The 144,179-nt window shown below is 39.3% G+C and overlaps 4 protein-coding genes and 1 long non-coding RNA gene across 10 annotated transcripts in view; 2 read left to right on the top strand and 3 right to left on the bottom strand.

Annotated features, from left to right (window-relative positions):
- Positions 1 to 11,048, bottom strand: part of LOC125275369 (catenin beta-1-like) — a 15,758-nt gene extending 4,710 nt beyond the window's left edge. The window contains exons 1-5 of one of the 2 annotated variants that reach the window (XM_048202219.1): positions 10,870 to 11,048; positions 8,818 to 8,924; positions 1,884 to 1,934; positions 219 to 443; positions 1 to 72 (exon numbers count right to left, since the gene is read on the bottom strand). The exon at positions 1 to 72 is cut by the window's left edge and continues 182 nt beyond it. In XM_048202219.1, coding sequence (XP_048058176.1) covers positions 1 to 72; positions 219 to 443; positions 1,884 to 1,896 — 310 coding nt within the window. In that variant the 5' untranslated portion in view covers positions 1,897 to 1,934; positions 8,818 to 8,924; positions 10,870 to 11,048. The remainder of the gene's footprint in view (positions 73 to 218; positions 444 to 1,883; positions 1,935 to 8,817; positions 8,925 to 10,869) is intronic. The other variant, XM_048202218.1, reaches the window with a different exon arrangement.
- An 11,122-nt stretch (positions 11,049 to 22,170) lies between these two features.
- On the bottom strand, positions 22,171 to 30,881 carry LOC125274589. Its single transcript, XR_007186283.1, has 3 exons — positions 30,785 to 30,881; positions 25,206 to 25,386; positions 22,171 to 24,400 (listed from the first exon to the last, which is right to left on the bottom strand). It is a non-coding gene; the product is annotated as an uncharacterized LOC125274589 (long non-coding RNA).
- A 1,745-nt stretch (positions 30,882 to 32,626) lies between these two features.
- Positions 32,627 to 56,338, top strand: LOC125275368 (cilia- and flagella-associated protein 44). The gene is made up of 33 exons (XM_048202217.1): positions 32,627 to 32,775; positions 33,094 to 33,253; positions 34,032 to 34,194; positions 35,994 to 36,096; positions 36,211 to 36,427; positions 36,838 to 36,952; positions 37,055 to 37,219; positions 37,362 to 37,517; positions 39,276 to 39,323; positions 39,409 to 39,508; positions 39,609 to 39,703; positions 40,842 to 41,051; positions 41,138 to 41,248; positions 41,353 to 41,505; positions 42,066 to 42,302; positions 42,875 to 43,017; positions 43,208 to 43,487; positions 43,571 to 43,626; positions 45,265 to 45,427; positions 45,527 to 45,657; positions 46,275 to 46,480; positions 46,572 to 46,734; positions 46,808 to 46,985; positions 49,962 to 50,429; positions 50,511 to 50,714; positions 50,801 to 50,996; positions 51,816 to 51,944; positions 54,121 to 54,251; positions 54,346 to 54,462; positions 54,597 to 54,798; positions 54,985 to 55,145; positions 55,650 to 55,784; positions 55,967 to 56,338. Exons 1-33 carry the CDS (start codon positions 32,733 to 32,735, stop codon positions 56,051 to 56,053), a joined length of 5,226 nt encoding a protein of 1,741 aa, XP_048058174.1. The 5' UTR covers positions 32,627 to 32,732; the 3' UTR covers positions 56,054 to 56,338.
- Positions 56,339 to 59,613: 3,275 nt separating this feature from the next.
- On the top strand, positions 59,614 to 90,231 carry trak1b (trafficking protein, kinesin binding 1b). Of its 5 annotated transcripts, XM_048202213.1 has the most exons (17): positions 59,915 to 60,047; positions 61,864 to 61,971; positions 62,450 to 62,512; positions 77,656 to 77,732; positions 78,311 to 78,427; positions 78,692 to 78,789; positions 79,074 to 79,182; positions 80,615 to 80,693; positions 80,779 to 80,909; positions 81,021 to 81,095; positions 81,220 to 81,357; positions 82,469 to 82,545; positions 82,683 to 82,892; positions 83,999 to 84,252; positions 85,165 to 85,452; positions 87,936 to 88,038; positions 88,113 to 90,231. In XM_048202213.1, coding segments are annotated over exons 3-17 (2,535 nt in total). In that variant the 5' UTR covers positions 59,915 to 60,047; positions 61,864 to 61,971; positions 62,450 to 62,511; the 3' UTR covers positions 88,891 to 90,231. The 5 variants fall into 5 exon arrangements, with proteins under 5 accessions (XP_048058172.1, XP_048058170.1, XP_048058171.1 ...); XM_048202215.1 differs by lacking the exons at positions 61,864 to 61,971; positions 62,450 to 62,512 and adding an exon at positions 59,614 to 59,778 and having other exon boundaries at positions 59,853 to 60,047; XM_048202214.1 differs by lacking the exon at positions 61,864 to 61,971 and having other exon boundaries at positions 59,921 to 60,047.
- Positions 90,232 to 96,762: 6,531 nt separating this feature from the next.
- On the bottom strand, positions 96,763 to 99,894 carry cckb (cholecystokinin b). Its single transcript, XM_048202210.1, has 3 exons — positions 99,747 to 99,894; positions 99,026 to 99,276; positions 96,763 to 97,195 (listed from the first exon to the last, which is right to left on the bottom strand). Exons 2-3 carry the CDS (start codon positions 99,273 to 99,275, stop codon positions 97,065 to 97,067), a joined length of 381 nt encoding a protein of 126 aa, XP_048058167.1. The 5' UTR covers position 99,276; positions 99,747 to 99,894; the 3' UTR covers positions 96,763 to 97,064.
- Between the last annotated feature and the right edge of the window lie 44,285 nt (positions 99,895 to 144,179).

Here is a 144,179-nt window from a genome sequence, read left to right as displayed (position 1 = left end):
CATCAAGAGTCTCAGGAAACATGGCAGCACGGACACGCTGGGCACGGGTCATGGCATACTGCCCATCCAGGTCTAAGAGAGGAAGTTTGTGATTTAGCCAGACAGGAAGCAGGCAGGAAAACTGTAAGACTGTAAATACCCAGGTAGAAGGGCTCTCATTTTCATTTTTAGTCCAATACAGGCATCATAGTGTGTTGGAAGCAAATACAGCTACATACCTGCCACCTGCTCAGGTGTGAAAGGCTGGTTGAAGCCCTGCTCCCACTCATACAGCACCTGGTTGTCCAGATCCTCCTCTTCAGGGTTGCCTTTGCCTGACAGAGATGGTGCTGTGGTGGTGGCTCCAGAGTGAATACCTGAATCCAGGTAGGACTGCTGCTGCCAGTGACTCACAGCAGCTTTACGATCCTGCTCCATGGCCATATCAAGCTCCATAAGGTCAGCTACAGGAGACCGATACAAAGACATTCAATTTTATGTTGTTCCAATCAAACAATTTTGTCTGGTTCTCCTCAGCAGACCTCTGCTACGCTAGAGTTTCAGGAGCACACAATAGTCTTACATCTCACTGAACAGGCAGTAAAGTATGTGATGAATTTTTCCAAGGCCTGAAACTTTACTGCCATTTCAGCAAAGCATACATTCTTGCAACATTACAGTAACTACATTAAGTGTGAAACCAATTTATTTTTATTTGCTGTAGTTTAACCCTTTAAGACCTGAAGGCTCCAGGTCTTAGTTTTTTTTTTTTTGAGCGACATACACAAAAGTAAAGACTCATAACTCCAAAACTATAGCAAGGAGAGTCAAAAGGTAGGTATCATTTGATAGAACACCAAGTTATTACATTGGGACATGTTCATGCTGAGAAACTGATAAAAAGTTATAATTTTTTTTTAAAATAATTTTTTTTTTTTTGACATTGAGTAACTCAGGAAGGCAATAAGATCAGAGAAAAATTCTTTTTTGGTGATGCTCTCCTACATGCGAGTTGCATCTGGTTCAAATTTTGTGGTGATAGCATAAAGTATAGTTGAATAAATTATTAATTTTTTCGCAGCCAGATGGCACCCATGGGCGGTAAACTCTGGTTTAGAGGCACTTCTCAGCACTCGTTAGGAGTTTTTCAAAATGGTTAGATGCATTAAAAAGCTGAGTTTCTAAGCTTTAAGATGATAACATGTTTTGGGTTATTCCACGTTGGAAAACGAACATGGATGGGTCCGGGAACATTGGATACACACTGTATCCCGGAAAGATGAGAGACATGTTTTTAGCCAAGTATGATAAATCATTCTATGAGTAATATCTTGCGATCAACGCAATATTATGTTGATTTTGGGTTCATTTTAATCGTGAGAATCTGCTTTAAATAATGAGCATATGAAATCTACATATTTGTATTCAGTTAGTGGCTGTGCTGTTTTTGTTGTAAACACATCACTCAGACTCAGAGGGTGAAAATAACGCAACAGAAGGATGTTGGAGACTTGATCTGAACGTGTAAAGTCTCTGGTTTTGTATGCAAAAAATAATTTTTTTGTGCTACCTATATGGGTTCAGTTTTTATTGGCTCTTAAAGAGAGACACGCAAAAGGGAGCGCCGATGCTCCATCCGGTCTTAAAGTGTTAATGATGTTATAAAGTTTTTTTTATTTTTTTTTATTTGAATAACCAAGTTTGATACAATTAGTACATTTAGTTTAAAAAAGGGGCATTTATGTAGTGTTTGATATACTGGCTCTCTGAGGGTTAACTGAAATCATTCAGTGAATAAACCTGTTCTTTTTTGGCTTATCTGTGTTTTTGTGGTTGCGTTAAGCAGCACAGTCATTGGACAAGAATGCAGATAAACTGAAAGACTAACTTGGAAAAATACTCACACTGGGTAGCCATCGTTGTTGTCAATCCCTCAGTCTGAGCGAATTCCAAACCTGTAGACAAAGAATAAAAAAAAAAAAAAAAAAAAAAAAAAAAGTATAATTAATATATATATATTATAGATATATATCTCTCTAATCAGGATAAAAAAAACACTACATAAAAAAACAACTAAAAAAACACTACATAAAACAAGCCAAGCATGTAAAGTTCAAGAAAATGCTACATTTTACAAACCAGCAGTAACATTTGGCCATTCCCCTCAGACACCAGCTGTTTTTTTTTTTTTTTTTTTTTTTTTTTTTTTTAACAAGCGAGAAAGAGGCTTCAATCTACCTTACAGACCCTAAAGGTAGTGCAAATGGTGGGGAAACTCCCCTCATTTAGACTGTAGGGTGTCACGCGAGAAGTTGAGAGCGGGAGACAGGACGGTGAGTCATCTTGGCAATGCCAGTAAAAACATGCTGAAGAGGTTAGTCAGCTTCATTCATTCAAAGCTGATGAGAATAATACAGCATAAAGCACCACAAATGATGGGATTATAGACAGCCTGAAGACATGAAACAAACACTGTTGCTTATTAGGATCTCAATTAAGGAAATCAGATTTACTTGTTCCCCTATTAGGGAAGCATATTTGACTATAGGTTGCAGACTATTGTTCTGGAATAGTTGGATTGACCCAAATAACAACAAAAACAAACATTAAGCGTTTTCTTAGAACCACTTCAACAAAATGTGTACCAAAATTGTCAGTTTTAGGTTATAAATGAACGGCTGATTTTTTATAGGTGAAAACTTCCACCCGACAATATATTCAAGGGGGGTGGGGTTTAGATAAATACAGAAACCAAAATGTAACTAGCAAATGACTGAAAAAAATGATTGCTCCTCAAGTACACAGAAAATGCGGGGGGGGGGGGGGGGGGAATGATCCAGGTAGAAAGGAAATGAGCAAATAAATGAGATTATACTTATATAAGGGTGCAAAAAGGTTTTTTATGTCATAGCATGCTGACAGCATTATTCTGTGCTTTAACTGTAAAAGAATAGTGCAGAAAATATACTTAAGACTTCAATCAGGGGGATTCAAGCAGGACTTTAACAGTGCTGAGAATGCCGGTGCCTGAGCACAGAATTCCTATTCTTAGTCTTAGTCTACCATCTAGGTATAAACAGTTGTCTAATATTTGTAAAATGAAATAGGATTACAGAATAAAGTTGCTGCCAAGTCTTTATTTTATGGAATTGTTTTTTGTATTTAATAAATTAGAAATTTGAAGAGTAAAAAAAATATAGACTTTATAATAAAAAATAAAAAAAAGGATTATATATATATATATATATATATATATATATATATATATATATATATATATATATATATATATATATATATATATATATATATATATATATATATATATATATATATATATATATAATAAAAAAAAAAAAAAAAAAAAAAAAAAACACCACACACACTCACTAGGGCTGGCCAATATGTCGCATGCGATTGTCACACGCATTTCATCAGTAAAGCCGGTTCCCTGATTACCGCTAAATCGCCATCACCTGCTTTCAAATGGAGCGCCATTTAATAGACAGAACCGTAGATCACTACCAAGCTACGCAATATCACGTTCATTATCGCAGATGAATCGCCTTCAATAATGAACACGATATTGCGTAGCTTGTCAGTGAACTACGGCTGTCTATTAAATGCCGCTCCATTTGAAAGCAGGTGATGGCGATTTAGGGGTAATCAGGGATCAGGGCTTTACTGACGAAATGCACGTGACAATCGCATGCGATATATCGCCCAGCCCTAATACACACACACTAAAAAGAATTGTTTAAATAAGAAATTGTGAAATAGTATTGCAATTAAAAATATCTATTAAGACATTTTAAAATTTAATTTATCCCTGTGATGGAAGAGCTGAATTTTCAGCAGGCAGTTCACTATCACGTGATCTTTCAGAAATTCTTCTAATATGCGATTTGCTAAACATTTGTCAATATTGAAAACTGTTGTGCTGCTTAATATCTTTGTGGAACAGTGCAGGGTTTCTGCAGGTTTTATGAAGGTAAATTAAATTAAAGACTACCATGTAAAGACCTTTTTAAGACCAAGAGGCCAAAGAAGATTAAAGGAAAAAATTGAAAGGAACAAAATGTCATTATGTTCTCTAAAAGTAAATGTCTGGTTCTTATTAGCAACACTGAAAATACAACTTCCACCAGATATCAGTTACTTTAATTCATTTTACAAACTGCAAAAAAACAAAAAAAAAAAAAAAAGGGGGGGGGGGGGGGGGGGGTGTCCTTCCTCAGTATTTTGTCTTGTTTTCCAGTGCAATTCTTAAATCAAGAAGCATTTACTTGATATGCAAGATGTGTTGTTTTCTGTGAAATTGATCAAAATTGAGTTTATAGTTAAAACATGAACAAATATCTGCCGGTCAGACTTAACTTCCTGCTGAATTTTCAAAACTCGTTCACATATATTTGTTTTTTTAATTATAACGTCAAATAATTGTCATCTTTTAAGACTTCATTTTACATTTGCATTTCAAGTAAATGTATCTTGACAAAAGATGTTTAGGCATTTTTACTCGGAAAATAGGAAGAAAAAAAAAAAAGTTTCATAATAGATACTCTTTTTGTAAAGAAAGTAACATTTAATGCTATGATGCATTTAAGACTTTCTGCTTGATTTAAGACCTTTTTAAGGCTTTACTTTTGTAAGAGTGAATTAAGACTAATTAAGACCAGCAGAAACCATGACAGTGATAAATTCAGTATTTTTTTTTATTGGGGGGGGGGGGGGGGGCATTAAGTAATGGTACACAGAAGTCACGGTCTGGTACTTACCTTGATTTTGAGATCATGGTTTGTGTGATTTCAGTACAATAGAGAAAAAAAAAAAAAAAAAAAAAAAAAAAAAAAAAAAAAAAAAAAGAGTGGTCAAACTTTAGGGTCCAAGTTTTGTTAATAGTAATTATTAATAGTAACTACTAACTATCAACTATGACTTTTGCCTCAAACCCCTAATTACTGCTTATTAATAGTAAGGTAGTTAAGTTTAGGTATTGGGTAGGATTATGGGATGTAGAATATGGTCACGCATAATAAGACATTAATATCTGCTTTAGAAGTACTAATAAACAGCCAATATCCTAGTAATATGTATGCTAATAAGTAGTTAATAGTGAGAATTGGTCCCTAAACTAAAGTGTTACCAGACAAAAGAACAAATCCACAATGCTAGTTTATTTTGAATAGGCAGTAGTGCAAATCAGTTTGTTCCACCTAGCTGCATTTAATCCCCTAGTTGGTGCAGTACAGCCTCCTTTAGTGTATTAAGCACTAAACACCCTTTCACATTTTTTTTTTTTTTTTTTTTTTTTTTTTTTTTTTTTTTTTTTTGGGGGGGCTGTTTTTTTAAAAAAAAAAAAAAAAAAAAAAAAAAAAAAAAAAAAAAAAACCTGGTCTGGATCTAACCGACCCCAAACTTTTAAATGGCAGTGTATAAACTAGGAAACTAGGCAAGTAACGATTCACTCCGAGCTGGCTGGTTGTCTCTCGATAAAAATTGTGCCACTCGATAAAATTGTGACGATTCACGTCGGTTGAGATGTTGAACGAATCGTAATACACATTTTAAATATGAGGTGCGCTAAAGCTGTATAATGTGAGCTTGCTTTACAGGCACAACAGCAGTGAATAAGATGTAGCTAGCGACAGATTGGGCGTGCACACTGGCGCAGAGCGATAGTTCAGTTCATTTCTATGGAAGATGAGCTTTACACTCATGTGCGATTGTGAATCTCAACTTCCAGAGGAATTAATTGAAAACACTCACTCTGCACCAGTGGGCACGCGCCATTAAACAGTTGCAAACATGTCGACGGCAAGATGCTGACGTTGACTCATTCAAATTAGAGGTGTGGTGGTATTGTGTCTTTCTGAAGATTAATAATCACCACCATAGTGAGAAGCTCACCTCAGTCTGCAGGTAAAAAAAAAAAAAAAAAAAAAAAAAAAAAAACCCTGGCAAAGTGCATTGGTGTTTTCATGTCCAAAAAAAAAAAAAAAAAAAAAAAAAAAAAAAAAAAAAGAGGCTGTTCGTTGTAAATGCATTTCAGGATCATCAAGAGAAAGACCAGCAGAAGGATGTATTCCACAGACTGAACGAGAAAGCTGTGCCATTGCAGAACCAGAATCTTTCTCTAAATGTGTACATGGATTTTTGTAAATGTGTTCCGTTTTTCAACTTTTGCAAGTGTAATGATACAAATTATAAATATTAGCATCTTGCCTTTATAACAAATTAAATCCCCTGTCACTGTTGTACTTATTTTTAAATTTCTGCTGTTCTTCTGTGCAGGATGAGGGTGAAGGTGCCAGTGGACAGGCAGGCAGACAGAGCTGAAACAAACTCCTCCCAAGAAAGCAGCATTGGAAGACCTTACTAGGAGGGATTTTTTGCGATTTGTTTTAAATGTCAATTTAGTTTTACATTTCAGTTTTACAAAGAAATGTGCCGCATTTTGTCTGAGAAATAAAAGGACACTTTCATTTATAATTTGTCTTAAATCTCATTTTGTTAAATTGTGAGAAAACCATATCGTGAAACCAATATCATGAATAGTATCACATTGTGAGTTGAGTGAATCGTTACATCCCTAGTATAAACCATGTACACAAACAGTAAGCTATGCATTTGCTTCAGACCATGTAAGTGTTTGAAGTTAAATCACAGTGCTGTAATGACCTCTGTAAACCTTAGTCTCATGCAGAGCCTCAGGCTAGTGATGCCAGTTCATGGGGTCGAGGACATATTTAGAAGCGTGAAAAGATGCCACAATGAAATGAAAGCTGTCAAGCAATCAGAATGTGAAAAGTTTCCTCACGCTGGCCTCAAAACAGAGAGGTCGAGTTTTATTTCCATAGGAAACTGCTCACGTCTGCTTCAGGGCTGGTCTTCCTGCATGGGCCTTCAGTGCACCAAACAGCAATTAAATGAATGAAATGAGTCTAACATCCCTCCTCATCTCAAAGGAAAAAATAATAAAATATGCATAACACATCTTAAGTATAAATCAGCATTAGATTAAACTGTTCTGTATAAACAGGTTAGTTGTTATTAACTTTAATAAACTGAGCGGACATTTTCACAAAAGCATCTAGTAAGCGGACAAGACTTGGAACTGGAAACGTTGACAGATTCTGGCTTCCTGCTGCAGTGAAGAACAACATCAGCTCTCACATCCTGCAGGCCTCAAAAGATCCGATATGCGTCATGATATTGGGGTTAAATGCAAAAGTAATGCCACAACATGGCAAGAAACTGACATCCTCGTTTCCAACTAATCTAGACATTCAACAGTCAATGTGGTTAATCTGACCACAAACAAACATCATCCAAGCACTGATTTAGTGCCGTGGAAAGGAAGAGCATCATGTGGCAGGGGAGATCAGTGGAAGACCACATATTTACAACTATGAACCTATACCCAGAGCAAACAGATCAGGGATATAAATATAGCCAAGCAGTCAAGTTAATGTGCACATTTGTGTTAATACTACTTTTGTGCGTTTTAATTAAAACATGAATGCAGGGATGTCTGGGAATCACTTGATAAAGTAGATGAAAATACAGTTAAGTGCAAGATGTGCAGCACCAATCTGCCATATGCATAACATTTTAATGAGAACACTATAGATTGTTGTGAATTTTTTGCGCTTTAGTTGCCCGTGTTTCAGCGTGTTGTTAGGGGATGAGTGCATTCAAAATATGAGTAACACTTTCTGGCTAGCATGTAACTTTGTTCAAGATCACTTGCATTTGCATCCTTCTGTGCTGCAGATAAGATGTAATATTACATTTATGTTGTGTATCTCGGGTTTCTGATCAATCTCATATAGGATCCATCACATAGAACGGGCTTCAGTTTACTAGTGTTCTTTCACTTCAGCTTAACCTCATGCAACCATTCCTTTTTAGATGTTTCTTTTTTGAAAACACATGCATTACTGATAATCTAAGCAGTGTTATTTTTCATATTCATATAATTAGTCATTTACATATTTTGATAGACATTTTTATTTGTTAATTTTAACATTTTCATATCAGTTTTTTTTTTTTTTGTTAAATCGCCATGAATCGCCCCACCCCAGAGTACTCAAGTAATCATTGAGACCAATCAGTACTCAAAATGAAAAATTGGAAGAAAAAAAAAAAAAAAAAATTGCCCATCTCTAACCACTGTGTGAATGTAAAAACCTAACATGTGAGGATTTTGCAGGGTATTTCAAATAAACATCTCAAGAGAACTGAACTTCTACAAATATCCCATGGTCATGGGTGCAGAGAGACTGTGTGAATCAGAACGCTGCTCATGTCACATGTACTACAGAGCTCTTCAGCTAAATTGCAAGCCTCTGCAACTAGGTTGAGTGCTGGTTCTCAGCTGGAGGAGCATCCAGGCTGTCTGAGAACAGCTTTTAATGATGGACAAACTGCAGAATAATCTTGGTATACCAATCTATAGCACTACTGTAGCAGAATTTCTCAACACGACCTCAAATATAACATCAAGAGCTGCTTTCACATACAGGCATTTATAGGAAACCTTATGATAACATCCTGGAGTCAGCACTGGACATTCCCCTCCTGTCTGTGTGTATGTCTGCACGACAAGATACAGCACTTCAAATACAGGGCTGCGCTGAACGTGCTGTGAAGCCGTGCCAATGTTAATAAATTAGGCTTTTAAGGGTGCATGTGAAGGGAGATGGTTTGATTCGAGCGCAAGCAGAGGCAGCTGTAGTAGTTTATGCAAAATACATCATCCTCCAAAGTGGTGAGACTAACCTGGAATTAATTTACCAGACAATGAACACAGAAGGAAGTCAAACACAAACTCACAAGGTTTTTCTTGCTTGCGGCAAGAGTCAGCATTCCACACAGGCGCACAGGAGGCGGACGTGCAGACGAATCACTGTATGATTATGGGACGGATTTGGAAACCGAACCTTCAAAGTAAAGGAAGGTCGCCTGATTAGCACTCTTAATGGGCTCGTTTAAAGTTTATTCACTGTATCCTGTTAACACAAGCAGAGTTGTTGCTACACAGGGCCAGTGCAAACAAAGCAAGTTTGCTAGCTAGTCAAAAAGCTATACTATGAACAAAATAGTACAAGTGGTTCCAAACACTTGTGTTTTGTTTGATGACAATAAGGGATTTTAGGGCAAAACTGACAGCCTCAAGGTCCATTCACACCAAGGATTATAATGTTTCAATAATTCTCATTGTGATAACAGGTAAGTCCATACCACAACTAGGACGATAACGACACAAATTGTTGGAATCACTTTCAGAATTTTCAGCTAAAGAACAATAAACAAAAACATTGACATCAAAACAAAGTTAACCCGACTTTAAAGGAGCCGTAGCATTTAATGCGGCAGATCACACGAAGGCGCAATTTATGGGTGCAGTATCCACTTAAATTAGCTTTTCTTGGTCAAATTATTTTCAAAATATGACCATTTTCACAGGTTCTTTCACAAAACTACCATTTTCTGCGTCTTATGGGAAACCGAGGTTGTTTTTAAACAGACTACTGTGGGTATTTCCCGCACAGGTATGAAACCCGAATTACGCTCGCCGCTAGACAACGCGACCACACACGCGCAATCGTGGAAAAGTTTCGACCTCTTCAGTTTCCACAGCTCAAGCTGCCGACTGACTTTAGCCCCGCCCACGCTTCCTCCAGCAGAGACGCGCGCGATGGCTGATCTAAGGTCAGTTCTGCCGTGCCTCTCAAGGTGGGTAAGTCTAACTAAAGTGCGTGAAACAGCTGTTCCGGGCACTGGGAGCCGAGAAACTCGAGCCCCTCCTAAAAGCACGCAGGAATTCGGCCATCGGGGCCTTTGTTTCGAGGAGCAGCAATGAACCCTGAAATGTTTCGACTCAGTTTCCCCTTCTCAAACTTAAAAACTTGCCTAGCAGATGACACCAAAATGTGACCAACTAGAACATCACATCAAAACCTCGGAGGAAACAAGACCACGCTAGTTCTTGTAGCCAAAACTCACTTTTTCTAACAAGTCCATCATGGATATCCACGTACACACCTACGTACGTGTTGATAGATGGTAACGTTAGATAGTACGTGTTGTCAAGACAGCAATTTTAATGAACATAACTAAATTCAACACAACAGTCCATTTTTGAAAAAATGTCCAGCAACCTCAGATTTAAGTTTGACATGGCTCGTTTTCAAGATAAATACACGTAAATAAAACTGTGAAAAAAGAAAAAAAAAAAAGAAAAAACATTTTCCTTCAGTCACAACTAATAAAACTAGTAACGTTACATTTCTAGCTGACACTTTTAGCCGACTGATAAACCTTACCAATCTTACATACTACAACAACACAACGGATCGTCTCAGTTTTTACTAGAACTTGAAAATGTCCGCAAAAAACAAAAACAAGTAAAAACTCCCCGGTATGTCTGACGACATAAACCAGAGGAAACTAAAATCACGATGTGGTTAAGAAAAAACTGGGTTGAATATGTCTGTGAAAAAAACAACACGTGGAGTCCCTAGTGAAATCATATGCGTATTTATTAATAATTCTATGTTATCGACTGAGATCTGCTGGTTTGCTGTTAGCTCGCTGCTCGAGCCATAGATCTGAATGAAAGCTAACATTAGCTAACGTTAGCCAGTGTTTGCGAAGCTACCGTAAACAAACACAAGAGTCAATGTGCGTCGTGCATAAACCTGCAACTTCCTTCTAAAACCAGTATAAAACAAAAAGTAAAAATCTAAACCAATCGTTTTTAAATGCCCAAGTCGCGGAAGGAAGATCCAACCCCAAGTCTCGCATGGAAAACCCTGGGAAGATTCTCTCGCTTCTCCAATCAAACTACATGGAGTTTAATCAATCCTCATTTCAAAAGCTTACCTGAAATTAAACCGACGAACTCCTTTGTTTGGCCGGTGAAGGATGACCAACGCGTTGGTATTCTAATAAGAATGAAACAGCCAAGCCAGCCGGTGAAATTCCCGGACGGGGAGCTGTTCTCCTGCGTTAGCGATGCAGCAAACCTTCCGCACTGAGGTAAATCTAGACCTTAAAATGGCGTCGCTCAGACGCAGCTCTTATACGAGGAATGCACAGATAATGTATCCTACCGCACGCGAAAAACTAGAGCGCAGCAGCGGCTCGTCCAGTATGAAGCTAAGCGTTAGTATTATGTGTAGCCTATACGTTAACATGTGATAATCAATAATTAATGTATCATATTCACAATACCTTGTCTGGGGTCTGGATGTTTTTAAGTTGACACCGGGAATATGGTATGCGCGGAGTAATATAGCAGCTACAGGAAGGGCGAGGTGCGTCCATTAGGTTGGAATGTGGGTGTTTTGAATGGGATGTAGGGAGCAGCTATACAAAGGTAACATTTGTATTATTAGGGATGCAGGAAACGCTGCTCCTGCTGCAGGATGGTTAACTTACACAGTTTTTTCCTTCTTTTTTGTATTTTAACTAAATTGCTTGAAACATTTTTGTATAGGTTTATCTTTTAAATTGTGATACATTTTTGCTCATGCAGTGGACCCTCATCTTCTAGCCATCTTCATGTTTTTTTTTCTTTTTGTGATTTTACTTAATAATAATCAAAATAATGTGATTTACTGTTTACAAACAAATTTATCACTAACCTGGAAACTAGCACAACATACACAAATAAAGACAAAAAGCAAGCACAAATGCTGTACATATTTTATATACATTTTTATTGTAACAATCAAAAAAAATAAATAAAATAAAATTCAAGTCTATCAGAAATGAATGTATTGACAAATTAAAATATGTCAGATGCTTTGAATATGATTGGTGTACAATAAGGAAGACATACAGCAGTAGTTTCCAGATGAGACGAACAAATGTATTAAATCAGATAATAATTGAGACATAGATTTAAACAGCAGCTTGGGCTGCAGGTTTTCTGCAGATGTTGGGTTGTGTGTGTGTGTGTGTGTGTGTGTGTGATCCTCATTCATGTCAGTTCATTCAACAGTCAGTATGCAGAGGTAAAAAACAAACAAACAGGAAAAATAAGCAATAATTTGTTAAGCATTTCGGCCAAGTGAGCATAAATTTATCTTAATATAAATGTTAAACATTAATTATCTACAGGTGAAGTAGAGAACAAACACATTTAACAGAAAAAAGTACAAAGTTATTTATCATTTTAATTGGATGATACAAACTTCCTAAATGGCACCAACCACTGTTTACATTCAGGAATGATACAATTTACCAGATCACACTGTTTTCAATGCTACACTTAATTTGTTTTAGGAACATTCTTGAATTGTGTAACAAAACACATTGAAAAGTTGTAACAAAACATCTAGAAAATATCATCAGTTTATTAATTAAATCCTATTTGACATCCCAAATAGGTGTTTGTAAGTGCTTGTGTGTGTTTCCATCACCCTCCAATGGTAATTGTGTGTGCACATTTTGGGCAGTGGCCACACTAAGTGCGTCTGAATGGTGGGAGTGTCCTTAACAAATTTAAGTGCTTTATGCCTTTCATCATGCCAACCTCCATGACCCACACCAAAACAGGATCTCATATATTATGGGCCTATTAACTCTAAAAACAAAAATGATATGTTATGATTGGAAAAAAAGAAAAGTCAAGTAAATCATTTCAATTTAAAATTGAAATCACTACCACCAGTTTTTTTTCAAACAGAAAAAAAAAATGTTATGATTCTGTTATGTAATAAAATGTAATACATGCAGTTATATATATATAATAAACAGAAATCTACCCATTTGTCTTTTATTTAGCTGTTTTGTCTTTTGGCAAGAGGTACACCTCACTTTGAGTTCATGCTGAGAGTACCAGGTGTGAGGTAGTCAACCAAAACTCAAACAGTCATATTTTAATAACCTCCTCCTGTTCCTTATTTTCCTAACACACCGTTCCCCAGTACAGACTCACCACATTTAACGCAGCCTGCAGAATCCGTCTGTCATGTCTGTCTTACTTTCACAGGCAGATTTAAAACAATACTTGAAAAATATTGATTTTGTTACATCTTAGAATTTTGCTTTGAGTGTTTATAGGGATTTTTTTGTTGTTGCCTTCTAGCATTAAATAATCTTTTTTTTTTTTTTTAGCATCGACCGTTTTAGCGTTAAACTACAATTATAAAATTAATTCTGTTTGAAAAGGATTGAAAAACCCTAATCAAACATATACATTTAAATGTGTACTGTAAATCTGAATAACTGTCATAAAATGCCATGCCAAATAATAACCAAAGACTCATTTTAATTTTTAGGTTAAAAATGATAATTGCTCCAAACATATTTATTTTCTATGACTAATAAGGTGACGATCAAACTGTAAAAATAGATTATTTGTTTGTCCTAAATTAAAGAATTAAAAATATTTAAAATGTTCTCTATGGTGGTTTGTTAGAGAAATATTGAACAAAAAGTATCATTATCAAAGTCTGATATTTTTATTATCATTATTCTCATCACATTCTTTTTTACAAATGACACAGTCCCACATCGACACTGTGTATCCTGAGGAAATCAGTGAGACTGAGGCCTTTGCACTAAAGATTAGCAAGCACAGATTGATTGCAGATGGTATACAATAAAAGGAGAGAAATTATCCATATTGATGCCATGTTAGTTTCTCCGTATATCACATTTACATTTACACTGTAAATGCCACAAGTCGAAGGCTTCTTGAGTCTTCTTAATATATAGACTCCATATCTTATTATGCTTTCACAGAACTGTGTTTGTCTTTCACCTTTTTGGAGGGATCTTCTTAAAAACCAGAGCACACCTTAAACCTAGCAGAAAATCAATCAACTCTCATCTCCTTGCCTTATAAGTGTGTGTGTGTGTGTGTGTGTGTGTGTGTGTGTGTGTGTGTGTGTGTGTGTGTGTGTGTGTGTGTGTGTGTAAACAGCTGAACATGTAACGAATCGGCAGCCTCGTAATACAGCTCTGACAATCCTGTGCTTCATTAAATTAATTCTCATGTGCGGTTGGTTCAAACATTATTCATGTAATATTATGTCATCTGCACGCTTGTTAACATAACATAGGGTATTTTGATGAACAAATAAATGCAGCTTGGATGAAAAACCTCTCATATTTTCTTTACTTTTTTGGCATGTATTCTCCCACCAAGCAGAGATTCCTGATGGAAGTGAACTATATTCCCACTGATTTCATTTATACACTGCTTTACTATTGTTCATTTCTCCTCTCATCCTCCCCAATGATCTAATCCTCTCCTTCTGCTCATGCTCAGATTGCAGACATTCACATACTCATACACACATTTGTTTTTCTATCATGATGGGGACTTTCCATTGATTTCTATTGTTTTTAAATTGAGCTGTCCTTTTTAACTAAATTGAATCCTCACATTAACCTTACTGCATTTATAAAATTTTAATTAAAACATGCTTTAATTTGTTTATTAAGATGTTTTTTTTCTTGTGAGAAACACTGGCTGGTAAAAATTAACACAATGTAAGTAATTTCAGGTTTTACTACCACCGGTTCCATGTAAACCACGAGGCAGGCAAAATCTTACCCGTCTGAAAATATCCATTCAAAAACAGTGATAATGAAAATGCATAAACACTTAAAATAATCATTCAAAGTGCTCTATTTATATACTCTGTCTTATGAAATCCATTTCATTACATCACATGCACACTGTCAGGATCCGTTATCATCATCCATGTCCAACTATTTTGCCATCTTGGTTTCTACAGTATTGCATTCCAAAAACATTCCACATCTAATGAAATTTTCATTGTCATCTCTTGAACAATGTGATGAGCCTGAATAATATATCTTCATTGTTGATTTCTACTCCAAACCCACAGTAGAAAACATTAGCATAGTCTAATGTATTTAAGCAAAATCTTACCCATAGTAACCTGCAACTTCCTCCACTCCTGATGGATCAGATTTGCACATTAACCCAGATATACACCTGAAGTATATATTAAAAAAGAAAGTTTCTATTTTAATGACTTTACAGTATTTGACCAAAAAAAGGAGAGAATTTGAGAGTGACGGAGATCGTATTCTTTCACCATTCGCATCCATTTCTGAGTTCATCTCTTGTTTCTCCTGGGATAGAAGGGGCATATGCGCGCTCCAGGAGGGGTGGGTTGGCGGGGGTGGCACCCTGAAATTTTAAGCCTAGTTTTCTAAGCTCTTTTTGTGGGGAAAAGACGCCGCAATCTGGGCCTCTTCTCCCCAGGAGCCATTAGGCATGGTTTGGTGGCCAGCATGAAAAGAGTATGAGGACTTGGCACAAAAGGAAAAAACGTTTAGCTATTTTTTTTTTTTTTTGTAAAAAGGGGCTTTGGATATATATTTTTTGTGCTTTTCGGCAAATGACGCAACCCTGGAGTTTTGTTAATGTGTGAGATGAGAAGTGAGGGGGCTCGGTTGGCATCGCAGCTCTTCAAATGAACAGCGGGATGTTTGGCCAGAAAAAGGATGCAGGATTATGCTTGGATAAGGAGCCTGGAACCTGTATCTACATTATTTCTATTCAACAGTCTCTTTCCATTGTGTTTATAACTCAGTCTCTATCCATATTTTGCTTAAAAACAAATGTGCACTCTTACCTAGACTGGATTCATGATATTATAGGCCCCTTAGGGGCTTGTTCACACAGAAAGCGCTCTTGCATTTTAAAAACGTAAGATGGAGCACAGCGGAATTTTAAAACGTGTTCTTAGAGGAGCTCATGCGTGAGACACTGAGAAAGCAGAGCAACGGTTAAAATGTCCGTCTAGTGGATGTTTACATGAAAACAACATTTAAACACAGCAAAATGATAATGTCTTTTGTGCGAATTGACTGTTTGGGGCCATTTTCTGTTGTTGTAAAAACACACCATACATCTTTTAAAGAGATAGTTCACCCTAAAATGAAAATTAAGTCATCATTTACTCACCCTGGTGTTGTTCTAATGCCGTACACCCTTGTTTCTATTATGAACCACAAAAGGAGAATTTTTAAAATAATGTCCAGCTCACACTTGTCCATAAAATGACAGTGAATAGCAACCAGCATCAAGCTTTTTAAAAAAGACAAAAGTATCACAAAATGATTCCATACAACATGTGCCATATTCCAAGTGTTCTGGAGGTATATGATTGGGTTTGGTGAAAAACAAACTGAAATTTAATGTAGGCTATTACTAAATGAATTTCTTGACTTTGCCGTTGGTCTTCTCGGCTCTATTAGCACCTCAGTTCTCTCAGTCTCGGCCAGAAAAAGTTGTGAAAAAATCAAGATAAAAACGCAACATGAAATTCAACTCATGTACCTTCTTCAATGAGGTGAATATATCAGTTGTGTTTGTTGTAACAAGAACTGTTATTCTGACTGCCATCAGGCAAACTAGTGTTCTGGTCCGGTAATATTTGACTCAGTGAAGAAAGTACAAAGATAATTTTTTAGGATTTCTAGGCATTGTATTTCATGTCTTGTTTTTGTTCATCTTGATTTCTCATTCAACTTGTGTGCTTTTTCTGGGCGAGATGGAGTGAACTGAAGTGCTAATAGAGTATCAGCCATAAGACGAATGGCAAAGGTCAAGAATTTTGTTAAATAATATATTAAATTTCGGTTTGTTTTTCACTAAACCCTATTGTATACCTCAAGAACACTTGAAATATAAGGCATATGGGATCATTCTGTGATACTTTTACATATTTTTAAAAAAGCTTGATGCTGGTCGCTATTCACTGCCATTATATGGATGAGTGCGAGAGGGACATTTTTAAATGGTCCATTAAAGAAAGAAGGGCATATGGCATTAGAACAACACCAGGGTGAGTAAATGATGATTTAATTTTCATTTTAGGGTGAACTATCCCTTTAACTTGACACAGCATCTTAAAAATGTGGTGCTCATGCGTAAGTCGCTGAAAAATGTGTTCTGTGTTTCAAGTTAAGCATGTGCTAGATGTTGGCTTCATAATAATAAAAATAATAACCTCACAATATCAATGTCACAAAAGTGAAACTTGCTGCTGTTCTCTGTCTCTGTTATTAATCAAAACAAACGAAAAAGTATTAATCACTTCAAGAAGAATAGAAATAAAAACAGATTTGAAAAACAGAAAGCAGATATGGGTCAATATATGTGACACACTCTGTGTAGCAAATATCTTAGAAATTATGCATAATTAGGCGTAGTGGCTTTATGCAATTTACAGTAAACTGTATCGTCACACACTGCGGTTTTATGAAATATCTTTTTACCGGTGTCAGTATTGGCATGAATTTGACACATTTGCCTGTTTTAATATCCCTGCAATAAGCCATAAACAGTTATATTGGTAATTAAAAGCATACTAGTGGCACTAAAAGTAAATTAATTTCCTGGAATAGACTGTATGTGTGTGTGAGTGAGAGTGTCATGATCACAGTCTGCTCCTGTCAGTTCCCGGACTACACTTCCCACAATCCTCCCTGCCAGTCACATGTTCACTCCACACCTATCACCTGTCGCCACATACAGCTATGCACACACTCCTCACTAATCACCACACCCAGCTGCAGCTTGTTACCTGGACTATAAAAGGACTCTCACTCACACCATCCAATTGCGAAGTCTTGATTACCCTGTGTGTCAATTCTAAGCGTTTCCCTGTGTTTATCCTGTTTCCCTGTCTGTTCCTGTTCCTGCCTTTGACCCTTGCCTTGCCATCCTGTTCTGTGAATGTTATCTGCCTGCCTCGATCTACTGCCTGTACCCTGACTACGATTCTGCCTAGCCCTTGCTGTTCCTGTTTGCCCCTGCTTAGACCCTGCCTGTACGACCATGCTTACCACTGTAAATAAAAGCTTGCATATGGATCTTACCATGAGTCCCGCTACGTTACAGAAGACTTCGCCCCCACCACGATCCAGCAGCTTTTCTGATGAACACTGGTCTGGTAGGAACTTTGCATTTTTGTTATTAGAGCTCAAGCAGGGCTCACGATTGCTGGAGAATTACATTGAGGAATACTTGGACATTGCATATTGTTCAGACCTGCCGGACTGTGTGCTCATAGACTTTTTCTGTGAAGGCGTTAATCAGCCACTCAAGTCACAGCTGATTCGTGAGGGACCCCGTTCTTCACTTAGTCGTTTTCTGGATTATGCTCTATTGACTGTTTGTTCTCTGTTTACTGTGGGTGTCGCGGAGGAACGCGATTCCTCGTCTGGTTGTGTAATGGCCGCCGCGCCAGTTGACACTCACAAAATGGCGGTTACCACAATAACAGAGCCAAGTCACGTCTTCGCTGATCGCCCAGAGCCACGTCACGCCTTCGCTGATCGCCCAGAGCAACGGCACGTCTCCGCTGATCGCCCAGAGCAACGGCACGTCTCCGCTGATCGCCCAGAGCAACGGCACGTCTCCGCTGATCGCCCAGAGCAACGGCACGTCTCCGCTGATCGCCCAGAGCAACGGCACGTCTCCGCTGATCGCCCAGAGCAACGGCACGTCTCCGCTGATCGCCCAGAGCAACGGCACGTCTCCGCTGATCGCCCAGAGCAACGGCACGTCTCCGCTGATCGCCCAGAGCAACGGCACGTCTCCGCTGATCGCCCAGAGCAACGGCACGTCTCCGCTGATCGCCCAGAGCAACGGCACGTCTCCGCTGATCGCCCAGAGCAACGGCACGTCTCCGCTGATCGCCCAGAGCAACGGCACGTCTCCGCTGATCGCCCAGAGCAACGGCACGTCTCCGCTGATCGCCCAGAGCAACGGCACGTCTCCGCTGATCGCCCAGAGCAACGCCACTTCTCCGCTGATCGCCCAGAGTCACGTCACGTCTCTAGATCAGTCAGGGAGCGGAGAGGGTTGCGTTCCAGCATGAATGATCCTCCAATGACTACAGCACGAGCGGCTGGCATTCCGAAACCCACGCCGGCCGCTTCGCTCTCAAGCCAGCCGGCCACTTCGCTCTCAAGCCCGGCGGCCGCTTCGCACTCAAGCCCGTCTGTTTCAACGCTCTCAAATTCGTCTGTTTCAACGCTCTCAAATTCGTCTGTTTCAACGCTCTCAAGTTCGTCTATTGCAACGCTCTCAAGTTCGCCGGTTGCTATGGACTCATGTTCGCCGGGTGCAACGCAGTCAAGTTCACCGGTTGCGACGCACTCAAACGCCCTGGACGCGATGGACAAGATGGCTGCTTTGCCAGTGCCTACGGGCAAGATGGCCGCCCCTTCGGTGCTCGCGGAGGTAGGGGGTGTTCCAGCCATTGAGTCCGCTCCAGGACCCGCTTCAGTCAGTAAGTCCGCTCCAGAATCCGCTCCAGCCAGTGAGTCTGCTCCAGTCCCGCATGCGCTTCCTGTCAGTCCCGTCATGGCCAGAAGGACTGTGTTCGCGTTCTATGTTCTGGCTGTTTTGCGGGCCTGGAGAATGCACTCAGGCTCCTTTGACCATGGACCAGTCTGTCAGAGCAGCCCGAGCCCGCTGCCGTCCCGGAGCAGCCCGAGCCCGCTGCCGTCCCGGAGCAGCCCGAGCCCGCTGCCGTCCCGGAGCTGTCCGCTCTCCCTGACACGGCCACGGAGGCCGTCACCGAGCTGCCCGCTCTCCCTGACACGGCCACGGAGGCCGTCACCGAGCTGCCCACTCTCCCTGACACGGCCACGGAGGCCGTCACCGAGCTGCCCGCTCTCCCTGATACGGCCACAGAGCACCCCTGGTCGGCTCTGACACCACCGCCCAGGCCATTTGTCCTGCCGCTGCCGCTCAGGCCATCTGCCCTGCTGGCGCCACCCGAGCTCCTTGCCCATGAACCCGCCAATGCCTCCGTTGATTTCCCCAAGAACTTTTTGGGGGGGGGGGCAGTATACCTAGGGGTGGGGAGCTTGTGGGTGGGGACCTTGCTCGATCACTGCCGGCATGGGCCTTTGAACTGTTATGGCCACTAATGGACTCTGACCCGCTGGGGTCATCTATGGACTCTGTCCCGCAGTGGCCGTCCAAACCACCTGACCCGCCGTGGCTGCCCGTGGCACCTGACCCGCCGTGGCTGCCCGTGGCACCTGACCCGCCGTGGCTGCCCGTGGCACCTGACCCGCCGTGGCTGCCCGTGGCACCTGACCCGCCGTGGCTGCCCGTGGCACCTGACCCGCCGTGGCTGCCCGTGGCACCTGACCCGCCGTGGCTGCCCGTGGCACCTGACCCGCCGTGGCTGCCCGTGGCACCTGACCCGCCGTGGCTGCCCGTGGCACCTGACCCGCCGTGGCTGCCCGTGGCACCTGACCCGCCGTGGCTGCCCGTGGCACCTGACCCGCCGTGGCTGCCCGTGGCACCTGACCCGCCGTGGCTGCCCGTGGCACCTGACCCGCCATGGTGGCCGAGTTCCTGGAACCTGCATTGGGGACCCTGTTCATGTCTGCATACCAGTCCCCAATGCACCCACCCCCCCTCCCTAGCTGTTCCGTTTACGTCGCGAGGACGCGCCTTCCGGGAGGGGGGCATTATGTCATGATCACAGTCTGCTCCTGTCAGTTCCCGGACTACACTTCCCACAATCCTCCCTGCCAGTCACATGTTCACTCCACACCTATCACCTGTCGCCACATACAGCTATGCACACACTCCTCACTAATCACCACACCCAGCTGCAGCTTGTTACCTGGACTATAAAAGGACTCTCACTCACACCATCCAATCGCGAAGTCTTGATTACCCTGTGTGTCAATTCTAAGCGTTTCCCTGTGTTTATCCTGTTTCCCTGTCTGTTCCTGTTCCTGCCTTTGACCCTTGCCTTGCCATCCTGTTCTGTGAATGTTATCTGCCTGCCTCGATCTACTGCCTGTACCCTGACTACGATTCTGCCTAGCCCTTGCTGTTCCTGTTTGCCCCTGCTTAGACCCTGCCTGTACGACCACGCTTACCACTGTAAATAAAAGCTTGCATATGGATCTTACCATGAGTCCCGCTACGTTACAGAGAGAGGGTGAATGCGCATTGTGAAAGCTACGCATTTCCAACAACACATATCACTGAAACCATAGCAATACATTTTTGGAGTCTAATTTCTCTCCATTTCACATCTTCCTCCTCATCCCCACCTATAATCATATCCAGAATTAGATCTAAAATGTGCATATGTATTTCTGTCTGAGAGAGTGATACAAGACAAGTGAAGCCTGCTGTTAGATTTCCAGTTTGCTTCACAACAGCATAACTAGATTTTCTCCCTCTGATCAGCATCATTCATACCGCCACTGTCAGTTTTCTGAACACTTGTATATGTGTGACTGTGCGTCAAGAAATAGGACATCATCCTGTGACAGATGCTGCACTTTGCATTATTTATAGACTCTAATAAAGGACAAATGCATTTTTTTGTGCTTTTTTTATAGTTAAGGCAAATAAAATGTGAAATAACTGTACATTCTTGAGCTAAGCTGCGCAAAGTGCAATTTATTGTACATAAATACACACACACTAAATATATATATATATTGTATAAGTAGAATACATACACATTTACCATCAATGTAAGTATCTGAAGTCTTAGAGATCAGATACTCATTGTAAGCTTCCATGGAATGCTAAACAGATAATATTGGGAATTATCCTTCTATTTTATTTAAGTATTAAAGACGTACAAGGTAAAGCTAAAAACACATAAACACATACACTCCTCACTCACACTTATATATGCTGTCAGCACAACCTTGACATCAAGACATGCCCATAAAACCCAATATACACGTATCTTCAATGTACACGAGCATTCTGTACCACTGCTGGAATGATGACCTTCTAGCGTCAACATGGTCAGAAAAAAGAGGTGGAAAATATGTGAAAATTTATGTCTGTACCTTTTCAGACTGTATTATACCCTACAAGAATATCACATATAGCCCATCACTTCAAGATGCCCTTGGACACAACAGCCTTTGAGATGGAGGCCTCATTTTATATCAAAGGAGACATAAATTCCATTTTGCTGCCAGACTTTATATATGGACATACAGATTATTCTGAGAGAAAATGTACAGGACAACAGCAATGTACACTGAGGATCAATTCGGGTGGATAGATTCCCCTGTACATCAGTACTCTACTTTTAGAATAAATATGTTGTTTGAACTGGTATTATTCAGCATTATTCTGTTTTTTCTTAATCCTAAATTGTATGTTTCAAACAGGTTGCATGACCTGTGGTATGAAACAAACTACATTGTTTTAATTACTCTGCTGGTAATTATATTTCAAATTGCACCTCTTACAAGCCAGCACAGTTTCAGTCGCACTTCCACATCTGTGATTAGGTAGTAAATCACCTGAACACAAAATAACCTTTTCTGATTCGCTACAGCATTCTCTTGAAAAATGAATGCATGATTCAGAGCTGTAGGCATAGTACACTGTGTTCTTTAAAATGAGAAAATCGCTGAGATCAAAGTTGTGATATTTATAAATGTAAATTCACAGTATGTAGACTCCCAGTATAATTCTGCCTATTTTCATAAGCAGCAGTGTAATTGAATTTATTTTAATTAGTAGTAATAAAGTTAATTCTCTGGCTATGTGAGTTTTGCATTAGTGGGAAAAAAAGAAATTATACCCCTCAAGAAATTATAAAGAAAATTTCAGTGCGCACGAACATTCAAATTATTCCAGAGAGGTGCTCTTTGTCACACAGAAATGGAGGACTTCAAGTGGGAGATAAAGCCATATTTGAAGAGAAACATCATAAAGCGATTTATTCCCTTGAAATATAAAATTATTTAAATATTATTACACACTTCTGTGCATGCATTAAGTTTTGTCTCATAAATTTTTTTATAGCAACTTGTTTTTAGCAATAGAATGCACAGTTTTGAAAATTAGCCAGCAAAATATGTAATGAAGAGTTACCCTGAATTAATTTATTGTGCTTTCAAACAGCTTTTCACATAATGGTAATCTCACATGAAAATGATGAAAATATATTTACATTGACTGCTGTCAATTTTCTATTTAGCATGTAAACAGCGTAAAAACATTATTATAAAACCCTAATGGATAAAGGTATTTCAATCATGAGGCATTTTCTGCCATAGAACAACACATTTGATTTGATCATTTAATGAGCAGATTACATCAAGATGGTAATCAGTTATGTAAAAATTGTTTACATTAATACACGGAATATAAAGTCATTGTTCCGAACGGGACAGTTTAATTTACAGTTTAATACCCGTAGAGCTCCGTTTATGGCCTGGGTTTCATGTGAATCTGTCTAATACCAGTGTTCTTACGTTCTTTCTAGACGGATACAAGGGATTATACGTTGTCTTTCATCTAATAACAGTTTGCACTTCTCACCTCATCTACTAAAGCCTTGTAATCATCCTAAGCTGATACTGCAATGTGCAACGAAACAGCCAATTTCATGCCCTTGCTTGTGTTAAAACTATCAGTGCAAAGATACTGAAATGACTTACATGTACACTTTGAGTATATTTCACACAGGTGGATCACATGCAAAAACAGTTCTTTTTCATATTTCCCTTTTATACAGTTCATCAACCTGATGAAAGTGTGCTATTTTTAGGGCTGTTTTTAAATCACAGATTTAGAAATGTCAAACAATTAGCCTGCATTCAAACCCATATTCACATGTTTTGAACAGGCTGTAAATTTAGTTGCTACTAGGCCTGCAGTAACTATTATGGCATTTTCAGCATTGGCTTCCCACCAAACCAAACATCCCAGACTCTCCGCTATGGCAAGAATTTGAAGTCAAGCCAATATTAGCACAGAGCAGAATCTGAAAATATGAGCATATGCTGACTTTAAATGATATTTCACCACAAAGCTGCTCTTATACTGCATACCCGGAGAGGTGAGCCAAATATTGATCCTAAAAGCTGTACTATTCTACCTCAGGTACTGTATCGATTGAATTATGACACATCTCCTCAAACCTCTCATTAAATCATTACCCGTTTCTCAAGCTATCATTATGCGTCTATAGTGAGTGTGAATGGGAATACTCAAGCGTTAGCATCTCAGTGTCTTGATAGAATAGCATTCCATTACACAGAACTAGGTATGACCGAATACTAACCCTAACTTTTACATACCTGAGATCTTTTCCTTCTGCTCAGAAATATATAGTATTTCCAGCTACTTGTCAAATGGCTGAAATTTTTGCAGGTTGATTAACCCAAACTGTAATCTCCAAATCCCGGGTCGACATTTAGGTCCAAAAAAGACATAAAATGATGTAAAAAGAAAAGTAAAGAAAATAAATAAAGAGACCAAGTCTGTGTTCAGTCCTCTGTGGCTTTGTAAGAAGAAAGTGAGGCTGGAACACTGAAGATTTCGCTTTTCTTTCCTTAAATAAGTGGCTGCTGGAGCTTCAGGCCCCCCAACTGTGCACAGCATGGCCTGGAGCTGGGAAAGCCAGAAACAGACTCACTTAGCACAGAGAATGATATATTGTGTAAAAAGAAAATTAATATCAGAATACCTTTGAAATATTAAGACATATATGGGAGAAAGCTAAATCATTCAACTTGAGCAATCCAAAAAGATAAAGACGCATTATATTTATTACACTATATTTTACATCACGTTACTTTATAATTGAATTAAATGTCCTAAAGGCATGTGAACACAAACACCTGCATTAATGCATATACACTCATTACGCATGAAACAGTGTAATGTAGCGTTTTGAGGTGACAAACAGTAATTAGGTGTGTAATGTTTTAAAAAATCAATGACTTTTATCAAACCTATACATAGCATAATAATTTGCATCACTGTAACACTAAATGTCTGTTGTTAGGGCTAGAAACATATTTATTGATCTACATATGCTCCATCACTGCTTTTACACACAATATATTAGCAAAGTATCTTCCCGCTACATGCAGTCAGACTGTCACATTCGGTCTCTTCAGACTGAGAGGGCAATGAAAGGACCAGTGCAGCTTACACGCTGGCTAAACCAACATGAACACAAACACACACTCTCTAGACTATGTCTGGAACCTAATATCATGTTAATGACCCTGTGCCTAAAGGCAGCCTTGCATTATGGAGCTTGCGAATAGCTGGTCGGTCGCTTTAGAGGGGGGTGGATTAGGGAAATGCTGTGGTCCCTGTGCAGAACGGGGTCACAGGACTAAAGGCATTACCCTGCACACAGAGACCCAGACTGACACTCTCTCATTCGGCTGTCACTTTGACTCACCTCTGCGAAGCTCTGCACCCTCTCCTCACAAAAGAGTCTCTCGTTTTCTTTCTCTCTGCAGCCGGACGCTCCTGCCTTTGTCCACCTCCAGCTTCCTTTATGTTTTCTTTTTTTGTCTTTTAATCATTTTTTTGTTGTTTGTTTGCGTTGTATTTATCAATGTTTTGTCATTTATTGTAGCCTGTAACGATATTCATTGCAATGTTACCAAAAAGTTTAAAAAGTTTTAATTTCATATTAGAATCAAATGCTATATTCATAAAATAAAAAGTAATTTAAAAAATACAATATACAATTACATTTTTTTTTTTACAAAAATTACAACAATAACTATATAACTCTTTAGTTTAATATTTGAGATAGTTTAAATGTTCAAATTTGAGTGCACCAGTGATTTGCATCCACAATAGTATGAATTTGTAGTCATAAGTATCTCATGGTTCATGTTTTTTCTGTTTTTTTTTTTTTTTGTAACTCACAAAGCTGATTGGCTAGTTTCATCTGTCATTCATTCCTATTTATGCATTTATCAGCCTAGAATACAGATACTAATGGGATTCAATAAGAGGCACAGGGACTGCAGCACACAGTTCCGTGGCTTGCTGTTTTGCCATATGGTTTGATATAACAGGCTGTTTTCCAAAAATAGCATGGCCAGAAACACAGAGGTCTCTCTCATTTGTTGGTCATTTGCAAATTCAGAAGGCCTAAATGAGCAATACAGCTTGAAATGAGGTACAAAGTAATACACGTATGGCTAATAAGGCCTTTAAATGCAAATACTGCAACAGGCCCATTGGTGACCCCTTTCATACACTTTCAAACACAAAGGGTTTTTAGCTTCAAAGCTTATTCTACTGGTTTAAGACCTACTGTTGTTTTACATATGGATTGTGTCTTAAAATATCTATATAGAGATCAGGTAACTGTGTAGTGACTCAGGCTATTGAACTACAAGTATTCACTCTTCACATAAGTATAGATACAAATTATTTTTAATGTTACCGTGACAACAAACTAGCATGCAGAAGAATAGAATCTAACAAATGCTGCCATGGGAATATTCATTCAAAATAAACAAAACATATTTTAATCATAATTGTGGGAATAGGCTTAACAGACAGATGTTTACTTGTAAGGCAGTTCAAGTTTAAATTCAAATCATCAAGAAATGATCATTATAAAACAACTTATTTAGTGATGGCCGATTTCAAAACACTGCTTCAGGAAGCTTCGGAGCATTATGAATCAGCGTATCGAATCGGATCACGTGTCAAACAGCCAAACTGCTGAAATCACGTGACTTTGCTACTCCAAACAGTTGATTCGACACGCTGATTCATTATGCTCCGATGCTTCCTGAAGCAGTGTTTTGAAATCGGCCATCACTATATAAGTCATTATTTTGTTTGTTCTCGTCGCTTTATAATATTAATATTGAACCACTAGACTCACAGGAACAGATTTAGATGTGTTTTTAGTACTAAAATACCTTAATTTGTGTTCCGAAGATTAATGAATGTCTTATGGGTGTGGAAAGGCATGAGGGTGTAGGTATTTTTGGGTGAACTAACCCTTTAATGGGTTTTCCCGTGCCCTGCTGACATTGACAGTGCTAGTCAAAGCATTTGTCATTTGAGTCTTGTTCCATGTTCACAACAAGTTTCAATATAAAAGTCTTTGTGACTGAGTGACTCGCTCATAAAGACAATCTTTGCCGCCATCTGATGGCATAATACATATAACGTCTGTTGCTGTTCATGGTCAGGGACTATTTTTTCCAGTGGAAGGAAGCCTTTTAATGATTTTACTTCATGAAAGTTGCATTGGTACATATTTTTTTACTTTAATACTTGTATTTGTATTGTGCAACTGTTATAAATTCACTGTAAACCATAGCTTCTTGGGGCTTATTGCTTTATTTTATTGTAAAAATCCAACAGCAATTTCAAAAAATATTTTTAACTTATTTTTGCTTTTAATGATTATAAGAATTCCTCTAACTTAATCTAAAGCCATTAGACAGATATTATTGAAGCTTCAATCATCTGTTTGAAGCAAAAGCAAGTATACACTTTTTAGAAATTAGAATGGTATCCAGTTACATTGTTTCTGTTTTGATCTTAGCAAAAATTTGGGGTCTGAGACCCCAAACATACTGCACATGGAGAGCGTTGAATTACAAAAGCAAATAAATGTTGAAATTTTGCTTATAATCAGTTTTCAAAATAATTATAGGGAAGGGATAATTGAAAATTATGTCATCATTAATCACCCTCATGAAGTTCCAAACCTATAAGCATTTCTTTATTTTGTGAAACACAAATTAAGACATTTTTGTCCATAAAATGAATATAAATAGGGTTCAATGTTCTAGTCATTATATGGACAAAAACAGTTGAAATATTCTTCAAAATATCTTCTTTTGTATTCTACAGAAGCAAGTCAGTAAAAAGAACAAAATTGAACTTTCCCTTTAAGCATCAACAACCTGATATAAGTATATATATTTAGTGCTATTAAAATAAACAAACAGAATTTGGTTAAGTCATGAAGACAACGTGATATCTGAATTGAAATGCTTATTGCATACTGCAAAATTTGCACATTGCAACTTCATTTGAAGATCTTTTGCATTTGCAACCTTGGCCTGCACTTCCACAACACAATTTCCACTGGCTGCTCGAAGAGATGTCTAAACTAGATATTTGAGTATGTGTGTGCGCATGTGTGCGTATGATAGACAGGGACACCGTCTCTTATGTTTCATTATCATTCCTGTTGCAGACCCTCCATGAAAGAGCAAAAATCCAGAGATTTATGAGGCGGCTTACCCCCCGCAGAGCACATCATCAATGCTCTGCGCTAACCAGACTAACTCACAAAACACGCACATATATACTTAGACTCTTGCTTTGCCCTCATCTATGCCCAAACCTTCATAAGAACACATACACAGATGCTTCATGATGTTTGCACACTGACAGACAGACAGCACTGTATAGGGAGTGCTGAATTAAGGCTTAAAATAGTCCAAGTGCACACTGTCAACGGATTGTCGCATTGTGACAACTGCATGTTTGCACGTACAATTGTTAGTTTTTAAAAAAATAAGAGACATATCAAAGCGTGATTCCTGCTGTGCAGGCTAGTTAGAGCAAGCAGACAAGGGAATGAATTTTTCACAAGCTGGCCTCTCTTTCCCAACACACACACACATATACAGTCACATTCTACTTCAAGTCTTTTTCATAAATAATTGTGTGTGCAATTTGAGTGACAGTGTGGGCACAGGCAGTACAAATACTAATTAAGTTTCACAGCAGGGGGCGGAGCTGTAAGAACGATTACTTTTGACAAAGAGGAAATTAAACTTGCTGCACAATAACATCATTTGCATATTTATTCACAGAGATATGCTATAGATGATTTGGACTGGACTGTTAAGCGAGAGCTTAGTTCTGTCTGCAAAACAACTAGTCATTTCCTGAAAGATATCTCAGACTTTGCTATAAAACCAGTAATTTAAACTGCTCAGTGGGTAACTTGGATTTTCACTTGAGTATAGATGTTTTCAGACTGCTTTTCTTATTGAAATTCATTTTTTTGACAACCTCATGCTGTTTGGATTCTCAGCATGTGCAATAAATGTTTTTTACTTTTGCTATCGAAAAATATGCAAATAAGACATATCTCGAGAAAGACATATAAGAAAAAAAATCTTACTTTGGTAAATCCTATTTATGACATAAAAAGTCAAAATTACTAAGTCATACTAAGTCATAATTGTGACATAAAAACTTACATTATGAAATAAAAAGTCATAATTATGAGATTGACCTTTTATATAATTGACTTTTTATGATATATTTATGACATACTACCCCAGGTTCACAAACAAGGCTTAAAGTGTTAGTTCACACAAAAATTAAAATTCTGTCATTAATTACTCTCCCTCATGTCGTTCCACACCCGTAAGACTTTCGTTCATCTTCGGAACACAAATGAAGATATTTTTGATGAAATCTGAGAAATGTCTGTCCCTCCATAGACAGCTACGCAACTGAAGCTCTGATGCTTAAAAAAGTTCATAAAGAGATCGTAAAACTAATCCATATGAAATGAGAGGTTTAGTCTAAATTTTCTGAAGAGACGCGATCGCTTTTTTATGATGAACAGATTTAATTTAGGCTTTTATTCACATATAAACATTGATCAGTGAACATACACAGAAGCTCAACCGAACCTGCTTGACGCTCAAGTGTGGTGCGTAACACACGAGAATAGGGCTGACCGATATATCGCATGCGATTGTCACACGCATTTCGTCAGTAAAGCCGGTTCCCTGATTACCGCTAAATCGCCATCACCTGCTTTCAAATGGAGCGGCATTTAATAGACAGAGCCGTAGTTCACTGACAAGCTACGCAATATCGCGTTCATTATCGCAGATGAATCGCCTTCGATAATGAACGCGATATTGCGTGGCTTGTCAATGGCTTCAACTAACCCTTTAATCCTAGTCTCAGACTAAAATACATGTTTGAGCTGTTTTAACTGAAAGCAACTTGCACTGACATATATTAAAATATGTCACTGACATTGTTTTGTTTCAAGATGCACACCAGTAATGTTTTATTTTTCTATGGCATGTTTATAAAAGCTACTTAAATGTCCTAATTGAACTAAGGTCAAATCCTGGCTTAATCTAAACCCTGCCTGTGAAACCAGGACATAATTATGGGTTTTTAAAGTGAAAATTATAACTTGTCATAATTTTGACATTTTAAGTCATAATTGAATTTTAATGTCATAATTATTAAATTATATTAATTATATTTCACTGTTGCAATTATTAAATGATGACAAATTGTGATAAATTTATATTATAACATACTATAACATAATTTTGACTTTTTGTCATAACTAACTTTATTTCATAATAATGATAGAAACTGTTATAGTCATAATTATGAGATAAAAAGTTGAAAGTATGACATACTTAGTCATAATTATGAGATAAAACGTTAAAATTATGATATACTAAATCATAAAAATGACTTTGTCATTTCAACTTTTTATGTCATAATTTTGACTTTTCATCCTATTAATACGATTTAGTATGTCATAATTTCGACATTTTATGTCATAATTATGATTTACAAAAGCATGATTTATTTTTTCTTATAAGGCGGAAATGGGTTTCCATATGTGTATTAAGTGTTAGATAGCACACAGAGAAAAAAATGGCAGGGGACACCTGCCGATAACAGAGGTCATGCAGGAGGTGAACGACCTCTTTGGATAAAAGAATGAGTCATTATGAGTAACACCACACGTGCTGTCACCAACACCCACGCATACATTCCCACGTATCGGGTAAAAAGGCCAGTTCACCTAAAAATGAAAATTCTGTCAAAATTTAGACCAAGAAATATGCAAATACGCGAACACAGACGCGAGCAATTAGCTAAAGCACTATACGCGCGGTCAGTAAGTTTGAACATACTTGCGTTGATCTGGCCTTAACAAACTTATAAAATGTATAATTCAAATGCATACATATAAGGCCTACTCACTTTACTTTACTTGCTCAACAATATTTTCTTCAAACTGTTGCAGCTCCGCAGTCCGGGTTTTCATCGAGCCCCGAGATTATAAATTGGGGCGTGTCAAACATGGCGGAAACGATGGATGCAACGTAGTTTACGTTTTTTTTTTTTTAATAGCAAAAACACACCTGATTCGCATTCTTTGTTCTTCGTTGAGTTAAAACAATATTTTAAAAATATTTAATATCTAAAAAAATTATAGACCTTCTTAATTTTATAAATTGATGATGACGTCACTGTTTTCTCCAGAGCTGATTTATAGATAAACTGAACTAATTCCATAATTGATGAACTTTACACATTTATTGAACCAAACTGGATTAACCCTGAACTGATTTCAAATGAATGTCTTTTAGAGCTGTTTTACAGCAGAATTGAATTCTGCATCATTGTATCATTATTTTCCTGTTTATCACTGTAAAGCTGCTTTGAAACCATCTGTATTGCATATAGCGCTATATATATATATAAAGGTGACTTCACTTGACAAAAAGGCTACTTAATTTTAAATGTTGTATTTTTTGTACTTACTGTGCATGTGTAAATGGTGACTGTGATACTTTCAGTCTGTTTCTTACATAAAAATATCGTAGCTCACTATCCACTTTCATTATATGGAACAGACTCCGAGCAGCTTGAACATTCTTCATAACATCTCGTTTTATGTTCCATTAAAGAAGAAAGCCATAAATGTTTGGAACAACATGAGGGTGAGCAAATAATGAGAGAATTTTCATTTTGTGTGAACTATCCCTTTAAAGTCGCCATGAAACAGAAGTTGCTATAGTTATTTCTTCCCTATTGTCATGTGAAACAGCTATTCGAACAAGAACAAATGTAGGGCGGGACTTGATTTCATGGTGACTTTAAGATGAAACTACCCTTTTGTAGTAAAAATGAATTTATGTGTGTGTTTGCATTCTTTCACAGATGTGCTGTTTCTTATCTTGAAGTATCACTACTCTGTATAATAAAATTATACATGCACTCACATACAGACGCCAAGTAATGCTGACTTCCTGCCATTACACTTTACAAGCAAAAAAAAAAAAAAAAAAAAAAAAATCATGTGAAGGCCGATTCAGGTTTTGTCCCAGTAGTAGTGTGTGGGTGGGTTATTGTTTCTGGCTGTGAGAAATGGGGACAGCATGTTTATGTGCGTGTGAGCAGAAGTGTGTGTGTTCAGGCTTGTAAGTCACTGCTGAGTGATGCACAGTTTTTGTATGAGCAGGTGAGTTTGCTCACATTTGAAAAGAGTGTGCTTGTATGCCAGCTTTTTTGGCTTACATGAAGTAAATACAATGACAAGAAATGTCATTGTATTTCAGACATTGTTTATGCTTTCAAACGTTCAGTCAATCTTATGTCAACAGATATGATCCTTCTATTATATCTGTCTGCCGTAGCAACTATTCTTCTAATCTAGAAGAGCTGACCAGACTACTGACCACTGTGCTGTACTGCCATCTAGTGGTATCTCCGTAAAATGTTCTACCTAAGAGCTGGCGCGGCCATTGTAACTTGAGTGTCGAGGCTTCACTTCTCATCTGCTTTCAGATATTGTAGCTGTTCAAAAACTGTCCGTTATGCTGCCTGATATTGCAAACTGTTATTTTTTTTTTTATCATATTATTTTATATTATTATCCTAATCGTAAACACACTGGTTTGTAGTGCAAATTATTTGACTATTTAGGCCTACTACATTTTGTTATTCTTCCAGTTATTTACTATAGCGACTAATGAATTGAAAGTGCCCGCACATTCACAGAAAAAGTTTACTTCCGCGTTGCAACAGGTGAATACTAAGAACAGACACAACGGAAAGATCTTCTCTGTTGCAGTAACAATGGACTACAATTCTCAGTGAGCATTGCGCGAAGTTTACGGTTGCTAAGCAACGCTGTCAGACGAAGATGGACGCTTCCGAGACGCTAAGAGATGAAGTTACTTTACAAGGTGAAATAACACTTTTGACGGGTCATTTTGACACACAACAATGTGTTTGAGAAACGCGTCGTGTTCGTTTCTCGTTTAAACGTAATTCTTAAGCAAATTTGATGAAAAACAAAAAACAGAACTCTTGGTCATTAGCAGTAAACAAACTTGACATCTGTTTGCCTAACAACCAATTATTGTCATATAAAGAAATATTAAAATTGTTTATCAAAATGTAATGCTGACATATTAGCACATTCATCTTGCATATTTTCTCATTTATGTGACAAAAGCATAATTTTCATGATTTGTCCTGTTTTAATGGCATTTTAATTACAGAGCAGGCAGATGTTGTGGGGGTTGAAGAGTGTGAAGGAAACCCTGAGGAAGAGCACAAGAAGTTAATCCCACATGACATGTATTACAACTATGAGGACCTGTGCTCCAGACCCTTCATCACAGCAGACTCCAACATCCCACAAAACCTACTGCACCTGTTGTATCCACAGCAGCTAACATTATATAAAAGATGTACTATATTACTACTGTACAGTATAATGCTGTATATGCTGCTGGTCAAAAGTTTGAAATAATTAAGATTGTTTTAATGTTTTTTTGCTCACCAAGGCTGATCAAAAATACAGTAAAAACAGTAAGATTGTGAAATATTAAATTTTTTTCTATTTGAATATATTTTAAAATGTACAGCAGCCATTGTACGTCAGTCTTTAGTGTCACATGTTCCTTTGCTAATATGCTGATTTGCTACTCAAGAAACATTTCTTATTATTATCAATGCTGAAAACAGTTGAGCTGCAAAAGTTGGGCTAATTAAGATTAAAACAAAAATGAAATTAATACTTTTATTCTGTAAGGACACATTTAATTGATCAAATGTGACAGTGAAGACATTTATAATGTGTTACAAAATATTTTTATTTCAAATCAATGCTGTTCATTGAACTTTCTATTCGTCATGATAAGAAATATCATGGTTTCCACAAAAATATTAAAAAGCAAAAACTTTTCAACATTGATAATAATAAGAACCATTAATAATTGATCACCAACAATAATTGATAATAATTTCTGAAGGATTGTGTGACACTAAAGCTAGCTTTGGTGTGTGTGTAAGAGACTTTTTAACATCTGACTTCTCTAACTTCTAAAACATTAAAAATCTTAATCATTCCTAACTTATATATGTATGTATGTGTGTGTGTAATGAAGTTTGCTGACTATCTGTTCATTTCAATTGCTCCTTAAACTGAGCCCAGACATTCGTTTGGCTATGACTGCGGACGGAGAGGAAACCTACAGCTACTGGATGAGCACACTTTGGCCTTCATAGCTGGAAATCTGCTCATCCTATTGGATGTGCATACCAAAGAGCAGCGTTACATCCGCTCTAGCAGTGGGGGCGGCATTGGTGCCATCATGGTACATTAATACTGTTACAGTTCTCAGCGTAAATGAGTACAACCCCTTTGAAAAGTAACATTTTAAACAATATCTCAATGAACAAATTTCCAAAATGTTGACAGGACTAAGTTTAATATAACATCTGTTTAACTTATAACATGAAAGTAAGGTTAATGATATAACATTTTTCAGTTTTACTCAAATTAGGGTGATGCAAAAATGAGTACACCCCACAACAAAAACTACTACATCTAGTACTTTGTATGTCCTCCATGATTTTTAATGACAGCACCAAGTCTTCTAGGCATGGAATGAACAAGTTGGCGACATTCTATCTTTTTCCATTCTTCAAGAATGACCTCTTTTAGAGACTGGATGCTCAACTTGTCTCTTCAGAATTCCTCATAGATGTTCGATTGGGTTCAGATCAGGAGCCACTGAATCACTTTCACCCTGTTCTTCTTCGGAAATTCAACAGTGGCCTTAAATGTGTGTTTAGGATCATTGTCATGTTGGAAAAGTGCATGACGACCAAGGGCACGGAGTGATGGTAGCATCTTCTCTTTCAATATAGTGCAGTGCATCTGTGAATTCATGATGCCATCAATGAAATGCAGCTCCCCGTCACCAGCAGCACTCATGCAGCCCCACATAAGGACACTGCCACCACCATGTTTCACTGTAGGCACCATACATTTTTCTTTGTATTCCTCACCTTTGCGACACCATACAGTTTTGAAGCCATCAGTTCCAAAAACATTTATCTTGGTCTCATCACTCCAGAGTATAGAGTCCCAGTAGTCTTCATCTTTGTCAGCATGGGCCCTGACAAACTCCAAGCGGGCTTTTTTGTGCCTGGGCTTTAGGAGAGGCTTCTTTCGTGGACGGCACCCATGCAAGCCATTCCTCTGCAGTGTACACCATATTTTGTCACGGGAAATAGTCACCCCAGTTTGGCTTTCTACTTCTTTAGATAACTGCAGTGAACTTGTATGCTGATTTTCTTCAACCCTTCTCATCAGAAGACGCTCCTTTAGAGGTGTTAACTTCCGTGCACGACCTGGACGTCTCTGTGAGATGGTTGCATTTCCATCTTTTTGAAATTTTTGTACCACTTTTGCTATAGTATTCTGACTGATAAGTAAAGCTTTGCTGATCTTCTTGTAGCCTTCACCTTTCTGGTGTAAAGAAATTATTTTCTTTCTTAGGTCTTGTGACATTTCTTTTCCATGTGGTGCCATTGCTGACAGCATGAAATGGGAAGGGGTTTTAACACCCTTTTATAGTCAACTGTCTGCTGGACACCTGTGTAATGAATAATTAGAGTCACCTTTGGTTGAATTCTTGTTAAATTAGACATTTGTAATCTAAAATTTAGCTTTGCTCCAGAGACTTTCAGTGGGGTGTACTCATTTTTGCATCACCCTAATTTGAGTAAAACTGAAAATTTTGTTCTCTAAGTTATATTATTAACCTTACTTTCATGTTATAAGTTAAATAGATGTTATATAAAACTTGGAAATTGTTTTTGTGTTTATTGAGATATTGTTTAAAATGCAAAGGGGGCGTACTCATTTACGCTGAGCACAGTATTTAGGTGACTGTATGTAAATGGAAATGCAAAGGCAAGTGACATGAGTGTATGAGCAACATGAGAAAAGTCATAGCACTTACAGGCTCATGCAGTCATATTAACATTTATATTCATCATTCATTTTACACTGTATAGTATGCACATTAATTATGCACAATTATGGGGTTACTATACAGATTTTTGTGGACCTGAAGACCTAATATCTACTTTTTTCTCTTCAAAGACTCATCCAAGTAAGCAATATTTCACAGTGGCAGAGAAAGGCCATCAGCCTAATATCATCATATATGAGTACCCATCCCTGCAGCCTTACAGGATCCTCAGAGGTAGGACATCATTGGCAGATCAAATGTCTTACAAAAGTATAACTTAAATTGGAACAAGATGTGATATGAGACAGAATCATACATCATTTTAGTCTGTTTGTTTTTAATGTGAAGGTGGCACAGGCAGCACATATAGCTATGTGGATTTTAATCGTGATGGCTCTTTACTGGCCAGTGTGGGTGGTGCTCCAGACTACATGCTTACACTGTGGGACTGGAGGCAAGAACAAGTGACGCTGTGCAATAAAGCTTTTTCTCAGGACGTCTACAGGGTCACCTTTTCCCCCGACTGTGTCGGACAGCTCACTACATCTGGCACAGGACACGTTAGGTCTGTATTAGATTAATTTATCCAGTTATGTATTATTTACATTTAAAACATTTTTTACAAAGATCTTTCAAAGATGCTTTTTGTATGTTAAGAAAGAATATGTACTGTTCAAAGATTCTTGAGCAGCAAATCAGCATATTAGAATGATTTCTGAAGGGTCATGTGAAACTGAAGAATGAAGTAATGATGCTGACAATTCAGATTTACTATTACAGGATTAAATAAAAAAAAAAGAAGAAAAAAAGTTATTTTAAAATGTTGTAGTGTTTCACAATATTACTGTTTTTACTGTATTTCAAATAAAAGCAGAGAAAAGAGACTTTTTCAAAACCATTATAAAAACTTACTGACCCCAAGCTTTTGAACAGTCTATGTATGTGCTGAGAGAGTTTGGGTTTAATGTTTTTTAGATTCTGGAAAATGGCCAATACCTTCACTGGTTTAAAGTTGCAAGGGTTACTAGGAAGTTTTGGAAAAACAACTGTAACAGATATAGAAGGATATGTGGAGCTTCCGGATGGAAAGGTTATTTTTCAGCACCTTCTTACATTTTGCATATTCACACACAGACCTACACACTTTTTAATGAAATATGTTCTTGAAGAAATAATTATTTCTCTCTCTCAGGTTGTGTCAGGATCAGAGTGGGGGAATATGCTCCTTTGGGAGGGGGGTCTGATAAAGGTGGAAATATGCCGTAAAGGTAGACGCACCTGTCATAGCGGAACCATTTACCAGTTTAACCTGGATGAGGGAGAACTAATGACTGTAGGATCTGATGGTGTAGTCAGAGTAAGTACAGATTGATTATAGTACAGAGAGATTATGCTACTTTTTTTGCTTTTGCTAAAAAGTGTAAACTTATTTGAAACAAATTTATTACACAGGGAGGATGTTTTGGTTTTTAAAGTAATTTCTCCATCTTTTTCCTCAGAGCTGGAATTTGGAGACCATAGACACTGCAGATGCAGTTGATGACAGTGGCCTGTTTGAGATTGAACCCATGAATGAGATAACAGTAGGCCGTAATGTCAGCTTGTATTCTATGGTCAAGAGCTCCATCCCAGAAACCTCCATCTGGTTCGCTCAGGTATAAAATCTTTTTCTTTTAGATGTGGATCTTGCATTATTTATTTATTTATTTATTTTTGACAATGAAAATTGTCCCTAACACTAAACCTAGAATGAGTATATATATATATATATATATATATATATATATATATATATATATATATATATATATACAGTCGGTACGGAAAGTATTCAGACACCCTTAAATTTTTCACTCTTTGTTTGTACACATAGCACCCCGTATTGACAGAAAAACACAGAATTGTTGACATTTTTGCAGATTTATTAAAAAAGAAAAACTGAAATATCACATGGTACTAAGTATTCAGACCCTTTGCTGTGACACTCATATATTTAACTCAGGTGCTGTCCATTTCTTCTGATCATCCTTGAGATGGTTCTACACATTCATTTGAGTCCAGCTGTGTTTGATTATTCTGATTGGACTTGATTAGGAAAGCCACACACCTGTCTATATAAGACCTTACAGCTCACAGTGCATGTCAGAGCAAATGAGAATCATGAGGTCAAAGGAACTGCCTGAAGAGCTCAGAGACAGAATTGTGGCAAGGCACAGATCTGGCCAAGGTAACAAAAAAAATTCTGCTGCACTTAAGGTTCCTAAGAGCACAATGGCCTCCATAATCCCTAAATGGAAGACGTTTGGGACGACCAGATCCCTTCCTAGAGCTGACTGTCCGGCCAAACTGAGCTATTGGGGGAGAAGAGCCTTGGTGAGAGAAGTAAAGAAGAACCCAAAGATCACTGTGGCTGAGCTCCAGAGATGCAGTCGGGAGATGGAAGAAAGTTGTAGAAAGTCAACCATCACTGCAGCCCTCCACCAGTCGGGGCTTTATGGCAGAGTGGCCCGACGGAAGCCTCTCCTCAGTGCAAGACACATGAAAGCCCGCATGGAAAATAAAAAAAACCTGAAGGACTCCAAGATGGTGAGAAATAAGATTCTCTGGTCTGATGAGACCAAGATAGAACTTTTTGGCCTTAATTCTAAGCGGTATGTGTGGAGAAAACCAGGCACTGCTCATCACCTGTCCAATACAGTCCCAACAGTGAAGCATGGTGGTGGCAGCATCATGCTGTGGGGGTGTTTTTCAGCTGCAGGGAGAGAATGACTGGTTGCAATTGAGGGAAAGATGAATGCGGCCAAGTACAGGGATATCCTGGACGAAAACCTTCTCCAGAGTGCTCAGGACCTCAGACTGGGCCGAAGGTTTACCTTCCAACAAGACAGTGGCTTCACAACAACTCCGTGACTGTTCTTGAATGGCCCAGCCAGAGCCCTGACTTAAACCCAATTGAGCATCTCTGGAGAGACCTAAAAATGGCTGTCCACCAATGTTTACTATCCAACCTGACAGAACTGGAGATGATCTGCAAGGAGGAATGGCAGAGGATCCCCAAATCCAGGTGTGAAAAACTTGTTGCATCTTTCCCAAAAAGACTCATGGCTGTATTAGATCAAAAGGGTACTTCTACTAAATACTGAGCAAAGGGTCTGAATACTTAGGACCATGTGATATTTCAGTTTTTCTTTTTTAATAAATCTGCAAATATGTCAACAATTCTGTGTTTTTCTGTCAATATGGGGTGCTGTTACATTAATGAGGGGAAAAAAAATGAACTTAAATGATTTTAGCAAAGAGTGAAAAATTTAAGGGGGTCTGAATACTTTCCGTACTCAGATATATATATATATATATATATATATATATATTTTGAGATATTTTGTTTGTGTGTGTGTGTTTGATTTTAACAGGACTCGAAAGGCAGTATTTGGAAACTGGATCTCTCATTCTCTAACATTGTGAGTCATGTTAAACAGGAGCTTAATCTTTTTTTTTTTGATGGTGGGTCCGTTAAGCATTTTTTTCTGGTCCTTTGTTTTGCAGACCCAAGATCCAAAGTGTCTCTTCTCATTTCATGCTGGTGCCATTCAGGGCATGGATGTTTCTGAAAGTAGCCACCTCATGGCTACTACAGCATTGGACTGTAAGAAAAAAATGTAGCATTGACCAAACATATACCCACATACACAGACCTATAATGTGCTTCTGTAAACATTGACAAATACATTTTTTATCCTACCCAGCTTCTGTCAGGGTGTTTGACTTTCTTTCAAAGAAAGAGCTCACGATGAGTCGCTTCAAACAAGGAGGGACAACACTCACCTGGGCCTCAGACATGGTAATGTAAATAAACCTCTCAGAAACCTCTTATATTTGGATACTCTCTGTGCATCATAGGGATGAGTGTATAGGGATGTCCATTGTTCAATATTAAAATACAGACAATACAGATTGTTTCAAAGCAGTTTTACAGTGATAACAGGAAAATGATTCAATGATGCAAACAGTTCATTTCAGCTGGACAGCAGCAATGTTCAGCTGAAGTCAGTTCAGTGTTGATTCAGTTCCGTTGTAAAGATTGTCAATTATTAAATTAGTTCATTTAATCTATAAAACAGTTACGCAGAAAAACAGTCATGTCCTCGTCCAGCTCAGTTCAGTTCTCATCCAATACTGTCAGGTCAGTCAAATCAATAATATTGCTGAATACTGTGTCCCCAACTTGACATTGAAACTCAGTATTGATATTGATACTCTTTACTATTTTGTCTGAATAATTAAAAAACAAACACACACACACACACACACACACACACACACACACACACACACACACACACACACACACACACACACACAAAACCCTAAAATATATATTTTAAATTCTACAGTGTTGTTATTTTAAACTAAAATGAAAACAATTTAATAATCATTTTAATAAGTGAAATAATGCTGAAATAAAATGCAACAAAAACATTACATGGAACTTAAAACTAGAAATAGGTATGTTGCCTTTGCAACTAACTAAAATAAATTGGTTTAAGTTGAAGTGCTAAATTTACTAAAACAAATTATGAAATAAGAATAAATTAAAGATATATAGAAATATTACAAAAATTATAAAGACAAATACACATAACAAAATTACCAAGACTTAAACTAAAATGAAAACTGAAAATAGAAAAATAAAATCAAATTCAAATTATGAATAAATACTATAATAGTATATTATATATAGTATATTGAAATACTATAATAGTATATGAGATGAAGATTACATTTTAACAATGTAATAATTATTAGTGTTTTTAAGTGAAAGTGTAATGACAGCAAAGGTAACTTAATTGTAAAAATAGGTCTTTCACAAATACATATCCAATATCAAACAATACAGATAAATTTAAAAGTCTCTATTACCAGTATAATACCAATCTTTGTGCATATTGGATGTTGATGGATAGTGTCTGTCTCCGCAGCTGAACAGTGCCGGGGGTCTGCTGGTTGTCGGTTTTGATGATGGTGTGGTACGTCTCTTGGAGCTGTATAACCCTAAGAGTTTGCACACGGTTGCAGGGCGCACACACTCTGGAGATGCCGAACTCCGCCTTAGACAAGCTCTCAAGCCCCACAATGCACCTGTCATGGCCATCGCTTATGAGAGAAATAGAAAGATCATGGCTACTGGGGTAAGGTTTGAGTGAGTGAGCAGGATTTGTGTCAGAATATTCTGCTGTGTTAATATGATATTCTTTTGCTCTCTCTCTCTCTTCAGAGCACAGACAACACTGTTTTCTTCTTTACGGTGGGAGAAAGATATGAGCCAATTGGGTTTATTACTGTCCCAGGTCCTGTGCAAGGCCTGGAGTGGTCACCTCAGTCACATGTGAGTGATGATGTTAGTTTACAGTGCAACTCACTGAGGCTCTTGTTGTGATTGTGTCATATATGATTTATCGAAGCACTGAAGGTTTGTGTATGTGTTTAAAGGTAAAAAACACTCTGCTGATCTTCTGTCAAAATGGTCATGTGGTGGAAGTTCAATGTCCTGATCCTGGAGCTCAGACTGGTGGAAACACCTTCCAGCTCTCAGAAATTCCTACAATGCATTTCTGCTTCAGCAGCATCAAGTCCCGAATTAAGGTTACCCACTGAGTCTCTCTTTGCCTTTCTCTCTCTATTTCTCTTAAAGGGTTAGTTCACCCAAAAATGAAAATTCTGTCATTAATTACTCACCCTCATGTCGTTCCAAAGCTTTACGGATCTTTTGTTTCGAATCAGTGGTTCGGAGCTTATATAAAATAGTCATGTGATTTCAGCTTCGTTACGTCATAAGTGTTTCGAAACGTTTTGAAATTTCAATTGTTCAAGTGACTTTGAAAGTTTAAAACACGTTCCGAATCACTGATTCGAAACAAAAGATTCGACAAGCTTTGAAGCTTCATGAAGTTGCACCACTGGGTGATTCAGAAACCAGTTTAATTAATTTATTATTTTTTTTTAAAAAATTCTAAATTTAATTTGTTTTAATTTTTTTATTTTTATAAATCTATTGATTGGGAATCATATTCATTTCAGTAATAATATGCACAGTGATGATACCAACAAAATGATTAAAATCACAGCAGTGGTCTGTAATGTCTATAATGTTTAATGTTCCACTTCTATAATTTTGCCACACATGGATGCATGTGTGTTTGCAGAGAGATGCAGAGATAGCACTCAGGCAGGCCAGAAAAGAGGAGAAGAAGAAAGAGAGGGAGGAGCGCTTGAAGAAACTGTTGGAGCAGAAGCCAGATGCCACAGAGGAAGAACTACAGGAGAAAGAGCAAGAAGAAGATGAGGAAGAAGTGGAACTGCCTCCTCTTTACATTCCATCTCGACCCAGTCCTTTACACTGCGGCTTTTACTCAACACCAGGGTCATTCTGGCTTTCTATGGTAAATGCAGTACATACACTCACAGACAAACACTACTGTTGAAAAGTTTGAGGTTATTAAGATTTTTTGTTTGTTTTTGTTTTGAAATAAAACAATATTTTTATTCAGTAAGGATGTATTAAATTGATCAAAAGTGATCTTTAATGTTACAAAAGATTTCTATTTTAAGTAAATGCTGAAAAGTTCTTTCAAACTTTCTATTCATCAAAGAATCCTGCAAAATATATCACTGTTTCCACAAAAATATTAAGCAGCACGTGCAATGATAGTAATAAGAAATGTTTCTTGAGCAAATCAGCACATTAGAATGATTTCTGAATGACAATGTGACACTGAACACTAAAAATTCAGGTTTGCTATTATAGGAATAGACTACATTTTAAAATACATTCAGTTATTTTAAATTGTAATAATATTTCACAATATTACTGTGTTTACTGTATTTTTGCTTAAATAAATGCAGCCATGGTGAGCATAAGAGACTTCTTTTAAAAAATCTTTCATATCCCAAATTTTTGAACTGTAATGTTACTAATACATGTGTGTGTCACTAAAATGCCTCTCTCTTTCAGGGTGGCTATGACTCAGGGTATCTGTACCACTGTAATTTCTCTGAACAGCAGAGCAAAGATCCATTAGAGAGGAAAGATGAGCCCTTCTTCTTCATACCTGTACATGACACAGACCATAACCCCATTCTCACCATCACTTTCAAGTGAGGTTTTTCTCTCTCTACACTTGGTGTGTCTGTGTGTGCATGTGTTTCTCTAATAGCCTAGGAACTGAGAAATGATTATTAGCTTCCTTATTTGATTCTTTGTTATTTTCGAGTCAGTATTTATATTCAACAATTAATCAGAAAGATAATATTTTCTATAGCTTACTTCTTACTCTTCCCGTCTTAGTTCCAGCAGGCAGTTATTGTTATGTGGCATGGAGGACGGCAGTATTCGAGTGTACCCCGTACAGGCCTCGGACCATCAGCTCAGCTCCATGCAGGCGTACTGGGCCCTCAGCGTCCATGACAACCAGTACGGCCATGTGTGCCACGTTCGCTTCAGCTTTGATGATATGTTTGTCCTGACAGCAGGAGAGGATGGCAACATCTTTTCCTTCAGCTGTTTGTCAGAGGAGGAGCTCCAGAAAGCCATGCAGCTCAAACATGCTAAAGTGCCGTCTCCACGGGTTAGTGTATATATATGTTTGTGGGTGGGTAAGTCTGTACTTCTTTGTTTCAACTTTACCACATTACTCTGTCACGAAAACAGGTTGGGCTAGAGATGGAGAAAGCAGCACAGGACATAGAGGATCCATCTGCTTACAGGTGACAATGTGTATTTAATTAAGGCAAGCAATAGGGTCAAGGCTTGTGTTTTTATATGCTACTTACAAGAGCAGTGCTTATCTCTGTGCTTTTCTGTGTGCCATAGCCCCCCAGTGGGCCACAGAGGTACTGTCATTTGTAAATAATCTTTAAAATATGTAAAGGTGTTCTAAGCGATGTCACGCGTTTTTAGGCCAAAACATTTTTTGTCACATACAGCAAACATCTCCTCACTATCCGCTAGCTGCCTATCCCCTGAACACACTGTAAAAAAACGCGAACTCTGTAGTTGCCACAAGCTCCGAAAACGGCAATAAAAACAAACTGGTGCAGCCTGGACCACAAAACATAATAAACATGCTCCAGCCAATAACCGACAAGAATGATTTTAAATGCGCATTCATGACTGTTTCAGGAAGCACGGAGGGGAGGGGGAGGAGGAGGAGGAGGGAGGGTCTAGCTAGCCTCTGTTTTGTTTGACAACACTTCGAACATCAACAGGAAGTTACTCCGCCCAGGATCGCTTAGAGCACCTTTAACACAAAACAAAATACCATTCACAACTCTCTTATGCTCACCAAGGCTACATTTATTCAATCAAAAATACAATAAAAACAGTAATATTGTAATATTTTTTATTTTAATGTGTTTTGAAAAGCTGAATTTTCAGCAGCCAACAAAATTAATTATGTCTTGTTCTCTTGTGATCATGCATAAAAAAATGGTCAAGACCACAACTTATTTATCATAAAAAATAGTCTCATTCACAAAGTGCTTAATTGACAACAACTTTTAAATATAGGACTATGTATATAATTTTATAAATATAGACAAATACATAAACAGAATAATTAAGGGATAGTTCACCCAAAAATGAAAATTCTGTCATCATTTACCAACCAAGTTAGAACTAAGTATTTTTTAAACCTGTATGAATTTCTTTCTTCAGCTGAACACAAAAGAAGATATTTTTGAAGAATATGGATAACCAAACAGTTGATGGACGCCATTGACTTCCATAGTATGGAAGAAAATACTATGGAAGTCAATGGGGCCCATCAACTGTTAAGTTACAGACATTCTTCAATATATCTTCTTTTGTGTTCAGCAGAAGAAAGAAATTCATACCGGTTTGGAACAACTTGAGGGTGAGTAAATGATGACAGAATTTTCATTTTTGGGTGAACTATCACTTTAAGAACATAGATCTCACCTAATGTTAAGATCTGTTACGATAAGACACTGTTCACGGTTCTTGATTTTATGAATACAAATAAAAGGTAAAGCTTTCCTGTTATTTAAATATTTATTTATTCCATATTTAATGGTATTATATTTATTTGGTGCTAAATTTTTTTGGCTAAGGCTATTTTCTCAAAATAAATAAATTGATCTTGAGAAAACAAGACAAAAATTTTTATTCAATTTTATTTTAAAATTTTATATATAATCATATACTAAAATTTTATTTTATTCAATTTTATTTTAATCACAAAAACAAAACAAAACTAATTTTCTTTATCCATCACATCTTAGGGCTTTAAAAACACCAGTAAATAATGAGTACATAATGACAGAATTTCCATTTTTATTATTATGCATGGTGCTTGTTTACTTAGCATAAGTGTGTGTGTGCAGCATAGAAACAGCTAAACAGAAGCTGGAGCTGGACCGCATGCATAAGGAAGCTGAAGAGAGGAAACAGGAGCGGCGTAAGAAGCTGGCTGAACTGCAGAGTCGATTTCAAGCTTTACTGGAGCAGAACCTGAGCCTTCCTGAACACATTCGCCTCCATCGCTCGGTGCACAGCTCTCATACGCTTCCCGGCTCATTCACCTATTGCAGTGTAATGATTACATTGACACAATGATCTAACATAATATTTTATGGGTGTTTGTAGGAGTTTGAACTGGACCCGCGCTTCCACGAGGAGATTGAAAGACAGACTGAAGAGAGAGTGATGGAGGTCAGGAAAGAACTGTCCTGGGAGGAGGAGAAACACCGGATTGGCCTCAACAAACTACAGACCATGTACTATACCTCCACGCAGATCCACTTTTTCTTTATTACTTTACTGTTACATGTTTTTTCTTCTCAATGCCACTTTCTCTTCAAATTTCTCAAAATCTCCAAATATGTTACAAAACAAATTCTGTTATGATTTACTCACCCTCATGTTGTTCCAAATCTGTATTACTGACTTTCTTCTGTGGAACACAAAAGAAGATATTTTGAATGTTTCTGTCCATACAATCACAGTCAGTGGGGTCCAAAACAACACTGTATTCTTATGACTTTTATTGAATGGACAAAAACACTTGAAACAGTCTTAAAAATCTTGTGTTCTACAGAAGAAATGAAGTCAACGACATGAAACATGGCAGAATTTTAATTTTTTAATGAACTCTCCCTTTAGTCTTAGATGTTTCTAAAAAAGCTTTTAAAGGAAAAATTAAATGAGACAATTGTTGACACACAATATACAGTATAGCCATAAAATGAATAAACAAAAATATAAATCTGAGAAACTAGAAGCTTAAGCAAAAGTCTTCATTTGTAAATTTAATTTATTCTCATTGAATTGTAGGAAGAAACAATTGAGAACCACTGCTCTTATTTATTCTTTCAAATTGCTGTTGTCTCTGTAGGTTCTGGGAGTCAGTGGTGCAGGACACAGTCACAGTGTATGCGTTTAAGAGTGGACATAAGATCTCCAACTACCGGCTGTTGGCTCTGCCTGCCATGCAAATGCATCAGCACCAGCACGGCACAGCGGCCTCTCAGAGCGTACCCATGGAACAAGAGCATTGGCAGAACAAATCACAGCCCGGCAAAGAAATCAGCAACATTTCACGTGAGACAGGATGAGTGTGTTAAATTGACACCTAGACTTGTGTATGAGTGTATGTTTGCAGTCATCGATCTACTTCTCTCTTTCTAAGCAGTGCAGGATGAGTTGGTAACAGATTCTGTGATGCAGTCAGGAAGGATGCAGTCAGTGTCTCAGAAACTGGGCAGCAGAGAGGCAGAGAAACTCCGCAAAGCTGCTGAGAAGGCAGAGAAAGCTCGAGGCATGATAGAGAAGAGGAAAAAAGAGTGGGCAGAACTGTGAGTGAGTGCCAGTGTGTGTGTCTCTGTCTCCGTGTTTTTGTCTGTAACATTATTAATGCTTCTTCCTCAGCTATGCCTCAAAGCCTAGTGAAGACTATGAGGACCCTAAGGATGTGGAAGCGATTCGAATGGCTAAAGAGAAAATGGGTGACTTTAAGCTGAAGTCTGCGAAAGACTTTACTGTCCCTGAACACCTGAGGATGAACGTGGAGAAGAAGAGAGTGCAGTTAGTGGAACTGGAGAAGAAGGTGAATGACACAAACGGATCAGCATAAATCACACTGTCTTTAACAGAAATGTAAACTTTCCCCAACGTAAAAGTAGCCTAATATTTTGTAAACGTAATATAGACAGTGAATTTGAACTGTGTAATACTCAGTATGCTTTGATTTATTCATGTAATGGTAAACCTGAATTTTCCATGTCACATGATCCTTCAGAAATCATTCTACAGTATATGCTGATTTGGTGCTCAAGAAACATTTCTTATTATTAATGTTTTGGAAACAGTGATACATTTCTTTTTTGGAATCTTTGATGAATAAAAAGTTCATAAGAACAGCATTTATTTGAAATAAATTTTTTTAGCATTATAAAAATGTCTTTACTGTCACTTTTGATAAATTCAATACGTCCTTGCTGACCTGTTACTAACCCCAAACCTTTGAACCTTTTTTTTGTGTATTATTGTGAATGGAAATATTATTTTCATCAAATATGTATATATATATATATATATATATATATATATATATATATATATATATATATATATATATACAAACCCGATTCCAAAAAAGTTGGGACACTGTACAAATTGTGAATAAAAAAGGAATGCAATAATTTACAAATCTCATGAACTTATATTTTATTCACAATAGAATATAGATAACATATCAAATGTTGAAAGTGAGACATTTTGAAATGTCATGCCAAATATAGGTTCATTTTGGATTTCATGAGAGCTACACATTCCAAAAAAGTTGGGACAGGTAGCAATAAGAGGCCGGAAAAGTTAAATGTACATATAAGGAACAGCTGGACGAACAATTTGCAACTTATATGCACATACTGCATCAATTACAACATCATGGCTGCGTAGAAGAAGGATCCGGGCACTGAAATGGCCAGCCTGCAGTCCAGATGTGACAAAGAAGACCTAAGACAGTTGAGCAACTAGAAGCCTGTATTAGACAAGAATGGGACAACATTCCTATTCCTAAACTTGAGCAACTTGTCTCCTCAGTCCCCAGATGTTTGCAGACTGTTATAAAAAGAAGAGGGGATGCCACACAGTGGTAAACGTGGCCTTGTCCCAACTTTTTTGAGATGTGTTGATGCAATCTTATTAAAGGTGCTAAAGAGGATCTTTTCGTCGACTGAGAAACCAAAGACTGTTAGTGAGTTTTTGAAATGAGCGCATGCTTAAGAACAACCCCCCTCCTTCACAGCTCATTTCGAGGGAACGCCTCCCAAAATTCGTGCACGAGTATTGGAACACGAGTGTTTACCACCGGCATTCGCTGTGTCGTGTTAGTGGATTCATTATGTCGGACTCACCGCAGGTAACTCATAATCTGCAGTTGTTACTCCTGTCTCCTGACAAAAACATTGCATGCGGCGCCTGTAGAGTGTGGAAAGTTACTGGAGCGCGCAGCCGCGTACGTCTCGCACAAGGAACGTCATGGCAGTGATTGACAAGCCAGAGGGCCAATCGTTTACGCGATGATCGCGTAAACGATTGGCTGATGTTTTTAAGGCCCTACCTCGTGCACAGATTATGTATATTAATATTATTCCTTTCAGTGCACCTAATAAATAGTCTTTTATCAGTTAGTAAAGACAGTTTCAAGTAATATTGCAAAAATGTATAAAACAAAACATCCTCTTTAGCACCTTTAAAATCATCTTATTTTTCCCTTCTCAGTTTAAACATTTGATATGTCGTCTATGTTGTATTCTGAATAAAATATTGAAATTTGAAACTTCCACATCATTGCATTCTGTTTTTATTCACAATTTGTACAGTGTCCTAACTTTTTTGGAATCGGGTTTGTATATATATATATATATATATATATATATATATATATATATATATATATATATACAGTACAGTTCAAAAGTTTGGAACCACTAAGATTTTTAATGTTTTTAAAAGAAGTTTCGTCTGCTCACCAAGGCTACATTTATTTAATTAAAAATACAGTAAAAACAGTAATATTGTGAAATATTATTACAATTTAAAATAACTGTTTTCTATTTGAATATATTTCACAAAGTAATTTATTCCTGTGATGGCAAAGCTGAATTTTCAGCATCATTACTCCAGTCTTCAGTGTCACATGATCCTTCAGAAATCATTCTAATATGCTGATCTGCTGCTCAAGAAACATTTAATGTGTACAATTGTACAAAATATTTGTGTACAATATTTTTTTTCAGGATTATTTGATGAATAGAAAGTTCAAAAGAACAGTGTTTATCTGAAATCTAATCTTTTGTAACATTATAAATGTCTTTACTGCCACTTTTGATTGATTTAATGCATCCTTGCTGAATAAAAGTATTAATTTCTTTAATTTCTTTTCAAAAAAATAAAAATAAAAATTCTTACTGACCCCAAACTTTTGAACGGTAGTGTATAATGCTACAGACGCTTTGTATTTCAGATAAATGCTGTTCTTTTGAACTTTCTATTCATCAAGGAATCCTGAAAAAAAAAGTACACAACTGTTTTCAACATTGAAAATAATCATAAATGTTCATTGAGCAGCAAATCAGCATATTAGAATGATTTCTGAAGGATCATGTGACACTGAAGACTGGAGTAACGATGCTGAAAATTCAGCTTTGCATCACAGGAATAAATTACTTTGTCAAATATATTTAAATAGTACACAGTTATTTTAAATTATAATAATATTTCACAATATTACTGTTTTTTACTGTATTTTTAATTAAATAAATGTAGCCTTGGTGAGCAGACGAAAGTTCTTTTAAAAACATTAAAAATCTTAGTGGTTCCAAACTTTTGAACTGTACTGTATATATATAACTAAAATAACTAACTAACTAACTAACTAACTATTTAACTAAAATAAATTATATATTATATTTAATTTAATTTATATTTATATATAGATTATAAGCTCTTATGATCTACTAAATGATTTAACAGATAAATGCATGTGGTGGTCAACTTATTTTTATGTATGCTACAGATCTTTGAGAAGAAATCTGAGATGAACTCCCGTGTGATGGCTCTTAGAGACAGTAAGGTGGAGATCGTGTCTCAGCTTCATGCCAAGGTGGAGCAGCTACAGGCGATCCAGCAGCACCTGCCACCCGAGAAGCGTCATCCACTGCCAGCTGTGCCTGTCTTAATGCCAGAAGAGATTCCAGAGAGGAAACACAGATACACCCGGGCAACCTTGGAGCGTTACGCCACTCTTAGGGTAAAGATGGCTTCCACTGGCCTGGATGAACAACAGAATGGGGAGAACATCCTGGATCTGCTTGAACAAGAGACGCAACACACACACACTGAGGCTCAGAACACACACGTGGAGGATGAAGGTGTGGAAACACACTCTCAGAAGCAGGAAGAGGAGCTCACAGAGCTAGAGAAAGAGATGAGAGAAGTTGAGGAGACCAGAAATCTGTACCAGCAGGACAAACTTCTTAAACAGGTGAGTTTGGTGCGTATTATGAACTTCTAGAGGGATTTTATTTATCACAATCTGTGATAATGTCTTTCTCTCTTTCTGTAGATGGAGGAGGCAGTGTGGCGTTTCGACGCTGAGTTACGTGTGTTGCGTCACGAGAAACAAGAGTTGGATGTGTACATGAAAATGGCTGATCTAAGACACGTGACCCTGTTTGAGGAGCTGCTGCTTTTGAAGGAGTTTGAGAAGAGAGAGGACATACTACAGGAGCGACTGAACACCTATATACAGGAAGAGCAAGAGATCAGGGTGGGTGTGTTTTCATTTGTGCATGTAGTTTTATGTGTATGTGTCTAGTACAGAACAGTTTCCATATTCATTGTTTTGTGTGTCAGGCCAAGATGCATGAATGTAAGAAGCAGATGGAGCTGAAGAAGAGAGACATCCTGAGACTCCAAGGGAAGGACAAAACTCTCACCGCCACCTTTCAGGCCTCATTGGGGGAGAACAACAAGTTTGAGGAGTTCCTCACCCGAGTGTTTAAGAAAAAGATCAAGCGTACGAAGAAGAAAGAAACACATGGAGGTGAAGGTGAGCTGCAAGTGTGTGTTTTGTGTATTTCACCAGGTGAATCTCATAAAACCTGCCAAAATGTCACATTTCACCCTGAAAAATAATAAAAAGAAGTCATATTTTGCATAAAGGAAATATATTAAGCCCCTTTTTTCAAGACATTATTTTCAAGATGATTAAGCATCACTAGCTATAATCAATAGCTTCCAGTAAGTTGAGTTCCTGTCAAAGAGTGAACTCTGACCCGAGGTATGACGTATTGACGAATGCGGAAGCGCAGAGGATAGAGCAAAACAAAACACCTGTAACGAATTAGAAGTCTAAAATGAGAATTTTTAAGAGAAATGTCAGAGGAGCTTGAGTTTGTTGCCCAGCCCTATTTGTTTGAACCGTGAGAGGTGTCTACTCTCACCTAAGCTTACACTACATCATCATACGTCGGGTCAGAGTTCACTCTTCCTCTGGAACTCGATTTGCATATGACCATTGCCAGAAGCCAGTGATCATAGTTTGTTATAAATATGGATATTTAACTTACAAAAACGCATCGCTTCTTCAGATCCTTTATTAACCCCCTGGAGCTGTATGTATTACTTTTATGATGGATGGATGCTCTTTTTTGGGCTTCAAAATCCAAGTTACTAATGAGATTGTCTTTATTTTCAGTTTGAAAAATATCATTTTTCTTTAGATTTTTGGGGTAAAATATAATGTATTGGCAGCAACAGTTAGGATACAGATAAAATTGTCAGATATTGCCATCATCAGAGTTATGTTGAAATATAGAACATGTTATTCAAATATAATATTTATTTTGTTTATAACTCCTTCCATCAGGCGGTGATGTGACAGATGATGAAGATGACAGCGATGAAGACTCTGATGATGATTCAGACAGGGATAATGATGAGGATTATGATGACTCTGAGACTGGAGCTCCCCTGGATGACAGTGTGTGCCCACCAAGTAAGATCAACCCTTATTTATTAGAATTAATTATTTATTATATTATAAAACACATATCTTATTAATCACATATCTTATTGAATGCTTTCAAAAACCAGTTGTTTTTCTTAATGAACAATTATCTTATAAAACACATATCTCAATAAATGCTTTTTCAAATAACAGCATTATTTTTCTTAATAAACAATTATCTCCCACACACACACACACACACACACACACACACACACACACACACACACACACACACACACACACACACACACACACACACACACATATATATATATATATCAGTGGCGAGTGGTGACTTTTTTTTAACTGCAGTGCAGATACTGTACGTTTGATTTGTTACTTGTGTGTGTATATATATATATATATATATATATATATATATATATATATATATATATATATATATATATATATATATATATATATATATACACACACCCATCAGGCATAACATTATGACCACTGACAGGTGAAGTGAATAACACTGATTATCTCTTCATCACGGCACCTGTTAGTGGGTGGGAAATATTAGGCACCAAGTGAACATTGTGGCTGCGTCCGAAAACCTAGGTAGCTGTCTTGCTGCCTCGCTCTCTTATAAGAGAATGACTTGTACGGCAGCGTTTGTGCATGAAGGTACCTCATGAAACTGATTTCGGACAGACTTCTGAGGCAGCGTAATAGTTTAATGATCTACAGCAAAATAGCGCGAGCTTTGGTGAGAACTAAACAAATATTTAATTATTACAGTAGTAATTTCTCGATAGAAATGATATCAAAATTGAAATATGTTGGCCAAAATCATACATTTATACACAAACTGAGCAGCAAACGCAACTTTCGGACACCATTTTTATTTTTCTAGCTCAACTGTCACAGAATGGAAAGCACAGAATTGTGGGATATCAAAGGCAGCTAAGGATACATCTATGTTTCCTTCAAAAATCGATCTGAGGAAGGTATCTCATGAGACAGGAAGTGAAGCTAACACTGGATTCGGACATGCCTTGATGCCTTGTGTCCTCAGAAGGCAGCATTTTCCAGTTTTCGGACGCAGCCTGTGTCCTCAAAGTTGATGTGTTAGAAGCAGGAAAAAGGTGCAAGCATAAGGATTTGAGTGAGTTTGACAAGGGACAAATTGTGATGGCTAGACGACTTGGTCAGAGTTTCTCCAAAACTGCAGATCTTGTGGGGTGTTCCCGGTCTGCAGTGGTCCGTATCTATCAAATAATAAATCAAGGAAGGAACAGTGGTGAACCGGCGACAGAGTCATGGGCACATGATGCACATGGGGAGCGAAGGCTGGCCCGTGTGGTCTGATCCAACAGACTGCAGTTAATGCTGGTTCTGATAGAAAGGTGTCAGAATACACAGTGCATCACAGTTTGTTGCGTATGCAAAGCTGCAGACGAGTCAGGGTGCCTATGCTGACCCCTTTCCCTCGGCGAAACGCCAACAGTGGGCACGTGAGCATCAGAACTAAACCACGGAGCAATGGAAGAAGAAGTCCTGGTCTAATGAATCACGTTTTCTTTTACATCACGTGGATGGTCGGGTGCGTGTGCGTCACTTACCTGGGGAACACATGGCACCAGGATGCACTATGGGAAGAGGGCAAGCTGGCAGAGGAAGTGTGATGCTTTGGGCAATGTTCTGCTGGGAAAATTTGGGTCCTGTCATCCATGTGGATGTTACTTTGACACGTACCACCTACCCAAGCACTGTTGCAGACCATGTACAGCCTTCCATGGAAATGGTATTCCCTGGTGGCTGTGGCCTCTTTCAGCAGGATAATGCACCCTGCCACAAAATAGTTCAGGAATGGCTTGAGGAGCACAACAATGAGTTTTAGGTGTTGATTTGGCCTCCAAAATCCCCAGATCTCAATCCAATCGAGCATCTGTGGGATGTGCTGAACAAACAAGTCCGATCCATGGAGGCCCCACCTCGCAACTTACAGGACTTAAAGGATCCCCTGCTAACATCTTGGTGCCAGATACCACAGCACACCTTCAGGGGTCTAGTGGAGTCCATGCCTCGACGGGTCAGGGCTGTTTTGGCAGCAAACGGGGGACCAATACAACATTAGTAAGATGTTCATAATGTTATGCCTGATAGTTGTATATATGTATATAATATAAGTCCTGTCTCTGTGTTTCAGACTGTGATCCCGAGCTCTTTGATAACACACTGAGGTTGCGTGAACATCGTCTAGATGTGGAGGAGCAGCTGCAAGAGGAGATAAAAATTGTTGACAGTTTAAAGAAGGAGTGTGACACACTGGCCAAGAAAGTGAGAGATACTTCTTTCCACTCCTCCGACCTTTCTTTCTGTTACTTGTTTTTCAAAAGAACACCCTAAATAGACAATATGTTTGTTTGTGTAGGAGAAGATTGTGCAGAACAATCGTAAGGCAGCAGAGGGCGATCTGGAGCTCATCAATCGAGAAAAGCAGCAAAGGCTGAATGAAGTGGATGTGGTGGTGCCACTCAGACTGCATCAGGTGTGAACATAATTACACATACTGTACTTGTTGATTATCTTGTTATATTGTACATACTGTATGTTTACCATCTCAGCCTCTGCTAAAGTGTAACAACCAACATCAAGTCTCTCTCTTTCTCCTTGTCTGAGCAGATTGAATATGTGAATAATGGTCTCTTGCCGGGTAAGCTTGACTCAGCACTGATCCTGAACACAGCTGATCTACACCGTTTGCAGAAACGCATTAAAGAGTTACAGGAGGAGAAGACTGAACAGCGAGAGCTCTATAAACACGCCAAACAACAACACGTACAGCTCAGACACGACCTTAAAGACATGGAGGCCAAAATAATGGGTCAGAGATTTACATACATGATCACTATTTCAAATCACACGTACTTTCCTGCTAGTCATTATCTAGGCAATTTTACAGTGTATTATAAACTAATTTTCCAGTCTTTTTCACAAACTGAAGGACTATTTCTTTAAATTTGAGTTTTGAGTTTCAGTGTATAAATACATTGCATACATTTCTTTGCAGAGTCAGAAGTATGTTGTGAGCAGCTGATGCTCATGAAGTTTGGAAAGCTGGTTGAACTTGAAGTTCTGCAGACTCTTTCAGGCAACAGGAAGGTAGAGGAGATGAGACACGAGGTCAGAGAACGAGATGCGAAAAACACACAGGAGCTCAAACACTGGGAGGTACACTGACACAAAGAACTGGTGCATGGGACATCTGTGACCTTGTTTGGGGGTTGCTTTACATTACTGTTCAAAAGTTTGGGGTCTGTAAGTTTTTTGTAATACTTTTTGGAAGAAGTCTCTGAAAATCAAAAATAAAGTAAAAGCAGCAGTATTGTGAAATGTTAATACATTTTAATTTATTTAATATATTTTAAAATGTCATTTATTCTTGTGATCGCAAAGCTGAGTTTTCGGCAGCCATTACTCCAGTCTTCAGTGTCAAAACATTTTGATGAATTTAAAGTAGTTAAGCATTTATTTGAAACAGAAATCATCTATACATGTATTTATGGTCACTTTTGATCAATTTAATGCATCCTTGCTGAATAATAAGTATTTTATATAAAAAAAAAAAAACTTTCTGACCCCAAACTTACACAGTTGTGCATGTTATGAGGCAATTATTATTGTTGAATTTGCCATTTAGAGCAATATGTTCATTATTATTTGTGTGTGTACCAGGCAAAAGTTGCTGAAGCAAGAGAGGCACTGACTGAAGTCATGAAACAAAACACAGAGAGACTACGTAAAATGAACAGCCTGCTTAGTCAGAAAAAAGCATTGGACGACCAACTCAACTCCAAACAGAGGAAGACGGTATTCTTTCATTATTCACATTTCATCACTTTCCTCACATTGATAAAACCAGATATCTGACATGATTTGGTTTACTATATTTCCATTTGAATTTCTGCAAATTGACTGCAGTTTAGCACCTGCAGCTGTGAATTCATTTGCAGGACACTCCTCAGACATTCAAACGCATGTGTTTGTTTAAGGTGGGTCAGTTCCAAGGCCGTCTGGTAGAGAAACAGGAACTACAGAGGCTGCAGCAGCTGGTAGCAAGTTCAAGCACAAGACATTGAGGCTCTCAGCAATGAGATCCGTGCTCTCTCACGCAAAGATGGACACATCCTCCCTCCACTCGAACCTGTCCCGCCTCCAATTCCCGCCCCACCCCACAGACACACAGCAAGCAATTCTGGTGTGCACAGGAAACTCAACCTCAGCAGCAAAGCTGTGAAATAGATCCACAAAATCAGCATGTTAGTACACAGACCTCAAACTATCAATCTGTTCCTGTAGACATATATGATAGGCTAAATATGCAGTTGTCTAAATGCAATAAATTCTTACCTTGGTGATTTTAATGTGTTTTAATGCATCTTCTTCCTCATAACTTACCTTCTTGGAAATTGCTGTATAACCTCTGAAATGTTCCCCATTATTTTATCATAATAATCAGGCAAGTTTGAAATCCAAATCACAATGTCAAAGCACTACTCAATCATATCAAATAGAAAATGATACTGTGCATGAGCAGTTGACATGTCACAACATTGCCTGTAGTGTGACATGCTATATCTAAAACAATTAATTCAACATTTACATTCGTTCTATGCACTTTTTATGAAATTATATAAAATTCGAGACTTAAATGAATATTTGCACTTGTAACTATTTAACTGCAAAATAAAAAATAGAATAAAAAGAATAATATTAAGAATAATATTAAATGGTAAACAGTTACAGCACCTAAAAATATAAACTGTTATGATATTTAAGAAATCTAGTTTAAAAATCTAGTTTACTCTGAGTCTACAGCAGTGGCGGCTGGTGCAAAAAATATTTGGGGGGGCACAAAAAAAAAAAAAAAAAAACAATTTAGAAATGCAGGAATGAATAGGCTAATTGTTAAATAACCATTTAACAAGTGATATAATAATGTATCTATCTAAAACATGGAAAATTCAGTATTTAAAGCATGCCATAGGGCTGAGATCTAAATAAATAAATAAATCTGTATTTAATTAAAAAAAAAAACAATTTTATTTAAGATCCTGCCCAATATTGTCCTAGAAACAATGTTCATATTGAAGGCTATAAAAACAAACATGAATGTAATTGTGTAGTATATGCTATAAATTAGTGCAAAAAAAGGGGTCAAATCACATTAGGCCTAGGCTACATTCTAAAATTGTACCTTTACAATCTAAAAACAAAATGTTTTTTGAAGCAGAAATTAAATACAATAAACTAAAAATGAAAATAAATAAAAACAAAAGAACAGACTAATAATTATTATTATTTTGATTACCCTACAATAGTCACTTTACACAGTTACTGCTATCGTACAAATACACTTAGTTGTAGGTTCGAAATTCTACATAATTATGTTCGTCAACAAATATTTTGAGCAAAATGTATTTTACTCAGATTGAACTCCGTCTGTTCGGCGCGCGGCGGCGCTCGTTCACGGAAGTTTGTGCTTGCTGAAGGCTCGTCCACGCCTGACTGCAAAATGGAAATATTTTCTCGACTTTCTAACTTTTATAGATGGAGAATATGTCTGTGAAAGTCATGAGTCCGCCATTGTCACATAACATTAATTAAAAATCGCGCCACTACTGGCCAAGCCCTCATTTGAGCAGTATGGGGGCGACAAAAAAATCGCCCATTGCGGATAAGAATTGAGGACGCTGATTGGCTAAATTTTATGTCACATCTTGAATATATTTATATATTGAATAGGCATTTGACTAAATTCTACAAAGACCCACCTCCTTTGGGCGATTTCTCGATTGCCCCTCAGCTGAAATTGAGTGGTGCACACAGAGAGGACATATGGTGATTGTGAAAAAAAAATATTTTCCACAGATGATTTTCTAATATATTACATCATACAAATATACATTTAAATAATTTATATGATTATAATTTTGCGTGTGTGGTTCAGGGAGGGCGGCGCCCTAGCGCCCTCTATTGGCCAGCCGCCACTGGTCTACAGTATATTAGGGATGTTTGGCATTAAAAATGTCTGTAATTTAAACATGTCAGTTCCAAATATACCTATCCCTCCCGTTTCTACTGTCAACAAATGAACACATAAATTAAAATAAATAAGGAAACCTAGAAGATTTAGCTCTATAAACGAATACAGAGAAATTGTGTCACGTCCTTTGTGTGACATTCTGGTGCTGGTTGCTGCAGGAACGTTTGACGCGTGACGTCACGAGCTTTGCGGCGCTCTCAGACTGACAATGAAAGGAGGTGATAAAGGAGGAAAGGATGATGTACAGGATGGGCAAAATATGTACACTCAGAGGAACTAAGAATTAAATCTGAAAGGTTTTGGAGATTCGACGACTGCTGTTGAGACATTTATCACAATTCAGGTAGTGAAACAATTCGACAATCTAGGTTCTCAGTTCTTCAGAGACAAAAGTAACGTTATATTTCTAGTCTTTGCTTTATCGTAGCCGTGACTAACGCCGTTCACTTGAAGAGGACAGTTAATCTGTGGAGCGCGTATCATCCGGACGACGATAAATGTTTATATGATTTCCACATTAACTGGGGATTCCTCACTTGTGAGTATCCAGACAGAGTCATTTATCTAGACGGTATCTAAGTCATGACATTATCATGTTTGATGATATAGACTATTGGCTACAAGGTGGGTTGTAATGAAATATAGATGTTCATTTTTAATGACTTTTTTTAGGTTGTTTGTTTACGCAAGGTGTACGTTAGGTACCGCAGAAGATGCGGAGGAACGTCATGACGATATGCGTAGACACGCCCATTACAAAAACAAACCACATGATCTCATATTTTACGATGAACACTAGCATGTGTGTGACGGCTGTTCGGTGTGTTTTATAATCTCTATATGTACACATATCTAATACCTGTACAATATTTATGTAATTCATTATGTAAGATGAGTTTTATTCCACAGATGTGTGATCTGAGCTGATAGGCAAATGGCAAATATCATGTCTGTTGATTTAGGTCAGGGTTTTTTAAACGTTTTGTTGCCAAGGACACCCATATATGACCATTCTTTTGCAAGGCACGCCACTTTTTTTCTTCAAAACACCACCAACAACAAAAACTTTATATATATATTTATATATCTCTCAAAGCCTTGTTTACCACTTCTTTCTATAAAGGCATCTCTCTCTCTCTCTCTCTCACACACACACACACACACACACACACACACACACACACACACACACACACACACACACACTCACACACACTTGTTTGTGTCATTATATTAGTGAGGACATTGCATAGACGTCCATTGATTTTATTTCAGGTTACATGATATTTTCTATTACCTACCCCTAAGCACAACCCTCACAGAGCCTATGTGTTTATAGGCTAATGTGTAACTTATCATTACTTAACAGCAAAACTATCAAGAATGATAAGAACTGATGCAACAATTTCTGAACACTAACCATTGTGAGCACGAACAGTTACAAACTGACTTATTTATTTGTGGTTGTTGAAACATTCATCCACAATATCCTTCACTCTAATACTGAATCGTAGTGTGTTATAATTTTCAGTCTCACTGGTTTTTGTTGTTTATAGAGGGCCAAAGCTGGACATGTTCTAGTATTCCATTAAGAAATTGCCAAGCTGGACGAGTCCAGTTCTGAGTGCTCGAGAACAGACTCTACAGAACCCGTGCACCTCGGACCCATCCCAGAAGAGCAGTATGTAGGTGAAGGAACGGAGGAACCAGTGCCTCTAGTGCCACATGCCCGCTACAGGGACGCAGAAACAATCACAGGTCATAACATGCTTCATTTCATTACAAGATGCATAAGATGTACTACTGTTGATTTTCACATGTCTCTGCTGTAGATGTTTGTAACAGCACAGAACTCCCTGAGGTGGAGATTATCAGTCTGTTGGAGGAGCAGTTACCGGTCTACAGGCTGAGGGCAGACAGCGTATATGGCTATGAGCACGACGACTGGATCCACACGCCTCTCATCTCGCCCGACACACGCATAGACCTCACCTCAGAGCAGATTGAGGAGACCCTCAACTATTTTTGTGAGTCAAAGAGGCTTGCTATCATTATAAATATTGATGACCACTATTTGATTTAGAGTCTGTCTGCTCTAATATTATATTTATAATGGTAAAGGCTTAAAATTCTATACTTTTTATGACTAATTCAATTAATTACAATGTCCTTAGTTACTACTGTTACTTATATAGTAACAGTGACATGTGGAAAACATAAGAGAGAGTAGAACCTAAAAATGACAACAATATTGTACAGTACATCATACTAAAAGAGTTTAGTTATCATTTTATTAAAGTAATTTTTAATTAATAATAACAATCAGCTCATCAGTAAGCAACGCCTGTTGGCCTAGGGCCAGTTTAAGAGAGTTTCGGACAGTTGATCTTACATTGATTGATCTTGTGCATGTTTTTATGCCTTGCACACAAATTTATTTATTTATTTTTAGCAGTGCATTTGGCATCGTTATTGCAAATTGTGATTATTTAAACTTTTAATCTAGCTGGCTAGCAAAATGAAAACGTAAGAATGACTTGTGCTTTTTTTTTTGAGAGCCAGAATTACAATCAAAAATGTTAAAATTCTTTCTTACTTATGCTTTTGTTAAGAAAATGTAATATTTAATGAAAAAAAAAAAGTAAATGTTATTTCTGGCACATCTAAAAATGCTTTGCTAAAAATTAAAATTATAATTTTGTGGTAAAGCTGGCAGAAAAAACAAACATTACTTTTGAGCCTTGTGCTTTTTTTTTTTTTTTGCCTGAATAATTGTTAGATTAGAATTATTGCTTGTCCGCTGATCCCTTAACTTTTATCTGGTGAAGTGAGTTGTGCTCTTTGATATTTTTAGTTATGATCAAACACTTTTCCTAGCCATATGATATGATATTGCTGATTTTTCAGTTTTTAAAAAGCCTGTGTAACAGAATATGTACTGAAGATATATCAAGGTCATTGTGAAAAATGAACCGTGTTTTCACTGACATGGCTCAACCAGTAGATGATGCTGGTTTCTTTCTTCTGTTTCCCCACACTGTTTTTCTAAGTGAGGTACAGTTTAAAATATAGTCAACTAATGTAAAGTTATAGCTGATCACAGCCCATATATTATGTAAGATATATACTTCAGCATTAGAGTTATTGATGTTTTTGATGTTATTGCAATAGAGGAATTGCTGTTTCACAGGCCTTATTGTTTTCTCAGTTGCCTGAACGGTATATACCATTGTTACTTGTGAACTGTTTTGTTGAAAGTTAAAGCATATAAATGTTACACATTAATATGAAAATGTTTAGAGTAAAAGATAAACTACTTTTCAAAAGTTAGGGGTTGGTAAATTTCTTAATGTTTTTGAAAGAAATCTCTTATGTTCACTAAGCCTATATTTATTTGATCAAAAATACACAGTAATATTGTGTAATATTGTGTAAAACAGTAATATTGTGAAATATCATTACAATTTAAAATAACTGTTTTCTTTGAATATTTATTTGAATTTATTTTAAAGTGTAACTTATTCCTTTGATGGCAAAGCAAAGCTCTTAAAAAATCATTTTAATAATTTGATTTGGTGCTCAAGAAACATTTCTTAATGCTGCTTTTGTTTTGTTTTTTTACTGACCTCAAAATTTTGAACAGTAGTCTACGTTTTATCCACTTTAAATAGCTATACATTTTGCTGTTTACCCCCAATTGTTTATACTAAAAATTTATCTTCCTTTTTTTTTTTTTTTTTTTGCACTGTACTTCTCTGACTTGTAAACAATGACACATATTCATTAGCATTCTGAGAATTTGTCTAATTAACCTTTCTTCAACCCTTTACATAACTTTTATAGATCTCCCCTTCGGGATATCAGACATATCGATAAGGGAGTCTGACGCACATGCATCAGTGTAAAAAGGACTTTAGCACACAATTTCTTGATTGGCTGCTGCATATACAAGTATGTCACATCAGCAATAATAAGCCATTTATTTTATGATAATTCAGTTCACTTTAAAAAAAAAATAGTATATATCCTGTAGATATATATATCCTGTAGATATATAAATAGTATATATATATATATATATATATATATATATATATATATATATATATATATATTTTTTTTTTTTTTTTTTTTTTTTTTTTACAGTGTAAGCTTTAGAGTAAATAGATTAACAACAGTATGTTTATAAATAAAGTCACATGTACGATAAGAAGGGCAGACTAATTGCATTGTGTAAGTTGTACAGTAAATTAATTTTCTAATTTAAAATGCTTCTTGAGGCATTTTAGAAAATTAAATTGAATGTTAAATATTTCAAACATGTTCAGTTGGACATTTGTATACAGCTCTTGACTCAACCCCATCTGAATAGCTCCTACTGAGTCATGTTTACCATCTGAATCATGCCTCATATCAGCTTTCTGTGCAGGCAGAATATACTGACAAAGACAGAGAAATCATCTGTGCCTGAGCCATAAAGAATGATAATGTAGTAAGTAGTTCATTTTCTTTTTCTGACAGACTCCGCAACCGTATTATATTTCATTTTCTGGATGGATAAGGAATTATTCCAGTCATGTTTATCTTTAGTTCTGTCATGACAACTCTCGGGATATTGGTATGACAATTGAGATTGCCATGGTAATGGATATGACAATTATAGTTCAGATAATTGATAATATAGATCAGACACTGCTGCTGCAGAGCAAGTACCGAGACTTGCTACTGGCAATACATTCACAGACATTGCTGTGAGCATGTAAGACATGCTGCTGCTGCTGCACAGCTTCACATGTAACATACATGATTTACCCCCCATAGCAGATCTATACAGGTGGAGCTGGGGAAAGAGGAGGGTTCTGAAAGCGTGCTGCAGGCTGCTAAAAGCAAACAATGCCAAATATTTGAATGTTTGAGCTAGGGCTGGGCGATATATCGCATGCGATTGTCACGCGCATTTCGTCAGTAAAGCCGGTTCCCTGATTACCGCTAAATCGCCATCACCTGCTTTTAAATGGAGCAGCATTTAATAGACAGAGCCGTAGTTCACTGACAAGCTACGCAATATTGCGTTCATTATCGAAGGCGATTCATCTGCGATAATGAACGTGATATTGCGTAGCTTGTCAGTGATCTACGGTTCTGTCTATTAAGTGGCGCTCCATTTGAAAGCAGGTGATGGCGATTTTGCGGTAATCAGGGAACCAGCTTTACTGACGAAGTGCGCATGACAATCGCATGCGGTATATCGCCCAGCCCTAGTTTGAGCAGCATGCTCATTGGCCGCTGATGCAACAGCAACCAATCAGCTGTGCTGTGTAGATAATGATGAGATCGCTACCAAATGAGTTAAAGACCCATCAGCCTGCATCGTCAGAGTTTCAAGACAGAACTAGGTAATTCTGTCATGACAACTCTCGGGATATTGGTATGATAAATGAGATTGGCATGGTAATGGAAATGACAATGTTAATGTATTTGGTCTGGCGGAATAGATCTGCTACGCTGCTGCTGCTGTACCGAAATTTGCTACTACCAATATATCCACAGACATTGCTTTGAGCATATAAGACATGCTGCTGCTGCTGCACATGTAACATACATGAATTAACACCCCAACAAAGCAGGAAACAGAAAAAATGGCAGAGCCTTCTTCAACACAAAAATCTAACAGATCACAGGTGTACTGGAAATGCCAATAAGCTGTGGTGCAACAGCTGAAGAAGACTATTGCTATACATTGTAAAGCACTTTTACCTTACACAGTTAATGGGAGATTTAGACAATACAAGTACTATACATGTGCATTTGAGTGAGAAACAAGCTGCTGCTATACATAAATCTGCACAATGATGACATAGACAGGAAGGGATAGACAAACACCCCCAAAACAGCAGATCTATCGCCAAGACATATGTACTGCATTTTTTTCTGTTTTTTTTTTTTAATTATTATTTTGTTTTTATTGGGACCACATGTTTTACTATCTATGTGTGCCTAGTAGGGCTGTGAATCTTTGGGTATACAGTGAATCGATACGATTCACGATTCATAGGTGTTCGATACGATTCAAGAATGATTTTTGCAAATTCAGAACAATTTGATTCAAGACGATTAATTCGATTCGATTCTGCATTTTTATATGCATTAATTAGGGTTATTGAAATGTTTCCCCAAATGTGTCTTATTCAGGGTGTGAATTACACAGTGGCCTTCAGGAGGTCAGAGGAGAAGGTGTGCACTGCAGAGCAAATGGGTGGAGCTTACGTTAGCTCCCCCTCGCTAGACGTCCAGCGAGGAGGAGCGAATGTACAACCACACCCTATCCTACCCTAACCCTACCCACAACTCTATCTCTCCACCCCATTGGACATCCAGAGAGGAGGAGAGTTGTTTCCCTCCACCCCTCTGGACATCCAGAGAGGAAGAGCTGGCCATCATAGTCTCTGCAGAGTACCACTTGGGTCAGAAAGTGGGGGCAAAAAAAACTTTTGTCCATTGTTAATGTTAGTTCTTGTTAGTTCTTAATGATGCTACATAACTTTATTTTAGTTGCCTAAAAATTGGCATTTGTAGAAAATTACTTAAGCCAAAAGGCTTTAAAAGTATTGTTAGTTCATGTTAACTATATTAATGGCTACACAACCTTTTTAAAGAGTTCCAGGTACATTAAACATACTAATGCTTACATGGAGAGACTACCCTATAGAATATCATGCACTTTCCCAGCTAATCCTAAACTAACTTTTCTTAACGGAATAGTTAAGAAAACCCTCTTTGTTCTCTTTATACGGAGCATATTCCTATTTCACGATGATTCAGAAAGAACACGCGCTGGGTGTCTACTGTTGCTATAGTAACGAACGCAACTTTAATGCGCATCTGATTGATAAACCACGTGCTCTTATTTCAGTGTTGTTAATGTTGTAGTTATTTCAGCAGATTCCTTCGCACATTCAGTTTAACAACATAAAGTTAAATTTCATTTAACATTTATTGGAACTATGCTTATGCATTTAGACACTTACGCTGCATCCCAATCATGGTCCCAATTCGCCTACTTATACTACGTCCTAAAAGTATGTACTGTTTTTGTAAAGAAAAAGTACATACTTTTGAGTGTGTAGCAGAAGAGTATGCAAGCTTTGGGACATAGTACCTTATCATAATTGCGTCTTTAACAGACGTTATGTTGCTTAGTTACGCAACCTGTAACTGTTTAAACTACCCTGTCAATCATCTTGTCACAGTTAAAATCCTCCACATTTAATTAAATTTAATTTCCTACATTTCGGAGAGAAATGTAGTCGCACGTTTATCTGCCAGTCATAGGTCTTTCATGCTGAGAACAATCCTCATCTTTGCATAATGATGCATTTAAAAGTTAATGACCAAACGCATCATTATAAAAGTTCACAATACTGTTGCAGATGAAATATAATGTGGATAACATTTAATAAATATCTTTTCGTCAGGTTAGATACTGATTATTAATCACTCAAGCCCCTTTATCTTAACCGCTCTGCTTAACCGTCGGTCTCGCACATCCATCATGTTTGTAGTTTTTAACACTTTTATTCGTATTTGTAGTTCTAATCAAATCCTCGTCCACAGCGCAATGTGTTATGGGCAATATTAGCCGTTAGAGTGTGCACGGATCTGCACTTCGAATTCTAACTAGAAAAAAAGTAGACCATCTGAGTATCTTTGGAATACTTATTTCAACATACTACGATTTGGGACATACTAATTATTATTTTGAATACTATTTAGGATGGATAGTATGTGAATTGGGACGCTAGGGCTGGGCGATATATCGCATGCGATTGTCACGCGCATTTCGTCAGTAAAGCCGGTTCCCTGATTGCCGCTAAATCGCCATCACCTGCTTTCAGATGGAGCGGCATTTAATAGACAGAGCCGTAGATCACTGATAAGCCACGCAATATCGCATTCATATCGCAGATGAATCGCCTTCGATAATGGCTTTACTGACGAAATGCGCGTGACAGTCGCATGCGATATATCGCCCAGCCCTATGGGACGCAGCAATACATTATGTGTTTGCTCCATCCATGCATTAAATGCGCGTCCTTGAATAAGCGGGGTTTTACGTCCACTGCTCAGGTAATGTCAATGGTATGACCCATTTCCGTAAAATTAATATTTAACAACCCAAGCTTTATCATTTGTTTATCATTATTATCTCTATTTTTTTATTTGTTGAACATCAATTAAATTTTTACCATTAAATTGGTTTGGAAGTTTTTTGTTTTTACTAATTCGGGGTACAGACACAGTCTCTATGTGATAATATCTAGGTGTGAGAGTTTCTATGTTTTGAGAATTATCTGACTTCTGTAACGTGAGGCAGCTAGCAGACGGTTGGTTTAGCCAGTTTGTCTGCTGCTTTTTCCTGTCCTGGGACCAAGTTTGTCATGTTTCAGCTCTAAGACTATGTGCCATATTACTAGAGAGAAGAGCAGCACCATCCCGGGACGGATGAATACCATCTCTTTTCAACAGGTCAGGTCTGCCCCAAAAACTTTTCCAATTGTCTATGAAACCTATATTATTCTGCGGACACCACTTAGACAGCCAGCCATTGAGTGAAGATAATCTGCTAGCTATCTCATCACTCCGATGAACAGGAAGAGGGCCAGAGCAAATTACTTCTCCTGACATTGTACTTGCGAGTTCACACACCTCTTTAATGTTAATTTTAGTGATCTCCGACAGGCGAAGTCAAACATCATTTGTGCCAACGTGAATAATAATTTTAGAGTATTTACGATTAACATTAGCCAGCACTTTTAAATTTGCTTTGATGTCAGGTGCTCTGGCTCCTGGCAAACGTGACTATGGTGGCTGGTGTCGCTATTTTCACGTTCCGTGTAATAGAATTGCCAATAACTAGGGCACTTTCAACAGGATTCTCAGTGGGTGCGTCACTGAGTGGGGAGAACCTGTTTGATGTTCTTATTGGAACAGAAGAGTGGTGTTTTCCGCGGCTAGGCCGCCTCACTGTTACCCAAGTGCCCTGCTGCGCGGGCTCTACAGCCGGAACCGAACAATGTACAGAGTTCACTAAGCTAGTCGCATCCAAAACAGTATCTGAAGCCCCTGCATTCTTACTATCCTCGATTAAAGTTTGGATGCGTGTCTCTAATTCTGAGATTCTCTCTGTCAGCCTATTTCCCTACATTTATGTAAATCCCTCGTCGCTGACAGAGAGGGCTATGCTGAACATGTGACAGATGGAACAGGAGATGATGCTGGGAGAGGATGACATGACTCACTGTGTTTGTAGACTGATTCGAGTTACCACAGCTGTTTGTTGAACGCGTTGAAAAAGGAGCGCGCAAGAGACTAATGACGCTAACTATTAACAAGCTAGCGAGATGCACACGCTTTGTAACAGCGATTTAGATTCAAAGATTACAAGCTAGCGACGTCAGATTAATGTGGTAGGCAATAGTATATATAAAGTAATAATAATATGAGCAAGAATGAATAAAAGTACGAGATTCAATAAAAGTAAGAGAAAACAAAGCTATACGGAGACACAAACCACTCTGAGTAGCAAGGCAGAGGCAGCGAGGCAGACGAGCAATCGAGCAGCGAGCAATCCTGTTAGTAAGTGACCAGCCTACTCCTAAGCTGATAGAGATGGGAACCCAGCAACCACCTGAGCAAGTATCATCAATTAGTCTCATACTCACAGTAAAACAAACAATAGACCATATTGCTGCTGTATAGACAAAACTGCATAAAGATCCAGCTTATGCTTGGACTCCACCAGATTATAAACAAACATGACGCTTAGTAGTAACTGTATTGATGGTTCTTTTAATGTGCCTCAGACACACAAACATCTGAATCAACCACACACATTTAGCATTGCTAATAAACATTGCTCTTGAAAATGAATGTGTCATTGAGTAATACCACTAAATATGGTGGACGCCGATAAAGCGCAATGTTTTTATCACTTTAACTGTTTTCATATCCATGCTAAACAGCGTATAAAATAGCGGTAACAAAAATAGACCGCTGCTGTATAAACCATGCAGTCAAATAGCTGCTTGCTTCAGTGATACACTCATGCATCTGTTGACATGATGCTAGTTTAAAACTTGTAAAGATAGCTCAATTTAGTTATATAGTTGATAACTGGACCACACAAAGATGTTGATTCAGATGCCATCTGAAAGCGTGCTGCAGACTTCTAACAGCTAACAGCAAACAATGCCAAATATATGAATGTTTGAGCAGCAAGCTGTACATAGCTGTGCTATGTAGATAATGATGAGATCGCTACCAAATGAGTTAAAGACCCACCAGCCTGCATCGTCAAGAGTTTCAAGACAGAACAAGGTAATTCCCATTCAGTCAGTCACGTTCAACGTTACTTCAGTATGGACATATTTGGTCTCACTTGGGAGCTTCAATCACCTCTGAATAGTAAGAAAATGGGCCAATGAAGATTGCAGAGTGAGATTTGCATGGCAAGCCACTCCTCCCGGACATATGGGTATATAAGCTGGCCGGCAGACGAGATTGCGGTTGTGGATGGTTCATGCTCTCACTGTGAGAGCATGACCATGTTGACATTGCAGCGGTGACTCTCCTTCTTTGCGAAGGTACGAGTCCCCTCTGCTGTTACCCAGCCTACTGGCTCTGCTCTGGTTAACACTTTGGGAGAACTGATGGTTACAGTGGAAGCACTTCCGCCGGGCCGGTCCCCACGGACCTCCCACTCCTCTAGTGTGCCTTGTGCCGTCGAGCTGCCGAATGAAGATCAGATGTCGATAGCTGCATCGGAACACGGGCTGTTGTCCTCAGGACTAGAGCCCTGCATTTCTGGCCGAGCCAGAAATTTTCACGTCATAGCTCAGAGGCGGGCCGGCCTCGGGTCTGTTTTAGGCTTCTCCTTCTTTTAATACTGTGGACATCCATTAATTAAAATGAACCATGAGAAGCTGATGATGGTGAAACAAACAATTTATACATAGATATAGTGCTGCGCTGGTGGAAACAACATGAGACCATAGCTGCGTCTCATTTTGGAGGTTGCGCTCGTGCGTCCCCATGTTTAGTGTAGCAGCGGGTGCGCCTTCAGCGCAGCAGCTGGAAGAGTGAGAAAGGAGGACTGGAAACTGTATTAAAACTAGCCATGTTCATTTTGGTGTGACCCATTAAAAATACCGAAATGTATTTTTCAACGCTTTAGTTTTATATATGCGCAAATACAGCATATAAAACAACAAAATATGAGTATTCACACATCACGCAACTGCATCGCTTGAATGTAGAAATTGCGCCGGCGCCTTGCACACATACACAACAAAGCCTGTCAGTTCTCGCATTTCTAACTTGACATCACAGCCTGTTTATTATCAAAATAAAATAGTCAATCAATGTTACACTGCTCAGTGTATATATAGGCTAATCTGTACAATCTGTGGCGTTCAGCGCTATACCATCGACTCACTTGCAAAGCACATATGTGAAGGATGTAGTATTGTTGGAATGTGAGAGAAGTACAAAGCCTATAATTTACATATTAAATAATAGTTTAGCATTCAAATACATTGCGAAAATGGAAACTTTTGGATTTGTGCCGAATTGGAGAGGTAGGCGACATGTTTTATTTTTCGTTATGGTTTTGTTCTGAATAGGCTACCGTTCATAGGATTTGTTGTCTATAGCTATATATTTATAGTTTGTTTTCTTTTTAAACCATCTAACCGATAGTATTAATTGGTCAAACTTTCTTGGTTAACAGTAAACCAGTCAATTATGAGCATCCCTAATTAAAACTTTCCAGTGTGGATGCCTTGCTTTTTCTCCATGATTCTCTTTCTCTATATGAGAGTGTTCTTCTGGCTGTAGCATGTTGTCTCATTTTTCGTTTGAAAATAATAATGACCATGTTCTGTGGTGAAGCCTTGATTTTTGATCCATAGCTAGGTATAAGGTAAGACAACCTGCAAGTTTTTTTTTTTTTTAATTTATAGCCAGTTTTGTTTTTTCCCGCACGCTGTTGCGAATAGCAGAGCAACCCGCCTCAGCTTGTCAAAATTGCTTTTTACTGTTATAGTGCAAATAAATATTTAAACTAACATTGTGATATGTTTATATTAGTGTTTTATATCTATGGCTTTTACTGTAGGTAAGACAAGTGTTGATTTGAGAGTCTAAATCAATCAAACATTGTCAACTCACTGTCTGCCACTGCAGTCGTCACTTTAAGAAAGTCGCACTGAAGTGATGTCATCTCCCTCTTTTCGATTGATTGGCTAGAGGAGGAGCTGTCAATCTAGAACTAGTGGACCAATGGTTATGCTTGAGCCCGCCCTAATTTACATGAAACTCAAACTGCAACATTTGGAAAAGCAAGAGCAGAACATGGAAAGAAGAGCAAAGAGAAAAACAGCATAAGGACACATAAACAAAAGTTTAAGATTTGTGCAATATAATTTTTAATGTGTTTAAAGTTTTGATTCATGCTTATTTTTTTAAATGCATTTTTAATTTTTCTATTCACACCTATTATATTTTTATCCGTGACCACGTTCTTTGCCATTCTGATCATTTTGAATTATTTGTTTCAGTTTGTGAAATGTATTTTTATATGTGTTTTTACATTTTTGATTCATGCTTATTATTTTTTGATCCACGACCGCAATACTTTAGGTGGGAATCTAACTCCATAGACCTTAGAAAGAAAATAATTGCTTTACACCAGAAAGGTGAAGGCTACAAGAAGATCAGCAAAGCTTTACTCAGTCAGAATACTGCAGCAAAAGTGGTACAAAACTTTTAAAAAGATGGAACTGCAACCATCTCACAGAGAAGTCCAGGTCGTCCACGGTAGTCAACACCTCGACAGGAGCGTCTTCTGATGAGAAGGGTTGAAGAAAATCGGCATACAAGTTCACTGCAGTCTAAAGAAGTAGAAAGCCAAACTGGGGTGACTATTTCCCGTGACACAATACAGCGTACACTGCAGAGGAATGGCATGCATGGGTACCGTCCATGAAAGAAGCCTCTCCTAAAGCCCAGGCACAAAAAAAACCCTAGAGTTTGCCAGGGCCCATGCTGACAAAGATGAAGATTACTGGGACTTTATACTCTGGAGTGATGAGACCAAGAGAAATGTTTTTGGAACTGATGGCTTCAAAACTGTATGGCATTGCAAAGGTGAGGAATACAAAGAAAAATGCATGGTGCCTACAGTGAAACATGGTGGTGGCACTGTCCTTATGTGGGGCTGCATGAGTGCTGCTGGTGTCGGGGAACTGCATTTCATTGATGGCATCATGAATTCACAGATGTACTGCTCTATACTGAAAGAGAAGATGCTACCATCACTCCGTGCCCTTGGTCGTCGTGCACTTTTCCAACATGACAATGATCCTAGGCCCCGGGGCCTACGCAAATACACAAAGGACAAGGAGCAGGTCTTGATGGTTGCGCCTTACTGCCTCACCCAGACTTGATTTTCAGACCTTATACTTCTCCTGACAGCCCATCCCTGGTGGATTCCCTGAAGAAGGACCTTCTTTCTCAGGGATGGGGTACCATATGACACTCAAGCCAGAGCTCCCTCTACAAGGTGAGCTTATGCTTTGAAGTGGAGTCTGTTCACTGAGTAGTGTTCTTCTCAGCAGGAAGACCTCTGGCAATGCCCGATCAGCTCTGTGCTGTGATGGCATGTCACTCGGAAAGCATGACCTGATCATCCAGTTCCTGAGAGGTGTCAGGAGGCTAAATCCTCCCAGTCTGCACCATATCCCCTCTTGGGACCTCTCTGTGGTCTTTTCTAGTCTGCAAAGAGCTCCCTTTGAGCCACTCTTCTGTGCAGTCAGTTGAGCTTAAGATTCTGTCTCTAAAGACAGTGCTCCTGACTGCGCTCACTTCCATTAAAAGGGTGGGGAACCTGTAGAAAGCATTTTCGGTCAGCGAATCACACCTTGAGTTGGGGCAGCCTCTTCTCACATGACCTTGAGACCCTGGCCTGGATACATGCGCAAAGTTCCCACCACTCCTTTTTGGGACCAGGTGGTGAGCTTGCAAGCGCTGCCCTTGAAGAAGGCAGACCCAGCCCAACACATGGACAACAGGTAATGTGCGGGAGGGCTGGCTCGGTGTCTCACTTACAGCGCCATTCCCCTCTAAAGGGGGGATATCAGCACATTCTTTGCTCTTCAGGTAAATCAGATGAGAGCTTACCAGCATCTGTGTCTCCAACACTTGTAATATAGTAACGTAGTGGCTGTGACACTTTCCATAGGGACTCTAATACATCAGTATTAATGTAAAATTGAACATGACTGATTGAATAGGAAAGTCTTGGTTACAGATGAAACCTTTGTTCCCTAAAGGAATGAGGGTTTTACTCATTCAGGTTTATGCTATGGAGCTGATACAGGGATGCTGGCCATTTAGCAGGATGGTTCAGGGTTGTGGCAGGAGGGATGTAATGTTTCTGTTCCATCCTGCCACAACCCTAAACCATTCTACTAAATGGCTGGGATCCCTGTCTCAGCTCCTTAGCATAAACCAGAATTATCTGCCAGCCAGCTTATATACCCATGTCAGGGAGGAGTGGCTCGGTATGCAAATCTCATTTGCCAATCCTCATTGGCCCATTTTCTTACTAATCAGAGGTGATTGGGAATCAGAAGTGAGACCCCAATACGTCAGTATTGACTTAACATCTCCATTCCCTCCTTTAGGCAACGAGGGTTACATCAGTAACCGATATGTTTTTCAAAATGGAAAACTGCACTTAATTAATCTTAGAGAGACAACTGAGATGGGTTTTGTTAAATTGGTACCTTTTAAATTCTGTACCCTTTAAAAATGAATATAATGTCTTGTATTTTAAATATTTTTTTCTATAAAACAGTATCACATTTCAATAATATGCTCTGGTCAAGCTCAGGCACCGAAATTATTTACAAATAATTTACACAGTGGCAAGACAATTATCAAGATGTCTAAGAGTAATTAAACAACTTAAAGAGTTAGTTCACCCAAAAATGAAAATTATGTCATTTATTACTTACCCTCATTCCGTTCCACACCCATAAGACCTTCGTTAATCTTCGGAACACAAATTAAGATATTTTAGTTGAAATCTGATGGCTCCGTGAGGCCTCCATAGGGAGCAATGACACTTCCTCTCTCAAGATCCATAAAGGTACTAAAAACATATTTAAATCGATTCATGTGAGTACAGTGGTTCAATATTAATATTATAAAGCGACGAGAGTATTTTTGGTGTACCAAAAAAACCCAAAATAACGACTTATTTAGTGATAGCTGATTTCAAAACACTGCTTCAGGAAGCATCGGATCATAAATGAATCAGTGTGTCGAATCTGCTGTTCGGAGTGCCAAAGTCACGTGATTTCAGCCGTTGGCAGTTTGACACGCGATCTGAATCATGATTCGGATTCAATTATTTTATTATTTTTCAAATGAAGTCTCTTATGCTTAACAAGCATGCTTTTCTTTGATCAAAATACAGTAATACTTTAATATTGTGAAATATTACAGGTTTCGCAAGTTTCTGACACTTGACAACACACACAATCTATGCGTTTTGTGCTTGGGCCAGGAAATGGTGGATGTAATGGAGGAGGGCGAGGATAGTTTTTTTTACTGAGCCCTCTCATCCTGCCTGCCCCGCATACGGGGAGCTATTAGATGTTATGACCCACACCACAACCATATTTGATCTGGTATGTGGAGGCGTGAGAAACAGAAAGTTGTTTGTGTGAGACTCGATGAGTGGTTCCTGTCAGTCCATAATCGTCCTTCCCCCATGAGCCTTCAGTTTCCTTCCCGAACTCCACACAGAGGTGCAGAAGTCATGGAAGAAACCATATTTAGCCATTTAGAACATTTATCCATTCCAACATTCGAATTATGCGAATTATGGAGGGGTTGTGTGAGCGAGGATGTGAGGATGCCTCCTGTTGAAGAGACACTTGTGAGCTATCTCTCACAGGGTGAATCATTCTCTCTGAAGGCTCTGGCCATTCCATCTAAGCTGCTACAAACCATTTCATGCTTTAATGACAGGGCATATCCGGCAGCGGTTCAGGCTGGTGGTGTTTTGCACACTATGGCTGTGTTGGAGGCCTACCAGGCGGATCTGCTGAAAGATCTAGATCAGCAGAAGGGGTTGTCTCCTGAAGCCGTCGCTGAACTGCACCGCACTACAGACTTAGCCCTCTGTGCTACCAAACAAACAGCCGCCGCTATTGGTCATTCAATGGCAGCAATGGTGGTGACGGAGAGACACCTGTGGCTGAACCTGGTGGACATCAGGTAGGAGGAGAAAAATGTTCTCCTTGATGCTTGGTCTCGCCCTCTGAGCTTTTCAACACATCTGTAGAGACGGTGGTCGAGAGGTTTTAGAGAGGCGAGGGTGCAGTCAGCGGCATTCAAGAAGTACCCCATGTCCTATGTCGATCCAAATCCCATGTTGATCCAAATCTCACGCCAATATCTCTGGAGGCGTGGCCAGAGAAAGAGCATGGCCACTCATGCTCCTCATCAGAGGAGTAGACCTCAGAGGAGGTGTGATGCCAGGAGAAAAAGACAAGACTTGAGGGAGGCTATTAATAGGAAGCGGTTCTGTAAGGAAGATCAAATCTGAGGAGAGATAATATTGTTTAAAATTGAATTCCTCCTTGTTATTTTGCACTCTTTCTTTAGATGAGTGATAGGAGTCTTGTTGGATCCTGGAGAAACACAAGCAGGGAGGGAGCGCTCTTCCCCAATTGTTCTAGGATAGTTAAGCAGAGCTGGTGCTCCCCTGTGGCTCCCCAAGGGGTTGAGTTTGATGGCGAAAATCCTTGGCAACTATTTTTGCAACCTTACGTATGAAAGTTAGGGTTACATTCTTCCCCTGGAAGTAGTGGTAATATCTCCCTTTGGTGAATACTTCCTAAGGGCTGTGTCATGCAAAAGAAGCTTAAAAATAACGTGTGTGTCAGGCCTAATTTTAGGACTCCTAAATTTTTGCTCTAAAAGTATTTCACAAAGCATTTTAGCACTAAAACTAGCTCCTAAATCTGTGAAGTCAAGAGGACTCTTAAGTCACTAAGACCAAATCACAAACAATCCTAATGGCCATTGCTGCCAATCTGCCTCAGCAATCCACACAAAGAAACTGTATGCATAGAGGCATTGGGCGGTAGAGCTTTGGGTGCTGAATGTTTTCTTCATAAATGCAATTCATATTTTGATTTATAGATTTGAATCTAAGATAAAACGGCAAAATAAATCTTTAATAAATAAATAAATAATATCCCTTTACCTGCGGCTGTTTTCACGAGTTCACACTTACAAATGATCGAATAGAGGGAAAAAAAATTTAATAAGCGTATTTGGCCTGCTGGCCAAGGGGATCAAGGGCTCCGAGCTTGGAATTTAGCCCAAACCCAGAGTTCTCCCCTGCCAAAAGTGAGGAACAGGGTGGCGGATGGATGCAGAAAACTGCTGAGGAAACTATAGGTGAATTGGCTCTCGTCTGTGTATATATGCCTCCTCTTGAGCTGATTAGATAGACCGTTGGAACGTGCTTCTCCCAAACTTTATGAAACATAATTTGTCGCTTGAATTCTGCAGTCTCTCGAGACGAAGACATGTAAGGGGCTGACAATTAGCTGAACATATACTAGTTTAATTAGTGACACTTAGCCTACATTTTAAAACCTTTATTTGAATATGGCAACATTTTTATTTTAAAATATTTATTTGAATATGGCATCATTTGCATTTTGAAACCTTTATTTGAATCTGGAAACATGATACTTATGATACAATATTTCTATGATTAAATCGCTGACAGAGACTCCTCCCTCATCAGCCATTCATTGTGGGCAAAGTTAGTAAGCGTGTTCACATCATCCATAGCAACAAGGTCAACCCCGCCCTTACTCTTAGCTTAAGTCCTCTCTCTATTCATTAGTAAAAGTTGCTCTCAGCAGCTTTGTGAATAGGTTTTAAGAGAAAACTCTTAGCTAAGAACTTTTACTGCTATTAAGGAGAACTCTTAGTGGTAAGATAAAATGTTTTGTGAATACGGCCCCAGTTTAATATTTTATTGGACAATATTATATAGTAATCATGGATAAAATTGGCGCGTAAAAATATCATAGTATGAGTGACCCACTAGTTCACACTATCGATTATAGTCTAGTAAGTAACCTTTACATTTGACCTTGTGATATTAACCCCACTGTCATGTACCGCATCCCCCACCACCATAACCTCTCTCTCTCATTCCCTCCCTCCCACTGTCTCTTTCTCTCTTTTTCTCTCACCGTAGTGTTAAATATAGTCACTCTACTCTTGTTGCTGTAACTGACCACACTCTCAGCATCACTCAATACCGTTACGGGAACAAGGAATTGTAGCGCTCATATTTGGTTTGGTCTGGTCCTCTCCTCTCTGTCGAGTGGAGAGGGAGTGGAAGGATGCACAAGATCATGGGAGTAGAAGACTTTGAGCTGGATTGGTGCTATGAGCAGTATGCCGATGGTAAAGCCACTGTGTGAGTTTGTGTATGTGTGTGTTTGCGTTTTATGCACTTTTAGCATCTCTTTGAGTAGTTACAGCTTTCATTTTTTATTATCAGGGGCATTTGTGTTGATTTTGAGGTGTTTAGATTGCGTTTTGTGGGATACTTTTATCTGTAAATGTTTTGGATGAGGTTTGGAAGTGCTTTAAAGCTTATTACATTCTCCTTTTTACTCTCTGTTTCCTTTTTGAGTATAGCCTAAGGCCTCTGGATATGTGTGTGTGTGTGTGTGTGTGTGTGTGAGAGAGAGAATGAGAGAGAGAGAGAGAGAGAAAGGACGGCATAGTTGTCTTATTGTTTGCTCTGTCTAGAGTCATTTCCTTTTCTGACAGTATGTCCTCATAAAACCTTTCTTTCTCGTTCTCATCTCTTTCTCACATTCATCTCACACATAGACGATTTGTTATTCAAATTCATTCAATCAGGTTTCACTTGACCTTACTGTATATTACTGTATTTTACATATTGAATTTTACCTTCTATAGTATATTGTATAATATACAGCTCCAAGATGTAGTATTTCTTCTGGCAAAAAAAGTTCCTTCTGCATACCCACATCTTGTACATTGAATTTAGTATTGAATTTTTCATTAAAAATATGTTGGACAGTTTACATTTTAATTTGATCTCTTATTACTTTTTTTTTTTATGCATACTTCTGTGCGTGTATGTCTCTGTGTGACTGTAAGAGTGTGATGTAACAGTAATTGTGGCTGATCTGATTCTGGCTGACTGTGGATGGGGTTGCTGGGTAACAGCACCATGGAAACAGTCACCGGGACAATCACGCATGATTTGTCATTGATGTTATTGTAAGAGCATGATGGTGCGAGGTCAGCAAGCCATAGCTTTTTCCTCCTCCTCTTTATCTACTTAAATTCACATTAGATGTCTGTAAGCTTAAGAGTTATGTCAGGATTTTTTTTTAAGGTTAAGTCAATGTAAGATCTTCATTGTATTGAACTCATGTCTGATGTGCTCAAGTGCTTTGTTAACAGGTTTTTCTACACTCTTTCGGTCTATTTCAGTGCTATGTGCTGAGCGAGTGAGCCAGATGACTAAGACCTACAATGACATTGATGCTGTCACAAGACTTCTGGAGGAGGTGAAAATTAAAAAACAAAATATGTGTATTTATTATGATGCTAGAGTTTGGGGTCAGTAAGACTTTTTAAAAAGGAAATTAATACTTTTATTCAGCAAGGATGCATTAAATTGATCAAAAGTGACACTAAAGACATTTATAAAATGACAAAAATTATATTTTAAATAAATGCTGTTCTTTTGAACTTTCAAATCATCAAAGAATCCTGAAAAAGTTTCCACAAAAACACTAAGCAGCATAACATTGATAATAATAAGAAATGTTTCTTGAGCACCAAGTCATCATATTAGAATGATTTCTGAATGATCATGTGACACTAAAGACTGGAGTAATGGCTGCTGAATCCATAACAAGAAAAAAATTCATTTTAAAATATATTCACTTTAAAACATATTCAATAATAGAAAACAGTTATTTTAAATTGTAATAATAATGAACAGTATTACTGTTTTAGTGTTTTACTTTATATTTGATCAAATAAATCCCGCCTTTCAAAAGCACTTTTAACAAAACAAGTCTTACCAACTCCGAACTTTTGAATGGTAGTGTATTTGAGAATCTTTTCTTCAACTCTACAGAAAGAGCGAGATCTGGAGCTCGCTGCCCGCATCGGTCAGTCCCTCCTGAAGAAGAACCGCATACTGTCGGAGCAAAATGAATACCTGGAGGAACAAGTGGCCACCATCAGGGAAGAGGTACATAAACAGATTCATTACAATGTGTCTCTGGTTCTAAAAATTAGTTGCCCCTTGCAGAAGTGCTGCAACTTCTTGTTCAGTGTATTTGCCTCTAGATTTCAGAAGCTTTCTTGTTGTTTCAGCTCAGTAACAGTCTGTTAAACTATTAGGCTAATTGTGATTGCTCATTATTACTATGTTCAAGTAATGATGAAGTTATGAGCAATGAGTAATTTTTTTTTTGTCATTTAATTTAATTTTGTTGATTTGATTGTACCGCAGGTGGCTCAACTGCATCATGAGTTAAATCTAAAAGACGAGCTCCTGCAGTTCTACACTAATGCAGTGGAGGAGACTGAAGAGGGGTCTGGATCACCCACGTCAGTCCACTGTTTTATAACACTGTTCTCATTTATCTCTCGCTCAAGGCTAGTGGAGCCAGTTCTTTTGGTTTCAGTTAGGATATTTTTAGCTCAGGTGTTTTTTTTCAGGGCTTTTCAGCTGTAGTTAAATTTATAATGTGCAACTGAACAATCATTTTGTTATAACACTTGTTATTTCTGCTGAATGAGACAGCCCAAAGTTCTTCAATAAAACTAAAGGAAGCAGAATTGTAATATTTCAATGTGATTTCATATTTATATTTCTTTTGTTTTGGGTTCAGGGGTCAACAGGGAAGGGCAGGAGTTTCTGCTTGTAGCGGTTCATCTTTGGATATTCTGCAGCAAAAACTTCGAGAGCTTGAGGAGGAAAATCTTTCTCTCAGATCAGAGGTACAAGCATGTAATATATACATGTACATACATACATACACACAAACACTCAGGTTTGTTTTGCTATCAAAGTGAGGACATTCCATAGGCGTAATGGTTTTTATAGTGAACAAACTGTACATTCTATCCCCCTACACTACCCCTACTTCTAAACCTACCCATCACAGACAACATTCTGCATTTTTACATTTTTTAATGAAACATTTAGTATGTTTTAAAAGCTATTGCAAATATGAGGACTCATGAAATGTCATCATATTTCATGTTTACAGTACGTCGTAATACCAGTATAATACCCATGTTGTTATACAAATTTGTGTCCTCATAAATCACAAAAGCGCACACACACACACAGGTTTGTTTTTGTGAATTGGGAGGACACTCCATAGGCGTAATGGTTTTTATACTGTACAAACCGTATTTTCTATCGCCCTACACTACCCCTACTCCTAAACCTACGCATCACAGCACATTTCTACTTTCTCACTAAAACTCATTATGTATGATTTATAAGTCTTTTGAAAAATGGGGACATGGGGTAATGTCCTCATAAGTCACCCTCTCCTTGTAATACCTATATCATACCCATGTCATTATACAAATTTATGTCCTGATATGTCACAAAAACACGTGCACACACACACACACATACACAGACACACACATTACCGTTCAAAAGTTTAGGGTCGGTAAGATTTTTAAAATGTTTCTAAATGTTGTTATGTTCAATAATGTTGCATTTATACTGTATAAAATACAGTAAAAACAGTAATATTGTGAAATATTATTACAATTTAAAATAAGTGTTTTCTATTTTAATATATTTTTAAAAATGCAACTTATTTCTGTGATGGCAAAGCTGAATTTTCACCATCATTGCTCTATCATTATCCTTCAGAAATCATGATTCTAATATGTTGATTTGGTGTTCAAAAAACATTTCTTATTATTATTGTTAAAAATAGTTGTGCTTTTTTATTATTGGGATATACAGTATATAGACATTTTGGCCTACAGCAGTGTGTGTCAATGTGTGTGAGCAATGTTCCCAATTTTTTCTTTGAATAGAAAAAATTATTGATTTCTGTTGTGCATGCATGCTGCGATCACGCTAGATTGTGAATCCTACTAAATATCTTTAACCCCCGTTAGTCAGAATTGTTCTGATCTCACAGTGAACTACCAGCAAATGATCAATAATTGTTTCACTTATAGGGTGATATTTCATGTTTCTGGGGTTTAATGATTCCACCATAAAAAGACTGTAAATCACTTTTCTTTTGGTAAATCTTTGACAACATTTGATGTATTTAGAATATATTTGCTTAAAGGTTCTTAGAAATTACACAGAACAATATGAAACAGTTTATGCTTTTACATAATTTTTACACTTCATATTTAAGTAGTACCCGCCTCTCTTTCTTATCCTTAGGCGAGTCATCTGAAATCTGAGACAGAGTCATATGAGGAGAAAGAACAGCAGCTGGTGAATGACTGCGTCAGAGAGCTAAGTGAGTGAAACTCTGGCTTAAGTGGAGGTTTAGAGCTCTGTATTTTAACAAAACAAAAATAAATCCAACCTTTCTCCTCATACAGGGCAGTCCAGCATCCAGATCTCAAGTATAGCTGAAGAGCTGGCCAAAAAGACAGAAGATGCCTCTCGCCAACAGGAGGAAATCACACACTTACTCTCTCAGATAGTGGACCTGCAGAAAAAAGCCAAAACTGTATGAGTCGTTTGCGTCTTTCACTTTATTGGAGAATGAATTACAAAATATATGAGATAAATATGTTCTGAGATTTAAATGTGTATGTGTGTTTGTGAATGTTTTTGACAGTTTGCCATTGAGAATGAAGAACTTTCTCAGCACCTTTTGGCAGCTAAAGATGCTCAGAGACAGCTCACAACCGAGGTACTTTACTTCAAACATATTAAATCAGTATTCCATGTATTTAATCTTACAAAATCATATCTTCGTGATACATTCACATTTTCATTTTGTGAATGTTATTGACTATTGTTGGTTACTCACACAGCTGCAGGAGCTGGAGGATAAATACTCTGAGTGCATTGAAATGCTCCATGAGGCTCAAGAGGAGCTCAAGAACCTACGGAACCGCAGTGTGTCTGCAGGAACTCCTCGACGCTATCACCCTCTGGGACTTTTTCCCATGGTACACAAACATGCAGTTATATAACTCATGCAGGGCCAGTGCACTTGGAGATCACAAACACATGTATCTTCTTGTTTAATGTCTGCTGGTGTAGATTTGCTGGTGATGATGACAAAAGCTGGATAAGACGTAGTCTTTATGATACAACAAGTTAGCTAGCAGTCAGTTTACAATGTTAAAAAGTTTAGTGTCATTCAGTTGATTTAAAAATGACAGTAAAGACTTTTACATTGTTACAAAAAATCCATTTGAAACTTGAACTTTCTATTTATTAGAGAATCCTAAAAAACTTATCACATTTTACTTATTAAGAAAGTTAATAAAGATAGTAAGTTATATAAATAAAAACTATTGAAAAAAATTATAAATATAAAAATTTATATATATATATATATATATATATATATATATATATATATATATATATATATAAATTAGTTTGGTAATGACATTTATAAAAGCTACTCATATCATAATGTTTTAATTTTTAAATCAGCTAATTTATTTTGTTCTGTTAGAGATATGTTCCTCTGTCAATTCTCATTTCCATCACAATCAAAGAAACCTCTTTGGAAAACTTGTGAAAAATTGCTCTGTAAAATGCTAAAATGTAATGACAGCAGGGTGGGAAACAGCAGTTTTGTTTTGTTTTTTTTTTGTTATAAAAATTATAAATTATACACAGATACCAAATGAATTTCCCTGACTGTAAGATATTTTATGCATTGAAAGGACCTTTTTTATGAGAGGAGAACAAGCCCCCAAACAGAAAAAATATATTGTTTATTATAAATAATTATTGTTATAATATTATTATAATGTTGTTTATTATAAATAATTGTTTTTCTTTTACTTTGTGTGTATTTAACCATATTTTGGGGATAAAATTCTACCCAAAAGTGAGCTAAATCTGACAAAACGTTCTTTTGGGGATGTTCTCATTTGTAAAAACGGTATAAAAATAAAGTAAATAAAGTTCTTCGATAACTGTAAAAATTGCGGAAAGTTTTTAGTTAGGGTTAAGATTTATAATTAACTGTAAATAAAAACAATACAACTGGAATATGGTATGTCCCCATTTAGATAAGTGATGTAAATGTGTGTATTTTAGGACTCCCTGGCTGCTGAAATTGAGGGAACTATGAGGAAAGAATTGAGTCTTGAGAATCCTGACAATGAAGAACAGAGGTTTGAACATTTTTGTTCCTTCCCATGTCAGAGCACATTTTCTTTCATTGTCATAATCTGAATTTATTTTAGTTCAATTACTCTTTTACTCTCAATTAATCTTTGCATTCAGTAACAAAATATGCTTTTGTCTCAAGGGTCCGTCATAAGCGTGTGTTTGAGACTGTGAAGAACATCAACCAGTCTGTCAGACAGCGTTCTTCTGCTAATTCTGCTACTAACATCCCTGGGTCCAATCAGACACTGTCCTCTCTTAGCTCCACCCTATCTGACAGCAATAGCAACAATGCAGTGCCTGATAACCGTACACAGAGCATGCTCCACGAGACCGGCTCCTCAGATGCTGCGTGAGTCTATAATGAGTCTTTGTTTACAGAGCCTGTAAGCCAATAACTTTAAATTGACCTTTAGAACATAATGCAGTCACTGCTTTGCTGGGGATGTTAAAATATTCATGGATCTGAAAGGCCACTGGTTCTGGCCCACTTGAATGAGTTCATGGGTCATTCTCACATTAAAATAACACATTTAAAATGTAACTGATGAACGGGGATGTGCAAATGGGCTGATATTCCTGATGGGAAATCAAATATTAAACAATAAAATAATTTAAATTTTGCATTATGCAATAAACATTAAACTTTAAAGGGTTAGTTCACCCAAAAATGTCTGTCATTAATTACTCACCATCATGTCGTTTCACCTTTGTTCATCTTTGGAACACGAATTAAGATATTTTGATGAAATCCGAGAGTTTTTTTTATCCTCCATTGAAAGCAACATAATTACTATATTCAATGTCCAGAAAAGTAATAAAAACATTTTAAACGTCAACGTGACTACAGCGGTTCAACCTTAATGTTATGAATTGACGAGAATACTTTTTGTGTGCAAAAACAAAACAAAAATAATGACTTTATTTAACAAATTCGTTTCTCCCGTCAGTCTACTATGCTATTTTCGCTCAGCGCTTCCAGGTTCTACGTCAGTATTGGCCGACACCTGTTCATGTGAATAGCACAAGACATGTGTGATGCTGATGCAGGAGCTGGACAATAATGGGCCGGTATTCGGATGTAAAAAAAGCAGCACTGCACCAACTGCGTAACAGACTGACAGGGAAGTTGAATAAAGTTGTTATTTTTGTTTTGTTTTTGCGCACAAAAAGTATTCTTATAGTTTCATAACATTAAGGTTAAACCACTGTAGTCACGTTGACTATTTTAACGATGTTTTTACTACTTTTCTGGAGATTGAATGTGGTCATTTCATTAGAGTGAGTAATTAATGACAGAAATTTCATTTTTGGATGAACTATCCCTTTAAGTTGAAAGTTAAAGCTATCAAATACTGTGACTAAATTCAGCATCCTTTTAACTAAAACAAACAAATGCCAGTTTCCTGAGAATGACCCTTGTTTTCAGTCATACGAATTTCCTTTTTTTGACTGCAGTGTGGATGCTTCTGAGAAACGATCTGGCTCCGAGGAGCTCAAGCTTGCTCTGCGGCGACTGTCTCTACGACGGCAGAACTGTCTGAGCGAGCGTCTCTTTTTTGAGGGGGAGCGAGAGAGGCGTAATCGGGAGCCGGCGGACAGTGGAGATTATTCTAACAGACTTGTGCACAGTGAAAGCATCATGTCCCTGGGTGCTTGGGCCAGCCGACCTTATCTTCCTGACAAGCTCCAGATTGTCAAACCTCTGGAAGGTGACCGAAATACCCAAAATGTCTATCCTAAGACATTCCTGCATTACCGTTCCAGGCCACGCCCACCCACTATGATGCTTTTCAATTCACTGTGGGGGCTAATGCACCCCCGCAAACACTCGTACTTTAGAGAGTCCCGCTCCTGGGTACATTTACACTAGCGATCAATTTATGACAAAGTTTTGAAAATGGATAAATGTAAAAAAAAAAAAAAATTAAAAAAAAAAAATTCTGTCATCTAGCCCTTTTACAAAAAAAAAAGCTAATTTTGAAGGAAACACCCTCCACTTTATCACTTGGCTGATGAAATTTATTTTGCATATGCTGTTACTGTTAAGCATATTCATATATTAGGCAATCAAACAGGAAGGACTTTATTTGTGTTTTATCTATGTTAAACCATGTATGTAAGATGTGAAAGAGTCCCATCAGTCATTTCTATATATTCTAGTGTCTAATATAGTGTAGTACATGAAGTGCATGAAGTAGTGATTTAAATTTTGATTTGTCAAGTTTGTAGTAAAAAGTTCTTGGGGGAATTTCTGTTTTCCATATTTTATTACTGCCACCTAATGGACAGTAAGTGAACAATAGACATGCACTTTTGTTTTTGTTGTTCTTCATTCATTTTTATTCTGTTTCTGTATTTCCTGTACTTTATTGTATTTTTTTTCCATCTCTTATTTTGTTTTAATTCTGTGTTCTGCACTTTCATTTAGTATATCTTCAATAAAAACATCATATTCTCATTCTTTCCTTCATTTTTTGTTTTTCATTATCACTTCATTCTAGCATTGCAACATTGTTAATATGTGTTTGTTGTTTGTTGTTGAGTTGATGTAGCCACTGTGTAAATTAGGTTATGAAATCACACAGTTCTCCTCCTCAATATCCCTTGTGTCTTTTTCCTAGGCTCAGCTACCCTTCAGCATTGGCAGCAGTTAGCTCAGCCTAATCTGGGTGGTATCCTGGATGCTCGACCTGGTGTGGTCCCGAAAGGCTACCGTCCATTGGAGCTGGACCTGGAGGAAGTATATCACTATGCTGACTATGAGGAGGATGATCCTGGAGAGCAGTACTTCCAGAACCTTCCCACCACAACCACATCTAATCCCAGTGTCCCTTCTGCCCATAGCCTTGCCCCCTCAGCTTCCCCGTCACCATGTCTCAGCACAGGTCATGCTTCCATAGAGTTCTCAAGTAAGTCAAGATATTTCTTTATGCTACAGACATCTTGCATTCAATGCAAAGATACTTATGTAATACAACCCGAAATCCGGAAATGTTGGGACATTTTTAAGTTTAAATAAAATGAAAACTAAAAGACTTTCAAATCACATGAGCCAATATTTTATTCACAATAGAACATAAATAGATAACATAGATAACATTACAAAATGAAATTTTACACTTTTATCCACTAAATGAGCTCATTTAAAATTTGATATCTGCTACAGATCTAAAAAAAAGTTGTCACGGGTGCAACAAATGGTTGAAAAAGCAAGAAATTTTGAAAAGATTCAGCTGGGTGAACATCTAGCAGCAAATTAAGTTAATTGATATCAGGTCTGTAACATTATTAGCTATAAAAGGGATGTCTTAGAGAGGCAGAGTCTCTCAGAAGTAAAGATGGGCAGAGGCTCTCCAATTTGTGAAAGAGTGCGTAAAAAGATTGTGGAATACATTAAAAACAATGTTCCTCACTGTCAAATTGCAAAGGCTTTTCAAATCTCATTATCTACAGTGCATAACATCATCAAAAGATTCAGAGAAACTGGAGAAATCTCTGTGCGTAAAAGACAAGGCTGAAGACCTTTATTGAATACCCGTGGTCTTTGGGCCCTCAGACGACACTGCGTCACTCATCGGCAAGACCGTGTCAATGACATTACTAAATGGGCCCAGGAATACTTCCAGAAACCACTGTCGGTAAACACAATCCGCCGTGCCATCTGCAGATGCCAACTAAAGCTCTACAATTACATGCAAAAAAAAAAGCCGTATGTGAACATGGTCTAGAAGCACCGTCATGTCCTGTGGACCAAGGCTCATTTAAAATGGACTGTTTGAAAGTGGAAAAGTGTTCTATGGTCAGATGAGTCCAAATTTGACATTCTTGTTGGAAATCACGGACGCCGTGTCCTCCGGGCTAAAGAGGAGGGAGACCTTCCAGCGTGTCATCAGCGTTCAGTTCAAAAGCCTGCATCCCTGATGGTATTGGGGGCGCCATAAGTGCTTACGTTATGGGCAGCTTGCATGTTTTGGAAGGCACTATGAATGCTGAAAGGTATATAAAGGTTTTAGAGCAACATATGCTCCCTTCCAGATGACGTCTATTTCAGGGAAGGCCTTGTGTATTTCAGCAGGACAATGCAAAACCACATACTGCAGCTATTACAACAGCATGGCTTCGTTGTAGAAGAGTCTGGGTGCTGAATTGGCCTGCCTGCAGTCCAGAACTTTCACATATAGAGAACATTTGGCACATCATTAAACGAAAGACAACCACAAACACTTCAGCTGCTGGAAACCTATATCAGGCAAGAATGGGACCAAATTCCAACACCAAAACTCCAGAAACTCATAACCTCGATGCCCAGTCATCTTCAAACTGTTTTGAAAAGAAGAGATGCTACACCACGGTAAACATACCCCCGTCCCAACTATTTTAAGACCTGTAGCAGGCATCAAAATTGAAATGAGCTCATTTTGTGCATAAAATTGCCCAGTTTAAACATTTGTTATGTTATCTATGTTCTATTGTGAATAGAATATTGGCTCATGTGATTTGAAAGTCTTTTAGTTTTCATTTTATTCAAATTTAAAAAACGTCCAAACATTTTTGGAATTCGGGTTGTAATAAAAATAAATCATACTTATGTTTCTAAGAAAACTTTTTCTTGTATGTATGAAGATATGCTACATAAAGTTTGATAAATGTTAACTAAATATATAGAGCCCTTATACAAACTGTGTGGCCTAAATAAAAGAATTACATTTCATTCAAAATATTTGTATTTATTTATTTAAAAAAATCAGTAAAAAATTGATATAAATTGTTTTATATAAATTAACAAATAATTGATTTAAAATCAATTATTTGTTAATTTATATAAAATAAATTAATATTTGCTGTAATTAGACCTTAATAAATTAAATTTATTATAAAATATTTATTTATTGATTGAATGATCAACTGATTGATCAATCAAAACTGTATATTTGCCCATTATATCGGGAAAACGATTTCCTATATATTAAGTTCATAAGTTAAAAATTTACAAATTACTTAAATTAATATTTAAAATCCATTGTATTTTTATTTTATTTAAAATAATTGTTTTATTTGTTTAGATCAAATTACTTAAAACTATATATTTACTGTGACGAGGCTCAGTCCTTATACAAAACTATTTGACTTAAATAGACATAATTAAATATAACATTTATTTACTTATTTTATTGATTTATTGATTGATTGATCAAAACTGTAAATTTGCCCATTGTCCAGGCAAACATTTTCCTAAAAATTACTATAACACATTTCAGATGACAAAATTACAAATTTCTCAAACCATTATTTCAAATCCATGTATTTGGTAAGTAGCCATGTAAAAACGTATTTATTTAGATAAAAATAAATGAAAACTTTGCTTCGCTCTCAGCTTTTGTACTTTTTCCAGTGTATTACCCAGGCAAATGCATGGCTCATACAAGTTCGACCTACACCTTCACCACCTGCAAAATCCTCCATCCTTCTGATGAGCTCACAAGGGTGACCCCCAGGTAATGTCCTGTCCTGTAACTGAGAAAATAATTGACCAGCCAATCAGCACATAATTTTCTGCTTCTCTGTCCAGTTTAAACCCTGTCCCAACCTCATCCTGCGTGATGTCAAGCAGTCTCAGGTCGACGCCTGCCGCCACGCCCTGTACTCCTCGCCGAATGAGTCTGTCCCAGTCACAATCCTTCACCAACCTGCGGGACTCCACAAAAACCTTCAGCACCTCTTTGGGGCTGGTGCGCCTCCTGCAGGAGAGGGGCATTTCTGCCGCCGTGTACCAGCCTCAGAGCTGGGACAGAGGAAGTGGAGGAGTCCTCTTTTCCACCTCAGTTCTTCCTCCTCCACCTCCCGACCCCCACCGCCCCACAACCCCACCCAATTCCCCCACCCGCCGCACTCCTAGCCCAGGATCAGTGGTTTCTGATACAGACACTTCCATGCCTTTCTCTTTCAAAAGCCCATCCTATGAAAACTTTTTGGCTTCCAAGCCAGCACGGTCCATTTTGAAAGAGGTAGCAGGGGTGTCCGGGGCTCAGGCTAAAGACTGTGAGAGCCAAACTGATGTCAGTATGTATAATCTCAATTTGGTTGATAAGCTGAAAAGGTTGGGGTTGGCGAGCCCTGGGGCTTCTGGGGCAACAGGGGGTGGGATTCCAAGACCAAGCCCGCTTATAGGTCCTCTTGGTGGGCTACGAAGGGCAGGGTCCCCCTTTAGTCCACTAAACGAAGGTATGAGGAGGAATCGGAGCTATCCTGCTATGGTTGGGGCCAGTATGGCGATGAAGGGGCCTGGCCCTCAAGGGGATGAAATGCTACTGGCACCTAAACTACCTAAGCAAACAAGTCTCAAATGAGTTATGCATAATAATGAATCACACAATCAGCAGTAGGACACTAACTTACTAACACAGAAGTCAAAACTTGTACAAACACACACTCTAACTTAAAGTAATAATTCACCAAAAATTTTTTGATTCTCTCTTCATTTGCTCACCATCATTCCAAACCTGTATAACTTTACCAGATAAATTATTTTAAAGAATATTTTAGCTGTTCATACACAGAACGTCATTGGGATCCAAAACTATTGGACTTAATTGACTTTTATTGTATGGACAAAAACATTTTTCAAAAAATCTTCATACACATTTGGAAGAACATGAGAGTAAGATATGAGAAATGATGACAGAATTTTAATTTTAAGGTAAACTATCTCTTTAAAAGCTACTTTAAAAACACAAGTTTAAAGTGTTTTATCCGTGCTGATGTTCTCTCCACACTAACTCCCTGATTTGCCCTGTACAATCTAATGTGATATGTTCCTGTACCGATAGTGCTGATTGTACATAACCTTTGACCTCACCTTCACTTCCAAGTACACATGCAGGAAGGAATAAACCATCAAAAACCAATTGAACTGTAAAATCTAGAGTCACATGTATGATTTGATCACTATGATTAGAACTAAGTTATCACGTTTGACATGTAGTTTTTTGAGCTGAGGGTATTTCCAGGATATAAAAAAATGTATTGATCCAGGATCAATGGTGTTCTGTCCCTGCTCTGGGCAACTATAGAGATGTGTTCTCTCTCTGGATGCCTGCTGGTTTTGAAAGGTGGCATTTGAGGCTGATACATTAATGCTGACAGAGAATGTGTAGGAAAGGTTTAATCACCCACCTCACCAACTCTCTTTTCTTCTGTTTTTCAGTTTATATATTTTTTAGAAGATAAATCTTTAATAAAGAAGTGAACATTGTAGTTTTTTTTATTCGGCAAGTGGATGATTGAATTGAGGGTTGGCTACATGGATTGACTGATTTCAGGAAGTGCTGCTGTCATGTGGTTTTCTATGATAAAGCGAGTGCCTGTATTTTAGTCATCTGTCACGTGAGAGTATTTACTGATCGATTGGGAAATGTTTGCGTAGCTGGAGAGCACTGTAAACTAGAATGAGCACTGAGCACTTGTGTTTAATTTCAATTTTATTGTCTTTCTTTATTAATTTAAATTGTTTTGTTGTTGAAATGTGCACTTTGACGTTCTAATGTACTGTTACCACCTGTTTCATAACGTTTTTGAGATTTAGTTTCTCTCAGGTAATGGCCATACAAGGGCAAAAGCTTAACGATTAGAGACAACGAAATTTTTTTTTTTTTTTTTTCCAAATAAAAATAAATGCGGAGAAATAAAAATGATGCTTCTGGTCGTCGATGTCCATAACTGTCACTAGAGGGCATTGTGTCCTTATTCATTTGTATTCTTTTCCTCGTCCTCCCACTGATAGACAAGTGAAGTAGCCTACCAGTTTTACTTGGCTGTATGTTTCTGATCATAAAAAAATCTAAAAGAACATGTTTGAATGAACATGAGTTTTGTTATACAGTACAAATATAAATTATGACTTATTTTAATTATCTCTTAACAATTTGACTTTGACTTTTTTTGTTTTGTTTAACAACTGCGTTATTCCCCTACTTTCATTTCAAGAGTTAACGAGTTAACACAACGTTTAATTGAAGAAAGGGTAAACTGATTTTGGCGCTCTTTTTAAAATGAAGGAAGCGAAGAATTGCTGCAGGACTGAGGTAAGCCATAGTTATTGGTACATTTTCTGTCGTAGTGTTTGATCGAAATAAATGAACACTCTCCGAACTTTTGTTAAGAATCTGTTATTTCATTGTTTGGATGATTTTGACTTGGTTTCATAGTTTTGGTCAGTCAGAATGTTTATCTCGTCATTTCAACTGGGGTTGCATTTCTCCTATAATGCAGCTTTTATGTTTGTTTGAAGGACTAACTTACAAGACAAAAGTGAAAGGAAGCAATTTGTTACCCCAGACAGGATGGCGATTGGCGACTAACCTAATTTAAGTTCTTGCCTACTTCAGACATACTCTCCAAATTAAGTCTCCACGCTAACTTACCTTATTTAGATTGTAAAAAAAGGCGGCCCTGACATTCATAAAAATTGCCATGGGAACAGGACGGGAACTATTTGCACTCGAGTAGGCCTATTTATTTGCCACAAAGATGTCCCACAAAGATCTATGAGTCAGCTAAACAAGCAATATTTAATATGATCCTGAAGCAGGTGGGACATAATTTGAAGATGTCTGAAGATTTTATTTTAGGGTGACCATATTTTGATTACCGAAAACCAGGACACTCGGCCCAGCATTGAGATACTCAAATGATGCTCGAAGTTTACTCAAAGATATAATTTCAATACATTTAAAGTAGGCCTATGCCTCCTCGTACGGATAGAAAATTGTTATATTACAAAATGCTATCCATAACCAAAGACACAAATTCAGATAGGCTTCTCAGAGGTTACTCAACATGTTTTATTATGACAAGTTTAAAAAATAACGAATGAAATAATGATATAAATAATGTCTCTTCTGTATTAGAAAAATAAATACCTAAAAAATACCTCTGCTATATTAGCAATCCAAATTTTAAAAAATAGCTCTCACAAACTTACAAAAACTAACAAAACAACAAAAAAAAGTTTAGTTTTCTTCATCCTTGTTTTCCTCTTCATCCTGTTTTTCTTCCTCATCCTCCTTGTTTGCCCATTTATATTTTGCTGTAGAGCTGATCTTTCCCAGCAGTTTTTTGTTGCTTAACAAATAAGCATGAAAGTTATAAAGAAGGTACAAAGGAAGAGCACAACGAGCTGAACTCATTGCGATAGCTGAAGGTTGCTCTGCTGTTACACGAAGTATTTGTTATTTACAGACGACTGCACAAATCGTGCATACTAATGAAAACATTATAAACTGTTACCTAGAAGTAGTAATCAACTGTAGTTTATGCATAAGTCAGCCGCGACGCTGAGAATATAGTTACCTTTATGGAATAATCCACTAATGTTTTGAGATACAGTCTGAACTAATATTCTCAGTTGCACGTGCAATCGCGCATGTCTGCGAAACTCGTTTATAGTAATGTATGCTCCGCCTTCGGAAACCGAAAATCTCGTAACACCGGTCAATTTAATGGCCCAATGAAAAACAATGAAAACCAGGACATTTTCATCACTTTATAAAAAACAACCAGGACGGCCAGGACAGGACGTGAAAACAGGACATGTTCTGGGAAAACAGAGATAAATAAAATAGGGCGACCAAACGTCCTATGACTTTCTGTTGTCTTGGAGGTAAATACATTAATGTCTGATAAATCACTGAGATGTTTTGGAAATCTCGAAATCCTCAATTATACTGAGATATCCACCAGAGCATGTTAATCTCTGGTCACAAATAAGTAGCCATGTTTTGGTTCATCCATTTGCGTCATCCAGCCAGACATGAAATAACACAAGAAATTGCTCATCTTTTAAAGTGAGGGCAAAAAATTAAGCCAGGTAACAAGAATGTAACCGATGGGTCCAGTTTAGCAGTGGTTGCATTAGGCTTTCTTGGGGTCATAAAAGACCTGACATTATCACAAATCATTTTTTATTTCCATATTTTTGATATCATAGGACATTCAATAGTTTTTTTTTTTTTTGTTCACATTTTTATTTTTAATCATACATTTACAGGAGTAAAATATAGGTTAGATTAAAGATTAGGTATTTATTTATTTATGAAGAGAACAGATTAACAGAGGAATGCATCACTTGTCATATTTAGCACCACACAAAGCAGATGAATGTTTGTTTTTTGCAGTGCAGAGGCCACTAAAATGCAAACTTTGCCTGATCATGCAAATATAAACAACACAATATTACAATACAATTAAGATTAAAATATGAACAAAACTTGTAAAAAATTAACTGAACTAAACGCAGTCACAATGGTGTAAAATATGTGAGTAAATGTAATTAGTTACTGTACTTAAGTATATTTTTGTCTACTTTGTAGTTTTAATGAGTATCAAAGATATTAGCAACTTTTACTCTCTACTTGACTACATTTTTGAATAAGTATATGTACTCTTTACTCCAATACATTTGTAATGAGCAATGCAATTACACATTACATTTTGTATGGAACTTAATTTTTTCTGCAGCAAGTCAAGTCAAGTCACCTTTATTTATATAGCACTTTTTACAATGTAGATTGTGTCAAAGCAGCTTTACATTGATAACTGGTACATAATTTTGGCTGCACAGCAGCTCTTAAAGAATAGTGTCAATGCAGGCAGATCAAAGCACTGTTGATTATCAAATGTCAAGTCAAATGTCAAGTGTCCCCAACTAAGCAAGACAAAGGCGACAGCGGCAAGGAACCCAAACTCCAACAGGTGACATCAGGTGGCAAACAAGTGGCAAATAGGTGTTAAAATGGAGAAACCAGACTGGGAGAAACCAGGCTTAGTCGGTGGGCCAGTTCTCCTCTGGCGAACAGTGCTTTGTTACGATTCAGGTTGCTATCATAAGTCCGATAGGATCGCAACATTCAAAGTATTTATTTCAGTTCCATCCAGTTGAGGATCATATTCATCACACCGGTATGGATGGTTGTTGAGAAGCTGTGCCACTGGTTGTCGTGTAGATGAGGCCTTCATGATGAATGATCTAGTTGACTCAATCTCTGCTGATACTTCAGGGCTGTGTTGTGGTCGTGTCAAGGCACAGGTCCTTGGTCTCACCTGGATACGGCCCGGATCCAGTTGACTACGGTAAACCTCGGGATAAACAGAAAGACTAATATTAGCGAAGATGCCATTCTTCTTCTTATGTAACAAGTACATCTGGTGTTATAGGAAGTGTTCCCGGTTCCGGCTGACCTAATTAATGCAGCCTAATAATCCTTTAACGGATTTGAAAGTATAAATTGATAATGTCTTATGTGTATGCCAGGTTAAAGAGATGCGTTTTTAGTCTAGATTTAAACTGACAGAGTGTGTCTGCTTCCCGAACAATGCTAGGAAGATTGTTCCAGAGTTTAGGTGCCAAATAGGAGAAGTATCTACCGCCTGCGGTTGATTTTGATATTCTAAGTATTATCAGTTGGCCTGAATTCTGAGATCGCAATAGACGTGAAGGACTATAATGCTTTAAGAGCTCGCTCACGTACTGGGGAGCTAAACCATTTAGTGCTTTGTAAGTAATTAGCAAGATTTTTTAAAATCTATACAACGTTTAACAGGAAGCCAATGCAGTGTTGACAGAACTGGGCTAATATGGTCATACTTTCTAGTTCTAGTAAGAACTCTAGCTGCTGCATTTTGTACGAGCTGTAATTTATTTATCAGGTGAGCAGAACAACCACCCAGTAAAGCATTACAGTAATCTAGCCTTGAGGTCATGAACGCATTAACTAATTGTGGCGACCAGGGCGGGCGAGAGCCGTGAGGGAACGGCGCGAGGCCGGTGGCGCGAGTGTTAATGAGCTTCACCTGGGAGGCGCACCGGCCTTGAGTCCCTCACGGAGGAGCTCCGGGAGCATAAAAGGAGGAGCGACTACAGTGAAGGACGAGAGAGGACCAGGCCTGGACTTTACGTTATGTTTTATTATGTTTGTGTGGCCGGCAGACGTCCGCGAGGGCATTACTTTCGTTTTGTTTGTTTATTTTGAGATTAAAGTTTTGTTCAATGTTCGCCGGTTCCCGCCTCCTTCTTCCCATATCTACTAACCTCGTTACACTAATTGTTCTGCATTTTTCATTGAGAGCATATGTCGTAGTTTAGATATATTTTTAAGATGGAAGAATGCGGTTTTACAGATGCTAGTAACATGGCCTTCAAATGAAAGATTGGTATCAAAGAGCACACCCAGGTTCCTAACTGACGACAAAGACTTAACAGAGAAGTTTATTTCTGCTACAAAAGAAGTGATACTGCCATCCACAGAGCATTGAAGGTACTATATTTCTTGTGTGTTTTGCCCAAACTCACCCAAACTTATCAACAAGGCTACGTCATGCGAATGTGAGTGGACCTAGCAGGTAGTTGCTGAATTGCAGGTGTTTTATATGCCTATATGAAACACCTACACGTCAATCTTTTTTCACCACTTTTATCAACAGCAGTTATTTGGCCGTTTGAAGAAACTTTTCACACTTGGTTGACGTGACATTTTTGGAATTGTATGTAGCAGTGACTAAAGCCAAAGGTCATGCATTGATATTAAAGACGATTTGGGTGTTGGCAAACAGCGATGATGTGTTTTGTGGGTGGAGCCTACCTGGCAATTCCAAATTTATATATGACAGTTCTGAGAAAAAGGTCAGAATTATGAGACATAAGCTCCTTATTCTGTCTTTTCCCCCTGAATTGCAAGTTTATATCCCGCAATTATGACTTTTTTTCCCCTTAGAATTGTGATGTAAACTCACAATTGCAAGTCATAAAGTCTGAATTAGGAGATATAAAAAAGAGTCAAAATTGTGAGATGTTATTGGTTTAAATATTATTTTACGCTGTAACTGTAGGGCTAATGCATTATGACCCCTATGAAATGCTTATGCGAATATTATGTAGACCTATTGTTTACATCAAATACATGCTTTAATAGTAGACTAATCATTGCAGGTTTCATCAGCCCAGTCTGTCCGTTTAATGGCTTGCAATCATAAATGTCTGTGTTTAGCTTCAAAGGGCATTTTCGACAATGGTATTCTATCAAAATGAAGACTCTTTTTTTTTTTTTGCATTCCGATTCTGATATCCAAAGGCACAAGACATTTTCACCCACTTGTTACCACAGTTTTTCTGCCATCATGTTCGTGCAGCTGCAACTGACGTAACTGATGTCTGCTCCCATAATGGTCTATAGCTAATTAATATGCATGCTCACCATCCAAATGGACAGGGGTGCTACAAATTACAATAGAGCACCCTCAGTGTAATCTATCAAATTGATGAACAACCTTCGGATTTTTCCGTCACTGCTAAAAAAATTCAGCCAAATTGTTTGGTCCCCAGTGTTCCGCATTCCCGCCCAGCAACAGCCCCGACTCCAATAATTCTATTCCCATTTAACTAAATTATGATTGAAAGTTGAATCCAATCCAGTGGTGGTCTAATATTATGTAATATGTCTTCGATGTTGAATTAGATCTATAATTGAAGGTTTAATGCGATTAATTTTCATTCTTGTTGGCCTGTATTTGATTACAGCTCAGTAGGATTTCGCTTTTATCAAGGGTCAGTGGAGGGAAAAGATGATGTTTTGAATATGACAGTTCTGTCCTGCTCTCGGGCATTATATATTTCCTAATTATAGTAGAAAGTGACGTGTGTGTGTGTGTGTGTGTGTGTGTGTGTGTGTTTTGGTGGCTGACCAGTCTGAAGGCATATGCCATATCCACTGCATCTCTCAGTTGGTCTGTTATTATATAGGTCCATTGCTTCTGTCTGTCTTCCATTCTATTTCTGTCTCCCTGTGCCTGTCAAATGGAAATCTTTACCCTTGGACAGTGTATCAAGCTCAAAAAGTCCCTTGAGTCTGCCTTGAAGTATATAAGAACTTTCTACTCTCTCTTTACACTTTCTTTATCTTTGTCTTAGATCATCTGAATAATTCAAATGGTCTTTCCTAACCAGAAATTGTCCCACTCACTCCTCTTAATGTTCCTTTAAAGCCTTTCCTCTATTAATTCATTTACTCATTTATTGATTTTCACTTTTTTTCAAGCAAAGAGGCTTTGTGAAATTGCAGTTTGAGCCACAAATATTTGTTAAGCCATTTGTTGAGCACTTCCTTCCGTTAAAAGCAATTATTTTTTGTGGTTGTGAGTTGTTTTAATGGACAAACTGCTGGAGTCTGTAAGATTTAAGGCCAAAGTTGAATGATGACCTGATTTATTGAAAACTGTGGTTTCATGAATCTGACAAACACATTAGCTTAATGGTTCTCATTTATGCAAAACCACTGTGACAAATAAAATCAAATAAAATTACAAGATTTAAAAACAATACTTTCAGACTTTTGTCTTTTTTAGTAAAATTCGGCATATGTCTATTCTGCATTATAATGGTTTCTTAACAAATGTACATTAGAATAATAATAACAATAGCAGTAATAAATATACTCTTTATTTGTAGATGAGGAACCAGATGATATGGATTTTATGATGAATATTCATATTCCTCAGCACTCCGGCGACCAAAATCCATCCAGCCCACATAATCCCGATCTTTTATCCGGTGGTTAACACTGTTTGCTCTGTTGTTCATGGAGGAGTTGCGACGAACAGAGCCTAGGAGAGAAAGAAAGAAATTAAGAAATTTTGTCTCTTAACATCTAAAGTATATTACCAGTAAAGTGACAATGAGATATATATATATATATATATATATATATATATATATATATACACAAGTTTAACTTGTCATGTACATGAGATATATATGTACATGACAAGTTAAAGAGTAGAAAAAATTGGGAAATATACAGTTGCTGTTTTCTCAACTTATGTCTGGATCTAGTTCTGCTCAAACGCTTTTACTATACAATCATTTTTCTGCCCATCTATCTCATATAGACACTGCTTTCTAACATAACTCTAAAAAGAGCCATTTTCTAAATGGCAAACTATCAAAAATGTTGTACCGTGCCCAGATTTCTGATACCAATTTGAACAAATCTTATTTAAGTGAGTGAGTGAGGATGTTAATGGCGAACAAACAGTTCAGTGCTGTATCAAAGATGTGAACCTTTTTGGTAAATGTGTCAAAGTGGAATTTAAACAGCCAATATTCCCTTGACCTGCTATGAATTGTAGTACGTGCAGAGCAACAATGAATTTTAATAGTGATTGGAAAAGAACATTGATTTCCAGAGTGACATGCTACTGTCTGTGGCAATGTTTCAGCTACATACAGCATGTTACTGTACGTGTCATTCAATCTGTTGTTAAGGGTGTGATCTGTTTGCAACAGATGGGAGACTTTTAACAGACTATGTACTATAATTTGGTTGAAATTTGTACAAGTTGTAGACTTGTTTTGACATGCTGACATGTGTGAAACTTGCACCTCCTACTCAGAATTATTAAGAGAGAGAGAGAGAAAGAAAAAGAGCTGACCTTATTGAGAAACTAAGCACACTGAGAAAATAGGGCTGTCATAATGGGATCAATTAGTTTCCATTACACACTGAATGCCATTGTTTGATCGCATATGCACACTTTTTTATTTATTTATTTTATTTTTTTTGTATACTTGGACATGATCTGATATTGAATCTAATGACTGATATTAAATCTCAAGAAATACAGAAAACCCTTCTGCAAACAATATTTGGTCTGTTTATTAAGCTGTATTCCTCTTGGAGACCTTTGAATGCACCCCATATTGTAATTTCAGGCTTTTAAGGGGACATTTGGTCACTTTACTGTATTAAAAAACTGATTCACTAACACACATTACAGGCACTGTTAACAATTAAATGTTAAAAAAAAAAATGCCACACTAAGCTTACATGTTCAGAGGTGCAATTCCCCATTCCTGTGATTAGGAATGATAATAGTTAGACCCTTTGAAGACGTTACACCCTAATGAGTGGTTATGCAATTTAATGGTGCACACCTGACCCAAAAATATCCGCCCCATGTACACCTCGGGCATAAACATGTTCACTCAGCTGTGTTTATGTTTATCAATGCCCAGCAACGCTAACCTGGAGCTACTGTATTGCGTGACAAAGGTTTTTCTTTCATTATGACTACATAAAATCTGAACTCGTGGCTAGTTTTCAAATGTCCTGAATGAAGGCTCATAAAAAACAAACAAACAAACACTGCTTAATACACAAGGACATACAAAAAATAAGCACGAAAGAGATATAGGAAACTGAGAACGGAAGAGAAGGAAATAAACAAAGACTACAAAGGAAGTCTGCTTCCTCTCTTTCCAGCTTTTCTTGTTGTCTGTTTGTGTATGTACTGCAGAATGAGTTAGTTTCGCTGTATTACTCATTTGTTGACGCTATTTTTTAGTCTTCAAGACAAGTGTAGTCTTCCTGTCATTGAGGCTCATTGTTTATTCTTCTGAGATGTCATGTGTTTGGCTGTTGAAGTGTCTCTCACCTTTTTTAGAGATGAGTTTGGCCAGCAGTTCGCTGAGGTTGGCACGTGTGTCTGGGTCTGTGTCACCTGCTGGTTGCTGTTTGAGGGTAAGGCTGGTGGAGCGGATGACCCGGTGGTGCCCGCTTAAACTGGTGTCCAGTTGTGAGGGGATAGGGCTATCATCAGTCTCGGAGGAAGAGGAGCGGGGCCGAGCCAAACAGGAGGCAGAAAGCGCAGCCAGAATCACACACATGCACACCCCGCTGTTCATCCTGCGAATTTAAACGAGAGGAGAAGAGAGAGGCAAACATGTTAAAAGACATCCCTTTTGTAAGATTTGGTAATTCTGTTCGTATTACTATACAGTTTAAAAAAAAAAAAAAAAGTATTATTAATTTATTATTGTTAATATTAAATGTTTATGTTTAAAATGCTTATTTTTTGTTCTTACAGCTGTAATTTTTTAAAATTTCTCTTCTAAATTTTAATATTGATGATTATTATTAAATTACTAAATTACATTATTATTTTAATGTTAGGTGCTTTTTTCTTGTAGAAAATAAAATGTATCCTTAAATTTTAATCAGCAATCAATAGTCAGATTTATTAGGCTGTAACAGAAAATAACAGGGAAAATACAGTTATTTGATGTTACAAATTACTATTATTAATGAAAATAGATAGATAGATAGATAGATAGATAGATAGATAGATAGATAGATAGATAGATAGAATCTCTTACCTTATTTTGTTTTGTGAGCTTGGAGGAGAATGAAAGTGGGTATTCTCAGGAAGGAGGGAGAGAGGCACTTATATACCCAGCTGTGACGTGCGCACACACACACACACAGAATGGTATGCACTGACACACACTTACACAGACATGCACGCAAATGGAAAGTGTTTAAGCATATACATATTTGCTACATGGTATTTTTGAATCTGCTTTTTCTTAGAATTACAAAAATTATTCTACAAAAAAAAAAAAAAGGGGGGGGGGGTGTATGTTTTTAATTATTAAATTATTCTATTTAAACTTTTTAAATTGTCATTCATTCTGAATTTGGTGATACTTTAAAGTCAATTGCAAAGACAAAGACAGTGAGAGATGTCTGGCTATTTGGTGGTCTGGGTGGAAAAACCAAACATGCAATTCGTAAGCCATATTTGTTTACGTGTTAGATATGCTACCCATTTCAGTCCTTGCATTTCCTGTGTAAGTGAGTGGACACTATTATGGTGCCAACCCCACCTCTCTGGATGTCCAGATGTGAGCCAAAGTAGACACAAGTTTAAGTCTGAATGTAATTGTTGGTAGAAAGTTATATGAGTCATTGATAAAAACTGCTGCTGGTGTCTTTAGACAGACTTTATATAACTCTTTATATAACTTACAGATTCATGTATATATAGCTTTCTGGAACTGTTTCAGCACCAGTACTTTTACAAGGATTACGTTAAACATTATGTATACCAATACCGGTCTCAAGACCATTGGTTTGCTGCATCAGTTTCCTCTTCATAGAAGTTATTCTTCTGTGATTTCTTTCTTTATTTTCTGACGTCACTCTGCCTTTTTAAACCCCTCTGCGTAGAATGGAGACTGTGGTGTTGGACAAGAAAATCAAGCAGATTCATTTTGAGATAACCTGGTTAATCAACCATAATCGATAACAATTGATCTCTTCATTTGCATAGTAATGGGAAGATAAGACACTAGGTAGCAGTGTTATCGTGGTCTGTAGCTCTAACAGTATTTCCTTCGAGGGATCGTTCACCTAAAAATAAAAATTGTGTAATCATTTACTCATCCTCACATTGTTCCTTTCTGTAGAATATCCTGGTTTCAGTATAATTTATGTGAATCAAGCTGTTGAGTTCCAAAATGATACTTTTATGGTATTACTTTTTTTGTAATTTTGGTCCTTGATAGCCCCAGTCATATACTTTTATTATATAGAAAAATGTGTCCAAAAAGCCTGAGAAAATACATCTCACCTGTCGTTCTTATGCCAACCTTTCATTTCCTATCTTTTTTTATATTTGACATCTTTTTTAAAGCTTTTATGACATGACTATTTAAGTTCTCTTGGGGTACTTTAATTTGTTTTCACAGAAAACAGCTGTGAATAAATATAACTGTCTGTCCACCTGTCTCTCTGTCATTCTTTCTCTTTCTCTCCATTTATCTATCCCTCTCACGGTTATCTGGGTGTAACATTTGCGTGGTTGGTGTGGGAACACTTGTGTGGGAGGTGCGGTGAAGCATGAGAATTGATTGGCTGGCATGTGGGAGGTGTTTGTGTGATTGGAGCCAGTTGTAGTGTGAAGGCAACCTGCACTTCAATTTGCTTGACTTCTTTACTCCAGGTGTAAAGGATGGTCACACATGAGCTCCACTCGCAACCTGCATTTCATGAGACAATTATTATTATTTAAGTTAAAGGTGGTACAGAGGATGTTTTCGTCGACTGAGTTTTTGAAATGAGCATTTGAAATGATACACATTTTACGACTAGCTAAAACATTCTGACTGTGCTCAACATACAGCGATAGTTTCCTGCTCCTGAAGCAGATTTATAGACTTTCACATGGAATTTGAACACCGACTGTAATCGCAGACTGAAAGCAACTGGCTCTGACTGGACGCGTTTGAGCGCGATCAGTCATAAGTATCAATTTACATTCATAATCGCCCTTACAATCGTTAAGCCGCGCACACACTTAGTGGATTCATTATGTCGGACTCACCTCATAATCTGCAGTTGTTACTCCTGTCTCCTGACAAAAACATTGTATGCGGCGCATGTAGTGTGGAAAGTTACTAGAGCACGCAGCCGCGCGTCTCTCACAAGGAACGTCATGGCAGTGACGCGTAAACGATTGGCTGATGTTTTTAAGGCTACCTACCTACCCTACCTCGTGCACAGATGATGTATATTAATATTATTACTTTCAGTGCACCTAATAAATAGTCTTTTATCATTTAGTAAAGACAGTTTCAAGTAATATTGCAAAAATGTATAAAACAAAACATCCTCTTTACCACCTTTAATCAAGACTACTGACCTTTAGTCCACAGTCACTTTCAACTTAAATCACCTTACATATATATGAGTCAAAACGTCTCGGTTACGTATGTAACCCTCGTTCCCTGAAGGAGGGAACGGAGACGTACGTCAGTAGTGACTGACGAATTGGGATATCGCTTAGAGAGCCCTATCAGCTTCGTGTGAACTAAAACAAGCCAATGGAATTGGCGTGCGATATTTGCATAATGCGCACCGCCCCCGACAGGTGTATATAAATAGGAAGCGGATGCAATCACACTCTGTTTTTCGCTGAGGAGACAACTGGTGTCCGCACTACAGCGAGGGTACAGGAACTGTGGCGACGGGACGTACGTCTCCGTTCCCTCCTTCAGGTAACGAGGGTTACATACGTAACCGAGACGTTCCCTTTCAGTCGGTCACGTTCGACGTACGTCAGTAGTGACCGACGAATTGGGATCCCAACTAAAGCGCCACAGTTACGAAACCCCTTCCAGTGCCCAGGGCAAGCTCGGCTACCCATAGCACCAGCTGGAACGGTGAAGGGGCGAGCTTACGCCGAGAGAGTTTACTGCTGTCTTACCGAATACCCACTAAGTAAACTAGACTACACTGGGGAAGCGAACCCGTAAGGGACGCTGCGGAGGCCACTACCTACCCAATGGGGGAGGAGTTTACGTGGAGAATACACATATGGACTGGCCCGGGGGGCAGTACGCATATGGGGTCCCTGGGATGGCTCCACCTGGGTAGGGGGAGACTCATCTGACAGGTGACAGCAGAGCTGGCTCTGCTAAGGGAAAGACACGGGCTCGCCGTAGGGAGTTTAGACCCGTGGACAATACACATATGGGACCGCTCACGTAGAGGGGTCACGACATATGGGCCCCAGCCAACAGACAGCGTCAGCGACGGATGTAGGCCTGGCATCAGACACTCCGCAATGTCCGAGCCAAAGGGGGAGGCGGAGGAACTCGACAGGGTTCGCCAAGCGGGGAACACGACTGGAGTAAAAGTATGCACGTATCCGGCCAGGGGGCGGGAATGGCATTGCAAGCCGACACTTAGAGCGGGTACAACACGTCTACCGACTAGTAGATGCGAGTACACGTGAAGATACCGGCTCTACACGTAGGCTATAAAACCTAGCGAACGTGTTAGGTGTCGCCCAGCCCGCAGCTCTACAGATATCTGTCAGCGAGGCACCATGAGCCAGCGCCCAGGAAGAGGCCACCCCTCTGGTGGAGTGGGCTCTCAACCCGAGCGGGCAAGGCACGCCCTGGGATTCATACGCCAAGGCGATGGCATCCACTATCCAGTGGGCCATCCTCTGCTTGGAGACAGCCTTTCCCTTCTGCTGGCCTCCGTAACAGACAAAGAGCTGATCTGAGGTCCTGAAGCTTCGCGTTCTGTCCACGTACACACGCAGAGCGCGGACGGGACAGAGCAAAGCTAGGGCTGGGTCTGCCTCCTCCGAGGGCAGCGCTTGCAGGTTCACTACCTGATCTCTGAAGGGAGTGGTAGGAACCTTGGGCACGTATCCAGGCCGGGGTCTCAGGATGACGTGAGAATCACCGGGCCCGAATTCTAGGCACGCTTCGTCGACCGAAAACGCATGCAGGTCCCCTACCCTCTTCAGGGAAGCCAGTGCAACCAGAAGGACAGTTTTTAGGGACATAACCTTCAGGTCGACTGATCGCAAAGGCTCAAAGGGATGACCCCGGAGAGCTGTGAGAACCAGGGTCAGATCCCAAGAGGGTACGGAGGAAGGGCGAGGAGGATTCAGTCTCCTTGCCCCCCTCAGGAACCTGACGATCAGATCGTGTTTCCCCAGGGACTTACCCTCAACTGCGTGGTGATGTGCAGCGATAGCGGCAACATACACCTTCAGGGTGGAGGGAGACAGCCTTCGCTCCAACCCTTCTTGCAGGAAGGAAAGCACAGATCTGACCGAGCATGATCGGGGGTCCTCTCGACGAGAGGCGCACCATTCGACGAACAGGTTCCACTTCAGCGCGTAGAGACTCCTAGTGGAAGGAGCTCTAGCGGAAGTGATGGTGTCTACGACCGCTTGCGGGAGATCACTCAGAACCTCCGCATCCCGTCCAGGGACCACACGTGGAGGTTCCACAGATCGGGACGCGGGTGCCACAGGGTGCCCCGTCTCTGAGTCAGGAGGTCCTTCCTCAGAGGAATCGGCCAGGGAGGGGCTGTCGCGAGGATAATGAGGTCTGAGAACCAGGTCCGAGTGGGCCAGTACGGAGCCACTAACAGAACCTGCTCCCCGTCCTTCCTGACCTTGCACAGGAGTTGTGCGAGAAGGCTCACTGGGGGAAACACATATTTGCGTAGACCCGGGGGCCAGCTGTGTGCCAGGGCATCCGAGCCGAGCGTGCCGCCGGTCAGGGAATAGAACCACTGGCAGTGGGCAGTTTCCGGGGAGGCAAACAGGTCTACCTGGGCCTCGCCGAAACGCTGCCAAATCAGCTGAACCGCCTGGGGGTGGAGCCGCCACTCGCCCGCAAGTGTAGGCTGCCGTGACAGCTCGTCGGCCGCACGGTTGAGCACACCTGGGACATGAGTGGCCCGAAGGGACCTCAGATGCTTCTGACTCCACAACAAGAGATGGCGGGCGAGTTGCGACATGCGACGGGAGTGTAGACCACCTTGATGGTTGATGTACGCAACGGCCGCAGTGCTGTCCGAACGGACCAGTACATGCTTGTCTGACAACAGCTCCTTGAAGCGGGCCAGAGCAAGACGTACTGCTAGCAACTCGAGGCAATTGATATGCCAATGCAGCTGAGGCCCCGTCCAAAGACCCGACACTGCATGCCCGTTGTACGTGGCCCCCCATCCCGTGGCAGAGGCATCTGTGGAGACCACAGCATGCCTGGACACTTGTTCCAGGGGTACTCCGGCCCGCAGGAACGAAGGGTCCGACCACCGGACAAGGGTGCGGCGGCAGCTCGGTGTCACGGGGACACGGAGCGTGCCGCGCTGCCACGCCCATCTCGGGACCCGGCCGCGGAGCCAGTGTTGAAGCGGTCTCATATGGAGCAATCCGAGCGGCGTGACCGCGGCTACAGATGCCATATGCCCCAGGAGCCTCTGAAAATCTTTCAGTGGAGCCGCTGTCCTGCGCTTGAGCGAGCTCAGGCAGTTCAACACCGACTGGACGCGCGCCTCGGTGAGACGCGCAGTCCGTGCAACCGAGTCTAGCTCGAGACCGAGATAAGAGATCCTCTGCCCGGGGGCGAGTTTGCTCTTGTCCCAGTTGACCCGAAGACCCAACTGGCTGAGGTGAGCTAAAACCATGTCCCTGTGTTCGCACAACTGCTCTCGTGAGCTGGCCAGGATCAGCCAGTCGTCGAGATAGTTGAGGATACGAACGCCCTGTTCCTTGAGGGGAACAATGGCCGCCTCCGCAACCTTCGTAAAGACGCGGGGGGACAGGGCCAGCCCGAAGGGTAGGACTTTGTACTGATATGCCCGACCCTCGAACGCAAACCGCAGGAAGGGTCTGTGTCGAGGCAGAATTGAGACATGAAAGTACGCGTCCTTCAGGTCGATTGCTGCAAACCAATCCCGGGGACGGACGCATTCGAAAATGCGCTTCTGCGTGAGCATCTTGAACGGCATCTTGTGGAGATACCGGTTCAGGACGCGCAGATCCAGGATTGGCCGTAGCCCACCGCCCTTTTTCGGTACAATGAAGTAGGGGCTGTAAAACCCCGACTTCATATCGGCTGGAGGGACTGGCTCGATTGCATCCTTCGCCAGGAGGACAGCAATCTCCGCCCGGAGAACAGGTGCACTGTCCAACGACACCTGAGTGAAGTGGACACCCCTGAAGACCGGGGGACGCCGGGCGAACTGAATCGCATAGCCGAGTCTGATAGTGCGAATGAGCCAGCGGGATGGGCTGGGAAGCGTGATCCACGCCTCCAGACTCCGAGCCAGCGGGACCAAAGGCACCACAGACGCACCGGGGGTGGGGCAGCAAGGTAGAGTGGGACCCAACTCGGACGGCATGGGAGCGGCCCGGAGTGTGGTCGAACTCTGGGAGGCAGCAGTGCGTATGGGAGACGGCGCACGGGGCGCGGGCTGCACCATCACACTGCCACCTGCTGGCGAAATGGGAGGGGGCTGCGAGTGGCGAGGCGGGGCCTGGCACACTGGCAGGCGCACCCTGTTGTGACCTGGAGTTTGAGGAAACTGCTCTTTTTGTGATAAAGTGGGTACCGCTGGACTCCGGGGAGCCAGCGGCGGTAGATGGACAGACATCACAAATTCCCCCCGGCCCTCCTCCGCGGGTGGGAGAGAAGGTGGAAAACTCTCCCGAAGAGCAAGATCCTTCCCCTCCAGGTTGCCCGTCTCAGGGCCATGACTTCCTTTTGCGTTTGCCACCTGGCTTGGCTGAGACGGGCTGGGCACCACGTCCGCGACCGGCACCCTGCTGCTTGGCTGGTGTAGGCTGCTGCTTTGCCGAACCAGCAGGGGCGGAGGACGACGCAGGCGGGCGCCCTCGGTGACGGGCGGGCTGAGGCTGAGCCACGGGCGGGTGGGTGGAGGCAGCAGCGGACCGCCGTGGCATGACGTGTTTGATAGCCTCAGCCTGCTTCTGTGCGGCGGAGAACTGTTGGGCGAAGCTCTCCACCGCGTCGCCGAAGAGGCCGACCGGGGACGGGGGAATTCAGGAACCGCTGCTTGTCGGTTTCCCGCATGTCCGCCAAGGTCAGCCAGAGATGGCGTTGCTGGACTACCAGGGTAGACATCGCATGACCAACAGCGCGTGCTGTCACCTTCGTCGCCCGGAGGGCAAGGTCGGTGGCAGCGCGTAGCTCCCCAAGCAGTTGTTGGTCAGGCCCTTCCTGGGGCATCTCCGACAGCGCTTTTGCCTGGTAAACCTGCAAAAGGGCCATCGCGTGCAGGGCTGAGGCAGCCTGCCCACAGGCGCTGTAAGCCTTCTCAGTCAGACCGGCTGAGAACTTACAGGCCCGGGACGGGAGACGCGGCTCACCACGCCAGCCAGTGGCCGTTGGACACAGCTGCATCGCAACGGACTGCTCGACTGGCGGGATCCTCGCATACCCCCTGGCTTCCCCGCCATCCAGGGAGGTGAAGGCGGACGAGGGACCGGGCCTTGCACGAGCACTATACGGTGTTTGCCAAGACCTGGTCACCTCATCGTGCACTTCCGGGAAGAATGGCATTGGGGCGGGACGCTGGACATGACCAGCGCGACCCCCCCCAAGTACCAATCATCCAGCCGAGATGGGCCGGGACAGGGTGGAGGGTTCCACTCGAGCCCGACACACAAGGCGGCCCGGGAAAGCACAGCCGTCAACTCGGGATCCGACTCGGCCACCGCTACCGTCCCGGAGGGCGGCAGCGCGTCCGGATCTTCCTCCCCCGAGGACCCTGGCTCACCTTCCGATGCAGAGATCGACATCCGGTCCGCCGCAGGCGCACCAAAGGTAACGGCTGGACAGTCCGTAGAGGGCCCAGCGGAAACCAACGGCGGCACGACGGGTTGCGGTGCTGATGAGGCGGCAGGGGCCCGCGGAGCGTTTCCGCTCGGCGGGGAAGCCCTGACCGTAATCCTCAGGTCACCCTTCCCATACACCGCCGAACCGTCATTCCGGCCCGGGCCGGAAAAAACGGTCGAACGGGGCATAGGAGAGGGGACCCCCGCTTCCTGAGACCTCAGGAAGGAGAGTCTAGACCTCAGCACCGCGATAGTCATATTCCCGCAATGGGAACATGAACCATCCACAAAAGCTGCTTCAGCGTGCTGAACGCCCAAACACGAGATGCAGCGATTGTGCCCATCAGCAGGGACCAGGGAACGACCGCACCCAGTAACGCACAGACGAAATGACATACTGTCAGGGTTCGTCTGTAAAGCTCTTTTAGAAGGGGAAAGATCAGCTCACTTGTGCTGAAGCACACAGGGAGTGACGCGATGCGCTCAGGTACACCACTCCCTGAACACACCGAGGAACCGGCCCAAATCGCAACACGCACACACACTTTTAGAGTGTTGCTGTTACAACAGCAGTTGAGAGCTTATAGCTCGGCTCCTCAGAAGCTCGCGACCTCGCTGGAGTGCCTTCACTACCAACACGAACAGCGCGCTGTTAATCCTCTTCTGAGGCAGTTTTAGTTTCAGTTTAAACAAAGTCTGAAGCAGGACACCAGTGTATGGCTCCGAAGCGAAAGACAGAGTGCGATTGCATCCGCTTCCTATTTATATACACCTGTCGGGGGCGGTGCGCATTATGCAAATATCGCACGCCAATTCCATTGGCTTGTTTTAGTTCACACGAAGCTGATAGGGCTCTCTAAGCGATATCCCAATTCGTCGGTCACTACTGACGTACGTCGAACGTGACCGACTGAAAGGGAACATGCTTAAGAGGTAATAATGGAACAACAGGGTTTTTTATAAAAATAAAAAAAAATCACTGTTATTTACAACAGGATCTGCATTTTCATGGGTTTAATAAAAGATTTTTGTTATAAGAGACAATTAAAACAACTTTGTGTTTCAAAACCACTCCTTTCCTGGTAAAAAATGAACTTGATTTTCAAAAGTTAATGAATTTGCGACAGTTGACAAGCCAAACATGTCAGTCTCTGAGTAACATGTAATTTATTTAAGCCATGAAACCTTTTGAACGTCTCCAGCATTTTTTTACCCAAAAATCAAACATAGTTCACCCCTTACGTATGTTATCACGTCTGTCAAAAATTTGCAGCGGTTGGAATATTACAACTAAAAACATCAACAGAACACTCATTGGCATCAATTTTCATTGAATACTTGCCGGCTAAGAAATAAATAATTATTACCTTAACGATCCATCTGTTTTCAAATCCACATAATTTGAATATCACAACATCGATGTCTGTCAAAAAATAACAGGCACAATGGTAGTAGGCTATTTACGAGAAGCAGTGCAGTGAGTACACGCATTTCCTGGAAAACCCACACTACTGGATGTTTTGAATGCGTCATTGCTTTCTGAGAAAAGGGAGAAAATGGCGGCATGAGCGGCTTCGACATGTTGTCTGTCAGAGACGATAACGTGCATTATACATAATGCACTCAATTATAAATTCTTCTGTTCTTCACTCGCTGAAATTGAATCGGAGTGATTAGGGAACTGAGTGAAATACTGTATATTAAAGAGAATAAACACAAATACAACTGAAAGCTTAGCCGGGTTAGTGAACATCATTCATCGTGTTGGTTTTGATGGACATTTTTATTCACAAACTATGCATTCTGACTATGACATTCCTGATTTGAATATTTTCAATAATTTTCTATTCTTCACTGATTTTTTCTTAATTTTGGCAATTTGGCTGATGTTATATATATTATAAACTTGACAGGCGATTTTCTAAAGAAAGTGAAAGTGACGTGACTTGTGACCAAGCATGGTGTCCCATACTTGGAATTTTTGCTCTGCATTTCACACATGTTTTTAAATCACTTTACTAGTATGGTACAAAATTGTGTTAAAACACAATTAAGCTTTTGGAAACTCTATAACAACACTTAATTAGTTTTAGTTTTGACACATGGATACATTTAGTCCATGCATGCTGACATTGAGTAGCACCTTGAGTAGGTGAGTTAGTCTTGTATGGGGGTACTTTGCTGTAGCAGGAAAATTTGGACCATGTGACCGGCTGTCATGAACTCCCATCACCAGCCCAGTCACCGTAGCCAACTATTTCCCAGCATCCCTCTTGTTCCTCACCTGTGCCTGCACCTCATAAGTGCAAGTGTAACCAAGGTTACCAGAGTAATATAGAAATAAAGTTATTAATATAAAAACATACTAATATATAAACAAAACTATTGAGAACTACTTAAAAATAAGTGCTATTATAAAAGAAAATATTAAATTTATATAAACATATATTTTTACTTGGTTATTAATGTGACCAATAGAGAGTAGTTTTTAATACAACATGAGCCAATGAGAGCGCAGAATGTGGCGCAGCGGAGAAATTAGTTTCTGGATTTTGCACGAGGTTTGCTCGTGGAGTCAGAGGCAGCTCTCTCTATCGCGCATAGATGCTGATGAGCGCGGTGTTTGCTGACGCTCCGGGGAACAGAAACACAGAAATAATCTTCTGGATGTGTTTTATCGATGGATTGATGTTAAAGAAAAGGGTTTAAATCGGACGCGCTGTAACCGCTCCATTCTGGAATTTTCTGTGAGTTTAAAGATCTCCTTGGTCAGGTTTTTTTGTTTGTTTTTGTTTTTTTGTTTGTTTTTTCTTGTTCTGTCCTTTTCCAAATTGGATTGCTGTCCTGTCTGATGTGACGAGATGTTCCGATGCCTGTATTCTGGATTTGTCCCGGCCTTCCAGTGGTTTTGAGGAGGGTTTGGACTGGCGAGCCTCCCTTGAGTTTGTTCTTGGATTTTCTGTGGAAACAAAAGTTTTTCTGAACTCTGCGAATGGTAGGAAATCGAATAACTCTTCTTTTTTTCTGTTTTGGATGGAGATGTTCCTCATCGACAAAGAAAAGACATTTGTACTTCTATGGACCATTTGAAGAACTGTTTTTCTTGAAAGACTGAGAAATTGAGGGTTTTGAGATCAAAGGACATTATTTTATTTCATTGAGAAGTGTCAATTTTCTGTGTTGACAAGTGATATGTTGTTTGGGTTTTGATACTTGAACACTAATTTTTTGGGTGAAACGAACACTGAGTTAAAGTGAACAAAGTACTTACCTTGTTGACAATCAAGGGAAAAGCTCACGAAACCTGTGAAAACAAAAGATTGATAGGAAAATTCAGAAACAATATTTTCAATTGTGAAAATATATATTTTTTTCTTTCTTCTTTTTTTTCATTATTTCACATTGATTCAACTTACCTTTTGAATGCAGTCAAACAAATACACATTGTGTGTTCAACCAAATTATTCTTCAAGTCTGTTCACTGTTGTTGTTGCATCTTTCCAAGTAGCGAATCCGTCCTTCTGAGACGCTGGTCCATAGATTGGCATATAACAAGTTAATTATTTATTAAATCTACAAGTTATTAGCCAGATAGAAAGCGTTACACAATCATCAAGACTTTGATTACTTTTCAGCCTGCTAAATGGTAACTAAAAGTTCTGTATGTGGATTTAATCACCTGTTGAAGATCACAATCTTCACTTGCCAAACCTATGAACTGAAGTTTAATATCTGCCTTGATCATCGCTGTATTGTCATTACTTCACCTGTGTTTGGAATTTGCTCAAATAAAGCACTGTGTTATCACTTATCCATCTCTCTTGAGTCTGCTACATCCTGCCACAGGCACCATTGATTCTTTGAAGTATCAGACCATTTTTGGCAAAGATTGTGATGCCTTCAATAACTGAATCATTAGACGTTTCAGCAGAACAATGATCCCTACATCCAAATCTATCAAAGCTTGGTTTAGAGATTGGTCATGGAATGAGTGCTCAGTCTCCAGATTTAAATTTCCTCAAAAACCTTTGGTGAGATTTGAAGAAAGCAATGGCAGCATGGAAACCAAGAAATATCAGTGAGCTGGAAGCTTTTGCACACAAGGAATGGCCTAAGATTCCAGTAGAGAGTGTCGGAAGCTTGCAAGCATTTACACGAAATGTTTATTTGAGGTTATAAACAGTAAAGGATTCTCTACAAAACTTGAATTGGGGGGCTAAATAATTTTGTATATGGATGTTTAGAGCCAATTTGATCATTTAAACAGTAACTTAACTTTAGGTTCTCAGAATTACTCAAATGTGGATTAATAAACTTTCTAAGTGTTTTTGTTCACAAAATCAGAATGTCTTGTGGTTCAATAATTAATTTTGATTGCAAGTATACCATTCAGAATTTTTTTTTTTTTTAAAGAAATTAATAATTTTATTCAACAAAGACATGGATGCTGATCAAAACTCTTAAAACTAATCAAAATGACAGAAATCTATAATCTAACAAATAATTTCTGTTTCCAATAAATTCTATTCTTGTTAACTTTCTATTCATCAAAGAATCTCAAAGTATCACTGTGTCCACAAAAATGTTAAGCAGCACAACTTTTTTTTAACATTATAAGGAAGAACCCAAGAAGGACCCAAGAAAGACACTGAAAAGTAATATTTGAAAAAAAAAAATCACTGAATAATTTACATTTAAAAAAATATTGAAATAAAAGTTATTTCAAATCGTAATATTTCACAATAATACAATATACTGTGTAATAATATTGAACAAATGAATAAATGTCCTAAAAATAATAATATATAATAAAATAATAATCTTGCCAAAAAGTTTTGCAATGAGTCATGTCAAACCATCTGCTGTGCATAACATTCAATCTAACTTCAAACGGTCTTGGTTGAAAAAATTACCCACATTCCTGTCACATTAACTGATGCTTATCATGTTTTATTCTGATTGGTGTCTGTCATGACAGGGTCAACTCTAAATGGAGGGCTAGGAGGTTAAATGGCAAATGTAATTGTGCTCACCTCACAGTCTTCTGGAAAGAAATGAAACCAGCGCCATTACCAAAGATCATTCCAAAGTAATTGAGGATGACCTATGTAAATCTATGCTTCTTACAAGACGGCTAAACTTTTCACTGCACACATAAATGAGTAATTTAAAGCTGTTTCTCTTTTTGCTGCTGCCCCTCTCACTGTCTGTAATTACATGCTGGGGGGGATGTCAATTAATGACACTTAATAACCACATTTCAGACCAGAAAAGACCAAGTAAAATGTCCATGTTACTTACAGATGTTAGCTGGAAAGGAAGGAGACCAAGTCTTATCTCTCGTGCAAGACTTTATGAAACAATAATAATAAAAAAAAATTGTAGCTCATGTCTGTTCGCTTTGAGAACATGTATAGTGTAGTGTACTCCTAAAACTTAAATGAACTTCTAGCTAATCAGATTTAGCATGCACAGTCTTCGCTTTTTAGCATAAATTGACCAAAATATTGGTGACTACTGCACTCTCAATAAATATGTCCAATCAAATGCTCTGTAGGGAAAGCCTTTCCCTCAGTACCATCTACTTCTGACTAGCATCAGCAATTAACAAATAATGTCAATTAACAAATAATGTCAATGGCTGTTAAATAAAAAAAGGCTTTGTTTATGACAGTGATATTGAGGATATTGATATTCCAGGAAAGAAAACTATGCTCCTCAAGCCATTTGATGCTTTTAAGTGAATGAAAAGCTGTGGAGACGTCAGTAAACAAAAAGAAAGTTATTCACTTAGCAGATGCTTTTATCCAAAACTGTACATTGCATGTGGTATAGGTTAGTTTGTGTGATCACTGGAAATTGATCCCTTAACCTAGGAGTCGCTAGTGCCATATTTAACTATTTTATCTACAGCAACTCTCAAGTATCTGAAGAATCAAGGTAAAAAGAGAACAATGTTACAATAAAACTCACACACTGCCAGATGTCACAGTGATAAACCATACACAGTGTCCTTTGGTAAACACTAAATAATTCACAACTAAATGAATGCACATTTTTATTTGCATCTGTCACCTTTACAATTCAACTGTGATTTGAACGAGAGAAAATCACATCACATTTTTGTTAAGGCACCCTGCAGATTCCATGATTCTCCATCCCAGCTAATAGGGAACGTTCCCATAACTTTAACGTTCTTTAAAATTTATGTAAATGTTAGGATAGAATGTTCTTAAAATAATATTTATGGAACGTTCTTATAACGTTGTTAATAGTTAATATACATTCTCGTAATGTTTGGAGAAAATGCACATAGAACAACGTTCTTGGAACGTCCCTATGATGTTATTTGTACTTGATCAATATTCTCATAATGTTGAGAGAAAACATTCTTAGAATGACATTTTTGGAATGTTCTTATTATGTTATTAATATTTGCTGAATGTTTTCATTATGTTATCATAAAATGTTCTAACAATGTCCATGGAACGTCCTTACAATGTAATTTGTACTAGATGAATGTTCTCATAACATTGAGAGAAAACATTCTTAGGTTACACTTTTTTTAAGGTGACAAAGTTACATTGTACTTATTCTAGGGGTGTAACGATACGCTCAGGTCACGATACGGTACGTATCTCGATACGGAGTTCACGATACGATACGTATCACGATATTTTGAACAAAATGAAACTGAAATTCAAACAAGATTTATTCGAAAAACATGACCAAATTTCAATAATTTTCCTTGTTGTACATACAAGATCACAGTATTCGAATTAACAGTTGAATAGGGCTGTCTGTCACTGAAAAAAAATGTTAAATTTAACATGAACTTAGAATTATGAATAGGGGCCGTTCACATATCGCGTCTAAAAACGCGTGGAAGGCGCGGCCGCACCGCTTCTCCTTCTTTCCAAAGTGCTTGCGCTCCCGTGGCGTCGGTCGTTGCTATGCAACCATGAACTGAGCTCTCCAAGAGGATCAGGATGTTTCTGCAAAGGATAAATGATTTCTAGCCCTTGCATTAGTTTTACTACGATATATATTGATGGAGATAAGATATAAAAACCACCATGTACAGCTATGATCAGCTGTTCGGGTGAGCTTTTGATGTTTTGTTACGGAAAGGCCATAGCTGATCGGTTGATTCTTGTCACACGACCTGCGGTGCGCTTGCAGCATTCTGAAAAGTTGAGAATTGCATGCGCGTCGTGACCGCGTTGATCCCATTATGAGCGTGCCTGCCGCGCGGCTACATTTGAAAAAAATAACTGACTTGCACGCGGAAAAGACACAATATGTGAACGGCCCCACAGAACTTCTTAAAGCAAAGCATCGCAAGTGTCTTTTGCTTTTCTGTGAGCACAGCTGTTGCTGTGCACTGTGGTGAAAGAAAGCCACGACTTTTCTCACGCGACCATGCAAGAGACTGACATGAGAAACGTTTAAACCTGCTTGCAAGATTCAATGTGTGCCCGAAACACTTACTGAACTAGAGAGCTGATTGAGACACACCATTTATATGCGGTGACAACCGGCTTCTCTCACTGCCACCTTGCAGAGTAGGTCACGTCGGCAGCTCAACCAATAAGATTAAACTGCCGTCATATCGTAAAAGTATCGCCATCACTCTACGATGCATATCGTAACATGTTTGCATCGCGAAATATCGTACTACGATAAATCGTTACACCCCTACTCATTATGTATGTAACCTCGTTCCCTGAAGGAGGGAATGGAGCCGTACAGCAGAAGTGAACCAATGAGTGTAAACTAAATGAGCCAATGAACATTGGCGTGCGAGATTTGCGTCACGTGCCTTCACTCAGTGGAGGCACAAGAGCTGTGGTGACGGGACGTACGTCTCCGTTCCCTCCTTCGGGGTAATGAGGGTTACATACAGGTGTCACCCAGCCCACAGCTCTACATATATCTGTCAGCGAGGCGCCGTGCGCCAGCGCCCACAAAGAAGCAACTCCTCTAGTAGAGTGAGCTCTCAACCTGAGCAGGCAAGGCACGCCTTGGGACTGATAAGCCAAGGCGATAACGTCCAGTATCCAGTGGGCCATCATCTGCTTGGAGACAGCCTTTCCCTTCTGCTGGCCTCCGTAACAGAGGAAGAGCTGGTCTAAAGTCCTGAAGCTTCGCGTTCTGTCCTTGTACAGGCGCAAATCGTGGACAGGACAGGGCTGGGTCTGCCTCCTCCAAGGGCAGCACTTGCAGGTTCACTACCTGGTCTCTAAAGGAAGTGGCAGGAAACTTGGGCACATATCCGGGCTCCAGGCACGATTCGTCAACCGAAAATGCGTGCAGGTCCCCTACCCTCTTGATGGAGGCCAATGCAACCAGAAGTACTGTCTTAAGGGACAGAGCTTTTAACTCAACTGACTGCAAAGGCTTGAGGGGAGGTCCCCGGAGAGCAGTAAGCACCAGGGATAAGTGCCAAGAGGGTATAGAGGGCAGGCAGGGCGGATTCAGTCTCCAAGCCCCCCTCAGGAACCTGACAATCAAGTCATGCTTCCCTAGGGACTTACCATCAACTGTGTCGTGATGTGCAGCAATGGCGGCGACATATACCTTAAGGGTGGAGGGAGACAGCCTTCGTTCCTACCCTTCTTGCAGGAAGGAAAGCACTGACCTGATCGAGCAAGTCCGGGGGTTCTCCTGGTGAACAGGTTCCACTTCAGAGCATAGAGGTTCCTTGTGGAAGGAGTTCTTGCAGAAGTGATGGTGTCTACAACCGGCTGGGGTAGATCACTTAGAACCTCCGCTTCCTGTCCAGGGACCAGACATAAAGTTTCCAAAGGTCTGGATGCGGGTACCATAAGGTGCCCCGTCTCTGAGTCAGAAGGTCCTTTTTTTAAGCTTTTATTCACATATAAACATTGATCAGCGAATACAAACAGGAGCTCAGTCGCACTTGTTCAAAGCACAAGAACAAATCTTATTGGTTCTTGTGGAAGCTCAAACATGCTGCATAACACACGAGAATGAACATTATTGGTTCTCACATGTCAAGTGAACATGCTTGAGCTTCCGTTTACCACAACTGTTGTGCGAGTTGATGAATGTTTATTAGGGATATCTAGGGTGGTATCTAACAATCTAACTAACCCTTTAATACATAAAAAAACTGGAAGTTTTGAACTTTTAAAAAACATCTAGAAATAATGTGTTCATAACTTAATGGGAATGTTCATTTTTGTTAGCTGGGATAGCAGCTGTGCTTTGTTCATCTATAACTTTTAAATGTTTAAAGTGCATACTTATGATAATGAAATCTGCATTGTTAAGGGGAACAAACTAATTTAGTTCACTTTTGTCTCCAATCACCTGTTTGATCCAATGGGAACACCACAGTATTACAAAGAGGTTACTGTAATTATCTTTGTGTAGGGTGCTGTATAAGAAATGGCATCCTATTTTGCAGTGTTTGATTGTATGATTTACCTCTAGCTTGGCCAATAACACTTGAAGCAGGATGAATTAGGACTGAAGTGCCAGCTGGGCTGTGCTGAAAGAGGCACCTGTCCTCATCCTCATCGGCATTGCAAAGAGCCGTAAAGGTAAAGAGTGGATAGATTGACAATTATCAAATCAGGTCCCTGCGAGGCTGCTTGAATATCTGCTGTATTTTTGGTAAGCAGAGTATTGACTCTGCATTGAAAATGCATTTATCTTAATTTTAAAAATATATTTTTAGTTGAACTTAATATCTTTTTTAGTTATTTCAGTTAAAATATATTGAGTAGATTACATTACATTCAAGTCTGTGATTTTGGGTAAATGTATAAGACCTGTTCATATTTGACATGCAGTTATGTTGTACAATCTGAAGCTGTCTGAAGCTAGCGCAGCACAAGTAGAATGATACTTGTGCCTGCACAGTTTTTGCATTAGCAAAATTATTGAACGCAGCATCATGCATTAGTTTGTATGTTCACTGAAAGGTTCTTTAGGCAGCTAAAAAAGGTTCTTCTATATGGCATCACTTTACAGAACCTTTATTTCTTTGAGTTGAGCTAGTGAAATGACAAAATTTCAGCAATGAAAATAGCTCTTTTTTTCCCTGCTGCTGAGAGGATACATGAGTTTGCCTTAGGGGATTCATAAAGTATCCCTATCTATCAATGTATGAATATTTAATAATGCTGAGCTTCACCACCCAAACAAAACACATTACAGGTTTTCCTCTTTCTGCAGTGTCTGAATGTATATATTTTTTCATTTTCCCTATTTATATTTTATATATTGTTAGGATGCTGTCTGAAAGCGCTAATTAAAACCATTATACTACGATGTGTTAAGAGAGTTAAGTCGTCTTTAAAGGTGCAGGAAGTCAATGATATTGACTGAAGCCTCCGGCTAATGAAAGATATTGCACTACTTATTTGGTGTGAGGCCAGCATAAGCATAACAAATGTTTCATAAGCAAAACAGAAGATTCCGTCATTGTACTTTTAATAACTGCACATAAAGAACAACAACAATTTAATAGAAATGCTTCTAGCTCTGAAGTCAATCATTCATGTGTGTCTAATCCTGTCATCTATATAACAGCATTAAAAGTCTATAGAGGTTTCAGAAAGGGGTTACATGTAATAGTACAGTTTCAGGATACTACATTGCCTTTAATGCCTCAGCTGTACTTCAGCTTTCCATTACCACCAGTGAATAGGTTGAATCCCAAATCACAATCACTGTGTCATTATGATGAATTACCCCCCAACTTGAATAAGTTTGACCTGACAGGCAGCTAAAGGGCTTGCGTAGGATTTGGGCAACAATCAGAGGCTGATGCTTGTTTTTAATAAAATAAATGACAGTCAATTGTGTTTGAGTTTCCAAAGGGCCTTCAATTAATCAGGCTTTTGATATAATAATAAAGGGATGCGGCTACATACACAAAGGGAATGCTTGAGTGAAAACTCCAGAGGAGGATGGGAAGCGGATCAAATCATGACTCATTTTCATGCCAATATCTGTCCACAAGTAGCTAACAGAGATCTCAAGAACGAAACGCAAGGTTTGCAAACTCATTTACCTCAGCTGTCTATAAACAGTTGGTTCAGAAAGAAGTACAGGTGTAAGGCATTACATTGTTTTTACTAACAATTTGTATATTCTGCTTTATTCAAGCTCTTCAGCTTAATCAGGTTTGTGCTTTTCATGTGCAATGTCGGAAAACTTTGTTTTCCTTTTGTTTATTATCATCCATATTTTAATTTAATTTAATTTTATTTTTTTAATCTTTTAGTCTACAGTAATTTTGTGTCTGTGGTTCAAAGCAAGCAATTCCATGTGGAGTCAGGTCATGTGAGGCAGTGTTAATTTCGTTAACGAAAACTATGATGAAAAATGTTCGTTGACGACCTTTTTTTCTATGATGGAAAAGGTATAACTGCAGTCTAAGTGGAAAAGAGGTGGTATGCTGAAGGATGTTAAATCCCTCATGGAGTATGACACTCTAAAAAGTTTGAGAACCACTGAAAACGGATATATAGAATTGCACAAGTGCTACTGCTAAGAGTGCAATGTCAATAAAGCCTGTTCCCTTTCGAAAGGGAACTTCTACTCTGCATTTGCAAACGCTATGGGGAACGTCACGTGACTCGGTGTCTGAAAGCCAACTATCCAATAACTCCAATGCCTATTGGCCAGCGACAGCCTATAACGTCATACGGCGCGACCCGGAAGTATAAAAGGCGCGCCTGGGGAAGCAGTCATTATCTCATCGTCTTTCGGGACTGTCTGTGTCTTGCCACTGTCATGTATAACTACCGGTTACTTGTGAGTACATTTTCTAAAATGTCTGAGGACAAAGAGAAATGTTTTAGGAAGTGTAAATGCGTACACTGTCTGGGAGAAGAACACGCACGGAGAGTGCTTGAGGGCGTTGTCTGTGAGAGTTGTGTGTGTTTTCCTATGAAAACGCTCTGTTCCTGCCTGGCCCTCTTCTCGAGGGAAAAGGTGTCAACATCTGCACCTGGAGGGTCCGACCCTGCTCATGCTGAGGCAGAGCGGTGGCTGTACTCATGGGGATTGCAGGTGGAGCTCGCCGCCAAGTTTGAGAGGGGTGTTACAGTCTCTCAACCTCCGGTGGCGGCTGGCAGGGATGAGCTCCTGGATGACGATGATGTCTTATCACTGACATCATCGGATCCGGGAGCGAGTGTTCTTCTGGCTGCTAGCCCCCGTGAGCAGGAGATGGCAGTGGAGGAAGAAGGAGTTGCGACTTTCTCCAAGCCTCCCTGCAAAGCATATGCTGAGTTACTGGAAGTTGTGGAATGCGCTGCCGGCAGGCTGCAGCTGCCGTGGGTAGGAGGCCGTTCGCGGCAGGTTAGACGAACAGTTTCTTTCTGACAACAACCCCGTAACTCCAGTGAGCCTTCCATTCCTTCCATATCTTCATGTAGAGATCAAGAAGGCATGGAAGAACCCATACTCGGCCAGAATTCATCCACATCAGCAGGGGAATTTCGTTGATGTGGAGGGATTGGGCCAGCATGGGTATGTGTCGATGCCGCCCATTGACGAGACATTTGCCAACTATCTCGTCACGGGCAGTGCACCGACACTTAAAGCTCCGGTTCTGCCGTCCAGACCCCTTAAAGTGACATCTCATCTGAACGGCAGAGCATATGCTGCTGCAGGTCAGGCTGGCACAGCTTTACACACTATGGCGGTGTTGCAAGCCTACCAGGCTGATCTGCTGAAGGACCTGGATCAGGGGCAAGGTTTGTCCCCTGATGCGGTGGCTGAGCTGCGCCGCACCACAGATCTCACTCTCCGGGCCACCAAACAGATGGCCACCTCGATTGGGAGATTGAAGGCAGCCATGGTGGCCACAGAGATGCATCTATGGCTGAACATGGCGGACATCGGGGAGAAAGAGAAGGGCTCTCTCCTCGATGCCCCGGTTTCGCCAACTGAACTTTTCGGCGGCTCCATTGAGATGGTTGTCGGAAAGTTCATGGAAGCGAAGGCGCGCTCAGCAGCATACAAAAACTGCATACCGCTCAGGTCCGATCCTGGGCCCAGACAGCCGAGAGGCCCTGGCCCTTCTCGAGCCTAGGCTCAGAGGCAGGGCCAGAAATCTAGTGTCACCGCTCAAGTGCCTCCTCCTCGGAGTAAGTCGCAGAAGCGGCGGGATACGAGGAAGAGGAAGATGGACTTAAGGGAGCTGATCAATCACCGGCGACAGCAACGCCGCTGATTGATCCCCCCTCTTGGCGAAGGTAATTCTACATCTGCCTTCGCCCCTCTTCCTCAGCCTCCCGGGCATTTTTAATCACTTTGCATGTTCAGGACGACACCTTTGAACAGTCAGGCTGATGGCCGAGCCCATAATGAAATTTTTTTCTGAAGGCCCACCTTCTGGCTTGATAGTGAAAGGGTTCTTTGGGCTTCTAGAATCGTGGATTTCATCCTTCCCATTAAAACAAGTAAAGGAGGAGTCTTTGGTCTTCGAGCCACAGGAAGGTAAGACAAGGTCTGATTTAATTATTTAAATGTTCGACCTTGTTTCAGAACTGGAGTGTTGAGACTGACTGAGCAGGCCACAAAATGGCTGCCGCTTAGTTTTTTCTCTATATATGAGAATATCAGTATAGTCTGAGTTGGCACTCATTACTTCAGTTTATCTATGTCTATGGTGGCCCTAACTGGCCACCTGACATTTTAGCTTTGAGCTTCGCTTTATTTTGCTCATCATGAGATTTGGAATTGGAGATCAGGCTTTGTTATGGTGCCTGTTGTAGTAAATAGGCCTATAGCTTAGTGGCCAGGCTAGAGCTAGGTGATGTGTGGTGTATGGAATTAACCCCATATGTATTTAATATTCTTTCAGGATGTGTAGTTCCTAGTTCTGGCTTCCTCCTGAGGGAGTTGTTTAGGCCGTATGCCCAATTATCCCCTTGCTTGTGTAGGTGCAATTGTGAGTTTAACAGCTAGGTTGTAGACTGTTTTTGACTCCCTGATGCTGTTTCTCAGGTGGTAGGCCCTTATCTTCACGTAGATAAGTTATGCAGGTATGTGCTAGGCCCCACTTTCTAGAACTTTCATACTAAAGGAAATGATTTTCTTCTGAGACACTTGATGTTTGTATTTATCAAGTTTGAGTTGACGTTGCTAGTTTTTAGCTCCCGTCCTCTAGGGCTTAGAACAGATTTGAGAATCTGTACAGAGAGTGTTTTTCCTTTCAAAACAGCATGTATGTCAAAGTTTGTGTTACTTTGAGTTCTAGACTTTTGCCCTACATTTGTATGTGAGCTTATTTATGCTGCCACAGGTTAGCACCTGCTCTCATAATAACAGGCCCTTTTGCTGTTCCAAAAGGGCCTGTTATTATGTTATTATAGTGGCCTCTATTTGAGTATATGGTGACTAATATTCCCCAGTTAAGAGGTTTATTTGTGTCACTGAGTGCATCACCTGTTGGATTGCATACTCAGGGTAGTTAGAACCACTTTTTGAGGAAAGTTGGTATCTATTCAGCTCCCTTTTTGGTGATCTTATTAACAGCTATATTGCATATAACTCGGATTGTAGGCCTTATATACTCGGCCTCCTTCTAGTTAGCAGTTGTTTGTACAATGCTGTTCAACTGATCATAGTTTGCTCACATATTCTTACAGATTTACACTGCCACAGGCCCTGCCACGTGTCTGTTTGAGGTAGTAGGCTTGTAATAGCCTCCACTTAGACCATGTTGGCTTTGTTTGGTTCCCTTTTAATCACGTTTAGGGTACATTGCCTGTTGGAATGTGTAGCCTAGCGCAAGTCGCAGTTAGCTTCCCATAGCTATTTGGGTTAGAGCTGGTTCCCTGTAGCTTGGTTCCCTTAAATTCACAAGCTGAAGCCACGTGTCATTGAATCGGCAGGCCCCTTCAGGCCTCCTTTTTAGTTCACATGTTGGCATAGTTTCTGTTTTTAATCTGTGACCGTCTGATCGCCACTTAATGCTGGAATGGAGGCCCCTTAAGGCCTCCTTTTCTAGTCGATTTGTTGGCAGGATGCCTGGGAAACCATGCCACCATCGGCCACGCCCCATCGCTGACGGATAGGCCCTAACAGGCCTGTTCACAATGTTTGGCATGTTAACACGTTAATGGCATGTTAACATGTTAATCACAATGTTAATACATGTTTTCATGTATTAACCATCTTGGAAACTTCTAATACATGGTCTTTGGGTGGTATGGTTATGGTAGCCACTTGCTGATGCCACGTGTTTACTAAGGCAGGCCTACTTCGGCCTCCGGTGTAATATGTGGAGTTCAGTCATGTACTCCTCTCGCTATGAGAATAACAAGGTGCTTTTTTTCGAGTATTCCGAGTGGCTGGCCCCTCAGGTTGATTATGGTAGTTTGGTTTAACTTACATCTGCCTCCCTGAGTCTGATTCTACTCTAGTTGAGCTAAGAGCCATCTAGCGCCTAAGGTGGATCTTTTGTGCTCCTAGTAACGGCCACAAGACTTACGCCGTGTGTCTTAGAGGTTGCTAGGCCCTATGGGCCGCCTTTTTGAACACACTGGAGTATGTTTGGGTGTACATCTAGTCGACTAGATCATCCACTGTGAAGGCCTCATCGACACGACAGCCAGTAGCACAGTTCCTCAACAAACCGTCCATACTGGCATGATGAATACGATCCTCAACTGGATGGAACTAAAATAAATACTTTGAATGTTGCGATCCTATCAGATTTATGATAGTAACCTGATTCATAACAAAGCACTGTTCGCCAGAGGAGAACTGGCCCCCCGACTAAGCCTGGTTTCTCCCAAGGTTTTTTTTTTCTCCATTTTAACACCTATTTGCCACTTGTTTGCCACCTGATGTCACCTGTTGGAGTTTGGGTTCCTTGCCGCTGTCGCCTTTGGCTTGCTTAGTTTGGGACACTTGACATTTGACTTGACATTTGATATTCAACAGTATTCTTGACATTTATTCAACAGTGCTTTGATCTGCCTGCATTGACACTATTCTTGAAGAGCTGCTGTGCAGCAAAAATTATGTACCAGTTATCAATGTAAAGCTGCTTTGATACAATCTGCATTGTAAAAAGCGCTATATAAATATAGGTGACTTGACTTGACTTGTATTTCTCTTTGAAAATTATCTGTAATATCTGTAAATAATCTGTACTCCTCTTGCTTTAAAGAGTAAAAGGTTCTTTTACTGAGTACACTGCTCGTTGGATTGTGTTAGGTGGATTGTCATGCGGGTACTTTGCAGCCTCTTATGCTGCCATTTAAGTTGTCTGTCTGTCCCAGCAAGACAGGTGTTTAGGGTGGCCCCTCCAGGCCACATTCTGAATATAGTTCTGTTTCACATAAAGCTACTATCATGCTGTAGGCCCCTCTTCGTCCTTCATGAGTATGTGCCCATTGCATGGTCTACCTGTTAGGTGAGCTTTGTACTCCCCTTGTTTGGGTTATGTATGTAATAGTGCTTAGCCTCTGTTTCTGCCTCTTTGCAGTCACTCTTACTTACTATCTATGAAGAATGTGTTTTAGAGGCTCTGTATTCAGACAGGACTGGCCAAGACTAAGTTTGTCTCGTGACAGACCAGGTCGGCCTCCCTGGTGGCATTGGGGGTGACTTGTTCCCCTCTAGTGACTGGCTGAGGTTCCCTTCGGTTCCTTAGCAACATTCCCTTAAAGGGACCACTTTCTCTTCAGAAAAGTTGGTTCCAGACGCCTTAACAGCTTCTGTAGGCCCTCTGAGGAAGGCCTTCTTGAAGTTCAGCTTGGGCTGTTGGCCAAAGGGAATGCTGTCACTGACAGCCTGGGGGAGGGGGAGTTGCCAAGCAGTTTCTAACTGCTCTTGAGCATTTGTCTCAGCCATATTTCTTGGCAGGCACTCTCCTCAAGCATGGCGGCGTCGGTATATCGTTCTCCGTAGCATTTGCAAATGCAGAGTAGAAGTTCCCTTTCGAAAGGGAACGTCTCAGGTTACGTATGTAACCATGGTTCCCTGAGAACAGGGAACGAGACTCTGCGTTTCCTTGCCATGCTTCGGGCTGCCTGCTGAACAGTCCCTCAAGACGATGGATAATGACTGCTTCCCCAGGCGCGCCTTTTATACTTCCGGGTCGTGCCGTATGACGTCATAGGCTGTAGCCGGGCAATAGGCATTGGAATTATTGGATAGTTGGCTTTCAGACACAGAGTCACGTGACGTTCCCCATAGCGTTTGCAAACGCAGAGTCTCGTTCCCTGTTCTCAGGGACCCATGGTTACATACGTAACCTGAGACGTTACCTTGATTCAAATTTCTCATAAGCATAAAGGGTTAGTTCACCCAAAAATGAAAATAATGTCATTTATTACTCACCCTCATGTCGTTCTACACCCGTAAGACCTTCCTTAATCTTCGGAACACAAATTAAGATATTTTATATAAAATCTGATTGCTCAGTGAGGCCTCTATTGAGAGCAAAGCCATTGAAACTCTCAAGATCCATAAAGGTACTAAAAACATATTTGAAACAGTTCATGTGAGTTCAGTGGTTCTATCTTTATATTATAAAGCGACAAGAATACTTTTTGGGCGCCAAAAAAAAATAAAAAATAGATAACGACTTTTCAACAATATCTAGTGATGGGCTGATTTCAAAACACTGCTTCATGAAGCTTCTGAGCTTAATGAATCTTTTGTTTTGAATTAGTGATTCAGATCTCCTATCAAATGGCTAAACTGCTGAAATCACGTGACTTTGGCGCTCCGATCCACTGATTCGATTCGTAAAGCTCTGAAGCAGTGTTTTGAAATTGGCCCATCACTAGATATTGTTGAAAAGTCATTATTTATTTTTATTTTTTTTGGCGCACAGAAAGTATTCTTGTCGCTTTATAATATTAAGATAGAACCACTGAACTCACATGAACTGTTTCAAATATGTTTTTAGTACCTTTATGGACCTTGAGAGTTTCATTGGCTTTGCTCTCAGTAGAGGCCTCACTGAACCATCAGATTTCATCAACAATATCTTAATTTGTGTTCCGAAGATGAACAAAGGTCTTACGGGTGTAGAATGACATGAGGGTGAGTAATAAATTACATTATTTTCATTTTTGGGTGTACTAAACCTTTAATTGAATTAATAATAATTATTTTCGTCTAAAGACTACATATAAAACAGCTACCAAAATTAATGTTGGTACCTGCAGTTTGACTAAAAATAATGACTAAAAGTTGACAAAAATGCAATGACTTCTTGTCAACTAAAACTAGACTAAAATATGAAAGACAAAAATGACAAAAATATGACTAAGACTAAGCATTTTTGTCTGAAGATGAAGACTAAGACTAAATCAAAAATGGCTGCTAAAATGAACACTGATTCAACCAGACAGGATCCAGTCTCAATGGAAAAGAATCCTTCTATTTATAAGAATCAAATATGAGACTCTTCAGTGATAGGTCTTGCTGAAGAATTTACATTTTTCTGAGACTGAGTATTTTGTCACATAAATGACTCAATAATGCTTTTATTAACTATTAGTAAAAGCAGTTTATAGACATCTTTACACAAGTTAAAGAATTTAAAAAAAGCATAATATAGTTGAAAAATCATACAAACTGAATTATTTATATTATTTATGCAGTGATCAACTGATCAACATCTCCAGCTTCATCATCAGCTTCATGTATTGATCTGATAGAAGGAAACCCCCACCCCTGGTGTAAATGTCATCACGATAATGGCTTCATTCCAGGGGCTCTGTTAGGGGAGAGTGAGTCTGATACGTGAGGAAGATACAACGTGCATGTGCTGAATTATGAATGAATCTTGGCTCCAGGAGAGATCTGATATTCCATTTAAAAAAAGGGGGTTAGCCAGAAACATAAGCGTCATGGTCATTTTAAGCTAAATCGTGGGAAATAGAAAGAAAGAAAAAGACAGATAAAATGAGCATGATTCTGACATACTCGACATACAAATTGATGGCGATATCTATGGACTTTTAAGGTAACCAGCTAACCTAGCTAATTATTTTTATTGTTAGCATTTTATTCAGTTTTTTTATTAGAATGTTAGTGAGGAGAAAAAAAAAACTTAGATATCAATCCACATATGTGGTTATGCTCATCTTTGGTAGCTCCTTTGAAAGCATCTTGACAAAAATGGCACTATATTTTATGAAGCACACACATAAGACCTGAACTGGAAATGATGCAACCTGTTTATACGGAAGTGTGTTATGCATAACACCCATTAAGAATGATTTTTTGTTGTTGCGTCCTTCCCCATCTCCCATAGTATGTTTGTTGTATGAACTTACAGAGAGTATGCCATTCCAAATGTTTCACATATTTTAAAGAGACTGTTTGTAAGTTTTATTAGTCAGACTTTCTGCCAGCTGCTGTCACACCAAAGCATAAATCTCTCAAAGCGTAAAGAACCATACACTCATGCAGCATCTTCAAAGTCACCATCTGTGTGCATGCGCACCTTTACCCAAAAAAGCAACCAAGGGAATGTGTAATCAATGTGTAATCAGCATGACTTTGAAGACAAATTTGAGTTTTTCCAAACACCCTTAGCCTACTGAAATCAATAAATTAACATACACACTGTCTGATATGGAAAATCCTAGCCTGCTCTAGAATGATTTTAATAATGTCATATCTTTTATTCTGCTGGGAATAACTGAATAAAAATACAGTCTCTTCCTGTTGTTGGAATGAGTCACATTCAAAATCTAATTTTCAAATCCCCCCAGACACATGTCCGTTCATTATAACTTCCTATGATATTTCTGAACAAATAAGGTGTTGAGCCGTAATTAGATCAAAACCAAAGGCACAAAAAGACGTAGATAGTTTTGACTTGTTACAGAACAGTTCAGTAAACTGCTCAACGTAAAGTAGATCAAGATACTATATAATTAGATAAGCTCAATGGACACAAGTCACACTAGTAAATGCAAATTACATAAAAAAACAGAATTAAATTTGTATTGAAGTTAAAATATTATACAATTTTAAATTCACTCTATAATGTAGTCGAATCCTTTACAGTTGGTTTGCAGATTCCTCTCTGTCTCTAATTACACAAGGTACTTTCCTCAAGCGGCATATTGACCATGCTTGTGTGGATCCTCTAATGATGCTCTCAGAGTGCAATGTCTCGGAGGTTCATCAGGGTGGAAGTTCGTGGTTGGGACAGAAGTTGATTGGGAAGTGTCATCCCTTGGGGAGTTGCATTTACTGTATTTAGAGGATGATTATGTAATCAGTTGGACAAAAGGCACATTATGTCATGACATTTCTATTTTGCTTTTATTGGGGCAACCCCTTGTCAAAAATGTGTTTATGATTCTAATTACACCTAATTGTATCCTAATTGTATTATATGAGAATCCTTTAAAAATCATAACATTAAACTGGATACATTGCAATTGCTTTAGATTTTGTTTTATTTTGATATTGTGTGATTTTTCAGCAGAATGTACTTGTATTATATTTGAAAAGGAGGATGGCGGAAAACGAGGATGGTGGAATCGAAGGAGCTTATTTGTACGCTGGAATATTATTGATCTCTCAAGCGTCACTTCACAGCGTCATCAGCTCCGTTCAAGGGGTCTGCCTTTGTTAAAGTTGGGTTATTTTAGAAATTACTAATAAATACTAATAAGTAATAAGTAATTTAAATAATAATTTATTTAAACTGCAAAGGTAAAACACATTTAAATTATTGTGACAGATGACACTCTAATCAGACACTCTAATCAGCTAATTAACTCAAAACTGCAAAGGCCTTTAAATGGTCTCTCAGTCTAGTTCTGTAGGCTACACAATCATGGGGAAGACTGCTGACTTGACAGTTGTCCAAAAGACGACCATTGACACCTTGCACAAGGAGGGCAAGACACAAAAGGTCATTGCAAAAGAGACTGGCTGTTCACAGAGCTCTGTGTCCAAGCACATTAATAGAGAGGCGAAGGGAAGGAAAAAGTGTACAAGCAATAGGGATAACCGCACCCTGGAGAGGATTGTGAAACAAAACCCATTCAAAAATGTGGGGGAAAATCACAAAGAGTGGACTGCAGCTGGAGTCAGTGCTTCAAGAACCACTACACACAGACGTATGCAAGACATGGGTTTCAGCTGTCGCATTCCTTGTGTCAAGCCACTCTTGAACAACAGACAGCGTCAGAAGTGTCTCGCCTGGGCTAAAGACAATAACGACTGGACTGCTGCTAAGTGGTCCAAAGTTATGTTCTCTGATGAAAGTAAATTTTGCATTTCCTTTGGAAATCAGGGTCCCAGAGTCTGGAGGAAGAGAGGAGAGGCACAGAATTCACGTTGCTTGAGGTCCAGTGTAAAGTTTCCACAGTCAGTGATGGTTTGGGGTGCCATGTCATCTGCTGGTGTTGGTCCACTGTGTTTTCTGAGGTCCAAGGTCAACACAGCCGTATACCAGGAAGTTTTAGAGCACTTCATGCTTCCTGCTGCTGACCAACTTTATGGAGATGCAGATTTCATTTTCCAACAGGACTTGGCACCTGCACACAGTGCCAAAGCTACTAGTACCTGGTTTAAGGACCATGGTATCCCTGTACTTAATTGGCCTGCAAACTCGCCTGACCTTAACCCCATAGAAAATCTATGGGGTATTGTCAAGAGGAAGATGCGATATGCCAGACCCAAAAATGCAGAAGAGCTGAAGGCCACTATCAGAGAAACCTGGGCTCTCATAACACCTGAGCAGTGCCACAGACTGATCGACTCCATGCCACGCTGCATTGCTGTAGTAATTCAGGCAAAAGGAGCCCCAACTAAGTATTGAGTCCTGTACATGCTCATACTTTTCATGTTCATACTTTTCAGTTGGCCAAGATTTCTAAAAATCCTTTCTTTGTATTGGTCTTAAGTAATAAAGTGATATATATATATATATATATATATATATATATATATATATATATATATATATATATACACACACTCTGCTGTGCTGTGTAAGAGTGTAAGAGAATGCAAGGCTGTCTGAACATATTAAAGTGCATGAGTGTTTGTGTGTGTGTGTGTGTGTATGTGTGTGTGTTTGTGTTCTTATGAATATTACATCCCTGGCATGTCTTGAGTAGCAGCAGATGGCTTGTCTCTTGCCTTCTTAATGTGCACCTGTACCCTCACCACACATATTTAATTAAGCCATGCCTGGAGCATCTGAAATTCCCTTAATCTTTCCATCTTTCAGCATTTTCAGTGGAATGTCCTCTTTTCCATCAGCACCATCTTCCTGTCCACACTTTCTATATCAACAAATTAGATTAATGATCAGAAAAGCAAATGTAGAAACTGACTAATCAATAAGCAGTCCCGGACTGACTCACATTTGGTTATCAGATTTGGAGCGCAAGTGGATTCTGATTGGCTCAATGGATGAACTGTATCGTTGGGGCTTCTGTCATAGAACAGTATTGATCGTAGGCTGAAGATATTGTTTTCATACTGGTGTAAAGACTCAACCCTATCAGGTAAAGTCAACATGTGAAATAGCTGTTGGTCATTAATCACCTGTAATACACAGAGGGTGGATTAACTGAATAATCATTAAACACACAGGAAACAGGAAGACATGAATGAACACGTCATTCATGAGTACGTGGTGACATTTCATAGTATTAGTAACATATGTAAGAACACCCTGTTGTTCTGTTTGTAAGAATAAAGTTACTTGGAAAAATTAAAACCATGACCGCATGTTTGCTTGGTACTTAGTTATAAAGCAGTGAGCAGCTGTTCATGATAATCACCGAGAGATAGATGACCGGACTAGTTGTCACTGGGTACTCCAGTGAATATTTCTCAGTTTTTGTTTTGTTGTTTAATAGACAAACTTTGTTGGCACCAAAAAAAAGAAAGGAAAAAAGAGTTATCGTTTTCACCTCCACAGCTGATGGAAAGCAATCTGACAGGACTTAGGCAAATCATGTTCATGGATGAGCTAATGTATTAAGTTGAACTTTTATTAACATTACTGTGGTATGAAGCAGAGCAGAAGCCGAGAGCCATGGTACCAGATCAAGGCCGGTGAAGTGAATGCTAATGAGAGAAACCTGCGCGACACACCGGTCTTGAGTCCCATGGAGGAGCTCCAGAGCTTTTATTATGCTTATATGCCACAGTAGGCCACTGCCACTCTTTTTGTTTTGTTGTTTATTTTTATGTTAAGATAAAAGTTACGTTTAGCATTTGCCGGTTCCTGTCTCCTCCTTCGCTGAACTTGAACTTTGTTACAATTACATTTGATCACTTAAAATCACATTATTTTATTTCATTCTAAAGAAATAGCCACGAGAGCTGAATTAATACTCATACATCACTTTATTTGGTGAATTAAAATTCTGGGGTAATGCAGCTCTGTTTTATTTGGTCAAAACATTTCATTTGAGTGTGTTGAAAGTTATGTTATAGCATTACTCTGTGTGTTCGCTGGATTTTTACATATTACTAGATTTTTACAATTAAGTTCAACAAATTGTTGGACAATAAGTTAACAGAACAACTGTTAGATTTTACAGTGTACATATGTATATTTGACATGAACAAAACCCCTGAAAGGTTTTTTGACAATATGGTATATGACAATATGATATATCGTTAGCCTCATAGCATAATTGCTATGTCATTTTTTGGCCAAATTGTGATATCTGCTTTTGAAATATGATCTGGGCAATTATGCTATGAGGCTAATGATATGATACAATTTTGATATATGAAAGCGTTGAGTGAGTCTCTCTCTAGCCAAAGCAAGAAAGCAAATTGTGCAGTAATTTAGCAGAATGATTACATCACACACTTAACACTAGGTCCTATAGTGTTATAATTGCTTTTGTCCAGAGAACAACATATATTTTCTGTGTTTGAAACCAACATACAAGACCTAAGTACTGAAACAGCCCTAGCCTTGATCTCCACTACACATATAGACAAATAAAAACAATTTAATGTATTATTTATACTGTACAATCATCTAAAATATCACAATGAGCTCTTGACACTACCAGATAGATGAATAGATAAATGATGAATGAATATAAGGATAGAAAGAAGTAAACATGGGTAGATGATAATGGATGGATGTCTGAAATATTGATTGTTTCTCTGTAGTAGTTACCATAGTTTGGTCCATAACGTCTGGAGTTTTTTATTATTATTTCGAAGGCAGTATCGCCCACATTCAATCTTTCATCTTTTCTCAAAGATTTAACTTTGTACCCTAAGCAAAGACATCTAAAATACAGTTTCCATGCACACATAGAGAAAAGAGAATGAATGAAAGAAAGACACAGCAACAGATAAAAGTTTGCTGTTTTGCACTTTAACTCGCATCAACTTGACATATTTAGACCCTCTTTTTACTGTTCCTCTAGTGAAACTTCATCTCAGGGCAGCTATAAAATGAGCCCACAAGAGCAAAGACTTCCAAGAGTGATGCCTTGAAAAGTTTGAAACATTAATAATGGTTATTTCTGTGGTGAATATTGGAATATTCGTGTGTAGGAGGCTGACTGACAGTCTTTTCAGCGGATTATTGATGTCTGAACAAGGCTAATTACTACAGGCTTCTGAGACACCATCTCTCACATTCATGCTGTGGACCTCTCAGCCCTCTTTCTCACCATTTAAACATCACTTAACAAGAGCAGACAAGAGGAAATGGATGAGAGTTTGGTTTCAGGAGTAAACATATGATGTACTTGAGGGTGTGGCTCTCTGTTTTGTCCATTATGTGCCTATTAATGGTCAGTCACCATTAATATTGTATACCAGAGATCTGAGTGTAAAACATCATTAGGTCATCCCAAACCGACCAAATTTTCAAACCCGAATGGAAATCAAAGATATTGCTATAGATCTTATCCAATTCTCAAAAAAAGTGCCCCCCTACATCAAAAGACTGCAATCTTTTTGTTATCTGGCCCCAAACAATGTGTCAATTTCTCAACTTTTGAGAAACGAACTCTTTTTTCATCTTCTCATGGTAATTTATTCATAATTCTCGAATCTGACGTGTCACCGGGAGACAGTTGGGGTTGCCATGTGTCCCTCAGGCTTTAATTAGGATCTTCATTCAGAACTTCTGTAGAAGCCTGAGGGAGGCCAGTATTTGCATTTCAAATGTTAAAAAAGTCACCCCTTCACATACAGCTCCATTGTTATCTAATTAATATAGGATGCTGCACCTGTAAGGAATTATCTTGATAATGCTGATTAGAAAATTTCTGATTGCTATTATATTCAATGAATATTCATTTTGCATTGAAAGCAAGAAATGTTCCTCCCTTTCCAGCAGCGGACAGCAAATTATTGATTATATTTTGTGTCTGTCATTGTTGAAGTCAGGCCATATTGCTGAAGTATTTCAAAGGATTCTGACAGAGTTTTGCATAAATCAGTGCTGATTTCCGTGAAGGGACTAGGGATGAGACAGGAGAGAAAACAGAAAATATTGTTCACATCGTAAATCTGAGAAAATGTTCTTGTGAGGATTTCACACTGAAGAATACAAGAGAGACATATGGTTGTTTAAGCTGATACATTTTTAATGTCGCTCTTTGTAAATATTTGATGTCTTTGTCGCTGGATTTGTCCAAGACATTCTTTCACATACATTAAGGGGTGTAAGTGATGGACAACAGATGTGATCTGCAGTATAAATGCAAAAAAAAAAAAAAAAAAAAAAAGGCTACATTCATAATGTTCTTGTACATGATGTTATCAAGGTGTATAAAAGTGCTGGGCAGACACTGATTCTTGCACTGTTATCTCATCTGCAGGTCTGAGGATTTTAAAATTTAGGTTACAGCAAATACCTAATTAATATACTTTGGAATATGTGGTTGAAATCAGGGCTAGTTGTTTAAAATCTTTTTACTCTAGTCCTTTTGAAAGTCAAGTCACCTTTATTTATATAGCACTTTTTACAATGCAGATTGTGTCAAAGCAGCTTTACAGTGATAACTGGTATATAATTTTGGCTGCACAGCAGCTTTTAAAGAAAATGGTGTCAATGCAGGCAGATCAAAGCACTGTTGAATATCAAATGTCAAGTGTCCCCAACTAAGCAAGCCAAAGGCGACAGCGGCAAGGAACTAGTGATGTGTCATTCTTGAACGATTCATTCATTTTGAACAAATCTTTAATGTGACTCGGGAAGAACGAGTCGTCTCGGGGGATGATTCGTTCAGTCGCACATGTGCAATATTCTATAGGTTCTGTACTGCTAGTAGTAGTTCACCTGTTTCAGTCAATGCAGTCTGAGCCGGAAAGATAATTGATTAGTTCATTTCATGAGTCTTTCGTGTTTTTGAGTCATTCCTTAATCACGTGACAGACCCATACGCTAAACCAATGCAGTCTGAGCCGGAAAGAGAATTGATTAGTTCATTTCATGAGTCTTTCAGGTTTTTGAGTCGTTCCTTAATCACGTGAAAAGTGAACGAAATGAACGAAATGACTCGAAAAAAGATTTGTTTATTTTGCTGAGTTGGTAAAATGATCCGAACTTCCCATCACTACAAGGAACCCAAACTCCAACAGGTGACATCAGGTGTCAAACAGCTGGCAAACAGGTGTTAAAATGGAGAAAAAAACCTTGGGAGAATCCAGGCTTGGTCGGGGGGCCAGTTCTCCTCTGGCGAACAGTGCTTTGTTACAATTCAGGTAGCTATCATAAGTCTGATGGGATCGCAACATTCAAAGTATTTATTCCAGTTCCATCCAGTTGAGGATCGTATTCATCAAACCGGTATGGACGGTTTGTTGAGGAACTGTACCACTGGCTGTCGTGTCGATGAGGCCTTCACAGTGGATGATCTAGTTGACTCAATCTCTGCTGATACTTCAGGGCTGCGTTGTGGTCGTGTCAAGGCGCAGGTCCTCGATCTCACCTGGATACCTGGAAAGTCTGTTTCTAAAAAGTCTGGGTTTTTTTTGCTAAAAAAAAAAATTCTGCAGAAAAAATACTCATTCAATGAACACGTGTTGATATTTTGTGATAACATAGTTGCAGTGATGAAGTATATTTGGCCAACCTAGTAGTTAGCATTATCCTGGTTCCCTCAACTAAATTTTTTCCAGTGGCTTTTGCAGAAAATAAGCTCTGTGACTAACAAAAGTTTGATTCTTACACATTTTGTGCATCATAATAATCTTGACAAATGAACACAACTTATAAATTTTAAAGCCTAATCAGAATTGACAAAGAAAACAGAATTCGCCAGTTACTATTGTAACCCTTGTTCCCTGAAGTAGGGAACATAGACGTTACATCAGAACTGAACTAAAGAATTGGGATCTCACCTAAAAGCCCAATCACCTTCAAATGTAAACTATATGAGCCAAAGGACATTGGTGTGCAAGGTTAGCATCACGCTCTCCGCCTCGCAAAGCGGGTATATAAGAAAGCACGCTTGAAATTTGCACAATCAAGTTTTGCGCTGAGGAGCTGAGATGGTGTGTACTGGCCGTTCAGTGGTGGTACAGCAATTGTGGTGACGGGACATAACATCTCCATTCCCTTCTTCAGGGAACGAGGGTTACAATAGTAACCGAGTTGTTCCCTTTCAGTCAGTCACATTCAACGTTACATCAGAATTGAACTGACGAATTGGGATCCATACCAAAATGCCACAATTACTGCCCTCTTCCAGCACCCCATGTAAACCTAATACCCCTGCACCTACTGGGGTGGAGAAAGGACAGGGCCTAACGCAGAGAGGTTGTCGATCACTGTTGTTCCTTCCGACCCATACAGTGAGACTATTGGATAACATTGAGAAAGCGTACCTATGGAGAGGGATGCTGCGGAGACCACATCCTGCCATCTGATGCCTCCGCTGTGTCTAGCTGTCAAGGGTGCTGGAGGAACTCCATGCAGGGTTCGCCAGGTGGGGAACTCACCTGTGGAGCAGATAAGTGCACGTATCTGGTCCTAGGAAGGGAATGCCGCTACAAGCGATACTGAGCAGGTCCCCAGTATTACTGGCTACTTGTGGCAAGAACGAGGGGAGAACACAGGCTCTACACAGAGATTGTAAAATTTCGCAAACGTGTTAGGTGTCGCCCAGCCCACAGCTCTACAGAGGTCTGTTATCGTGGCACAGTGCGCCAACACCTAGGAGGAAGCAGCACTCCGAGTGGAATGAGCCCTCACCCGCAGGAGGCACAGCTGATCTTGGGCTTGGTAAGCCAAAACTATGGCGTCCACTATCCAGTGGGCCAGCCTCTGCTTGGACACAGCCTTTCCCTTCTGCTGTCCTCAATAACAGACAAAGAAATGTTCTGAGATCCTGAAGCTCTGCGTTTGGTCCATGGACAGGAGCAAACCGCAAAGTGGACAGAGCAGAGCACGGCTGGGTCTGCCTACTCCAGGGGCAGTGATTGCAGGGATTACTAAAGGGAGAGGTGGGAACCTTGGGCAAGTATCCGGGCTGGGGTCTCAGGATTATGTGAGAGTTGGCTCGTCTGAATTACAGGCATGATTCATCGACTGAAAATGCCTGCAGGTTGCCTACCCTCTTAACAGAAGCCAGTGCAGTCAGGAGCATTGTTTTAAGAGACAGGATTTTAAGCTCTACTGACTGCAGTGGTTCGAAGGGCACTCTCTGTAAGGCTGCAAAGACAAAGGAGAGGTCCCAAGAGGGTACAAGGTGAGGGCGGGGATGATTTAACCGCCTTGCAATACTCAGGAACCTGATGATCAGGTTGTGCTTTCCCACAGACTTACCATCTACTGCATACACTTTCAGGGTGGAGGTAAACAGCTTTCGCATCAACCTTTCTTGCAGAAAAGAAAGCACCATCCTGATTGGGCACTTCTGGGAGGCCGCTCTTGCTGAAGAGATAGTGTCTACCACTGCTGAAGGTAGATCACTCAAGTCCTCCACGTCCCATCCAGTGACCACACATAGAGGTTCCAGAGGTCTGGACACGAGTGCCATAGGGTTCCCTGTCTCTGTAAAGCAAGTCCTTCCTCTAGGAATTCACCAGGGAGGGGCTGTTCTGAGGAGCATTAGTTCTGGGAACCCGGTCCGGTTGGGCCAGTATGGCACAACTAACAAGACATGCTCCTTGTCCTCCCTGATCTTGCACAGTGTCTGGGGGAAACGCATACTTGCGTAAGTCAAGAGGCCAGCTGAGTGCCAGCTCATCCGTGCCGGGGGTCCCCTCGGTCAAGGAATAAAACAACTGGCAGTGGGACATGTCCAGGGAGGCAAACAGTTCTACCTGTGCATCCCCGAAGCATCTCTAAATCAGCTGGACTGTCTGGGGGTGGAGTCACCATTCTTTTGGGAGTGTGGGTTATCGTGATAGCTCATCAGCTGCATGATTGTGAACAGTGCAAAGTGAAGCGGTGCTTCTGACTCCAAAGGAGGAGATGGAGGGTGAGTTGCAACATGTGACGGGAGTGTAGACCACCCTGATTGTTGATGTGTGCAATGGCCACAGAGTTGTCCGTCTGGACCGGCACATGCTTGCCCTGTAGCAGCAACCTGAAGTGGTGCAGAGCAAGTCGTACTGCTAGCAACTCGAGGCAATTGATATGCCACTGCAGTCGAGGTCCTGTCCAGGAGCCCAAGGCACATGGCACCCCAGCCGGTGGTGGAGGCATCTGTTGAGACAACAACACTTGTTCTAGGGGAACTCCTGCCCATAGAAATGCAAGCCAGTGCTGAAGCAGTCTCATATAAAGCCACCCAAGCGGCGTGCAGATGCCATATGCCCATATTGCTTCGGACCATTTCTAACCAAGCAAGGTCGTAAAGAGCATAAGAGATATGGTCTCATATTCACCTGTTTCTCCTCAAGAGCAATCTACATAGAGCGGGATTCCCCGGAGTGAATGGAGACTCGGACGAGTGCTTGATGTTTGTGAAGATGAAGATGGCCTAGTGCGAAAAGCCACAATATAAATAGCAAATAGAAAGTTAGGGAAAGAGGGTCAGCGACTCACTAATCCATCCATTCTTGAACGTCCTATTCATAAGTTAGTGGTGCTTGTAGAGAGCATTTAAATCTCATGCAATAGAGATAATATTGTGAGTTGTGTCAAGAGTTTCACAATTAGTATTACTTCAAGAGTCAGAGAACAGACTATTTGTCTCTGAAATTTGATTTTGAAATTACTAAATTTATTTAAACATTGACAAAAGTTAATCATAAATTAGTAATTTGGTGGGAGTGTAACTGTCAACAGACACTGTTTTCATTAAAATGTTTATTTTCAAAAAACCCAGCACCAAGGCAGAGGACAGACCCTCAATGAATTGAGAACAAATGGTTACTGGATTGTTGGTGGCAGCAAAGTTGTTGCAAACCACATTAAGCAATGTGTTACATGCAGGAGAGCTCGCAGGGCAACAGAGATGCAAATTGATGCAATTTGATTTTGAAATTACTAAATTTATTTAAAATTAGTAATTTGGTGGGAGTGTAACTGTCAACAGACATTGTTTTCATTAAAATGTTTATTTTCAAATTTTTGGTTATAAATTCATACCAGTTATTTCATTCAATGTTTAAAAAACAAATGTGACACATGTATGGGTAATAGTACTCCCTTGAAATGTTTAGCATAAAGGGTTCTTTAAGAAGCGTAATGCGTCACATGACCATTGTTGAGTTGGGAGTGGATGCAGAGAGACTGCGGGACATAAAACCTCAAGATAATTGTTTAATCTGCATGTGGTCTGGGAGGTGCACACGGTAATTTACTTTGTGTTTATTGCATATTGTGTATTGTGTTGTTTTGTGTCACTCTGCACGAAAAATGTAATGTGTTATTACTGGTCGTTGGATTATTGTATTTCTGTTGAGTCATTCAATTGCATACAAGTGGACATTATCACGAGAAACTTGAGAAATGCATATTTGAAAATTATGTTTTTTATTTCTTGTAGTTTTCACGGTGTCTGCAGAGAGGGAGAGAGCAAATAAAATAACAAAAGACATCTGTATGAAGCGTGGCCATTTTTTCGTCGGACCCGTGCAGCTATAGCCTCCTTCCCTTTCCTTTCCCTATGTATAGATAAAACATTATCAGATTATTCCAGTTCACATAAATCTGTGGACACAAATATTTTTTTCTGTATTATGCGGACCAGACAAGTAATTTGGCAAATACCACTTTTTTGTTTTTTTTTTGTTTTTTTTTAAAAAGACCAAGCTTCTTTGCACATACATACTCAAACACACAAACCTATAGACTAAACATGTAAATGAACGGCAAGAATGCATTAAAGGTATTCGGTTTTTCAGTAGAAAGGTGTAATTTAATTGGCCCCTAAAGTAATAATTAACAATTTTTACAACGGAAGTGATTCAATCAAAAAACAACTTTATCTCGATAATAATTTTACTATCGTCGCTGTTAAGCTGCTTTGAAACAATATGTATTGTGAAAAGCGCTATATAAATGAAGATGACTTGACCTTTCTTGACTGACCTGATCCTCCGCTGAAGCCTTGAATGAAACGCTAGGTCTCCCATGACAAGGACCAGCAGCCTCACCCAGAAGATCCACAGCTTGCGATGCACTAGTAGTAGACATCTCCCGGGTTGAGGAACTAGATCGGGACATAGCAGAGGGGACTTCACCTATCTTTGAGGTAATAAAGTTGGAGTCACCTGTTGGAGTTTGGGTTCCTTGCCGCTGTTGCCTTTGCCTTGCTTAGTTGGGGACACTTGACATTTGAATTGATATTCAACAGTGCTTTGATCTGCCTGCATTGACACTATTCTTTAAGAGCTGCTGTGCAGCCAAAATAATGTACCATCAATGTAAAGCTGCTTTGACACAATCTACATTGTAAAAAGCGCTATATAAATAAAGGTGACTTGACTTGACTTAAAGTCTCAACCACAGCATTGCGATGGTCATCTTCCTGCAATGGGTACATAATTCATCCACGAATGGATAAAGTGAGGATAAAGTCCAGGCACATGAGACAGCAATCGTGACTGTCAAACGGGGCAAGGAAACGACTGCATCCAGAAACACATTGGTGTGAATAAAATCTTTAAAAAGATGCAACATCACATCTGTGTTTGCTCTTTTAGGGAAATCACACTTTTAAGTGCTGAAGTGCCCAGAGGAATGGTTGCAGTACAACTTACAAAACCCATGCAGTCTGCAGTGTGAAAATGCTCTATTAGGAAAGCTGCAGTAGCAACAGGAAATACTCTCTCAGGAAATACGACCACCGCTGACGCGCCATCACAGTAACACTTGCTTGAAGAGCTTCTTCCATTCACTCATAGCACACTCTTAGTGATTGCGGAGCACCAACAAATGCTGGCCTCCAAAGTGAAAGCTTGAATGTGCAAATGCAAGTGCGCTTCCTTATACACCCACTTTGCAAGGCAGAGCGTGCAATGCAAATCTCACACACCACTATCCATTGGCTCAATTATTTTAGATGGTGATCTGGCTCTTAGGTAAGATCCCAATTAGTTAGTTAAATTGTGATGTAACATCGAACGTGACTGACTGAAAGGGAACAATAAGCTTCTGTCAACTTGACATTGACTTACACTGCGTTCCAAATTATTATGCAAGTGACAGTAAGAAATCAGTAAGATTTCAGTACAATAAACATTCAGCTTTTAGTTTTTCTAAGAAAATGTTTGTTTGTTTATTTATCCATGTCTTTTTAGATAACTGGTATCAATCTCAGACAAAATAATTTGCCAGGTCTACTTAGGTAAATGGAAACCCTACTTAGAGGTTGTTCCACATTATTAAGCAAGTCACAGTTCTCATGCAATATGGAGAGGAAGAAAGATCTTTCTGAAGAGGAAAAGCATGAAATGGTGCAATTTTGTGCAAAAGGCATGAAAACAACTAATATTGTGTGAAAACTGAATGGAGATTATCAAATTATCATAAGATTTGTTAGTGATTTAGAGCACAGCAGAACTCGGTCAGATAAAGGCTTATTAATCCATCCATTTAGACCATCCATTGTAGTATGGCATTAGTCAGTAAATAAAATGCATCTTTACGCACAACTGCCAGCCTGCATGGAAAGGTTCTCAAGACTCCAGAGACACCAGCAGCTTCAAATACCTGTTTGCTGCTCAACACTGGCTTTTTTATAACTTCCCTTTTAATGCAATTACGTTTTTTGACAGGAACTTTCATTAATAAGCCTTTATCTGACCGAGTTCTGCTGTGCTCTAAATCACTCACAGATCTTATGATAATTTGATCATCTCCATTCAGTTTTTACAAAATATTAGTTGTTTTCATGCCTTTTGCACAACATTGCACCATTTCATGCTTTTCATCTTCAGAAAGATCTTTCTTCCTCCCTATATTGCATGAGAACTGTGACTTGCTTAATAATGTGGAACAACCTCTAAGTAGGGTTTCCATTGACCTGGCAAATTATTTTGTCTGAGATTGATACCAGTTATCTAAAAAGACATGGATAAATAAACAAACAAACAAACATTTTATTAGAAAAACTTAAATCTGAATGTTTATTGTACTGAAATCTTACTGATATGTCACTTGCATAATAATTTGGAACGCAGTGTAAGGGTGATGGAACCGTAAGCGCTAAAATGCCAACTCCTTTCTGGGTTTTAGTCTACAAAAATATGTCATACATGCAGCACTTTATGACAAATCATGTTGTGTTATAACTAATGTTAATAACAGCTTACCTTATACCTGCAACATTTCTTAAGACATTCCTTTGCCATCTTATATATATATTTAAAAACAGTTTAATGTGTAGCTCTCTGAAGAAGCATTTTAAGGACTTGGCATATACATAGACTCACAACAAAAGTTAGAGAACAGAAAACAGCCCAGCGCCTGTGCACCTGCAATGCATGGTTTCTGTGACTGATGGGGCAGAGAGTTGGGAACTTGCTGATCTCTACAGGAATTATTTTCAACCCTGAGGCTGTTTTCTTCGGTTTGTGTTACTGCCGTGGGGTGCAACACCACAGTAAACACCTGCTGGGACACATTTGCAAAGCAGATTCCTCCGTATCGACCTTGTCGTTGAATAGAAGTGGAGCTTTTTCAAGGAAATGAGGTTTATTCCTTGTTCTCTCATTCTCTTTTTAAACACACTTCTAGACTTGTCCTCTCACTAAATTATGTTTTCTCTGCTCAACAACTTAAAGGGATAGTTTACCCAAAAATTAAAATTCTGTCATCATTTACTTACTTTCAAGTTATTCCAAACCTGCATGAATTTCTTCTGCTGAACACAAAAGAAGATATTTTGAAGAATATGAAAACAAACAAACAAACAAAACCAAAAAAAACCTGTGGATGTCAGTGGGCCCATCAGCTGTTTGATTACTGACAATTTGCAAAATATCTTATTTTGTGTTCAGCAGAAGAATTAAATTCATACACTATATACCCTAAGTTGAGACTACTCAAATGAAATGAGGAAAGTGGTTCCCTCAGTTCAATTGAGTAATGGGGAAATTGACAACTCAATTTAAGTGAGTTGAGTTGAACTAATGTAGCCTTTGCATTGAATTAACTTAAATGTTTAAGTATAGATAACTTAAAATGCAAATTGACAAAACTCAGACTTTCCAGTTTATATTTTGTTTACTTGTATTAAAAATGTATAAATCATTAAAACAAGTTTTGTTTTTCACATCAGCAGCTTTATTAGGGTTACATAGCTGTGAACGGTAGGGGTGGTTGAAGAGCATTGTTACATCTCCACCTCCATGCCCACTCCTCGCATTCCAAGCCTGTTCCAGTGATTTAAATGTCAGAGTCTGGTCCTGTGAGTGAAATTCCAGAGCCTGCCCTTCTTGTCTGCCCTGGCAGGGTCGAAGAGGTGGTCCTTACCATTTATATTGCTGCTATTATGTGTGTTTGGGCCAAACACACCTCCACTTCAGCCCCTGACCAGAGTCCAGTGATGGCTCCAGCTCCTGACCAGAGTCCCCCTGACCAGAATCCAATGAAGGCTCCATGAGCCTGCTCTCATCCCAAAGCTCAGCCCAGTGCCCACTCATCCACAAGCTTACCCCTGAGCCCACTCTAGAGTTCTCTCCAGCCCATGAGCCCATTCCAGAGTCCCATGGTCAGGTTCTGGTAAAAGTTTTATGAATAGCTTGGGTTCTGGTCGGGTTCGGATTTCTAACTAAGAAAAACTATAGCCTGTAGGCTAAGGTTTGCGTGCCATCTGCTGTGTTGTGGCTGAAAGAGCGTGTGAGTTTGGGAGCACATTTCCTATGTAAGGGATAATGTACATCCAGCCGGTTATTATCTGAGAATAAACCCCGAATGAGTGATCAGAACCCCGAAATGAAGCGGCGGTCCTTGCTCCATTGGTTCAAATTACTTATAAATATATACTATAGGAACATTACTTTAGATCACCCACACACAAGATACACATAGTTTCACTGTGTGAGTACAATCAATAAATATAGTTGTACAAAATATGTGATGCAGGTTTTATTATAGTTCTACACGTTCATACATCACTGTAATAGACTAGAGAAAATAGTACAGACACAGTACAATCATTGAACAAAATCTTACTTAAATTTACTGATGAAATAATTAAATCACAACAGAGTTTTTTCAAAGGTAAATTTTAGATAAGAAAAAAAAAGAGAAAAAGAACAAACTACAGTACAGTACAATGTCAACTGAAGTGTTCCTCACTGCACTTCTATGTTTCCATCAACCCTGTCTTGTGGATTTGGCCACAGGTTCTCCTCCATATCACAGTTGTCAGCTACCATCCCAGTAACCAGGGGCCTGTACCATGATGGTAGATGAACAAACTCAGGGTTATAGGATTAGTTTCGAGTTGACAAAACCAAACCATTCCAATCTGGCTTTTGTTGGTACCATGATGCTGATCATCAACTTTCTCTGTCAACTCAGGCTTTGATCCTGAGTTTGTGGAGCGCGTGCACATGAATCCGTGACATCAGTGGTGAACAGCCAATCACATGCCTTGCAGCAGAGATAAACTCTGATTCACTTCTCGCGAGAGAGCCAGCACCATTCAAAACTCTTTTGCTGAAATAGAAGAATTTAAACGCATTCACACTAATGGAAAATACCTCTGTGAAAGAGGACAAATAAAAGTAATGATCTTTCTCTATCATTGCAAGTGAAAGTTGTGAAGTTAGTTTATATAGTTGATAATATATAGCGATAGAGACTCAAACATACAAGGTCACATGTAGTCATATTTAAAGTTTATTTACAGCTTATTTATATTACATATGATCTATATATATTAATATTCATTGAAACAAAATGCTAAATAACAACTGTTAAACTAAACTTGCGTGTGTGTAATGGATTAATAAAAATATAGATCATATAATTATACAAATCATATATAAATCATAAAATAATTCTAAGTAATTATCATTAAAACCAGACAATTTTATCATTAAATATTTGTTTTTACTATATAATGATCTTTAATTTGGAGGAAGAGAAACTGGGGGAGTGACTTTATTGCGTTGGGTGTGTCAGTGTCACTTTGCTCACATCTGATTGGTCCAATTTCAGTTTGATCTCTGAACCAGAACATAACCTGCCCCGGAGCAGGTTAGCCATGGAGCCTAAGTTACCATGGTGATGAACACC

The sequence above is a fragment of the Megalobrama amblycephala genome, linkage group LG9 (genome assembly GCF_018812025.1).
Source record: "Megalobrama amblycephala isolate DHTTF-2021 linkage group LG9, ASM1881202v1, whole genome shotgun sequence".
In the NCBI taxonomy this organism is placed as follows: domain Eukaryota; kingdom Metazoa; phylum Chordata; class Actinopteri; order Cypriniformes; family Xenocyprididae; genus Megalobrama; species Megalobrama amblycephala.
The sequence above is the reverse complement of the archived record's forward strand: the minus strand, read 5'-3'. Positions and strand labels throughout refer to the sequence as shown.

Coding starts and splice junctions, on each gene's coding strand:
- LOC125275368 (XM_048202217.1), top strand. CDS start 32,733: ATGGACGCTTCCGAGACGCTAAGAGATGAAGTTACTTTACAAG. Junction 36,097..36,210: donor GCCTTACAGGATCCTCAGAG/GTAGGACATCAT, acceptor TTTAATGTGAAG/GTGGCACAGGCAGCACATAT. Junction 50,430..50,510: donor AGGACAAACTTCTTAAACAG/GTGAGTTTGGTG, acceptor CTCTTTCTGTAG/ATGGAGGAGGCAGTGTGGCG.
- trak1b (XM_048202211.1), top strand. CDS start 76,524: ATGCACAAGATCATGGGAGTAGAAGACTTTGAGCTGGATTGGTGCTAT. Junction 78,428..78,691: donor TGGCCACCATCAGGGAAGAG/GTACATAAACAG, acceptor ATTGTACCGCAG/GTGGCTCAACTGCATCATGA. Junction 79,183..80,614: donor ATCTTTCTCTCAGATCAGAG/GTACAAGCATGT, acceptor TCTTATCCTTAG/GCGAGTCATCTGAAATCTGA.
- cckb (XM_048202210.1), bottom strand. CDS start 99,275: ATGAACAGCGGGGTGTGCATGTGTGTGATTCTGGCTGCGCTTTCTGCC. Junction 97,196..99,025: donor CAAACTCATCTCTAAAAAAG/GTGAGAGACACT, acceptor TTTCTCTCCTAG/GCTCTGTTCGTCGCAACTCC.